This window comes from Telmatherina bonti, assembly GCF_933228915.1.
Source record: "Telmatherina bonti genome assembly, chromosome: 4".
NCBI classification, from domain to species: Eukaryota; Metazoa; Chordata; class Actinopteri; order Atheriniformes; family Telmatherinidae; genus Telmatherina; species Telmatherina bonti.
In genome coordinates this window covers 26,343,285-26,461,886 of record NC_136622.1, presented here as the reverse complement: position 1 = coordinate 26,461,886, position 118,602 = coordinate 26,343,285, and the positions used below count along the sequence as shown (strand labels likewise).

The following is a 118,602-nucleotide window of genomic DNA, read 5'->3' as shown; positions in this document are numbered from 1 at the left end:
TCCACAGATTAGCTGGCCCAATTTTGCCAAATGGAAACACGTTTATAATAACCAAAACCAACATTTAACATGTCCTGAAACCACAATTACAGCAAGTAACGTTCAAGGTGAATCTTAGAAAGGATCTCAACACTTATAATTTAAGACCGGCAGAAGTGGGGGACATTCTTGCTTTTTTTAAAAAAGAAAGAAAGAAAAAAAAACTCCTCGGAAGCTCAGGGATGGCTTTCTCTGCTGTGGTGTCTGTCTCCCAGGGGTGCATAATCATATCCACAGTCTCCAAAGAGAGAGAGAGAGAGAGAGAGAGAGAGAGAGAGGGAGCTGGGGAGTGAGAGGGGAAAAACGATTAATACCAAATGTGCGATCACTAAGCAGAGGACTGAGGAAAGCCTGCTAATTAAATCCCCGACTGTTTCTCCGACTCTGCAACCGCTCGCATTAAACGCGAAATGAATGAGTCACAGCGAGACATCCACCGCGAGTTTTCAGCCCCCTTTTCCACGCGTCCAGACGTCATTCAGCATTCAAGGGGGGGGGAGGGAGATTAGCATCACTGGCAAGGTTTCCAGGAAGTTAGTGCTCGGAGTCTTCAAACACGAGCGAAGGTAAACAAGACCAACAAACGCACTTACAGGCTTGAATAATGAGACAATTGTTCCTCCGAGTGCCTCTCAGCGCGCGCCGCATCTCAGCATCCTAATCTTCCTCTCTGTACTTCTCCTCCTTCCTTTATCCCTTCACAAACACGCCAGCACACAAAAACTCGGCTTTCTTCCCCTCTTTTCTTTTGATGTTGATGGTGGCAGGCGTGAAGAGGAGATCGGTGGCATCATGAAAACACAGATGAGCCGCAAGTATAAGAGGGGCTTCACCCGCCCACTGGAAAGAAAAAAAAAAAAAGAAGTGGCTTTCCTAAAATAGTTTTGGACTCATTACTGATGCACCTTTTAAAACGGAGAGGGTGTGATGGGTGGGTGGGGGGATAGACACGTTTGGAGAGTTCCAGGCTGGTCTCCCAGGTAACCTTTCTTCTGAAGACACTCCTGAGCAGCCCCTCCACACCCATAATGCTGGCACACACACACACTGATGAGAATCAGTCACACCAGGAAAACAGAAGCCTCATCTCTTTCTAAAAAGCACTGCCATCAACTATTTAACTAGATTGTTATAAGAAAAAAAATATTTGCATCATCTTGGGACTCACCTGGCAATTTGAGGCTTAATTAAAAAGGTAGTTTGCTTGTTATTCATAGTAAATCTAATATTCAGGTTGTCAGTAATCCTTTTTTTTTTAGATTCCACTAATTAGTACATGCACAGTGGGTTACACTGTAAGAGAAGGCGCTAATTAACCACTAAATTCATAACTGATGCATAAGCATTCATTTTCAAGTCACTTTAAAAACTGACCACTTATGAAGCAAACAGCACACCCAGTAACAACATCCGCATGGCTGCTTGTGGTGAAACGTTACAGCAGCACGGAAAAAGTCCAACAGTAGGTGTATTACACAACGCTGTCTAAAAAACAAAGGCAGAATGTGCTGTAAACAGGCAATACACCTAAAATTGGCCGGCAATGAATTCTTTGAACAATTCAACAACAAAATGTACATTTTTTTCTAAAGCTTGAACCTACTTTTGTTCTCATATTAGCTCCCAAAGAGAATTCCACAGAGTTGTGTCTGTTTTTTATGCAGTGCCACATGAAGCCATGACGACTACAGCTATTAGTTGTTTTGCCTGAGCACTCAGATATTACTTAATATCTATTCTCTGAACTGTTGGCTAGACTAATTAGACAATCTCTGCAGCTGTACATCGATAAACTGATTCCTAGCCCGTCAAACTACTGTGAGATGGACCTTCACCAGCTTTAGTTTGTAAAAGTTCAGCTTCTGTAGAACGTTTTTACTGTTCCCAGTCATGAAATGGAGCTGTTGCGAGTTTTCTGGTATGAAATTCAACATGAGCATGTATTTGGAGAAAAAAAAACAACAGAAGAAGAAGAAGCCACACATTTTCACAGGTTTAAAATTTGATGTGTTATTGCTGGAGTCCTGTAACGGTTATCGTGTTATGTTTGTCTGAACATTTCAGAAATAAAAAATAAATAAACAGAGCTGCATTTATCAGTGGTTATTTGGTTGCCAAGTATTAAGCAGCCTCTGCAGATTGCGTTATCGTAATAAATGATTATGAAGCATAGAATTCCATTTTATGAACATATTCATTCCATTAGTTTCTGTTCAATTAAAAGATTAGAAAGGGTGATGTAGCTGTAATTGAAACTTGTCCAATTGACACGTCCAGGCTTGGATGGAAAAATTTCTAATTAATTAAATCGAATAGAGACTAATTCAAGCCTAATCCTGTCATGTAGTATATTTATCTCCATTAGCCACGCTGAGTACATGGACATATTTCAACAGGCAAGTTATGCATGTCCAAATCTAAGCACATTTGGGTAAAGATATCGTACATGTTGATGAGATAGACTAAAAATACATTATAGGTGGTGGAGCTGCTGGGAAGAGATTGCTGAGAAGAGAAATCAGGGATATGAGAGTGGAGGGAGGCAGATGGTCACCTCCACTGCGAGCACACTGAGACAGACAGGCAGGCCAGGAAAAATGCAGCAACAGCTTCCACAAATGACACCCTGAGAGAATGGTGCCGTCATGGATGACACTAATTCCAATGCTCGGACTTTGTGGTAGGAGCCTAACTCCCACTTACTCTGTCAACGGAAAGGTTACTTTTGAAAAATGGGGCCCTCACCGTGATTTAATTCACTGACTAACCCCAGAAAGAGGGCCCCGTCCCCCTGGGAGGCTGTGTGATTTAGACTGAGATTACACTTCGGTTTGGATCTTCTCTCTTTCTCCTTCCTCACTTTCCCACACGGAAACGAGTCACGTGTGTGCACAAGCACTCCAATAAACTCCATTTCAATTTCATCGTAGGATGAAATGGGAAGCAGCTTTCAGGGAGGAGTGATTTCCTGAAGGAGATCTATTTTTGTAAAGGTGACCAAATGCCCAAACACAGCCAAGGCTTTTCAGAAGCCAGAGGTGCGAAATGTTCTAACGTACCTCAGGAGATAAATGACTGATTCCCATAAAAAAGCCAAAGCTTTTGTTTCAAGCACTCAATAACATGTCTGCTCGATGCTGTCTTCTTTAAATCAATTACAGGGCTGGCACTATGTGCTCTCTAAAAGAACAACAAATCAAAGAACAATAAAAAGTCAACCATCAGGACAAGAGGCAATAAGGTTTCCTTTCGGGCTGGCACTGGGCACAATGGGTTCTGTCTGTCAAATTAATTAACCCGGAAACCTGTTTAATTTACCGACCCAAATGAAAGGGTGGCCATATCCACAGGAAAGGAATAACTCCAGAGCAGGAGGTAATTGCATGTCGAGGTGATTTGTTCGGAAACACGCAGGCCGACGGCCTGTTGGGAGGCATGCAAATTCTCTGAGAGGTGAAAGGTTAATGTTAGATCAATGTAGGTGTGATGTCAGATTAACAACATTAAGGTCACTCAGCTGATGGACCCCCACAGCTCACACGTACCATCTGCTTTGGAATCATATCAGGCTATCTGAGCTTTTCTTTATCACTGCGAGCAGAATCAGTGCCTGTGAGGAGAAAGAGGGGGAAAAAAAAACATATTGTAATTCTGCAGGCATGCTGTATGAGAAGACAAATTCCTACCTCTTCTGCTGTTTATGCTGAAGACAAAGCAGGTGCACTGCAGCTAGGACGATAGACTCTCCACACTCTCACTTATGACTGTAATCCATCTGTCATACCTTCTCTCCTCTAATTATGTCTCTGTAAAGCTGCTGCAGTGAGTTCAGTACCTATTCACACTTTAAAATGTGAAAGACAGACAGGTAATACACGAGTGACCACTAGAATGCATATTAGCAATTCATTGCGTGGTAACAAGAAATTTCTATCCTCCGGCTATCTTTGAAACTTGTGAGTTTTAATTACACAGCCTACTTAGATGACGGGTTATACAAGGATGAAGAGCAAAAAGTGAAAATGAAAATTCCGAAGGAAAATATTAGCCTTTGCTGCTTCTGTTTCTTTTCTGTCTTACAGATCTCACAAGTACTCGCTGCTGGATCGGAGCCGGGGTCTTGGTGCTAATGATCAGAGGTATGATATGTGACAGTATAAGAACAAAGGTGCTGATCTCCCACCCACTTAGTCCTGGAATTTGTTTGTATGCCCACATACTGTGACAGCTTGTTTGTTTTGATGGCTAACTTCATGGTCCAGTGGACACATATGATAAGTGGGTGCAGCTGTGTTAGTTAACCAAGAGGACTCTAACCACAAATGTAACAGCAATAGCAAACACTTCTTATAGCATATCTGTGGATTTTCAGGCAGTCCTCTACTTTTTGTGTGTGTGCAAGTGTGTGCTCTCAGCACATTGTGCTGGAGGAGACTTTATCGACTGTATTGGTGAGTGACTCATTACAGTTCCTACAGAGTGTGTTTCTTTATCATACCTGTGAGAAGGTTGACATGGAGGCTATTTTATCTATTTACACTCTTAGGGAACAGAAGGTAAAATAAGCAGGCTTTGTCAGGTAGTCAAATGAAAAACAAACACACCATTGATTAGGTTTTATCTGACAGCCATCATCACCACATGATATATCAGTCTGACAAAACAAAGACATTGACAATAACCGTCTACATGCAATGATTACATGTCATATTAAGTATTTGTGCAATCCTTATTTGACATTAAATGTTACATTTTGATGTGGAACTTTGATAACTACTGGGCTACTTGTTTTGTGTTTACTGTGTGGGCGGAATATGTGTATGTGTCAGGGTGTGTGTCATTTTTTTGGTATTTAAGAGCTCCTTTTTCAGACAGTGTCTCAACACTTTGGTGTATTTCTAATTGACATAAGAACATCATAATCTAATCAAAATATGTATAGGTCTGATAATTTACACATTTATGTGGCAAATGTCCATCCAGTAACATTTTAACATACAAGTAATAAAGAAATTAATGATTATCAGAATTATTCCCTCCACTCGTTTTACAGTAATAATCTTCCAGTTCTTGTTTGGTGAATCTTTGTCCACTCTTCCTTCAGAGCCTTCCAGTCATGTAAAATTGTTGTCACATCTTGCATGAATTGGTGTTTTGAAGTTTGTCCACAGACTTTTAGTGACATTTAGGTCAGGGGTCTGCAGCCAAGCTTTCACCCTGCTGTGGTGGAGAAATTGTGGATTTCAGAGTTCGTAGTAGAGACATCATCCTTTTATCTGCTGCAGATAACCAGATGTCCATGCCTGGAGTTTAATAGTATTCAACTACACCTATTCTTATATGCCCAAAGCATGATTATTCCACTTGCTACTTAACAGTTACACAGGTGTTCTAGCCATGAAGTTTTCCCACTGTTTCACTTTTTGAAGTACCTCTCTTTGATAACCAGCCATTTAAAGTCGGTGCTGCAGCTCAAACAGTGCACCACTAATAAATTTCCCAAAATGACTTTTGCAGTCATAGTCAAAGTTTTAAATTTGCCTCTCAGGAATGCAAAGAGTCCAATTCATTCAAAAAGGTTCCTTTGCTCTCTATACTTCGACTTTTTATCACATTATTACTGTCTAAATATTTGAAAATCTTTGTTATCTACTTCGAGACGTATCCTCCCGGATGTTTGGACAGCGTTCGAAGACTTGGAGTGTTTACAAAGCTTTAAATTTTGCATCACCTGGTGTTTGATGATTATGGCTGAACAAGCAAACGCTATAACAAGGTTGTTAAGTTCTGAGGGTTGATAGAAGCTATCTGAGAGCTCAAATCCAGCGGCAATGCTCCATTTAGTTTTTTTTTTTTTTTTACTGTGAAATGATACTAAACAAACATGTTATGGAAACTGTTCTTGAAATTCACGGATGAGATGTCAAATCTTTATTAAGTCTGTACCACAGTTGGCTTTGTTCAGAAGGTAACATAACACAGCAGCTCCTCTAAATCATAATAATTACAAACCATTTTTTGTCTTCCTAGAAAAACAACAGGTTATAGTTATTACTGGGGGTGATGACTGTTTCTTGGCAGTGCACTGTAGCCTCTCAGAGTCTTGTCATCAATGTGAGGTTGCCAGACAACCATCATGATATAAATACATCTTTACATCAGCTTATTGGTACCATAACATACTGTTATGGGAAGTGTTTGATGGCAGCAGTGGAGATGCAGCTGCATGACTGAAAATCCACATTTTGGTTTTATGGCATGTATGAATTTGCTGGTTCAAAGCAGGAAAAGGAGGCCCATTTACCTGTGAACTTTCTGTGAACTTTTTAGGCTTCTGTTAACACTTTCTGTAACTGTAAATGTTTGTAAACATTTTCCAACCGACTAATGTAGATTTTTGTGTATTATGTTAAAACTACATTTTACTAAATCCTTGCAAGAAGTGTGTCCATAATAAATGGGAATATTTGCAATGTATTACTGGTTTCAGGGTTAAATTGAAACATGTAAAACTGTGTTTGAGTGATATGTGTTCTCTATAACATAAATGGAAAGGACATAAAGTAATGGGATCTGGGAAAAAGCTTTAATTTAGCTTTCAGTATTAAACATAAATATTTGACATCGATCTTATCAATTTTTCAGCAAGAAAGTCAATAACTGTAAGATATTGAACTATTCATAACTGAAATTGCATGTAACAACTCCTGAGTGACAGAAAACTAATAACGACTCATAAATTCTGATCATTCAATGGTCAGCATCGTTCGATCCAGTAAGCGTTGATTCAAATGTGTTGCTTTAAATCGGGACGGTCTTCCCATACATAGATCTTATGAATGATAGAGAAGTGGAAGTCACCATTGTTTCCTGAAAACTTAACAAATGAAGTAGAAAAACTTGCGCTGATAACGATCTGGATAAAGTGCAGTTTTCAAAGCAGGAACTAGCATGTTTTGTTTTGAGTTGTTTATATGATAAACATTGTCAAGTTGAAAACACAATGGAGTTTGTGTGTGGTGTGAAAGGACGGAGAGATATACTTGTCATCTCATCACCTACAAACCTTCACGGTTGCCCTCTGTCAGCTCAAACCTTTCCAAATAAACACAAGCATCGAATGTCAGCGTGCCTAAATGGGCCAATTTTGGATGATTAAAACTATCCTCAAGTTAATGAAGACGCTAAAACTGAGACACCACAGATGGACACCATGACCTCATCATCCTTTTCACTTTGGCTTGCAAGACTACTAATTTGTTATTCATTTTAATTTATGTTTGGGCAGCTGCTCGCATAACCCCCACAGCAAGTTAGCCTTCAACATATTTGTTTGTGCAGCAGTCTCGCTATAAACTCCTATTTTTTCTCAAACGCTAATTGTATTCCTGCACAAATAAGCTCATTGTTCCATATTTCAAATGAGCTTTACATTTGGAAAAACTGCAGTGGTAGTCGTCATTAAAACTGTGTGAGTGGATTATGCCTGCGCTTCTTGAATTAACTGCAGTGCTGTTTGTGATGTTTGGAAAAAAAAAAACATATTTTCTTCATCTTACAAAGCTCATTAACATATTGAGCTGCTTGTGAGGACTGAAGTAGAGGGCAGGCCTACTTATTTCAGACAAGTGCCCCTGTAGTCTCTGAAAATTATGCACCAATGTGCACACACATGCATTGAATGCTTTTTTTTAAAAAAACAAAATAAAAAATGTACTTCATGTAAGTACTTGTCATTGTGTAATTTATCAAGAACATAAATTCATTTCCTGCACTCATTAGGTGGAAATTAACAGTGTTGCAAATTGCTGCATATGGATGTGACATAAGGTGAAGCAATAAATCACTACCTTTGGGGTAAAAGCCATAAGCTTGATTCAACACTTATAACTGCTTCCTCACACACTTCTTGTCATCTCCTTTAGCTGGAGGCTGTACACAATTAAAGAGGTTCAAGTTAAACCGTTCCCCATTTTGACCATGTGTGAGCAATTGGAGTGTGAAGTCTGATGGTAATCCCTTGGGTTTAACTGCTCAGTGAGCTAAGTGCTGCCACAGTCCCCAAGAATCCTTCCTGTCCTCCCAGTCTCTTTCCTCTAAAAGTCTCCGGGGTTTAGAAGTCCCATAGGATAACCGCAGTTGGAACTATAAGTCACAAAAGCTGCCTTTTTTCCCTGGGTAGTTCCATTGTCGGTACACTGGGTGCCTTTTGTGGTCATCCCAGCTGATCTCACACGTACAAGGGAGGGGTTCGAGAAATGAACATATTCACACAAAGCATCCATCTAATACACATTAGTCGTGACTTGTTTTAAATGCACTGCGAAGATAAGAAATGTCATGGTTAAGTCAGGGTGCCACCACCGAAGTGACATCTACTGCTGAGGAATCACATTTCCTGCAGAAAGAAAGTAACAAGGAGCACACTGCTTACAGAGTTTGGAGGGAGGGGGGAAATGTGTATTGTAGCATTTAATGGGTGTCTGGCATTGTCAAGTGAAAGTGAGTCCTGTCGACACAGGGCACAGCACAATACAGACAAAGCAGAATGGGACTTCTTATGGTTGCTCGGGGATTAAATAAAGCCCAGTTCATTTGCTGCATATCAAGTTTTGTTTCATGGTTTGCAACATTTCCTCATATTTCATTCGGCGAGCTAGCAATAGGTCGTTTTATATCCTTCCCCATTTCCCCACCTCTCAGCTCACTTTAAGCTCCTCCATGTCATGATAGTGTTTTTTTCTGCTTTTTTTTCCTTTTTCGCTTTCAAGCTGAAAATCAAATCTATAAATCAAAGGCAATGGGAGAAAGACATGGAGACTGAAGGGCATTTAAATCCTTTCAGAGTTCCCAAAGCTTCAGAGGGTGAAATAAACAGGAAATTAAAATGGAGCTAGGAATGGCGGCAATCCCTCTATTCAGAGGATTGAAAGCAGGTGCATTTCTTAATGCTCCCCACTTTATATTCTGATAGGTTGACAATGAATCCTCTTATTAATTCCTTCAAAAAAAATCAAAGGAATTGCATGAAATGGCATGAATTATATGACTGATTCTTTAAACTAATCAATTTTTTTTTTAAAATTCTGAGTTTCCAAGAAAAGTTTTCATGGCCACTGTGCAAAAAAAAAAAAAAATTCTGGCTGCAAATGCCACACTTCCAAGGTTCTCCTGAATTATGTTATCATGCAGTGTTCAGGTTGAACGTAGCCTACAGCCACAGCTGCTCACCTGCCCGTGACTTTTACTGAATTATTGCTGCTAAACAAACTTGTTGTCAGACCTTCAGAATGAACTTCATTTGCATAAAACTGTATGATTAAACTAGGTGCAGTCGGCACAAGGAAAACATTTGTTCACTGACTGCCAAGACTTTGGTTGTGTAGAGTCATGCAATCAGACCTGAGAGACTCTAAGGATTTTCTGATGATTAATATCCCACCAACAATACCAAGGTCAAAATTTGGTGGATAACATTGACATGCTCACATTGTTAGATTAGTATGTTACCATATAAACATTTGATAGTCCACACAAAACAGATTACTGCATGTGTTTTCTTTTTTCATTTTACCAGAGTGAAATGTGGAACAGTCCTGGTCAGATGTTTTGGCATCAATTTATTTTAGACACAACAACAATTTGTTTATATGATGTGGAAAAAAATAGAAAAACAAACTATATCCCGAACACATATTTGGTATGCTTCACAACTATTTGGTCTGGTAAAATGACACTTTCTAAACATCTTTCTAGCCATTGAGAGGCTTTCTGCAGCTGTCACTCATCTTTATCTGTTCAACCTCTTAAATCCGCAGGTCTCAGATCTGTCTCTAAAGATTTTTTGCTTGAAGTAGTTCAGAACGCATTGCTGTCCATTTTAAACAGTGTATTTAGCTTCTAGTCTTGGGTTTTAGAAGCAGTTACCCTCTGTACCTTTACCGTTAGAGACCAAATCCATGAAAAAAATCGTAAAAAAAAGTAAAAAAAAAAAAAAAAAGAAATCATAATAGGTCCTTTTCTTTTTAACAAAATGTAAAAAAAACAAAAAAAACAAAACAAAAAAAAAAACAAGTAACACAATTTTTCAGGATATTCACAATTTAATACCATGTAATATGTCAAAATTTTTGTAGTCAATTTATTCCTTTCTGGTCTCCTTTGAGGGGCAAAAGTAAAAAAACAAACTGTCTTCCACAGAATTTTGATTAAAGTTTTTACCATAAAGTGATGCCAAGTGTTCAGAAACTGTATAGATTGTATATGTCATACTGGACTTTTATGGATTAAAACCTTCCTTTTCAATAAATCCTACAGTTAGAGGTGATCAAGCCATCCACGAGTAAAGCTGCTTTAGGTTTAGACTGCTGAGGGACGACTGATGCAACTCCCTTCTTTTTGTGCGTCTCTGCTCTTTGTTTTCCACATACACATTTATGACAGTGTTGGCATTGTTACCTTTTCCTCTTCTCTCTGCAGGTCTCCTTGGCTAAAAATGTGGTGCTTATTGATCCCTCTGTCCTGCACAACCACCAATCACTTTTTCTTCCTTTCCAACATCTTGTCATAAGAAAAATTTTTAATAAATAAGTTGTTGCGTAGTCCCCAAACACACTCACTGAAAACTAATTATGACAGGGTTTTCCGAAAATCTTAAAACTAATCTAGTGTTACCACATCACCATCACTGCTAATTAGCTTCATGCTAACATCAGATTAATATTCTTAGCAATTTTAGCTGTATCTGAACAATTGTGCTGTTTCTGGACAAATTATTTTCTGGAAATGAGCAGCCAAAGGTTAGTATTTCTGGAGGATTACTAAATCAGGTACTACTTTAAAATGTACTTAAACAGGTGTAGTAATATTGGTATGGAAAGATGTGTCTGTTCTCCTCCAGTAATCACTGGGTCACCCTCGGTGCCACCAGGTGCTAGCCACCCACCAAGCTTTTTTCCAGTAGAAGTGACCTCTTTGTAGGAGCCTCACTTAGTTCAGTATATCGGATATAGAGTCAGTTGGAAGCGTCACTGCAGATGGGTCCAAGTTTTACTGAAGCTCTTCAGTGTCCAAATATGCTAAACCAAGAAGAAGAACCTCGGGCAACAGTAGTTACTCTGCTGTGTCTTCTTACTTTGTCAGTGTACAGACAAAGAAAATCACACTTGAACAAATGATAAAGATGTCAAATTGCTACCCAGCTGATACAATCCAGACCATTACGAGAAGACAAACTGTAGTAGAGCCCCTTCTGCACCAGTGTAGAAGGGGCTCTACTGCATATATGTATGACACGACAAAAGAACTGGAGGAACGTAATCAAAACATTGCAGTGTGAACTTGTGTCTTTTCTATAATGCTGTACAGAATTAGGCTCTTTAATCATCATTACCAGATGGTCTTCGTCACTTCACATGGCTATGTTGTTGTGGCAACGGTTGCTTGATTTGGAGAAGCGAAGATGACAAATTACAACAGATTGTTTGTGACAGGTTAAGTTTGTCATTTGCTCCTGTCGTCACTGCCACCTCCCTTCTAATGTACTTATGGGGTATTAAACTGCCAGTCAGCGTGTACTCTCTCACTGACAAATGCAGGACTGACTTAACATATGAATTGGCTGAAAAAATATTGATGGAGTCAAACAATGTTGATGGTGCTTTATACACAAAAACGAAAAAAAAGCAGATTTTCAACAATGCTCCAGATGCTCACAATGTTTCAGAAACTGATTGGTGTATAATGGCTTTAGATATATTTCTTAGTTTCTTTGCTAAATTTGCACACCTTCATAAACTTCTGTCACCGACTTTCTTTTAAATAAAACTTTCTGGAAGACTATTGACCACTGAGATAAATTTAGTTAAAAATAATCAAGTCATTTTTGGTATTAAAGACCTTCCTTAGGTAATTCATGCAACACGAACAGTGAAAGTTGAATCTTATTTTAGTTTTTCAATGAGAACAAGAATTTTTAGTATTCAAAAGGAGCCCAGTGCACATTTTACAATGATTTTATTATATGAAAGCTTTTTGTTGTTGCTGTCATTCTATAAATTTGACGATTTGATTAAGTAGTTTTGATTATTCAAACAGGATTCATTCTGTGCTGAAACCACGGGGAAGTCATTAATTGTTGCTCTTATTGTATCACCAAGGTTACTGAAGTTTATCCTGTGGGAAACTCAGATGTCTGCTCTAATCTCAATCAATGTCTGTGCAATCCAACATAGACTTGTTGAGAAGTTTCAGTCCTTCTGATTGACACCAACTCCCCCAGAGCCATGCATAGCAAGGACGGCTCTGTAATCCTTAAGTCAAGTCAGTAATTCTCAACTAAGTGGGGTCATGAATCTTCATCCACTGGGAAGCACCAGTCTGTCAAGAATTTCATGCAAGTTCAGCTTAAAGTTGTTGACATATTTCAGTCGAATTGAATAACACTGACAACCCTGCAAAACCAAAAAAACTGCCCCTGTTAAAACAGTTCAGATGCCTTTAAATTTTATCCAAACAGCTTCAACAGACAAATAAAAGAAAACGTATATCTCAGAAATACATTAAAAGGAACACACGGAGGCATTTAGGTGATACATTCAGATGAAATACATGTAACTCCTACGTGGTGTAAAGAAAGGCAATCACAAGCAAAAATTATGAGTCATGTAATTCCTGACAACCTCTTTGCTGAATTTTAATTAAAATGTCTAACGCCTGCACATAAATCACACTCTCTGTTCACCTGACCAATACCAATTGATTGACGCCCTATAGATATTTTCTCACCATGTCTATAGTGCTCTTTGCAATGAGCCTTGTTTTGTGTAAACATTCTTTGATCAAAGAAGAAACCATGAGCCAAACCTTGCACAAATGCACATAGATTTACTGCCTGTGGTGCATAGATCAATATTTTTTATTCATTGTCTCAAGATGATGTGTGAACAAGAGATCCAAAACTGAAACATAATTGCATCAAAATGACCAGAGTATGAAAAATGATACGTCTGGTTCTTTCCTTCAAAAGACTCCTATACAGTAAATTGCACACCATCAAACTGAAGTTATAAATCATTTCACTCTGAGGCAAAGACAGGAATAAGAGCCATGCTTTCCTTTTAAGTGGAGGCTAACAATTGAACCTCAGGCACTACAGTCCATAAATTGCAGCATCAATTATTAACCCAAATCTGTTTTAATGTGCCAAAAGAAACCCCAGTGGGCCAGCTAATGCAACTAACAGGAAATGAAGGGAACAGCTAAAATGACCAGTGTGGCTCATTTTCTTATGGGAGCTGATCTAGAGTACAGGAAAGCATCAAACACAAAAATTATCCCATCAAACTTTAGCAGGCTTGAATAGCCACATTAGCAGCTAAATAATAGAAAATTCCATTCGAGAGGGGAGATGTCCTGGTGGGTCGAGCAACGTAAGGCATAATAAATGAAGGTCTGTGATATAAAGCGAAGCAGAGGGTGTGAACATCATTGACAACCAGGATGGTTTTGGAAAACATCCAAGTTGATGTCAAAGACAACATAACATAAAGTGCTCTGAAAGCCAGGTGACGACTATTAGCAGATGACAATGTGAGACCAAAAGCAAATGGAAATCCAACCTCCTCCTGGTCAGTTATTTTCTATGCAGCAAATCTTTTGGCTATATTTTATTACCTCATTCAATGTAATCATATAACATTATCGAAGCGCAAAAAACACATTTCTGGCATGAAGACTGCTGCAAGAGTTGTGTCTTATTTGCTCATGTCAAATTCTTTCCATAAAATCCAACAAAGAAGCATTAAAGGGAAAGAGAAAGAGAAAGTTCCAGCATTAGCAAGAGCAAATAAAAACAAAATACTGGAAGACATGTTTTTCCTTTCCCACTTCAGGAAAATTGTTTGAGTCAAGTTGAGCCACATGACATTTCCTCTGCTTCTGCTATTTAATATTTAAATATTCATCATGTTTTCACAGGGAGCAAGTCCTAATTTTGAAAAGCAGTGCTTGGCAGCATAAAGCAGCAACCCAGTTCCCTCCGCTGTGTGTACATGATGCAAAACCTGCAACTGTTTTTGATTCTCACACATTAAAACATTGCTTGGGGCAAACTACAGCACTGCTACGCTTCCAGCCAGCCAGTTGGTTGTGGTTGTGTGTGTGGTTTTTTTTTGTTGTTGTTGTTGTTTGTTTGTTTGTTTTTACTTATTTAAGCAATCAACTTTATTTCAATCCAGTGATCACTGAGGGAGGCTCTCCGGGATGCGCTCATATCTCTTCCTTCATCTGACAGAGGAGAAGAGGGGAGTGTGTGAAATGCTCACTGAGGCTGTCTTATTAGGGCTTAACTCTCCTAGTTACTGCTCCAGATTGACAGAAAAAGAAAGGAAAAGTGTTCATGCAGGCAGTACCATAAACAGTGGCAGTGATAAATATCTGCTGTCACTTCCAACATGTCTCACTTTTCTCAGTCTTAGCACTACTGCACACAAAGGAGACGGGGCCACAGCAAGCATACACTGCTGTAAAATCTTTATCAGATTACACATAATAGATGCACTCTGTGAAATAGCTTATATTACCAGGGACTGAGTTGAAATGGAACACACCTCAGTGAATAATGAGCATGATTTTCTAAAAGCATACACAAACACTAATACAAGTAAAAGAGAATACAAGCTTTCATTACTGTCACAGCGGAGAGCTCCTTCATGTATGTTTATGTAGAGATGAGTTCCTGTTTTAGTTTTAGGTTTTTTTTGTTGTTGTTGTTATCTAATTATTTGGGTTTTGAAGTGAGCAAAGAAATGCAGGAAATGGAGAATTCAAGATTAAAAACCTTTACTAAACGTTGAAGCAACATTTCTGTCCTGATCCTTGTGGATCTCTGCGCTGCTTTGAATACGACCGTTTATAACATGTTTGGACAGAAAAACTGGGTTAGACTTTTTGGCACTTTATTAATTTGTTTGAGTCCTATCTAAAAGATAAGGACTACATTGTGTCTGTAGGGAACTATAAATCAGACCAAACAAAATCAACGTGTGAAGTTCCTCAAGGTTCCATGTTGGTCCACTGCTGTTCAACACCTCTATGCTCCAACTCACTCAAATAATAAAAACACATAAAACAAACAAAGAAAGAAATGCCATAGCTATGCAAATGAGGCATACATTTACAAATTGATCTCACCAGGAGGCTATAGTTCACTTCAAACATGGATTAAAGATATTCATCAAATTAAAGATGTTCCAGAAAACCTGAAAATTTAGGGACTGATGTCAGGATTGTGATAAACTTGTCCATATCTTAAGTAGACTAGACTACTGTAACACTGTCCTTAAGGTTCTTTCTCAGACGTCCATCAGACCGCAGTTAGTCCAAAATTCTGCTGCTCACGTCTTCACTGAGACCAAGAAAGTGAATAATATCATTCATATATTCAGATCTTAATACTGGTCAAAGCGTTAACTTCAAAATCCTTCTTTTAGTTTACAAAGTACTGAATGGTTTATAACTAAAATACTTTCATGATCTTCTGATTTGTTATGAACCAACCAGATCCCATCATCAGGGCCATGTCTACTTTGTTTTCCAAGAGTCAGAACTAAGCTTGGAAAGGCAGCGCTCAGATTTTATCCTCCTCACATGTGGAAACTGCAGGTCTGCTGAAACTCTCAGCTGCTTTAAATCAAGGTTAAAAAACTTCTCTATATGCTGTCTTTTACCAAAAAAAATGTTAATTCCTCACAGTATAATTCTTGCCTTATATTGCTATAAGTAACAATCAAGCAGTACAGAAATACTCAGTTGCCAGTAAAAGGTTTGCAACAAAAATGCTACTTACAGGAAGATATCATATGTAAGTTATATAAAAGAAAACCTGGCATAATGCAGAAAATTACTCCTTTTAGAGTTAAGCTACTATACTTGAATCAGACAGACTAAAGCCTACAGAATAGCAGTAATGATCTTGTTACAATGCAACATTCTGTTAAGAAACTTACAAAAGTTCATGTGAATGTCACTTTGCCATTTACTGTCCACCTAAATACTTTTGGAGATGGGAACACACCCTTCCACAGCAAATAAAAACCCTAATAAGGGCAGCAGGACAGCGCCACCCCCACAAAACCACAAAAAAATGAAAAACGATTCAACCCAACCTTAAAATATGCGACCGAAATAGGGCTTGTCAGTGGTTGATGCCCATTTTTTTGTTGCTGTTATATAGATTTTTATTTGGTGTGTGTGTGTGTGTGTGTGTGTGTGTGTGTGTGTGTGTGTGTGTGTGTGTGTGTGTGTGTGTGTGTGTGTGTGTGTGTGTGTGTGTGTGTGTTTGTGTGTGTGGGTGGGGTTTGGCATATGCTAAAGTACAGCATTAAAAAAAAAAAAACAAACCTGTTCTTGTGCCCTAAAAACAATGATGCACCACTCGTCTATCAAATATGCCGTTGGAAGTTCAAATGAGACCTAAAACTCCTCAGAACAGACCACAGTAGTGTCAATGCAACTCTTTTTATACATCTTTTTCACATATAAGAACCAAAAAGGTGTCCTAAATTCAGCAAATATTATTCCAATGCAGCTACACTGTCAAAGCTGCTTACAATGCAGAAGCGTCCACATTTTTTTTTTTTTTTTTGTTTATCGGCCTTGTGAAATAATTGGTGGTCGATTTCATAAAAAAGGCTGAAATAGAAGGTGTATAAGCAACCAAGGAAAATACAAGCAATGCTTTTGCTTGAATCACCATACAGAGAGAATAAGTGGAAATTAAAGAAGCTACATGCAGTGAAGAAGGAATAATTTTGTTTTTAGCAAGCATTGCCCCCCCCACCCCCCACCCTACCCCCTCCCGTTAAAAAAAAGGAGGTGACTGTCACTTGTTGCTGTTGATTTCACATTTCTTCTGTGAAAGTTCATGAAGCTTTCCACCCACAGTCTAAACACATGCAAATCAGTTGGATTAATGACTCTAAATTACCCACAGGTGTAACTGTGACTTATTATGTGAATCATTGATCGCTCGGTGATGAATCTGTCCTCGCTGTTTTTCTGTGATGCTGTGAAAGCCTCCTTAGGCACCTGAATAACAATGAGATGTTGCAGAAAATGAATGAATTGTGTACATTAAGTTTCACACTGATGTAGCAGCAGCAGAACGGACATCAGTGCAGTTTCCCACAGCACTTCCAAACTGAAATGACTACATTGAGAGAAAGTTGTATGCTTTTATAGCACAAAACAATTGATTATTGTCATGATGGTCTCTTGTTTTGTATCTATAGTTTGCAGTTTTCCTTGTTTAGTTCTTGTCTAGTTTCCTGTTTTGCTGTTCATTAGCTCAGCTGGTTTGATTTTCTGATTCATCTGTGTCTAGTTACTTCCTCCATGTATTTGTACCCCTTAGTTTGTGTTCTCAGTTTTTGGTCCGTTGTGTTTAGTCTTGTATTTTTTCAAGTTTAGTTTGCGCTTCAGTCAGTCTTCTGCCTTTTTTTAACTAAATAAACCTGATTCCAGGAACCTTCCCAGCAGTCTGCCACAGTCCCCTGCATTTGGGTCCACACCTCTACATGACTGTGACAGATTATACTTATTTGACTTCATAAAATTAAGTAAAAAAAAAAAAAAACATGTCATCACGTAATAAGTAAAGGAAAATATTATAAAGAAAAATATTATACATAATTGAGAAATAGTTAAAACTTCCATATAAGTAAAGTGGAATTAGTCTCTGTTAGGGCGCATGACCACCTGGCTCCTAAAAAAGAAAAATTCCAGCGTAGTCCAAAATTCTTTTATGACCAATCCATCACTGCTGACAGCTACTGCCTTTATGGCTTATTATGGCGTACACTAGAGAACATTTAGCTGTAGACACCTTATGAATTATAAAGTAAGAAAGTCATGATAATGTGCACTGTCAATGATTTGTTCCTTTTTCCAGAAGTCATCAATGCTGCAGAACTCTGGCTCCATACAATAAAATATCTGTAGAGATTAACATGCAAACTGCTGGGATAGCAGTCAAGATTGTTTTGTTTTGCTTTTTCATCTTTTTCGTCTTGGAAACCTGCCTATGTAAAGGATTAGCTGATGTTCTTTGGCAAAATCAAACAAAATTCTAATCAATGTGACATAATTAAATCTAATTTCCTTAAACCATAAACATAATTAATCTATATTTTGTCTCAAAGAAAGTGCTGTGTGTTTTTCCTTCATGTCAGCTAAAGTTTACCTCTGAGTAATTTAGATTGACTAACCCTCCTAAATGCCAGACACAGAGAGATTGAAGTAAGGTTGGCAGCGCTTTAGAATCCTTCCATTTTTATTTTGCAGTACACCAGCAACATGCAGAGTGCATATGCTGCCAAACAGCCTTTGCAAAGGCAGAAGAAAAAAAATGAAATGGCAGATTCTTCCAATCTGAATTCCAACATTTCTTCTATTTGAAAGCATCAAGCGGCAGTGAAAACAGCATTATAGTCCTGAATACCGTACAGCATTTAAAAAGCTCAAGTGAGCATACTCTCCCGTGTGCAATAAGCCACTTTGTTTGTTGAAAACTCGCCAAGTGGCAAAAAAGCAGCTGCTATCTCTGCAGTCTCATGGGGCTAGTTAATTTTAGAAAGATAATCTCCTGCAATATGCCGAGGGATTAAGACGTATAAAGTACCGGCATGGGAAGATGATAAGGATGTATAGTCATGGACTACAAGAGGCTTCCAGTGCATTCTGGGGAAAAGAGCAGTATGCTACTTATCAAGCTAATCAGCATGCAGATCAGGAAAAACAAACACTGGTTGTGCAATGACATATCTTTGTAAAGTGCCACTTTACCCTCTGTCTGTGAGCTATGAATGACGACGATGACGAAGACAGTTCGTCTTTGGTTATTAGCATTGTCTCCCAAGGCTTTTACTGCAGCACTTTTTTCTTTCAAGAGATTACCTGCAGGAATGCTACACTGAAGCAGTGAACATACTTTCAATGGCTTAATCAATGTCATTTGCATATGCAGGATAAAAACTAATTCTAGTGAAAGGGGAAGTTCTCCACCTGAGGCCCTTTCTTTGTCCTTTCCCTCTCTTACTAAATGATCCCCTGACAATCTTCACCTTGCCAGAGAGAAGAAAGCACTCTCACACTGTGCACAGAGAGGGAATACCACAGGGATGTTTGGACTCAGTATGACGGAGTGATGTGAGGCAGGGAATAAAGACCTCAGCAAAGCTGAGCTGAATATCATGGAGGGTGCTGAGCAGACCAGCCTTAATGCTGTTTAGGTCTGGAAGTCAACCAAACAGCAAGCTCCAGGTGAATTACAAAGTGTGGATTTGCAGGAATCAAGTTTAAAGTCAGTGGGACCACAGCATGCTTGCTTACTGGGCTATGGCCAAGGTATTCAAAAACCCAGGCAAGGGTAACAACCAGGGCTCCCCAGCTGATTCCCAGCTGTGTTTGTTAGAGTAAACCTGAAGATGGAGAAGCCATTCCTCTGTCAGGAGGATTTGTGTCATATTAGAGGGATGCTGAGCAGAAAAGAACGGGGTTTCAAAAGATCCCTCAAGGCCCCATATTGTGGAGACAATCTCTTCCTTCTCACAGGCTCAATTCTGTATGAGATAAGCAAATTTACACTGGCAGAGAAACGTGACATTTTCCTGGTGCAAGAGCAGCTTAAGAGCAGGCTTCATAGGTGGGCAAGGCTGATAAGATGACAGCTGGTACTGGAGGGACTGGAAAACTAGCGTGAAAAGGAGATGACAGAAATCAGAGGAAGTAGGATTTTTGCGGGCTTTTCATTTTCAAACATCTCTCATGGAAAGATTCGCAAACAGGGTGAGGTTTGAACAGTGGGGACCTGCCTGCACCAGACTGGTCTATCTCTTCATGTCTGTTTCTTTATGGCGATGTTTACCCCAGGGTGCTGTTTGGCTGCCTCTCATGGCTTAGGTTAATAAGAATCTCCCTATGTTTACAGGCTATCAAATGGATTACAGACCCATTATATTCAGTGTTGTGCGGCTGTAGTGCTCTGTCGTTTAAACCACCTTCCCGCTCCGTCAGCCACAAGACCAAATGTCAAAGCAGAATTTGGGGGTTGTTTGGGGGGTTTCTATTTCAGTGACTGTGTGTCCATGTGAGACAGAGTACAGACAAAACGGCGACACTAAAGACTTGGAAGATTAATTTTTACACTGTCTCATTTGTGAAACTGGCAACTGAGTTTTCCAAAACTTCGCAGTCATGGGAGGAAATTACCCCACAATTCACAGCAACAGTATATTCACTTGTATATAAATACAAATGGGTCACTTTCTCTGCCATTTCCTCTTTAAGCACCCTGATTGTGGTAAGGGACAAAACCTAGACACTCAGGTCTGCTGCAGTGAGCTGTGTGAGGCGTGTTGGTGTGATGTAATGTGATGTGAAACTCTCTGGGGCTCAGCGACGCCATATATGAGACACTTTAGCATCACTAGCCATTATGAATTTACCTGCAAAAGGTGATGGGAGAAGAAAGCAGTGTTATTCAGCTTGGAAATGACAACACAGGCCAGAGTCTCGCTAAATCAGATTGATGATCCATTTTCCATGCCCTGGGGCCACAGTAATGTAGGGGCCTGGGATCCACAGAGGCTGCAGAGAGACAGATGGGAACTTGTCTGCCATGACCTTGCTGAGCAAATATTTCTCCCAGGCCTTGTCTGTTGCTTTATCATTAAAGGTGCCATGGCTATTAACATTGGGAGAATACCTCAAAGACACTTTTTACTTGGACAGAACACAACTGGGGTAAAGAAAAATTGCCGAAGTGGAGTTACAAGTCAAAGAGGAATTATTTGGTAAATGGTCAGTGTTGTACATGCGCAGTATGTTTACATATATCTTGAAGTCATCCAGTGCTGCATATCTACTGTATCTATCTTTAACCAGCTATGCACAACTCATCCACAGTGCACTGTAACGGATACTGTTGCAATATATAAATTAATTAATTAATTAATTATAAAATAAAATTGGAGAATTTTGAAAAAAATCACTATTTATTCCCCAATTTAGCCAACTTGGTGTTTGTGCTGTTGATATGACATTTCACTCAGAATAACTATATGCAGGAAAGTGATTGACCACTTGGGTCTGGAGGACATAGGTTCAAGTCCCTGGTCTGGCATCAGAAGTCTCAGTGTGCTGCAGCCCACTGTATTGTAGTATTCCTAGAGATGCAAAGCTTTCGGCCTTCTTATCTTTTTGATCTGCTTTTACTTTATAAACCCTCACAGACCCTGAGATCCTCTGGTGTTGGTCTTCTAATCGTTCCTAAATTCAGGTATCTTTTCTTTCTTTTTTTTTTTTAATTCAGGCATCTTTTCAAAATTATGGTTGTTTGTCTCTGTGTGGCCTTGCGATGGACTGGCGAGCTGTCCAGGGTGTACCCTGCCTTTCGCCCAAAAGACTGCTGGGATAGGCTCCAACTTCCCTGCGACCCTTCATTGGATCAAGCAGTTAGGATAATGAATGAATGAATGAATGAATATTATGTCTGTTTTTGTTGTTCAGAAGAACAAAAAGAAGAAAAATTCAAAGAAAACAGATGAATATACTGTGTATAAATTTGCATGACCTCTGTACTCTAAAGTAGTGTAAATAAAGGCAAAAATTTGTTGTTGTTTTTTTGTCTGTTTGTTTGATTGTTTGTGCCGTTGGGTTGCTCTTTATCCTAACTAACCTCACTAACCCCATTTTGGCTCTCTCTCAGTTTTCTCTGTCTCTTTGGGGCTCTGTGGGAGGGGGGCGGGGGGGGGGGGCATCTGTTACAAGATTTCCTGTTCTTCTTGTCACTACAGCCACTTCTTTATGGCTTTAGTTGTAATGTTTGGAAACAGAGCAGAATTAATTTGTGTCAGACCAGAGGCATCCCTGGTGGTATTACATAATGAACAATCAACTCAACATCTTAAGTGTTTGAAACTTTTATACACTACTGTATAATTTAAAGGGTCCTTCCACAGTGTGGGATTTGTTAGCTTTATCCTGAAGATGACTTTTTTCTTTTTAAAATGTTTCTATCAAAACTTTTCTTTAACAAGAAATGTATTCTTTGCTAGATTAAAAAGCTAAGAGACATCCATGAATTCACAATTCTTCACTCTCAGCTTTTCACAATAGTTCAAATTACAGGATTACTACTTCTAATTTCAGGTGTCACCTATTTAAAAAAAAAAAAAAAAAAAAAAAAAAAACTTTTTTACACAAAAATGACTGGACAAAGCAACTTTTTGCTTTTGCTATAGCTTGTATTTTTTTCTTAGGTTTTCCAGAACCTGTAGGAATCCTGGCCATGTTTCCATGGTAACAATTCACGAAACTGGTGATACCAGTGAAACCTCCTAACCAGTGTTGTCAGGGTAACTATAACTGTCACCTGCTGACCAGTGTTTCTATGGTAAATCACCATAGGACACACATGCACACTGACACAACATGCTTTGGTTGTGTGAGGTTATAAAACTAGTCTTTTTATGTTTTTTTCAGGACACTACTGAAGTTGGTTTTTAGGTCTTTGCCAGTTTAACCAATAAGAATAAAAATACCTTTTGTCAACACAAACAGCCCTGCTCTCCTTTTGTATTTTTTGCCCTTATTTTTTTGTGCATGCACTTAAAGCACCATCTGTACCTAAGTCAAACACAGGGAGGTAACACAAGGCAGTAGTACTAATTAGCAAACTGCATCTACAAAGGACAGACTTCTACAATTCCAATTCCAATGAAGTTGGAACATTCTTCAAAATGTAAATAAAACAGAATAAAATTGTTAGTGATTCATTTTTAACCTATATTCACTGAAACTGTAGTTGTGACATTTACTGTCCTCAAGTCCAACCTTGATATTATTATTTTTCACTTGTTTTTTGTGATAGTTTTCTCTTTATTTTGTCTTACTTTGCCTAAATACTATTTGGTTGAGTTAAGGAAAAATAAGTGCTTATGAAAATATCATATTTGGTCTTTTTAAAACACAATAAAAGACAATTCAATTTGGAAAAGTTTTTACTTTACCATGGCAACTAAATCTTTAGTTGTTGTGTTGTCAGCTGACAAGACTTTGATGCCTTGACAATGACAACTGAGGAGTACGTAGAAGACTGATGCAGTGGTTGACTAATAAGTGGCAATAAAGTTGGTTTCTTGTACAAGTTTTAATACATGCTGATCACATTTAACCATGAGAAGAGTAAATGTGAAAGCTGCAAGCTGGCTACATGTCTAAGGTAGCAGTAAGTTCTTTCCAGATTTCTTTTCACAGAAGACATTCTTTTGCTGCTTTTGTGAGATTTTAAGCCTTAGAATAAATCTCCCGACATTAAGAGAGGATTGCCATACCACATTCAGACCAGGAAATATGGTCTAGGAAGCAATCCAGCAGGTTGCTGTTACCACCAGCCAGGAAGAAAGAGATAAGCAAACAATCAAAATATAGAGGCAAGGGCCAACTTCAGCCCGACTGTACTGACAGATGGGTTCCCACTTTCATTATTTGGTACCTCTCATCTCTTATTTTATCCAAACAGACTAATGGAATCTCTGTTGATATGTTTTGACTTTTTCTCTTTTTTGACCTGTTTCTGTTTGAAGACCTTTCCGCTACTTTAGTGCTTACCATACAATAAAACAAAAGAGCACCGTCAAACGGCCTTATCTACAGTTTCTTATCTCTCATTAACTTTAGCCTATGATGAGTGCTGTGGGGTTAGCAATGGGGATTATGTGTTAAAATATGGCTTCATTTTGGAAAGACTTTATCAGGGAAGCTATTTAAATTTGGATAATGAAGAACACTGTAAATCCCCTTTAGTGCATTTGTACCCCCGTGTACACACACCACAATAGAACGCAGCAGGCTGCATTCATTGTGTAATCACTCAACCAACAGTACACACGCAAGGCCCCAAGCCTCCAACCACTCCCGAGGCACCTCGGTCCCCGATATTTGCTGGGCTTATGATTTGTTCTGGGATCCAAGCAATAAGTAAAGCTTCCTTGTGGCCTTGTATCCAGATTGAATTGCAAAAACAGGCTGCACCTGGTGCAGCAAAGAATGGAAAGGAGAGGCAGCAACACGGTCTGTACACAGTATGATGGCTGCAACCTTATTGAAAATGTGATAATGATATTTGGGGAGCTTAATGGTTTCCCTCTGCAGGCGGCAATCAGTCTCACTCAATCCCGTTTTCATACCCATTCCCCCTCATCTCCCCTTCTCTTTTTCATCTTCTGCCTCTCCTTTCACAGCATGCGGCCGACAGAAATGCATGATATACAGCTGCTTCGCTTAGTTGTAGAACCCGAGGCACCACATCACTTTTTCCTTTGCATTTTGTTATCAAGTAGAATTAGTGTCTGTGTTATTAAATAATCAATGAGCATCTCTGTAGGTGATCATCACGAGCCTGCCGCCTTGTTATGTTTATTCTACTACTCGATTGCACTCAGCTTCAGAAGAGGGAAAGCTGGTAGAGATTCTTTGTCATGCTCGAGGACACATCAGCAGGAAATGCATTGCTTTGACACAGCTGTGAACTTCGACTTCATCATCAAAGGAACCTCTTTTTCCTTATTAAACCCATTGCTACTTTATTGTAAATAAAAGATGCCGATACACCCAAGATAGTGTACCACATGTAAAGCTCTGTCTGCTGCTGTGGCTAACTGTAACAGCAGACACTTTACAATGAGCTCCTTCAGAAGCACAAACAACACATCACCTCTGCCGAAGCACCTGGAGGCTTTCAAGCCACATTGGCATATTCATTGTAACACATTTGCAATAATTAACAGAGCTAACTTTTTTATTGTGCTTAATAATGGAACAGAAGATAGCATTATTGAGCCTCACATTAAATTGCACTCATTAAATTGACTTTCCTCACCACACCAACACAGACTACTTAGTGGGACTATTGAAAGGTCAATGTGATCGTTATATAATTTAGCTGAAGAACAATTATGAAATGGTCTAATAGGAGTGATTTCTAATGAGCAGTGAGAGAGTGACATCTCCTTCTCTGTGGAGCTAATCTATCTAATTAGCAATGCACGAATATCCACTTCAAGGCTTAAAAACAAGCTGTACATGTAACTTAACCAGTATTCCAATTTTATTCTACATATTTCAGGTCTTGAAGTTGGTCTTTGATTAACAACAGCATATTATATCATAAAGAAACAGCCTGAGCAGCCATAATTGGAAATTATCAGATATATTATACCAATTTTTTCCAATTATTACAGAGTTTTGACTTTCTTCACTTTGACATTTTGTTTTAGTTTGTTGAGGTTGAAGCATTTGTTCATACACAGCTTTCAGAAAGATCCAATCCCAGCTCAGCCGGTTAAATCAGACTGAAGACTGGAATTTTATTAGGCCATTACAACACTATGACTCTATGCATTATGTTGTATATGTTATCTTTGCTGGCGAGACTGAAGCCACTGATGGTACATAATACATCTGAATTTTTAAGCCACACCACAGTGGAGCTTGTGTGGGGCTTCACGGGATGAGGTGTTTGTGCTGATACAACCTATTATCTTCACTTTAATTCAAAATATCTGAAGTGTCCAAAGGACGTGGTTTCAAGCTCTTGTTTTATTTTTATTATTCATTCATTCATTTTCCTAACCGCTTAATCCAATTCGGGGTCGAGGGGAAGCTGGAGCCTATCCCAGCAGTCTTTGGGCAAAAGGCAGGGTACACCCTCGACAGCTCACCCCTCCATCGCAGGGCCACACAGATACAGACAACCACTCACACTCACACTCACTCCTGTGGGCAATTTAGAGTACCCAATTAACCCAACATGCATGTCTTTGGACGGTGGGAGGAAGCTGCAGTACCTGGCGAGAACCCATGCATACACGGGGAGAACATGCAAACTCCACACAGAAAGGCCACTGTCCAAACCTCGACCCAGCCAAGGATCAAACCAGTGACCCTCTTGCTGTGAGGCCACATTGCCAATCACCATGCATCCCTATTATTATTATTATTATTATTATTATTATTATTATTATTATTATTGGGGTTGTTGTTTTTTTAGGACCTTGCTTCATATAGGAATTTCTTTTCTGAGCAGCAGAATAAAGTAAGAATTAAAGTAGGGAATTTGGTGTTTATAGTTTAGAGCACAATCCAAATTATTGTTTGTTTTTCTATTTGCCAGTCTGTAACAACTCACCTCCCTCGACACTTTCCCTTCAAAAAAACATTATTTAATGATGTTGACAGATATTTAATATAACGACACGTTCCAATAAAATGTAAATAGAAGCACTTTGAATGTGCTATACAGGATAGTCAGTAATAATGCAGTGACTGTGATTATGGTACATCTTGTCAGTATATTACACCAGAGATTTTCCCTTTTTATGGCTTTGTTTGTTTGTTTAGTTGTTTGTTTTTTGTTGTTGTTGTTGCTGTTGTTGTAGATTCTTTAAAATGAAAAAGTAACTTTTTATGTGAGACACAAAGGAGAAAAAAAAAAGCTGAAATCCAAATACAGTATACTCCCACAAGAGCAGGGAAATGCCTTTGAAGTGGGGTGCAAAGTAGGGAACAGTTCCACAAGACCTACAATCCAGTTTGCTAGCTTCAGCACTCAATACCACCATGATTAAAGCCAGTCTATTTCATTGATTGAAAAGGCAGAGGAAAAAAACCCTGAACCTTTCTATTCTCAGTTCCGCTTCTCCATCTGTAAAAGTGGTGGAAAACCTTGACCATGTCCAGGCAATTTGGATGGAGTAGGCCTTTCCTGTTGCACTCAGTGACTCTGGCCATGCTCTGTTACCTCATCTCATCAGCTGGGAAAGTATTTGTGCTTGTAGCTCCAAAGAAAGCGGCCACGAGTTAAATTGAGTTACCTGTTCAGAGATGGTTTCATTTTCCACGGATGGCCCCGGAGATCCTTGATGGAACTGCTAACTGCTCATCACCCAACATGTCCCCCAGTGTCTGTCTGAGCGGAGAGCAGTGACACTGCAACCATCATGTGGCTCAGGTGGCACAGACAGCTTACTGCAGGATCCATCACAAAATATCAGATGTGGAGCGCAAGCAGACTTTCACTACATATACAGTGCTATTTCTATATTTTACCTTTGTGAAACAACCATTTCTATACTTGCAATCTTTTTTTAATAAACCAACTGACGCAGTCTTTTCCCAGCCTCCCTCAGTCTTTATAGAAATAAAATGGCCCTGCATGAAGCCACATGTTTACATTCTAACAGGCATTCAGATGATATGATGACATGATCCCCTTGGTAATAAAATAATTTTCAGTTTTCCAGCTATTTAAGATCTATGATTTATGTATGTTAATTTTTGCTGATCAAGAAAAAATTGATTTTCTAAAATGTGTGCAATCTAGGTGATGTGGAATGGATGGTACCTTGAGGCTTGACTAATACTTTGTCTATATTGATAACCACAGGGTAGGAGATGAGAAGCAGATAAGTGTAGAGAACTGATGCAGGGAGATAAGAGTTTAAAGGGTCAAAGAAAAGAGATATGTAAATGATTTGAGGACAAAATGGGAGCAGAAGGAACAATTTCTGGATTTCTGGGGAGACATGGGAAACAACAGAAGATGGCAAAATTATAAGAGGAGGAAGGAGATGAGGGGATAACAGATAAAAGAGCAGACAGGCTGCCACCCCACTGTTGCGTCACACAATTTACTATGTTCTGGTCCATAATGTTTTATAGCACAAGCACTGATAGCACAGTAGTCAGTAGCGATCTCATTTCACAACCCATATCCTTCAGTAATGTGAACACAAAGGGAGAGGCAGAGCCATTAGCAGCGTCCAGTGCTCATCTACTGCTACTAATGCATAATTGGCTTCCATGGAAGGAAGCAAGAAAGGATAAACAGCAAGCAATCATATTAACTCCTGTGAATCCTAATTGAAATCCGTTAACAATCAAAAGAGATAATAGAGGCTAAAGAGAAGTGGGGGCAGCTCATACTCCAAGACCTCTTTCCTGCCCTCTGCTCTCAATCTACAGATATGTGTAAAAACATGAGTTTGCATTATAATCAAGAGTTATGATCGTCCTCCTAAGTCATGTAAATGTACACAAATATCTGCACACAGAGGTGAAAAATGACCTCGGTCAGAGATTTCATGCTGATCTAAATCCATTCTGCATCCTTCACACCGTGCAAATAAGATGGATTTGAAACACAAAAGACCCATGCCAATGTTTTCATGAACATAGACAACAAATGGATTCAAGGAATGAACAAAGGATCAATATCACTCATATAACTTTGGTCAATATGAAGCTGCAGGAAGTTAATAAGCATTACAGAAAAGCTAAAAGCAGCGGCTGATAACTAGCTTGGCTTTGTGAAAGAGTAAAATGCAAGTTTGAATTGTTGTTTTTAAATCTTTTTTTGATTAACTCATGTTTAGTGTAAGAAAATCCCCACAAAGAGAAAATATGAAGTCAATAAGAGACTGGCCAAAAAATATCCAAGTACATAAATCCACATTTATTTTGTGGGTATATCATTGTATCAAAAATTATGAATAGTTTCAAGCAAGAAGCCTATTTTGTGTCCCATTGACAAATCTGAAACCTTTTGGGCATCAATGCTGTTCAATGAAACACAAAAAAGTTAAGATCCGGTGTAAAAGTTTAAGGAAGGTTGTCTTTCCGTTACGCCTAAAGCACCCTTCAGTGTAATACCCCACCTCACCACCACCAATAGCAGCAGCAAAATGGCACTGGGGCCCACAAAAACTGCTTAGGAAGTATTTCAACCAGCCTCAAACCTCTTTAGATAGAGTCTTATGAGATATGATGGCAACTGGAACCATAAACCATAAAGACCCAAACATCCACAGTGTCCAAAGAAACACGCAGCTAATATCCCAGTAACAGACACAAAACATCCTAAGGTGTTCTATGTCCAGAGCTCTTTTTGTTGGTGGAAGACCACCAAGAGAATCTACTTACAATAAGCATCTTAATGTTAAAACTCATTCATGTTTATAAATATGTAGCACTGATATTATGCCCTTAGTAAGAAAGTAAGCAAAAGTTTCCAAATACGTTAGCTTCTGTCTCTGACTATCTTTAAATAGACTTTTGCTCTTGCGATGTGTTTATTCAAGTATTATCTATAATTATTTTTAAATCATTTTCATTTTTTGAAAAAATATCTAATTTATACAAACGATATGTTTTTATTAAGATTTTCTTTTCACACTCATATTTTTACACCAAAAGAATCAAAAAATTTTCATTGAATGCAACACAATTCCAGTTGAGGCTCAAACCACTAGATGGTGTGCTTGTCTCTTCACACTTAACACACGCCACATGCGAGAGATGGGTTGAGTGGAGAAAAGTCTGACTGGAGACAGATTCATATTGTGTTTAAGTATAGCCTGCTGTGCGCAGCTCAGATTACGCAATACAAAAAAAACACAATCTCACTAGGATTTTGGAGGTTTTGAGTGGAACACTCTCAGATAATGCACTGCAATCATCATGAATGCAGAGCATTTGGCTCAGCTGAGCAGCGCTTTGTGACAAGCTAACAGTCTCATACAGCTTAAAACTCCTTTTTTTTTTTAACAAAGAACTCATCTAGACTGCAAACACACCGAGCGAAGTAGGAGGGGAGAAAAGTCAACCCCACAAATCTTTATCCAGACTCTGACTAATTCATATTTCAATATCTGGCTGCCAGCCATGCTGACAAAATGCTGCTGAAAGAAAGAATAAATACCGAACAAAGGTGTGCATGTTCAGGTTTAAGGCTTCACCACATTTGCAGGGTTTTTGGAGGATTGTTTGTTTCACCAACCTCTTTGTCTTTGACAAATCTTTAATCAATGATTAGTGCAAAGTTTGGCATTATCTATCCCAGTTACACCTTGTATATGACTATAACATATTTTCAACCTAACTTAGATTGATAGTATTTTTCATCCAGATGCTGGAGTTTATTCTTAATTTATGTTTTTTTTGTTTGTTTGGTTTTTTTCAATGGATATCCTGGTATTCGCTAATGTTTAATTTACAAACCCATTTGAGCTGTGACAGTCCAAAACAGGATAATATTCTAGTCAAGTAAAGGCAGGGGGGAAAAAAATTCTCTTTAAAAACAAGAAAGGAGTTTGCAAGAAAAGAGGGAGAATAATAACAAATGAGTCCACCTGCATTTCTTTGATGTTTAACAAAAATTCTCTTCATGCATCTGAGAGTATAAAACTTTCTATTATCAACTCTCTGTGCTGCTTCTCAAGGGCAAGATAAGAGCAGACATTTCCTAGTGCTAAAGTGTGTGTTTTTTTTTCTGTTTTCCTCTCCCCTCTGCAGCAGATGGTAAAGAGAAAATCACTTTCTGCTGGAGGCAGGATGCATCGGGGTCAGGATTTAAGCTTTGAGGTCCGCTCTGAACCTGCTTGACTTGGAAGGACTATTCTGCATACTCTGAGTCTAATCAAATACACGAGAAAGAAGAAGGCAGGATTTGCAGAGCAGCCTTATACAAAGATACTGATTAGATTGGGGATTTTACAGAACAGTAGGCTGAGGCCACATACCACAGCCTAACACATATATAAATATGGAGAGAAAAAGAAGATTTGCAGTGCCGTCTTCCAGTGATATAAAGGAGGAAAGATGAAGAAGCTATTAAAATTGACATTTAAAAGTATGTCATTCTAATATAAAAACATGCAATCTCACTGTTTGGTGATGGAGAATGAGCAGAAAAAGCCATAAACAGTTTAAGCAAATAAGATACAAACATACTTCAATATTTTCTTTTCTTGTTTACAGCTTTGTGCTTTGATTGAAATGATCACCAAGTAAAACATACAAAAATGTTGCATCTCTTGCAGAACACTGAAACTAATAAGGTTCTGGAAAGTTAATATTGTGTCAGTACTGGCAAAACAAGCACTGGAAGAGAAAAGAACATGTCACTCTCAGAATAATACTGTAGGCAAAAAAAAAAAGCAAATACAGTGACATCCTGCTGGCATGGTAACATTTCTTATTTCCAAACCTCATTCAGCAAACTGTGAATCATTACCAGCTTATGCTGATGAACACTCTGGTTTATAGATTCTATGCGACCCATTTACATCAGATGAAGAACACACAGTTAAAGCAACTCAGTCAACAAACAGCATTGTTGCATAATAACTATAACAATAACTAAAACATCAGATATCTAGAGAAAGGATGTCTTTGCAATAGACCGAATGTCACTCTGCAGGAAAATAGAAATTACTCTGAGACTATTTGAGCCGCATTATACACCCATATAAACACAGCACCTACGAGGAAGGCCTGTTAAGAATCCCATAGCTCAGATTCACATGTGTGGGTGTGTATCTTACATATTGCAGCCAAGCTGATGACTAGCCTTGGGACAAGATTGTATACAATGCCACAATGCCGAACATGCTGATAGCTTTCAACACAAATACACCCAAATGTGTATGTGTGTGTGTGTGTGTGTGTGTGTTTTTTTAACATGCTTAATCCTTTCGTTAACACCAAAGAGGGATTTTTTTAAAACCAATGTCTAACAGAAGGCTTACATCCAGCATTCCTATGGACTCCACATCTTCCTCCATCGGCCCACCTTCTGAGAAGTGAAGCCCATCCAGCGGATCTGAATCTACTGGGAATGAGCTCTGCACCTCTGAGTAAATGAGTGAGTGGGAGTCAGTCAAAGCCGCAAGCACTTACAGGGAGGGAGGTGGAGGGTTGATGGTGGTGGTGAAGAGGTGGCTACTGGGATGCAAAGCTAATTTACTGTGACAGAAATCCGAGCTGTCAGGACCACCATGACCAAGCAGCCTGGACAGCGTGTATTCAGTCAAGCCCACAGCCAAGGGAAAGAGCCGATGTCGGCAGCTCAAAGAGAAAGATCAGGGATGTGCTCTATACATCACTCGGGGAAAGACTGTGTACATGTAATGCATCTTCCCATTCAGAATCCACTAAAAATAGAAACAAAAGACCTTTGCAGTGATATAGACTATACTAAAGATGGGGTTGATTTGTATCCAGTCAAACCCAGAAAAAACACCCACACAGTCACAGACTAATTTTCAATCCTCTGAGATTGTTGGTGAAAGGTCACTGGATGAGGCATGCAAAATTCATGAGGCAAGCTCCTGGGTTCTGCTAATCTGTTAGTAAGCAAAATATTAAAAATTCTATGCTAAAAAATACTGGCAGAGTATTGTTTATAAATGAAGAAAAAGAGAGAGTGCTAGAGAAGGGCAGCCACTGGCAGCATTACTTAGTGATGAGAGACAGAGACACAAGCCTGGTCTCTAAATGACATAGGAAAGGAGGAGGGATTGTGGGAGATTAAGCGAGCTCTGTGCCATTTGTTAAACACTGCAAAGCACTGCGGGATGTTTGTTGAGCGGCACTCTTATTTGGGATGAGGAGCAAGTCAGGAGGGGGACCTTAAACTTGGCTGAGGAGAAAGGCAAGGGGAGTGTCTTATTCCTTGTGCGCTGCGGGTGAAGTCTCCAAGAAGATAAGGATTAGTCAGCAGTGGTGACCGTATCCATTAACAAGATACAACTGGGAAAGAAAGGAAGAGAAAAACACAGGAAAGTTGGCAGGTTCATGTTGTTGCCAAGCAATTTACTTTGGATGTGTGATTCGAAAGACTTCCTTCTTTTTTCCTTTTTCCTTTTCTTGGACAAGAAACTGGATTAACAAAGTGAGTCAAAGGGCTCATTTGTCTGAAAGTGGTATGAACTTTTTACCCTTTTGCCTTCACAGTTATACAGACTGTCTAAGTGAGTGGGGGGGGGGGGGGGGGGGGGGGGGGGATCTGTTGAAACGGATCTTTGAGAGCAGCTTCAAACCATTTGGTTGCATCTGAGATAAAATGTTGATTTAGGGTGAAGCATTTCCTTTCATGACATTTAACCACTGCAGTTTCATCAAGCTACATACTAATGTAAAGTCTTGATGCTTTTGATTTTTTAAATAAGAAATTAATTAGTAAATATTTCATAAGAATGGTGTGTTTATATTTTGGATATTTATGACCATATGATGAACTGCCTGAAGAAATAAATAACTTAATAGCAGATAAATAAAAAAATAATTCCAAATCCAAAAATCTTTACTAGACAACAAAAAACCTGCACATTTTGAAACGTTGTGAGGTATTTAGTTGACAGAAAACCAGAGATGTTTCCTGAGCAAAACTTATTTTTAGCTATTCCAATGAATTCCATTTCCGACCTTCTGGCATAGATACCAAGAGCTCTTGCTGGGCATTAACTTTGATGTTATCTTACAAATCCTCTCAACGTGTCAAAAGTCCAACAATTTGCAGAAAGTAAAAAATGTCTAATGCTTCTCATTGTTTCTCATTTGATTCTTATCCAACCAGGTGGAGTCAGAAGGATTAGTGACCTTGAAGGACTCCACTTCCAGAATGACGACCTGTGGACGAGCTCAGAGCATTTTCCTGCTGCTGCTCTGTTTGTTTCATGATTCTAGGCAGACATGTCCATCTGTGTGTATGTGTATTTCTGACACAGTAAGCTGCAGCTCTAGCGGACTGGTGAGGTTACCATCGTCCCTTCCCTCCTTCTCTGTCACCCTTGATGTCAGCCACAACCACCTGTCCTGGCTGGGTCCAAGCAGCTTAAACAAGATGCCCAGGCTGGAAAACCTCTGGATGGCCCACAATCAAATCAGCACACTGAGTCACGGTGCATTTCAAAATGTCTCTGGGCTCAGGTACCTTGACCTATCCTCCAACAAGCTGAATGTGGTGGAACAGCACTACTTCCAGGGGCTGTGGAGGCTGGAAGAGCTTCGTCTTTTCAACAATAAAATCACACAGGTGGAGGCAGGCACGCTGAACGGTCTGAGCAGCCTAAAAAAGGTCTACTTCAGCTTCAACCAGATCACACACTTTCCTTTCTTCTCCATTCGAGATCACAGTCATCCATTCCTAGCCATGCTGGACCTCTCATCCAACCGTATGACACGTTTACCATGGGAGGACGTGAAAGCTTTGCCTGGTTTGGTGCAGCGGGGACTGTATCTCCACAACAACTCTCTGATCTGCGACTGCTCCATGTACAGTGTGTTTTGGCACTGGAGTCTAAGGGGTTACGATTCAGTTAGAGACTTCACAGATGAGCACACCTGCAACATTTATGGTGATCCACGAGCATCCATCCGATTCTTTAGTCAGAACCGCTTCTTCCTCAACTGCTCTGTGGAAAAATCGTTCCTGCAGCCTGTGACGGTTCTCCTCTCCAATTTGTTGGTTTTGGACGGAGACAGAGTGCGTCTCGACTGCCAAACATCCCTGACTGGTGCAGATCTCGAATTTACATGGCTCTCCCCAAAGAAAGACTTTATCACACTGACTAGTATAAATGACACCCTAATTAGCATGTTTTCTAATGGTACCTTGGAGATTAACAAAATCTCTGTTAATGACTCGGGTCTGTACCTGTGCACAGCTGTGGACGTTAAGCAGGCACTGAATGCAACTCGGGAGGTGAATGTGACCGTGCTGCTGCCTGCTGCAGAGTCATTCAACACTGGCTACACTACATTGTTAGGCTGTATAGTAACTTTAACCGTCATCCTCATCTACCTTTTCCTAACGCCATGTCGCTGCAGCTACTGTAAACAGCCGATAGCAACCTATAACCATAGCAACCTTTCAGCTGTTTTCTTCTCCTCCACAAGAGACCAAAGCAAACCTGAACATTTTAAGCATGTAGCATTCATGGAACCCATGATGAGTGAAGAAGGGACAGAATGGACAACGAACACATGAAAGTCACTCTTCTGCAAACTATTTCTTTGTGTGTGAGAGTGTGTGTGTGTTTTGGGTGGGGGGAACAGACCTTTTTTGAAAATGTCCTTACTCAGGAAGAAATGCTTAGAAATGCAACTGCAGTTTAAACATAAAAATAAAAACAGTCCTCTCCTTCTGTTCTTTAGTTTTCTGTCTCGGGACCACTGGAAATAAAAGTTTCAATATGGTTTATCACTCTCACTACAAAGCTATTATCAGTACTAAAAATCAGCTAATAAATTTTCTGTGTACTTGCCCACAGCACTGGGGGGGATATTTCTTGTGGAATTAGAAAGAATCTGGTGCACTCCTTGAAAAATTCAACATTTATGGCTCCTAAAAAACAAGACAAAAAATGAGGCAAGTTAGATACTTGAAAGCTATTGTGGAGGAAGCATCAGCTTGTTATGTGTAGGTCTGTGAAGCATTTGACGCGGAAAATGTCTGCACATTTCTAATAAAAGCTTGATTTGAAAAAAAACCCTACCATGTTGATGTTGTGACCAATTTTTAGGGGATGTTTTTTCTCTGTGTTTATTTGTCTTTGTTGTTTTTTTTTGTTGTTTTTTTTTTTTTGCTGCAGGTATACCTTTCAGTAAACATTTAAAATAAATCTTATCTTTCAAAACACACAGGTACCCCCTGCAGTAATCCATAATTCATATACATATTACATACTGTATAAACCTGTTGCACTAGTTTGGCAACGGAAAGCAATGGATAGCTCTCTGAGCTCTGCTTATCTGGCAAATAAGAACAGAAATCGGGAGTTTCAACAAACACAAAACAAACAGCAATTGGACAGCTCTTCAAAGACAGCATCTCTTTGATCAAACACAGCAGGGCACTTTGAACATCACACACAAAAAAATACAAGCACTATATCTGAACTGAGGTGACAAATTCTTCAAGCAGTTCTGACACAAACCCTGAGGGGGACACTGCTTTGTTTTTGTTTTTGTTTTTATGTAATTCATCTTAACATGCTTGAAATGACAGAATTACACACTGAAATATCAGAGATGAAAGATGCTGAAGAATGCACCACCAGGAAGGAGCATAAACGTGTTAGCTGAGAACATTTAGTTGATTTCATAAAAGACCAAAGAGATGATAAGGGTGATTGGAGGATGAGGGGAGATTTAAAACCTGATGAGACAAACAGGAGATTCAAAAGAAACTAATCAATTTTTTTCAACCTTGTGCATGCAAGCATCTTGATGCAAACCCTGCATCAAGATGGGATAGAATTAGATGTAATCCTTTATATAAGGTTTCAGGAAACTTGTCTGTATGTGAATCTCAAAAAGCTGATTATATCACTGTAGAAGCATGTGATTACTTCTAAACCATCACTTAAACCATCCAAAAAAAAAAAAACTGAATAGACTAATATTTTGTGCATCTTGAAGGTAAATTCCTACACAGCTGATATGAAATGGGTAACCATGTATGAAACTGGAACAGCATGGTTCTTGCGGAGCCTCATCGTTTGAAGGATTAAGCCAAAATCTGTCAGATGACGGGAGCGCTGTATTGTAATTTACCTCTTTAGTTTAGAAAAATTTCACATCAGTAAGCAGCATTTAAATCCCCAAACAAGGATTACATAATATGCTGCTATGTGCTTCTGTGATGCAATATCATGTATAATCAGAGTCCATGGTAACCCATTGTTTTGGAGAGGCGAGCGCAATAGAAACTTGCCGGTGTGACGAGTAGGGGTCAGGGTTTAGCAGATGATTATGAGGATAAAAATCAGGTGCTTTGTCAAATTCAGTGTTTTTAAATCCCTTTAATCTGGTTTGGCTCTCTAACACACACGCAGCTGGGCAGGAATATTTTGTTTCTGATATTAATTGCACACTGGTTAAACACAGAGGACATGGTGTGAACATGATTTGATAAGAGGTCCACAGGTGACACTGGTTATGTAAATTTACAGCTGATTTAGGGGTTCAACCAGCATATCACAGTAATGAGGCATTAGGTTGTATCCTGATGTGTGACTGTATTGTGTATTATACTGCTGTGATAGCAAGTGGCTATGTGATAATCGGAAGCCTTGATGATGCATTTTGGAAAAACAATATATGAGCATACAGGTAATGATCACACTCAAACATGAGGGGGTAATCAATCGACAGATTCATGTACAACCATTTTAACATGACCTCTTTATTCATGCTAACATTTGCACATTTATATGCCACCCTGCTGCACTAATTACACAAAAAAATGAAAAACCACATTTCCTGCCTAATAAAAGTACAAGCTTATACTGTATATCTCAGTGTGTCTGCTTTCTGCAAATGATCCCAAGTCACTCTAACAAATTAGCTAGATGTAAATGAAGCATTCCTTGATGTTTGAAAAGATGCCCTTCTCCCAAGCAAAACACTCCATCAGGCTTCAATTAAGGCATGCACTCCTCTTCCCAGATTAATTGTTTCTCTAGTTCGGCTGGGCTCCCAGGGATTCAAAATCATCTTAGTCAAGAATCTAATTACTAGTAAAGAGGAGTTTTACTCTGAATACCACGATTTGAATTGCTTTCATAAGTGGATGGCTGCTTTGACTGTCAGCGCAGGCTATTACTGAACTGTCAACACAGCCATCCGGCAGGAGCTGAGGCATCCAGCTGTGTCAGATACATACGCATCTCGCAGATTATGTGACACCCTCATATACGGGCCCACGGGAGGCCTAGTGTCACCTAAAACCTTTATTTCATTCTAACTGGACACCTAAATTGGAATATGAGCTTGAGAGACACACAAAATATTCATTTCAATGCAGTCCAAAGACTGCAAAGACTGGCTATGGCTACATCCTTTTTAAGAGTTGGATCAGCTGCTTCCAAATAAAAAGAAAAAGGCCAAAACAAATGAAGACTGCTACACCAGACAACAGGCTGTTTTTCAAAGCTCTGAACTGTAGGCTATGTTCTGCACTTTTAAAGCAGCATAAAGCAGTGGGATGTCAGACATGTCAAACAAAAATCTGGTCTTGGAGCACTGTAGGGAACATATCCTATGAGTGCTATGTGCCCATAAATCATATTTCATTGCAAACAAACAAATGAGAGCACGCCCAGCTACACCCTGATCTAAGCCAGTCAGCACATTAGGAAAAGTCTCCTGGCTCATCCTCTCTGGGGCTGTTATGTGCTTACAGAGCTGTAGTAAGTAGAATTTAGTTGGGTATTATAGGATTTGACAAGCACAATGACTTCAAGTACTTTAAGTTTTATAGTGTGGCTCGTCATGACCAGTTTTTTTTTTTTTTTTTAAACAACATCCTCCTGTCGTTGTTCTCCTCAACATTTAGGTCTTATTTTTATTCCATAGGCGTTCTGTTCTGGGAAGTTCCTTTGTTATTACGTTTTACATGTAGCCATCCATAAAATCTAGTCTCTGAAGCATCAAATTAAAAACTTTTATATACCTATTATAACACAAATGGCAAACAAAAACACTGACAACAACTTTAACACAAGTCTGTTGGACTTCATGCAATGAGCATGTGTCTAATTCTTTGACACACAGTTGGATAATGCAAAAGGTACACCCCATAGTAGAGATTGGGATATACATTTACGCTGTATATCCCAATGATGTTTTACAAAATTATGGTGCAAAAGGGTGTAGCTAAGACCAGTGGGTCTGCACTAAGACACTGACTTTATATCAAGTTGAGTTATGACCCATAGGATGGACTGGCAACCTGTTGAGGGTGTATCCTGTGTTGTGCCTAGCAGCCACTGGCATGGGCTCCTAATTGATGGATTGAGTTATGCCCTTCCAGATATCTAAAAAAGTACACTAATCCCCAGTGGGCTTAACCACATTTAATCTTAAATCATGAGTCATCTTGCACACTGTCCATGTCACCTTACACCACAGCCATGAGGAGGCGAGGCAGAGGATCGCTGGGAGCAGATGGGTTCCAGGATGGGGTGAAGGTTGTCAGTGACCCTCTGGCAGCTGCTAGGTCACTGACAACATTATGCTTACTCTGTAAGTATGATGGATGGATGGACAGTTTTTTGTCCTTCATCTTAAATATAATTGGGTAATGAGTAAACATTGAAAATGTTAAGATTCTTCGTTCAGCGATTTTCTCAGCCAAAAAACCAAAATGGTAGTTTTTTAGCAGATCTGTTATTTTACAGTTTGCTGATGCATCAATACATGAACTTGTCCTGTTTTACCAGATCAAAGTGCAGTTTGATGTCAAGTATGTAGATTGTTAAGGATGTTGTAAAACAGCACATTTTTAAGTTTGATGACAGTTACATAAGTTATTTAGTAGCTCAAAAGCCTTCAAAAGCAAACTGATTGTAATCCTTTGGAATATTTTTTTGTGAAGTTCGGCACAGCTCAAACATTGTCATGAGAACAATTTGATTTAATATTTGTGTCTTCTTCAGCTAACTAAAAATCTGCATAAATCAGTGAGTTATGTCTATGCTTTCTCTTCCATCACTGAGGATCTTCTGGATAATACATATGCTCCACTTTAATCAACCTGACTGCGTTTTAGTGGGTATTCTAGGTTGTATTAATCATGTGGACAGGGGAGAGGAGAAAGATACAAAAAGAAAATCTTTCCTGGAAATCTAGCAACAGCACAGCTGCAATGATTGTTAAATGATTTGTGAATTAAACATCAACCTGTTCCCCACATCAAGGGGAGATGGCACCCTCTGGTGTTTCTTTTCATCAACTACTCTACTAGTTTGAGTTAATAGAATATAACCCTCCCGAGGACATGGGTCCTCCTAAATGACAATGTCAGTGGTTATGAAGTTGAAGAAATGGAAGAACACAGCATGGAGTCTCAAACGTTTAAACAATGCATTTTTCAACAAGTGCAAACATGCAAAAGAGTTTACACAGCTAGGTTAAGCTGCTCTCCACTGCAGTGCCCAGTGCCTTGTATAATCAGCACATTTTACACAATTATTTTATCTAAACAGATTAAATGCAGATCATTATACAAGTAGGCCCAAGTTAAATGATCTATGCCATCCCTCTACAGTGAATGAGATTGCAAGACTATTTATTTCTCATTTTCCAATGTGAAATTGGGGGGTGGGGGTTTTAAATGGTTTGCTTGACACTATCAAAGCCATCAAACAAGATTTGAAATGTTTTATTTAATAGAATTTTGGACAACCAAATATGTAAAATAAAAAAAGAAACCCAACAGCAAAAGGGAAATTTCATTCACTAGTTTTTTTTTTCCTTAAAAAAATATCAGCCATTCCCTGTGTTCACAAACCGTTTCAAAACTGCAACGAACAGAAATAACATGATCAATTCCGAGAAGCTGGAAGGCCATTAACATTTGTTGGCAAATATAAATATAGTGGTTTGAACAGGGTCTCAAATAACACACATGGAAAGAGTGTACAGTTTACATGACAGCAGGACACTCAGCACTGCCAGTATCAATTTTTATTATTGTAGAAAACCAGGATCTTTATTTACCGTTTTAAATCAATGTGTTTATGACAAGGAAATATATACATTCAGACAGCTCTAATAGTCTCTGGTTTAAGTTGTTTGCATTGCCCCTTTGACCGTGTTGATTGTCTATTCAGGAGCATAGTTGTGAGAATATGTATAGTCCGTGTAGTAATTCGGTGGCCCTCCCCTGCCTGCTGGGTAGCCCCAGGAGCAGGGCCCACCTCCAGTACCATCCCCAAGTTCATGTCCTCGTCCTGGTCTTGGCCAAAGTCCTACTGGAGGGCCTCCTCTGCCCCGGTAGCTTCCTAAAGAACCAGGACCCAAAGCGCCCCGCATAGGCCCGTGGTTCATCTGTCCAGGGATGCCACCTATACTACTACCATATCCCACACCAACCATTGGATTTGGAGGCAGTTTAGGTCTGAGTACAGAGCCCCCCCTAGTGGCCCCTGCGGGAATGCCCACCACAGCTCTCAGGCTGTCAGAGCAATTTACCTGAGTCCTGCCCCCCTGACTACCAGGAGTACTGCCTAAGAGCATTTCCCCTGTTTTAGGGAGACCACTGGGGTCTACTGTTGTAGATGTGACCACACCCAGGCTGCTGGCAGTCTCACAAGTACTGGTCCCTGCTACCCCCCACACACCCTCCCCAGGTCTACTAAGTGTCCTGTCCGGCTGTGTGGGGGTTACATTGGCACCTTTAGGAACACCAGCCGCATAACCTGGCTGGGCTGTGTCACTGTGGAGGGTAGTGGGGAGTGGAGAGGTCCCAGCAGCTCCAGTGTCTGATGCATATGTCTGACCCAGCATCATGAGGTGAGGTGGCGGGGGAGGTTTGACCTCCAGGGGGAGGGAAGACAGGTTGACTAAAGGTCCTGCTGTAGGCATGACGGGTGGCGTCGGAACCGCAGGGGTAGTTGTGGTTGGGGGGCGGTACTCCTGTTCCTGGGTGCTGCTGCAGGGTGAAGCGGGATAGGCTGGCGAGGCCACGTAGCTAGAAGAGCCAGTGTAGGATGACCATGAGGCGGAAGAACACAGGAAGCTCTGGTGGGGATTTACAGGAAAACCTCCTGGTGACAAGCTGCCAATGTCTGAAGAGCCGATGCCGATCTGGTTGGAAGCTTTGAACTGAGAAATGGCTGTTTTAAGAGTGCTGCAGACAGACAATGACGGAGTGCTCTCAGGAGTGACCTGCTGGTCCGGTAGCGGAGGACGGAACTCCTCCATCTCTGGCGGCGGCGGAAGCGGGGGCTTTTCCTTCTCACCATCTTGGCTCTGTTGTACGCGACCTGATGCAGCTGGCTGCTCACCATCATCAGAGTCTAATGACATATCCTCCTCTTCCACACACTCATCATTCACTACTAGGAGAGCAGGAAAGGGCAGAGAAAGAAACATGAAAGCAGAAAGAGAGATGTTATCACCATTTTAAAAGAATTTAAATCTAGACTTTCTTGGTGTTTAATGGTGCGGCCGATGCTACTCACCAGTCGATGGTGGTGTTGGAAGCTCATTCTGATTAATGGATCCAATCAGACTGTGGAAGCCGCTCATAACATCATCAATGCTCGCTATTACTATTCCATTTCTGGAATATTGCAGAAACATTTCAAATGGCCTCTCTGTTTAAAGAGAAAATTGACACAAGTCAGTGAGCGAAGACAGCTGTGAACACAACAGCAATAATTCCGTCATAATTTCTAATCACAGGACTTATTGAACTAAAAAAGGGGGAAATCAAAAGGAAAAAGAAAAACCTCAACGAAAACAGATGGAAGAAGATACCTGTGAGGAAGATAAGGTGCCGTTGTTGTGTGTGCTGAGCTTGGAGCTTGATCAGGCACTCCAGATCTGGAGCCTGACGCGACTGTGTGTCACACTCATGGTAAGGGAGGAACTCCACGAGATGCTTCTTCTGATAGGCCGTCAGAAGGTTTAACAGTCCCATGGCGTTAGTATTTAACCTTAAAGTTTGAACGCAGATTAACAGTTCACACAGCGTATTTTCCAGTGACCAATATGTCAGAAGACTTTGATGTGAAAATAATTCAGATAAATCTACAGATTCTCACCTCCCAAGCTCTTTGAGCTTCTTTTGGGACTTGCAGTGCACCTTCCATTGCCAGGGGTGTTCAGGAGTGCTCTGCTCCTCCAAGAACTTCAGCAGGCCCCGCAAACGATCTGGAGAAAGCAGTACACAGAGATGCATCGGTGGTGAAAACGTACCACAATGTGCGACCATCAAAAGGTTCCAGGGTTTAAGGTTTGAGGTTAAGATTTTTATCACTCGGCCCAAAAGATTTCTACCTTTTGTTTTATTTTATGTATTTTACCTGTTTTAATTGTGGGCTTACTGCTTATTTCTAAACACAACTTATTTTCTATTTTGTTTCCATTGTTTTATTTTATTTTATTTTATTTTATTTTATTTTTCATACACCTTTCAAAATTGTCCCTTTTATTGAACTAATTATTTACTATTTTCTTTTATTATTAGGTTTACTTTATCTTTTATTATTCATTTATTTTTAACTTTTTCACTTTCTATTTTAACCCCAGTGTTTGTGGGGTTGCTGTTATTGGGGCCGTCCTTGTCGAGGCCCTTACTGACTGAGGCACTGATTTTAACAGAAAGATGCATGTTCGTGTGTACCAAACTTAAAGTAGTTTTGCTGCAACCTTACAGCAGAAATGAGTTAAAAGTCATGTCCAGCTTCAGCAGGCCCCACCTCTTCACACCTATAGATCATCACATTTCACCAGTTTTATTATTCTGGGGTTAAATAATGTACATTGATCTCATTTACTCTCAATTCACATGGAATAATTTTCCCCAAATGCCAACACTAATTAACGAATATTACCATAACCACTGATGGAAAAGAAAAACAATTAAAAAAAAGGCCAGAAAATCCGACATATGGCATAATCGTCACTGTAGCCTCGATTTCAATCCCACCTCTGTGTTTTAGCTTTACCTATTTCTAATATGTTCTATTGTAGGCAAACCTCTACACTGTTGTTTTACAATTGGTTTCACATTCCTAAATTAATGCAAAAGTAAATTGTATAATTATGTTGTTGTTTTGCACAAAAAGCTCCCAAGCGACTAATTTCATGGTCGATTGTAAGAAAATTTTAACAACATGACTAGTCTGAAAGGAAAGATAACACTTCGAAATCAGTCAAATTAGGCACAGATGAACTGATCCTGCTAAAGTTTACATTTATATACCTCCATATATCATAGCTGTTGCTCAAATTGTGAAAATATACTTTGATCTGATACAACCTACACACAAGCACACTTCTATTGTCTACATAAAAATACTGCCAAACAGCAGTGGCATTTTAAAATATCATCCATCCAACTTGCTCCTTTCCTGGTTTAAAGCATTTGACTAACGTAGACAAGGAGACCTGTTTTTAAGGGTTTGACCCATCCATATTTCAAATGTGAAGAGTGAAGTCACATTCTGTCATAAACTGATCATGTTTCCTACATTATGCCAGGATTTGATTTGACTATATGACCAATAATACAATTTTGTAGCAAAGAAATGCTACAATTTTAAGATGGGGCTCATGTAATAATCTGAAAAGGCATCACTTTACTTATGTTAATAAAGCAGTGTGCAAAGTGTCTCCTGCTTGAGGAGCTTTAAAGCTCCTGCAGAAAAAGGCAAAACTCACCCTGTGTGATGAGATCAGGGTTGAGGACGAACTCATCAGACACAATGAAGCCTCCAGAGACAAACAGCTCGTTGTATGTGTGGTTCTTCACATCGTCCAGAGTGTCCACGCCAGCAAAACTTACTGAGGGCAACTTCTTCAGAGACACCAGAGCTGGGATCTGTGGTGTGACAAGAAGAAACTTTTACAAATTAAGCTTATCCAGTCATTTCTGTATGATGCTACGCTCACAGTTATTGTTTCACTTCTTCATTTCATGCTTGGTATTGTGCAAACTTTTAGTCAAGTCAGATTATTATCCAAACCCTCGAGGAAGCATCTCACTGATCCTTTTATTAGAAAAGACATTTTTTGCTTTCAAATCAGTCAGTTACTGAACATGTTATTGTCGTACCTTGAGAGCAACTAACTATATCAGTCCCATTAACATTTATCAACACTGATACAGTGTTGATATACACACACAGACATATTTATATTATATATATATATATATATATATATATATATATATATATATATATATATATATATATATATATATATATATATATACATACATACATACACACACACACACACACTCTGCCAATATATTTACAAACCACTGTGTGCTTGTCATGTTATGAATTACAGTTGAATAGAGTTGTTATTACAAAAATGTGACCTTACAAAGACTATATAGATAGCCCTTATTTGATTAACTACCTGGTCACATCTGAACTGAAATATTATTGAATATATCATGGCTATTGCATAGATTTCACAAGCAAGTCTGAAATACGCCATAAAGAATATTGTCTGAAAAGCTACCACTGCATGAATGATATTGTTTTAACAGAGAAAAGCCATGATTGTTGTGTATATAATGGCTAAAAAGGGGCAGTAAAGAGCCATCTTGAGCAAAAGACCGATGTAACTTTTATTACCACTGGCATGCCAACCCCCCGAGAACTCCGATCTAAACATAATTGATTCAGTTTACAATTACATTCAGTCAAATGGGCAAATGAATGCCTAAATCCCAAACAATGTTCTCGAGGACGCTTGAACAACAGACCTGCCAAGGATCTTGATAAATTGTGAGCAAGTGTACCTTGCAGTGCTGGTGATGTTATGAGGAAATAAAGCAAATATTGACTTTTTTTCTCTTCAATAGTGTTCTTCTCTTTCTGGCATATTCACCTTTTAGTGGTTGAAACTTTTGCACTACGGATAACGTAACAAAATGCAAATAAAAAAAATTCTTATAGTCTATAATACATGAAAAAGTTGCTATTTCTTCCATGTTTATCTGAGTAACGGATAAAGCTGAGAAACAAACAGAGTAACAGAAAGGGACTGTACCTTGTGCACATGAGCAGCAATGTCTTCATTCCTAATGATGATGAGCAGTTTATCCAGACTGCCGCTGTTTTCTAGAAATGTCTGTGAGCTGCACTCACTATTGCCAAGACTTTTCAAGTACTCCTTTGAAAAAGGCAGGAAAGATGTGATTGTTAGAAATGAACAGATGACTGTGTCCCAGTCTTACATTTTAAAGTATGAATGACTGAAAGAAACAGAAAGAAAGCAGAGCACTTAAGACAGAAACTCATGGGAGCAAAGAGGAGTCAGTGCTGTGCATATTCCCATTGATGGTGTATGTATATTCTCTCTACAGCTTCACTTGAAGAAATAAAATAAAACAGCAAGAAGAGCAAAAACAAGGATGTAAACTACACAGTGAAGGCAGTAATGTCGACAAAAGCACACACATTTCTGATCAAACTCAAATATTCTGACAATTATATTCTATTTAATTGGGAGATTAAAATTTAAAAAATGAAATAATCATTTCCCATAAGTCCACAGTGACACCTTCAGATTGCTTATTTAACCCAACCAGTAAAATACGGGGTAAAAAACAGACACTTATCTAAGAAGCACACTATGAAACTATGATTTTTCAAAACAGTCTCAAAGTAACTTTTCAACAATATATTTGCTCAGAATCAGAAAATAATCTGGTGAGAATGCCTCATCTGTTTTAGTTTGACGTAGAAACACCTTTTTATTTAACATCTTTGGGTTTTGACAGGACTTGCGGCAGGATTTTGACTAAACTTTGGTTCTGACAAATACAAAATAAAACCCAAACAAACCTGTAACTAATTAAAAAAAAAAAAAAAGTTAAATCCTTAAATCTACCAACATTCCTCTAAAATTGTATTTGGAACATGATATTTTACCTTAATCTCCTTGCAGACTGTGCTCTCCTCCCCCTCATCGCCAGAGTAAATGTAGAATTTAACTGTGTTCTTGGTGACGTCCTTAAAAATCTCCACCAAGCTGCTGAAAACTTCCGGTTTCAACTGCCCGATGAGGCTGCCAGCCAGGAGGTTGGACCCGCTTCCAGGAGCACGGCTGTGGTTTTGGGAGTTTAGCTCTGGGGAGTCTGGTGTGACATGAGAAGGGGAATAAACGTCTCCTGTTAACTCTGCTGATGAAGCTTCTGTTTTAGCTTTACATAATGATGTCTCTTTGTTGCTGCTTGTTTTACCACTCTGGCAGGAGGTGGTGCCCTTTGACAGCGAGGGCTCTGTTTTAGCTTTGGACATCTGGACGGGCACAGGGGGTGGGGTTGTAAGATTAGATGCTGTCGCTGGGGGAGGTGGTGAGGTGACCTCAGAAGGAGCAGGTGGAGCTGGGATCAACTTGTCCATCTTCTCGCACAGTGCATCGACATGTCCCTGGACAGGGACGGGGGAAACATAGAGTACAACAAAGTCCGAGAAAGAGCTGTTGGGCTGCCAGGTGTTGCGCGGGGGCAACCGTGGGTGTAGTTGCGAGGTATAGCTAATGTGCTGAGTCTGCATGATTTTTTTAATGTCAGAGGTGAGGCTGTGCATTTCCTGGTTTAGGATGGTGTCCAGGCTGATGGAAGGCCTGAAGGGGATCTCCTCCACAGCCGTTAAAACAGGTGCAGAGGACTTTTTAACTTTGGAAACTGCAGGCGTCTTCAGCTCTGGTTCGCTTTCTGCTGCTTCCATGGCCTCTTGTTCAGGCTCTGGCTCGGGTTTTGGCTCTAGAAAAGGCTGTGCTTTTTCTGGAAGAAAGCAGACAGGGAATTTGTCACAGTGATGTCTTGTTAACCTCATCCAAATATGCCGACAAGAGCAAAAGCCAGTGTGTAAACTAAATGCTTTGAGGTACCTTCATTGGTGAGGATATCCCCTGTTGGTATGTCTGTTGGATGCATTGGTTCTAGTGGGGAACCCATACTGGCCGGGCTGCCAGGGCTACAGTCCATATCCTCCTGAAAAGAGAACAAGCAGGTTTGTTTGGTTTTTTTTTTTTTGCAACCATAATCAGATTTAATGCAAAGCAAAACATTCAGAAATAACCGCAGCAGAATCAGCTGTTTACATCTCACCTCTGTGTAGTTTGTTTGCAACGCCGGCTCGTTTTGTTTCCCGAAAAGTGGATCAGCTAGAACGGATTCCACAGTTCCTGCGCCTGTTGAGGATTCACCGTGGTTTCCCTGCACAGACACGGAACCTACGGCTTTGTTGAGCGTGGCCAGGAGGATTTTAAGAAGGCGCTGAGTCTCATTGACTGCTGAGGCGTTGGCGTTACTGCGGGACCTCAGGTCCGTGTCATAGATGCCCATGCTTTCCATCACCGCCGTCAGACTGTCATTCTGTCCAATCTCATCGCCGATGTCATCACTCTGGGCCACTAACAAGTCACACAAAAATTAGAGTTACTTACTAAATTTGGTTTTATGGATAGACTTTTTTTTTTTTTTTTTTTTTTTTTTTTTTAAATCAGCACCAGCTACAACGGTTCAGTCAGGCAATAAATATTTTAAGAACTGAAATTAAACTTTCATTTTTCGCACAGGAAAGAAAGGTATGTTTTATTGAGAATGTGCCATTTCTAATATATCCCTCTTTTCAGGATTCAGTCATTAAATTCTACAACGTCTGTGTCTCCGTTGCATTTTTCACAGAAAATAAATGGCCGCCTGCGTGAGCATAAAAAATGCAAACACCTTGAAACAAAACTGTTTAAAATTGCATGCAAGTTATTTAATTACTGAGAGCTAATCGTATTGTGTTCAGAAGCAAATAAAACACTCATTCCTTCAGAGGAAACTGACACTGAGGGCAGCGGGAAGAAAACGCTTGGCAAACAGAAATTAAATTAAACAATTTCAATCAACCTGCAGAAGTAGCTACCATTCCTCTCACCTCTACTGGGCTCCCCGTTGCTCAAGGGATCTGTGCGTTGGTGTTTGTTCATGCCCCCTCTTTCATCTCCTTCAAATTTCCTTTTTAAACTGTTGGGGTCCCAGGCCCCGTCCTCTCCCCGGTCCTTCTCTGGATCATTCCCTAGAGTTTTTTTATGTAGCTGGATCAGCTTAAGCAGCTGCTTCATTTTGTCTTTGTCGTACTCGTTCTGGGAAAGACGCACCTTCTGGGGTGGATGCTGGGAATCAACCTGGGATTTGGGCTGCAGTTGGGCGCCGTTTGAGTGGGCCACACCAGGCCTTCGTTTGTTACTGTCAGGGGGTGGTTTCTCCTGAGCTGGCCTCTCCTGAGGCTGCTTTTCTGGGGGTCTCTCTGCTCTGTCTGAGCCCCTGTCCGAGCCACCCCAATCAGAAACGGGGCTGTATTCCACTGGGGCCGGAGCAGGAGTTGTCGCAGGGGTAGGTATCGCTGCAGCTGCAGCTGCAGGTGCGAGTACGGGTACGGGTATGGGTACAGGTGCAGGGTTCCGGATCCGTTCAATGATATCTTTTGCCTTGCCCAGAGGTAGAACATAGTTAGCAGGGTTGTGAATATAAGATCTAAGCACAGCATCCATGTTAAATTTAGGTCTGGGCACTGGAAGAGGAGTTGTCCTTTCGTCCATGTTATATTTGTAATCAGGCAGAATGAAAGGCCGCACCGTGCCTGAATCCATGCGAGTTAGGTAATCGGTGGCCTGGCGCTCCACCCCAGAGCTCAGATCCTTGCCTGGGTTTGGACGCAACTTAAACAGGGAATAGTGCAATGCAGGGATGAATGTCTCCATGGAGGACATCATAGCTGGCTGACGTTCCACGGCCAACGGCTCTGCTTCCAACAGTCTTGATACTAAAAGGAAAGACATTTGTCAGCGTCATACACAACCCATTTGAACAGGTTTGCACCTTTTATCAAAGCAAAAGCAAAAAAAACTGGAGTACCAGACGAAACGATGAAGATTACTTCATTTAAATTTTAAGGCACTCTTGTCAGAAAAAGGATGTAGAAACCATGAATATTACTTACAATACTTGACAACCATTCTTGACTCTTGAAAGATGAATAATGCTTGTAGCTTCTTCTCAATCCGCCCTCGCCGCTCTACAAAACAAACAGCAGCCTTTTAAAATCTGAACCCTTCACCGGAGGCAAGACAAGTAGGTGGTTCAAACTGACACAGCAGCAAATTGTGAGAGGTATGTCAGAGAAACAGCTTTCTGGCACCTTTTGACTCAACCATCTGAGTGGAGGACAACAGGAAGAGAAAGCCCCTGTCAAATAAGGACTTCACCAGCACCTGCACAGAAAGAGGAGACGCTGCACTCAGAAACAACAACATATAAGCATTCACCAAAACCAGCACAAGCTTTAATTTAGACATGTGTAAACTTCTACATGGTGCTGAGCCTATTAGTTTTTATTCAGTTACTGAAAATACAAAATATTAGCAAAAAAAAAGTGTGGAAAGAAAGTTTTCATTACATTGTTTTTGGAACAAAATCCAGTTTCCTTCTGTCACATGGTTGCTTTTGTCCCATCTCAACAAGCTTTCCCACAAATACCCCAAAACATCCATAGCAACTTTTATTGTATACAAAGGGTAATTATGTTTATTTTGCTGACACAGTTCTAGGAGGTTCTTGGATGAGAACCTGGTCAATGACAGGTATGTGACTCACCATCCGGTCCCTCTCCAGTTTGCTGATCAGAGCTGCCAAGCTGCCACTAGTTGCTTTGCCTTTTCCATCCACCACTTCAAATAGGCTGCAGGACATCCCACACTTCATGACTGCATGCAAAAATAACAAGGTTGAAATACATAACTCATCTGTGAGGCCATTTACATTCTGTATGCTATATAAAAACAAGACAGATGTAACTACAACGTGAAACTTTGAAATAACTCCAAGGAATGTGCAGCTGCCGACATGGTCAGAGCTTATTTCTGCTATTTCATTAAAAGTGACCCAAACTAACCTTCTCGGGATATACTGTACGTGTCCCAGGAGAAAAGCACAGAGGGGATTTTTCTCTTCACCTGCTCCAACTGCATGCCCCGGTTCATCTCCAACTTCTCAGGCCTACAGAGGACATTTATCAGGCGGCAATTCATAACAAATTCCTCACAGTAACTATATTGCACAAGTAAATTCTATCTCCATCTTCTTACATACAAGTTTTGTGCAGGGCTGAAGGTCAGCATAAAAAAGTCTTTGTGGCTAAAAGTGTCTGATGATTAACAGAGAAAAAAAATGTATAACACTGCACAGATTTTGCAAAAACGAAAAGAAATGTGGGAGACTAATTGTTTACTTACAGTCTGAAAGGAAGGTACGGACGTGAGAAGGATCTTAAAGATATCGGGAATAACTCTTGATCCTTGTTCACTAGCGGACCACTCCACACGGTGTAGCAGCTTTTCCCTGAAACGGCATCAACAGCACAAATAGGTCAAAAGATCCAACTCACAAAAATCCTTTTGCATTAAATCCATTTTAAAACATGGATTGCTTTGAATGCAGTTCTGTAGTACTGGAAAAAGTGTGAGATTGTTTATTTTTATTTGCATGAAAAATGTAAGGTAAAAGGTTTACCTCTACTTCCTTCAGGGGAAATGGTGTTAAACCTGTGCAAGAGGAAAACCAGTTTAGAAACAGAGACCACAGCTAAAGATCCTACGCATGCCTTGCAAACTTTCTAAAAATGCATACTCAGTGCTACCATGTCCTGCAGGATACTGTACCTGTGTGCAGCCATAGGAGTTGATGCAGCCTCCTTGCCTTTGTACTGAAAGGAAACCACAGCGTATGGGCACACGTGCCTGGGCCGTGCCTTGATCTCATCAAACGCAAACTCAAAAAAATATTGCTGCAAGACAGAGAAATACTTCAGTGAAATGCATCCAATTCATGAAATATTTGGAAAAAATAATAGATAAGTGAAGTCTGTGTTTACCTGTGTGAGTTCAAAAGCTCTGTACGACAGCAATGACGTGACTCTGTTGGCACTTTTGGACAAGTGACAGTCGAATTTGGGCGAAGGTTCAATTGCATTTTTAGGCATGTTCTCGTGGATGGGCTTTATGCGGCCCTGGAAAACAAAACATAATTATCCTTAAAGTCTAACAAGAGTCAGAAATACATAAATGTAAGGAAGGAGGGGGGGCAAAGATGGCCTTACCCTCATAACTTTAAATATGATCATGTCTCCAAATGAGCCCACTTCAAAAGGATTGATTTGTAATAAATCTGAATATTTGGATAGATAAACACCTGAAATGACAAAAGAAACAAATTATAGGAAATCCCAACTAAAAATTGTCTGGCATTATGTCAGTTACTTATTAATACTTGCTACTGATCGAAAACAACTGAGTCAAATCAAAGTCTTCTTTCTTTTAATGGATGTTCGGCATGTTACTCATTTTTCTGCTGTCTTTTGTTTTTTTTTTTCTTTCAGATGTGTTGTTTATCTGATAAAAATATTAATACAGATCTGTTGTATTTCAAAATTAATAGTCACAATCCGTCTGGTCAGAACAGAAGAGACCAGCTTACCCACTGATGGATTTCCTAATGTAGTAATCCTACAGTGTCCGACTGACAAACCCTTCTCACAGATCCACTGGAGCTGCACACAGAACAGGGCAAAATAAATCACAGATCAGCATAACATAAAGATCAAACATATATTTTACATTTTCAGACCTTTATGTATGTGAGTGGGACTTGGCTAACCTTGGATTTGTCTGGAAAAAGGAAGCAGTACGACTCTGCGAGTTCTTGTTCAGACCGCCCCTCCTGTTTCATCTCTCTCCGCTTCTCAATGAACTGTCACAAGAAAGCAACAGACAGTAAATGAGCCACAGAAGTCTGAACCTAAAGCATCTCGAGACATGCAACTTGGAAGATAATGAACACATTCAAGTTCAAAATTCATCTGTCAATATACAGCTGTGGGAATTTTGCACAGCTTCATACACAAAAACAATCACCAACCTCCTTCTCCAGCAGCTCATTGTGAATCAGTCGGGCTTTGCAGTAGGAGAAAGTTCCTCGTGACGATGAATCGAGACAAAACGAGGAGATAATCTTCACAAGGTCCTCAAACTCCCGACTGTCAGGGGGTAGGAACTGATACAAACCTGCACACAAAATATCAAGCAGTGAGTTAATATGCATTATAAGCAGTAATAGCGACCAGTTGAGGAAGATGACATGACAACAAAGGTAGCTTTTTATATAAACTTGTTGGACACAACCACATTAATATGAGTACTGAAGTCAAAGCTCAAGTAAAAGAACATGTAGCTGAACATAGAAGATGATAAACTTTAAAGTGTATGATTCTTCAGTACACAAGTAAAGACTGATGAACAACAAGGAAAGGATGTTTTTACAGGCAATACATCAAGCAGAGGATGTGAACTGACAGTATGTAGAAAAAAAACCCCAACTATGTACGTTTACATCAGCTCTGCAAACCTATTCCTGCCCTGCAGCAACAGAAAAAGAAAATATAAAACACTAAAACAGCTTATGGTACAACACACTTGCTGTCTTTCTTTCCTCAATCAGGTCTGAAGAAAAATAGAAAAAGAAGAATGCAATATATAAACAATAGCAACTACACATCACTTGCATCAACAGCATGCACACAAGTCAAGCATCTTAGCTGACTTGATTTACATATTATGGTAATCTAAACAAATGCAAACAAGTGAAACCACCTCTGGCTGATTTCAGACAACCTGAGTGAAGCATGAACAGCTTCCAGCTATGGAGTAACAGGCAGTAGGAATCTCCTCTGTGAGCCAAAAGGATAAAGTTGGACCATAGTACACACAGTCAAGTCTGCCTCACAGCTGACAACATGAGACATTTTATGGGGGCAAATATTGCACATACCTACTTGTAAGAGACGGATACTGAATACTCCAACAACTTCATCTCAGCTCTCCACATAAAAATGCAGCTGACGTTTGCAGCAAACATCTCCCATCCAAAACTTTTAAGTGGACCACATTTCAAACACACAACAGCAGGATGGGGTCATCTCTGGGACGTGCTCAGATGAAGAATTTAATCTACGGGATGCTCTGAAACACCGGCGAAATAAAAGCTGGGGATGGAGGTGGGCTGCACGGCTGTGAACAGTTTGGGTGGACTGGTGGGGTGGATTATAAGCCTTGCCCTTCACTGAGGTCACACAAACTTCCACATGTTGTCAGGTGATGGTAGAAAGGTACCCATAACTCCTGACGCAATGTTCACTTTGACTATGGTCCCACAAAAAGATGTAGAACCCAAACAGGGTATGCTTTCAGATGGACAGCCCTCAAAAGTGCCGCTTTCAGGCGCCTCCAGCAACGCTGCTGGCTACTGGCAAACTGGTAACCTGAGCTACCCAGCAAAGCTGGGGTTATGTCTGCAAACAAGGCTACGCATATCGAGACAATCCGTGTGCTTACACTGCCATGACTGTAATTTCATCACAACATGGATGTGGGTGAATATTTACGATGGAATAAGATAACCAGCATAAACCAAGCAGCTAGCTAGCAGGCTAGCGACATGCAGCAGAATTATGAAAGACAGAACAGGCTCTGTTCACAACAGCAGCGACATGGCAACACCTTTCCGCTCTCTTGTCTTCCTCGGGATTTGGAAATTTCTCCTTGGCAACTCTTCGCTCGTTTTCTGGGCAAACGAAGGAGAGCTGCTGCAGCTCCGACCATCCGCCTGCACGCTCCTCCGCCGTTCAGGGGCTTCTTGTTCGGGCATTACACTGTCTCCACATCCAGGCTGATCGCCATTTTGGTTGGCAATGGCCGAGGTGGCGGCTGGATTCTTCTGGGGTTCGCCGCCCTCCGGGTGCAGATCCCCCGTCGCAGTACATTCTGAGTCCGTCTTTCCCAACGTGTTGGGATTCAGGGCCATTTTCGGGCACCGTGCGCGTATTGAGGGCGATATAGCTCTGACGATTACGACGTCGCTCTACACACACACTCTCCTCCTCACCCAGCCTCCGCCATTGTGAAAATGACGTACACGTTCTTCTCCTCCACTGCAAAACGCTGCCGTCACTGTTTACATACGAGAAAATCCGCGCCACCCAGCGGCCGACATTGGTACTGCTGGAACGGATGTGGCGATGGGACGTTTAAAGTGAGCGGGAATACCGGACGGCCGTGAGTGGAAATAGTTAATCTAACTTTTCACAATACTTTATTTTCATAAATTGCAGACTACAGCGAAATATAAAGGATTATGTTAGATACTATGCATGTTTAACTTTAAATAATTACTTTGTACATGATAATACTTTATGTGTTACTTTGAGTTTATGTTTTTTTTTGTTGTTGTTGTTGTTTTTTTGTTTTTTTTTACCATGCCATACTTAAACACGTGACACTGATTGCTTAAAACTGAAAAGGTGAAAACAGTTTGCAATACTCAATTCTACCACAAGGTGGTGATAAGATGGCAGCAGATCTCAAAACTTGCCTTCTTCAAAGTTTCTTTAGACTTTCTGTAAACAAATGTGCCAACCCCTCCCGGGGATATTCACATTCCACAACATTTTATTTGCCTTCTAGATTAATACAGTTTCCTGGTTCTGAACTAGTCAGAAAAACAGTCAAATCTACATACAGGTTTTATGATAACAATATTACTTTTTTTTTTTTTGTAAAGAACATGAAACACGTATGAGACAGAAGCTACCGAACACTTGTGAGGCACTTATTTGACTTTACATAAAAATGATACAGTGGAATTTTTTTAAATGTTTGTTTTCACTAGGAGTGAACCACGCTGCCCCTGCTGTAAACATCAAACTCCTTGAAGCGTAGATAATCTTTCAGCCTTGAAGGAAGAGGAAGGAAGTTGATAAAAACTGGAGCTCTCAAGCGCAGAAGTCTGAAATGCTCCCTTATCCTCAACCGACACAGGTGCTTCAGGCTCCGTGTGTTTCCTGCCAGTCAGAAAAAACCAACTAAATCAGTGGGGTCGAATGACTTATACATCTTTACTGACATGTTAAAAAAAAGAAGTTCTTACTTTGAATGTGGCATATTTCTGGCCACTGTTTTTGTTCCTGCAAGGTGTCCTTAAGTTTTGGGCAGAAGGAAACATGGTCAGTGTAATCCAACATGATGCGCACCACCTGAGCAGATAGGTGTTTGAGCCATGACACAGTTATCACCTCACAAAACTAGAAAGGGAAAAGAAAGCCATATAGTCAAAGAAAAACCTCAAAGGAAAGCCTTCAATCTTTAAACAATATCATTTTCAGAAAGGATTGCCTCACCACCATGTCTTTGATGACTGTGGTAGTCCAAGGAGCATAATCATGAGAATTGTCACCAAATGGACAGTCGAAGCAACGCCTGACATCATAACCATAATTCAGAATCATTCTGAGCATAACTTCGTCTTTTAGGGCATATTGCAGCGCTGAGGGAAAGTGAGTGGTGTTGACACGAGAGTAGTAGTTGACATTTGCACCGTATTTCAGCAAAGTATTGATGAGTTCATAGTTCCCCTGTCTGAGAGCTACTTGCAGACAGCTGATAGGGTCCTGGTTCACCATTGCTCCAGCCTCTAACAGCAAGCGGGTACACTGAAGGTCATTGTTGGACACAGCAAAAAAGAGGGCAGACCTACGCTCATCATCGTAGCCACGGCGCACCTTTGGGTGCAGCATAAAGTTTGGGTCATAGCCGGCCTTGAGCAGAGTTTCCACACAATGGGCATGTCCTCCAGCAGCTGCAGAATGTAGAGGACTCATCCCACTTTCCTTCACAGCATGCAGATCCGTCACAGGAATGAGGACTTCCAGTGCCCTGTCAGAGAACATTGAATGTGAGAGCACAGCATTACTGCAAGCTTTGTTTAAAATGTGAGAAAGTGAACTCAGATGCTCCTCACAATCTATGTCCATGGTATGCCACACGGTGAATTGGCAGGTGCCCGCTGTAAAGTGGAAGGTTGGGGTCCGCACCGTGGTCGAGGAGCAAGGAGATGATGTCGGGGTTTCCTGATGCTGCGGCATCAAACAAAATGGAACCGGAGTCTGATTCAGACCACACATGGGCTCCTACAAAACAATAAAACACAGTAAGAATATACATTTAACAACACATTGTCTATGTCCATAGGAATTTCTTGTACACTATTTATTTTGTGTTGAATAGCATTTACCTTTACCAAACTATATGGTATGTGGTAAAATATATATACACATACATATATAATTAACATATAATTCACCTTACCTTTTTGTAACAAAACCTCCACCACATTCAGATGTCCGTTCTGTGCAGCCAGAGCCAGTGGAGTTTTCTTTTTTATGTCAAGTGCATTTGGATTGGCACCTGACTCTAACAACAGATACACAAAGTTCTCCAAACTTAAAAAGGCTGACTCATGTAGAGCTGTCCTGTTTAGCGGTCCTGTTTGGTCTACATTGGTATTGTAACGAAGCAGAAGTGTGGCCAAATCATACAGGTCATTCAGAATAGCTTTTAGATGAGTAGCAATGGGAGAAAGAGAAGAATTAGAAATATGCTATGCTAGAGTACAACATGGCATTACATTTGTAAAATTCAATGAATTTTTTTGTTGAGATTAGCTGAGATACCTGCCACTAAAGGGGAATCCTGCTCATCATTCTGGACATCTGGGCTACAACCGTTCTGTAACAGGAATGTAGCATTCTCTCTGTGTCCATGGACCACAGCTAGAAAGAGAGGCGTCTCACCCTTCAGAGTGCGACACTGAGCTGCTCCTGAGGGTGATGCTGCAACCCAAACTCCCGGCAGTGATGCAACATGTAACAGAATTGTTTTGGAAAAAAATAAATTATTTAGAGTAATAAACATTTTTGTCATTCCTACCTGAGAAGATTATCTCTAGTATTTTTTTCTCCTCCTGAGCTGCAGCTTCATGCAGGGGGATCCATCCACGTTCATCAACTCTGGACAGAGTCTCTGGTTGCACTACCAGCCTGTTCAGTGCCATCTCATCCCCTAAATATGAAGACAGGTCATCGTATCGGAACTTCTGATGATTCTTATAATTATCTGAATCAGCCCTGAGAGGCTAAACAAATGACTGCTTACCCGCTTTGATAGCTTTGAAAATCTCATCAGGGTCTTCACTGGGTTTCAGATCACTGTTAAGTAATGATACAACATCAGAAGTCACACAATGAACAAGAGATACACAAATGATAGAAAGCTATAAATTTAAACAAGTCGGATTGATTTTAACCTTGGATTTAATCCTTTAAGTTTTCTGTACTGAACCAGACTTTGTTCAATTATGTATTGCGTTGCCTCATCTTCGTCCAGATCATCTTCTGACTGATAAAAATCATCTTCTGTTTCTGTGCTCATCTGTTTTTCCAAAAAAGGCAGAAGGGATTGCTAAGCATCAAAAAGGTAAACAAGGCCATTAGAAATTGGACATGAGAACTATTATATGAAGTCCTGAATACAACACTGATGCAGTTGTTTACTAGCTCTCACATACGCTTTGGAAATTGAATATAACAATTTAATATTGCAGTTAATCATGTGCAGGTTTTTTTTATGCCACCAAACCTTTTTAACTTTATATGCATACTCTATAGAGAATTAACAGTGTATGTTTCCAAACATAATCTAAATGTGAAGATTAAAACCCACACAAATGTATCTGCCTGTCAACATTTCAAACACAATAATCTTAAAACTAGCAAAGATGTCAAAGAACTACAGCATAGACGTTTAACAGCTATGCTGTAGCTTTTAAAGATACAGCATACAGTATTATAAAAGTATATTAGCCTGTAATATTAATAAGTCAAATTCATCACTTGATTGTTTATTTCTTCAGACTGAGGTGTTTACCTGAAGTAAAATGACTGTAGTCCCTTGGTAGTTTTTACACTAGTATAGTCCGTGGGCTTCTTGGTGCACACACATACAGCAGCTATTTATAGTTCCTCTACCATAAATATCAGATCACGGGGTGTTTGCAACTAGCACCCAGCCTTGACCCACTAAGCACAGCAAAAGCTATCACCAGCCAGTGCATACACACCCTACTAACACAGAATTCATTATAAAAAATACCAACACACCCACACATACATCTGGATCACTTTATCAGACACACCAACAAGTGACAGATAGTACTGTACACACTTTAAACAATGTTTGCATAACTGTCTGATATCTTGATTCCATGTGCTGTTTTTATGTAGTTATAATTTTAAAATTCTTATGACATAGATTGATGCTGGTGTCATGAGACATTAGAACAATACTGGAAGTTTTCGTCTTATAAAGTTATTTTTGTTTTATTTTGTAGACACAATGGGCTTACATCTAAGTAAAACAAGGAGACAAAGACTGTCAAATGTAGTAAATGAGATCACAGAAGGAAAGGCAGAAGTAGGACAGTTCAAGAATGTTCACACAGAAGGAATTCATTTCAAGTTAAACTAGTTTTGTTGCGATACCGTCATAAGGTTCCTTGAAAGTAATGATTTGAATGACATTTAATTTAACCAGCATTTAATGTGAAAAAATATGATTATGTAAACATAAAAAAAAGCCAAGTGAACCTGACTTAATGCCTGGAGAGGACACCTGTTCTTATACTTGATGAAAAACTGAGAAGTCTGCAATGTCAGATGATTTAATCCTTGAAATATTTAAGAAATAAATAGTGGACACTATTATCATTATGCACAACAGATCCCCATGCAATTTGTCCCTGCATATTTTGTTTTCAGGGACAAAATATAATGCATACATTTCTAAAATATTTATTAAATTAATTAACAATGGTTCAAACTCATACATACTTTGTCATTAAATCAACATAGCAACTGTCCAAGACTGAAAAACACCAGCTGCCATCATTCACTGTTGAAAAGACATATATGGAGTCTATTTTGTTACTTTTACATATATTTACTGTATTTTTTATTTTTATATAAAGAAAACAGTTGCATTTTGTGCTGAAGTAGCCATTGGACAAAAGCATAAAAATGGAATCATGAACATGTTCAACAGCTGGTCAAATACAAACATGTTTAATTTTGCACTGTTAAGAATCAAAGCTTAATAATATATCCATGTGACCTTTCGAAGTGCCACTTGAAATATCAGAGTCTCCAGTAATGTATTAACTTGTGTCAATCATCGAGCTGGCAGAGCATGGCGACACCGCGTTTGATCCAGTGCTGTGGGTCCTGGCTAGTGGGCAACATCATGGAAATGACAAAATTGGTTGAGTGACCTGTGGTAGAGAGAGTGCCTCTCCTCTCACTTGTTTTATAGAGAGGACAATCATACAGTTTATGAGGTTCACCAATACGTTTCTTTTCAGCTGTTGGAGATAAAAGATAGGGATAAGGAAATACAGAGTCATGAAATGGGGAGGAAATAAAATAATGTTGTTGAACGATATACCAGAAAACATAAATGGCATACATTGCAAATATTTAGAGGTTTGAAATATATTTATATAGCAATATATAGCAATATATACTGGTAGTGTGCAAAATTATGCAATAGTTACCAGGTTTTATCCAGATGATGGGCATCGAGTCAAAAAGGACTTTAGGATGCTGCTCACCCAAAACTCCACTGATGATAAGTAACAACAAAAAAAGTAATTATGCTTCCCTGCATTTTATTAGTGATGACATATGTTAAAGTAGCTATGCCACAGTACTACAATATAAAGATAGATAGTATAAAATGGCATCGCATAGAAAGTTAAGTGTCTTAAATACGCACTTCTGCAAAACATGAATAAAAGTAGCCTTCTTTCTACTTTTTCAAAAGCAGACTATTTCCATGAGCACTGCAAAGCCCTGCTTTTTACACTACAGATAGGGACGTGTTCTGCAAACCACATGAGGATGATATAAATAGCAAAGCAAGAGCAATGGAGCGACTGCAGGTAAAACCTATTGCAGACCCCCTCCAGTTTGCTCATCAGCCTCATGTGGCTGTGAATAATGCTGTCATCCACCTACTCTTGCCTTGATAATAGCGGAGGCACTTTTTTTCAGTACTAACAATGCCACCTTCATATCAGCAATTGTGCTTTTAATTTTGTTATGCTGTCAGTTAAATTTTTGCCAATGACCTTATTATTACATTTACCTTTCTTTATCCCATCGAGCGCCATCAAGAAACAATCCATGAATGTAGACCCCATCCTCAGGGGCCATTTCTGATTTATCAATCGGAAGAACCTGTTAGATAAAGTAAAAATGCCAATCAGTACACTCTCAGGGCTTTTAGGACTTGTTTGAGTTACGGACACAGAGTGATTATAAAGTATATATCTGCAGACCTCAAAATCAAAGCCTAACAAGTCAATGGGGACATGGTATTTTCTGGCATAGTTCTGCATAGCGCCAGTTAGGAAGGCTTGTGTGAAGAAGAAGCCAGACACCCAGAACACGCAGGGCTTGGTGGTATTATACCAAACCTATGGACACACAATATAAAGGTAAAATTATAATAAGCGTGAACAAGCTTAACTTGCATATCCTGCCAGACAACTGCTATACATACTGTTGTCATTTACAAATCTAAACAGTCTTACCTGTAAAAACTTTAACCTTGAGAGAAAGTCAGTTATGTAACTCCCCAGGGGCTTGAGGCTTGGGTAAGAACGTTTGGCCCATTTCTCTGGGACCTTGCCCACAATCAAACTGCCTGCAACAGCCTCCAGCTCCGAATCCATCACCACCAAACCCTTAATGGCTTTCAGCAGGTTCTGGAGACTGACACGAATCACACTAGACAACCTGAGAGAGCAAAAACAACAGTCAAGATGTTTAAAATGATTGGTGATTATGGCTTTACAATAGTCACTGATTTATTTGTTCATACGTATTGTATCGCTCCATCTCTTGGACAAGAACTGTGTTCATACTTTCTTCATAGAGCACAGGGAACTTCAAGAGAGCTGCTTCTGTGTCGAAATTAGATGGAAGCTGGGGCAATAAGTAGATGTGTAAGTTAGAAAAATATAACGCTGTTCACACACACACACACTTCCGTTTGTTGTAACAGGAAGGTGCGTCCAACTTTTGACTGTAAGTAAAATCTTTTATCAGATCTCTGTAGTCTTGTCTTCATCAGTGTTACCATGTTTACTGCTAATCAAATTGTTATTATTTCAGATGAGGATATAGATGTGTGAACCAGACACCATGGTAACATGTTTCATAAACTCCTCATGTAGACCACAGATGATCTACACACTATTAACATGTTACACATGGACTAACACAATGTCATAAATGACTGAAATCACCAATGTCCCGAACAAGTCTGAAAATAAAATCAAGTTATACCTTCATGAGGATGTCATTTGCAATGTCATACAGGGTGTGGTCACTCCCAGAACTGGACCCTCCCTTAGCTTCTCCTCCCTGGGTGAGTAGCAGTGAATCAAACAGAAGTTTTGTTTGCTGCAAATCTTTGGAAATGTCCACATTTTCATGCATCCCAAACACCTCTGGATGTTGGGTCAATGGAAGATTCTAGAAAAGAACAAAGACATCATCACTCATTATCATCACTGAAAGTCATTATTTAGAGGAAGAAAATATTCATATTTAACCCCTAGAAAGGCGTGTACCTTGATAAACACAATGTAGTCTTCATAGCTCGATTTACTTGGAGCAAAGTAATCACCACTGGGTGAGAAAGGGTAGCAAAATGTGTCAATGATGTCCTTGTTGTAGAAGTCTGCCAAGATAGTCATCAGAAGCCGCCTATCCCAGTCATCGGTCACCCGGCCACCATAGTTACACTCGCCAGTCAGATATGTTATGGCCTCCAAGGGCACTTCATCATATTCATTTATAAACAGCTAAAGGAGTGAAATAAAATGCATTTTAGATTTCCTGATAGTAGAAACTTGATGAGCAAAATACAGATTAAATACCTGGAGTTGTCTGATGCTTATACGGAGGTCTGACTCATTGAAGCCATAAGGAATATTCCAGCCCAATGGACCAAACTTTTTCCTCTCTTGAACGAGAGCATGGAAGAAGCACAGTCCATACAGGAGTTTCTCCCAAGTCTATTGAAGTAATCCAAGAGTCAGAGAATGTCCTCTATCAGACTTAGAAACTTCAGAGTTTTATTAATAAATGTGCACCCTACTCACAAACTCCTTATTAGGACAGTTTTTGAAGAAGTTTGGGTCAGAAATGGGATCTGACACGTAAGACTGGAGGAGGTTTAGGCGGAGTCCTGTTGGAGGCTCATTTGTCATTTTCACTCCATTCTGCAGGATGGTCACTGGAAACTGATTTCAAAGATGTAAGATCATATATTATTTATATGTTTACACTACACACATTATAATCTGATTAAAGACTGCAGTGCTTTAAGTATTTATGAATGAGCATATTTAGAAAGAAGTGTACAGAGATGTACCATGGGTGAAGGGTAACTTGTGAGCCAGAGGCGGAAGTCTTGGTGGCATGTTTCAAGACTGAAATCCTCACAGATTTTCTCTAGGGTGGACATCCATGAAACAGCCAGGTGACAGTTCTGCAAACACACCCATGTCCCATTCTGCATGGCTGTGGAAATCATTTTAGCAGCTATAGGCCCCTGGCCCTGACCTAGAGAGATAGACTGGAATTTTGCCCCACTCATTTTCTTGTCACTTGCAAATTTGAACAAGCCTGTGGGGAGACATTGTTCATTTTAAATTTTTACATTTTTTCACAAGTTGCATTTTGTGACCTCTTGACAAACATTCATTGATAAGGACAGACTTACTGGCCATAGGATCAGCTCCTGGAGAAAGCACAAACACAAGCGGGACGGTGGAGTCAGAATCCAGGTAACTTTTACTCAGATTAAAAGGAGGAGGCTGGACAAATTTCTTCCCCAGTTTTCCAGTCACATATTTGGTAACAGCTGGCACTATCTTATCAGGCCTGAGACAACGCACAATTATCATCTTCTGCAGGTCATTGAGTTGGTCACACCATGGTGCAGGCAGAGCAACATTACATGGCTCTTTGCTGTCATAAATAGGTTTGAAGTCTTCTGGACTCTTGGTTAAAGCCTCTCTGAGAATTGAATAACAGTTCAACCCACTGGTGTAAATTAAATCACAATGACAAAAAGGAATACTGGGGTAAATAGACTAAATGAATAATCTGTTTTGCTAGAGTGATTATTGCTTTTTACTTTATTCCTTGTAAGCCTGGTAGTTCACTGGCTCTGCAGATTTCATCCCAGCTCTTGTCCTGTAGCCAGCTGGGGTCTGGGTTAGCAGTGTTGTTCTGTAGGCCCACTCCCCCAGTTAGCAAGAACATGAAGTCTGAGAATTCAATCTCTTCCTTTGCTCTAGCGAGACACATCAACAGATAATAAAATACATAAATAAGAGTCCACATAAAACAATTTAGATGGTCATGTGAGTAAAAGTTGAAATAACTTTGACTTACAGGAGCAAATTGCAACACAGAAGGAAGGAGAAGAGGAGTTTGTCCTTCTCAAAGAGAGAACGACAGACGTTGCAGTACAGATTATAGGTGAATCGATCAATAAGGAACTGAAGCCTCCTCTCCAGAATCTTAGATTTGATGCTAATAAATTAAATACAAAATACAGAAATCTTCAGATAAACACAGACATTGGTTTTTCTCTTGGAATTTCAAACCACATAAACTGATTTGCAGGATTTATGCATCGTATGTAGACATTTTTTTTTTAAACAGAGTCCCAACAGTGCACTTCCTTTTTTGTAACACTGCAATATACAGTGCACATGCATGACTCACCTGTCTTGTATTGATTTAATGTAAAGGTTGACAAACCAGCTGAGAGAGTACTGGTACATTGGGTCTATGTTGGCCAGATCAGCAATACTGAAGAACAGGATCGATGAGTGCTTTGCAACCGGTCTGTAACCTTCTCTAGACTCAGCAATTTTGATCTCTGTCTTCTCTGCAATCTTGGAAACATGTAAACACCAGATGAGTACATCAACCTAACTTTTGACATTCCCAGTCTGGGTTGGAGTTTTTTGTACAGTTCATACCTGCTGTTTTTTGCTTATCTCATTGGACATGATCTTTGCTGAGTCCAAGATCTGAATGGCACTTTCATCTTCCAGTATATTTCCTTCAGAAGACTGCAGAGTTTCAAGGATCTTGTCTTCAGTTTCCTTTAGCTGCCTCTTATTTTCAGCTGACTGCAGGATGAGGGCATTTCTTTCCTCTTCCAGTTCTGGACTATAGAACACATAGCAGAAACAAGTGAGTGTTTGAATGAGCAACAGTGATGCATTTCATGGGTGGAAAACCAAAGTGGCCAACCTCTCCTTTGCAACCACAATCCCAAGCAGCTGGTCCTCGAGCCCCTCAGGTGTGATCATGAAATTGAGCAATGACACTTTGGTGGCCAATTCTGGGAGGTAGTGCGGGTTCCTGAGCTTGGTGGTGATGTAGAAACGAAAATCACAGGAGTATTCAATCACACTCTCACCAAGCCTGATGCAATCCACACCACCTATGTACAAGCAAAGGTTAGTCAACTGAGAAATGATTGTTATTCATTTGATATAACAGATATAAATAATAGTAATTTTGAACTCATGCTACCTTGTTTGAAGGTTTGTTTGAGCAGCAGTGGTTCCAGAGAAGGATCCAGCTCTTCCCCTACATTTTCGAGCAGCAAAGGTGTTCCAAACTGAATACAGTTTTCTAAAGTTCTCATATAGTCCCCGTCTGTTAACTTGATAACACTCAGGTTGTTATCTTTCTCTGAATTTTTCACCCACTTGTTGGCTTGACCCTGAGGGTCAATCATCAAAGGCCTACAAAAAATGAATATGATGAAAGATGAGGAATGTTTTCTGAAGCTTTAAAAAAATACTGGATTTTCTTTTTTTCATCCACGTTCAATCTAAAATAAAATGTAAAACATTCTTACCAGAATGTTTAAAGAAATACACACTCACCATCTACGTGAATTACTGACAATGACGCCATTATCAATAGAAAAAGAGTCACTGGGAAGACCTGCGATATTCCAAGCCCTGATCTTAATTGGATCTCCCAAGGTTTTACTGAGAGAGAAGTCATCTGATGAAGCTATGTTTCTAGACTGGAAATATTAAAAAAAAAGAGAAAGCACAGATAACCATTAAAAACAAATAAGATAAGATAAGATAAGATAAAATAAGATATGACAAACTTTATTTGTCTCAGCAGCTTCAGTAAAAACTGTATGTAAAAATATATGGAAATGTATAAGAACTAAGAAAGCTACAAAAAGAATTAGATGTGGCATATTACTTGACAGAGTTTTGTCCATAACTGAGTACAGTTCTGTCTGAAGCCAGCAGTGAAAGCCCCCAAGTAGGCGATGACACCAGCAGAGATAAGAACATCTCCAGTCAAATTATCATATGTGTTCTGCAGGTCATCAGCAGCTTTTGACCACCTATGGGTAAAAGTTAATTCAATTAATGGTATGCCTTTATCATTGCATTGACAGAACAAAGCCAACAACCCCATTCATGAGCATCATAACGACCTGGTCTTCTCTCCACCTAGACCACCAATAAGTTTTTCAGCCCTTTCCAGTTTCTTGGCACACAAATCCACTTGGAACTCCAGCTGGGCCTTCTCCTTTGTCTTCTCTTCAAAGGTTTTCTGGAGTGCAGCCAAGCGGTCCTCTACTTCCTTTAACTCAGCCGTCTTCTGGTCCAGCAGGGCCTTGGTATCAGCTAAGGACTTCTGGGCTTCTAAAAGCTTAGCCTTCTTTGGAGCCACAACCTAAAACCAAACACATTATCATTCTTTGATTGGTTGAGACTGATAAAGTAGTGGGAACATGGATTTGGGTATTATCAGCAAAAAATGTTATGAGAAAAAAAAAACTGACAAAATCCAGAAACACTGCACCTTTGCGACTCTGTCATAAGCCTCCATCCCTTTGATCCACTTGCACAATCCTTCTGCTGCAGAGGAAGCCTTTGCCACTTTGCTGGGATCAAAGTCAGGATTAACCATGTACTCACTACGGATTTTTTGCATCACATGGACCTGTAATCCAGATATACACAACTTAGTTAAGACAAAATGTTTTTTTTTCTTTTTAAATAACACCGTTTTTACTGATTCTTACAGGAATATTGTCTTTATCATATTCTTTAAGATCTCGTAAAAAGTTAATATCTCCCAGAAGCTTCTTGCTTGGACCCCAGTAGTCAAAAACCTAGATGACAGAGATAGTCATATGGCCACATGTTTTAAGATTTTACAATAAAAAAATTTGTCACTGAAAGATGTTTTATGCTCAGTTTAACCTTTTTTCCAGTCCCAGCTGGGTCAGCGATCTTATCTGGCTTTATGTCTTTCATCACACACACAGCTGCCATCACCAGCTTCACCCCTGAAGGGGGATTTTTCATTGACTTCACAATTGTTACATCAGAAGGCTGAAATGAAAGAAAACTTGCTTGACTGTCTAAACTGCAATGACCCAAATGAGAAAATTTGCTCCAAAAATGAACTTAGCTGAGAGGCGCTCACATTCAACGTCTTCAGCGCAGACAGAGCAGCTTCCAGAGCAGGAATGGCTTCAGCCAAGTCACTCTCACATTCATTGTTCAGAGCCTGAGCTTCTTCAGCTTTAATAATTGCTGCCTCTTCATCAACACGCACAATTTTACTCTTTGCTTCCACCTCCACAGATTCCTCTTCAATCACCTAATATTATTAAAATAAGGAAAGAAAAATAAAAGAAAAAACATTGACACTTTAAGCTATATTTTGTAGCATTTGCAGAGTAGAAATAAATAAGCGATGTCTATTCACCATCATCATTTTGGTGTTGTCAATTTTTGCCTGTTCTAGTTTAGGCTGTAGGTCTACAAGCTCCTTTTTCATCTCAGCAACCTACCAGAGAGGCATTGTTAGAAAAAAGTAACTTTTTAAAGACAAAATTATACAGAAAGGTTAAACAAGTCAGGTACAGTAAAATGGCATGCCACATACCTGAGATTCAGCAAAGGCTAGTTTATCCAGACCATTGGTATACCTCAGTTTTGCTTTCATCACAGTATTTCTTTTTTCTGTGAGAAGCTGACGGAAGGCCGCAATCAGCTCTAGGTACGATGTGGGAGTCACATAATTATGACGACCTAGCTCAGAAAGGAATCTGAAGTGAAAACATCAGCATCACTAAAGACTTATACATTTCTTCATTTTACCTTTTATTTGTAAGTTTCAGTTAAGTATCTCAAACCTTTGTGACAGCTGTTTTGCAGAAGTATGGAACGTTTTGCAGATGGGTATGACCTCCTGTCTCTCATTTTCACTCATCTCCAGTGACTCCAAGAAGGTGTTAGCTACTCGCTCAAGAGCTTCCTCGGGCCATGGCTGTCAGGGCATAGAGTGAAAAGAAATTGACTTTTGCACCCATCGTGAACCAATGGGTTATATGTTCTCACCAGATATGATGTAAATGAATGATTCCTTATGTTCATTAGATACCTGATACCAATCAATGGTGCAGCAGTTAATAAGAGATGGAAATTGGCGTAAACGATTTCGAAAGGCGTTTCCAATTGGACTGAAGGCCACAACAATGTGCAGGTTCTCTCTGCAACGTGCCACAAAAAAGGCAAACAAAGCCAAGGGGCTCAACTCCACATTCTTATTACCAGCCTGGGCTATGGGTCGTATAGTCTGGGGAAAAAAAAGCCATAAAGTGGTAATTGCTACAATGTAAAACAGTCTTTATACAAGAATCAAATTGGTATGTATGAAGCTTACCTCCATGATCTCTTGCTTTTCATCAATAGCAAACAGATTTGGTACCTCTCCTGTATTTAAGACACTGTCAACGTCTTCAAGAAATGCCTCATCTTTAATCTGTGTGTCAGTTATTAAGAACACAGTCTTCTGTCCTTTAACCCCAGCACTCTTCAGCAAAAGCTACAATTTGAGGACAATTAGACAGTGTTACAAATAAGCACAATATGCTACAAATGTTTAAAAATGCCACACAATCTAAACATCTAAGGAGAAATAGAATCAAATTTAATAGGTGAAACTTTAGTACACACATCAGAATATTATAACATAGACTTTTTTACCTTAAGGTCATCTCTCCACTCTGTCATGCCGTAGCTCTTAGAGATCTCTGGTTGGAACATGGTCATGTGAGCCATTGACGTAGCCAGCCGTGTGATGGACTGGCGTCCGCTACCTCCCACCCCCACTAACAGAGCATTGCCACCTGGCTGCTTTAAGATCCGGCTGATACGGGACAAATGCTCCAGCACATAGCTACATAATGCATATTCCTTTCTCAGTTAATCAGTTATAAGTCATTTTATTAAAGTGTTACAAAAGCTGATACTAAAACTAATGTAGTAATATTCCAAATGCACTTACCGAAAGATGACAAGATTCATTTGATTCTTGTGCATTTGGTTGTATTCTTCCAAACATGACTCCACCACCTCAGAAAAAGCTTCAACTGAAGGCACCTCAACATATAAACGCTCCTCATCTTCTGCATCAGGGTTCATGTAGTCTCCAAAAAGAAGGTTTCGCATGTCCTCCTCAACAAGCTGTAAGGGAAAGAACAGATATGGCATAACTGCACACAAAATGAGTTCCCAAACATGTCTTCATGATGTGCAAGATCACAAGCAAGTATGGTAGAGCAAATCTTTCTCACTGTACCTGCTAGTTATGTAAGGGATAATGCCAGACAAGGTGTCCATTATCAGAAATGAATGGACAACGCAGAGCCGTGAACCGTCCGTCGCGAAGCAGAGGCAACCGTCAGATGCAAAGTAGAGGATGGTTCACGCCTCCGGGTCATCCATTAATTTTTGATAATGGACATTTCCTTGGGCATTATCCCTTACATAATAAAGCATATGATATTATTGTAAAGCAAATTGACTTACTTTCTTGCCTTGTTTTAGATGATCAAAGACCTGGTCAAATGACTCTTTGAAGTGATCTTTAAGAATGATATTCATCAGTTTATAGAGCCATGTTCTGTCATTGTCATCAACTAGACGGTCGTAGTAGACACGAAAGACTTCATGTACAAAAAGTCGTATCATGGTATGTTTGTCGTTCAGAGACTCCTTTTTTAACAGTAAGCAGCCTTGGATGACACGGGAAAAGTCCCGTAGGTTGAAGGTGTAGTGAGACTTAGCTGGAGTTGGAAGCAGGTTCTCCATGGCGTTCTTATACACCTTAAGAAAATCATTAAAAACAAAAAAAAAAAACCATGACAACATGTAAGAGAATGTTGAAATTAAAGAATCAGAAAACAACTGTGAAGAACAAGATACAGTAAGAAATAATAAAACATGTGCATCTAGCCTCTTTGTAGAACTCTTGCAATACTTTAGATGTTGTAGGAGAACTTACTTTCATCATAGCTATCACTATTTGCTTGCCAATTGTGAAAGTTTCAGGTGGGAACATGTTGACTTTGAGATAGAAAGCCACAATGTTGGAGAATATTCGGACCATGGTGTCATCACTGAAAGGATTAATACTGAAAATGTTGAAATGCCGCAGGAAACGAGAAGTTACAGCATTTCTTCCACCACCAGGGGGTCCCATTGCAGAGATCAGTTGGAGGTCCACAAGAGTAATCTTGGATGTATCTTTCAGGTCATACCTGATAAAAAATGAAAAAAATCAGATCTGCCTGCTGACTGAAGAATGTTTTAATGTAGAGAGTGTAGTACTGTTTATTTGTTTATTTGTTTATCAAACCATTGTTATTTAAAATGACTTCTATTTGGTGGTTTACCAGTTTCCATGATCCATGTACTGTCGAAGAAGTTCCACAGGAGGTTGTGCCCCAAACTGTTCTAGTGCAGGCATGTTCATGTCATCTACAAAGATGACACACTTTTTTCCCATGGGGGGGCCAAACACTCCTTTCCTTCGTTTATCTAACCTGGACATAATGATGTTCTGGAAGGAAAAAATAAAATCACATAAAATCCCCAAATCATATATTCCCTCTGTATTCACTAAGTACAAACCTGAGTTTGGTTTGCACTGGTGCGGGCTGAAAAATTAATGAAGAAGGGTAGGTAGAAGTCTTTGTCCAGATTGTTCATCAGTTTCTCCTTCACATATACTGACTTCCCAGTGCCAGTAGGTCCAACAAACAGAAGAGGACTAAACAAGCAAACAAAACGTACATTAATAAAAGTAGTGGGATAATAAAATATTTCAATGGCCAAAATATAGATCAATGCCACTGTGTCCTTTGAGAATACTAACACTCCATGGCTGATGCAGATGTCCAATAAGAAATTGTAGCGAACTGTGTCTATAGTGGGAACGATGATCTGTTGGACTTTGGTGTTTTTGTCTCCCAGATTGACGTTCTTTATGCCATCATTCCAGGGAATCCATTTGCCTTTTCCTTTAAACTTTGGAGGAGATCCCAGTATGTAATCACTGTTTTAAAACAAATTAAATTCTTTCAACTGATGAGATTGCACAATACCTCATAAAAGTAATCATAAACCAGGCCATTCTCATCCAATGGACACTCCCATTTCCCAACTGTTTCAGGAATTGGATTTTCTTTTGTTTCTCCAGAAACTGTCTTTCTGAAGAACTCACTAAACTTCTCTCTGCTGTCTGCATCACAGCTGCCACCCACAGACCACACCAAGGAAAATGCAAAAGCTGCCTGCAAACAAGAGAAAATAAAGAAAAGACCAAGTCTCATATTATTTCACTGATTTAAAAACTCCAAGTCAAGAAGAGGAAGAATACTGTAATGAGTTGATGGAATGCAAAATTTAGAATTAGAAAGGTTCTGATATTAAATATTCTTTTTACCATAATCCATGTGCGGATATTTTTATCAGCAGGGCCTGTCTTTAAAGGTTCACTGAGAACCATCTCAAACAGTCGACACAGGGACACCACAGTGTTACTGTTGCTGGTTGGAACAACTTCCTGTAAACCAACCAACAATTTAGTATGACAACTCTTTCTTAATTTCTAAGTAAATCAGTTGAAGTTTTTGAATATTTTACACACGGTCACATACTCTGCAATGCTTGCGCAGCATCTTGAAGGAAGGTGGGAGGAGCCAGTGGAAAAGCTCTAGCAGCAGCAAGTGGTTGTCTGGGCTTTGCAGAGTATCAGGAAGAGTGTTCATCCAAGAAATCCCCAAGGGCTTCCAGCCTAGCTGAGATGGTTCCATGTAGATCATACCACATCGACTGACAGTGGCAGGCTGCAGACAACCCAAAAAGAAAAAAAAGAATCCTGTTGTATCTTCACATTGAAGAGGCACAGCAGAGGCAGATGGCTGCCTGTCCTTGAGCCGGGTTCTGCCGAAGGTTTCCTTCCTGTTAAAAGGGAGTTTTTTCCTTCCCACTGTTGCCAGTGTGTTTGCTCAGGATGGGAGATTGAGTTGGACTCAACTCAATCTGTTGGTTTCCTTATATAGGCTATTATGAATTGGCCTTCATTATGTTTTCCCCTCTGTCTGTAAAGCGTCTTGAGATGGCATTGCCGTGATTTGACGCTATATAAATAAAGTTGAATTGAATTGAATTGAACAGTAGAAAAACTGGTTAATACTTTAACAAGCACCTCGGTAAGCAACTTAAGTTTCATTGATGCAAACAGGAAATGATAAAGAAACTGTAAACAGCTGACATTCAGATAGTGGAATAAAACTGAATTTACTACACATGTCTAACTCACAGAAGCTTGTGAAAGATCCATTGCTTCAAAAATCAGACTCATCTGACTTGACATCTGAATGATCTCACCGCTCATCAAACACAGCTGTGGAGGAAAAGTAAAGTGAAAAGGTCTCTCCAATATATTAAAAATGAGTAAATATGAATATTATACATATACCAAGATTTTTATGTACTTTTTTGTTGTCGTCCAGCACTGTGTTCATGCTCTCAATCCACAATGTATCTATGGGGCCATCAAACACCACCCACTTGCGGTCTGGTGTGTCAGCTGATGCAAACTCACGAAATGTGTTGGCCACAATCCCGTCTGTCCACTATCAAAGGAAAAAAAGCAAATAGGAAAAATGTGAGGAAGCAAAGGCGATATGCTGTTCTGGGCCTATATGATCAACAGCACAAGTTTACCTCATGGGAAACTAGATCAAACTGTCCAAAGAGCTGCCCCATGGTAATAGATTTTGGGTTCAATGTCCTGAAGATGACCCTCTCCTCTGCACCATACCCCCTTTCATTCATAAGAGTCAAAGTGTCTGCTAGAACATGCAGCACCTTGGTTTTTCCAGAAAAGGGCTCTCCCACCAGCATGAACCTGAATAAATAACATAATGGGTTGTACATATTCCATTTAAGCCACATTTTATATGAATCTTAGTAAAGAAATCTGAAAATATGGCTGCACTAATTGTAAAAGGGAGCCTACCCATGCCTAACTATCATCATCTCATAAGTCTGGATCATCTTTTGTAAGAAGACCTGTGTTGGCTGCACATTGTGATTTTTACAGCACTCTTCAGTAGCCTCTAAGAACAGCTGACAAAAATAAGACAACATATATATGGCTTATGTAAAATACACAATGAAATAAAAGTAAAGTTGTAAGAGGCAGAATAAAAGAATAATGAAAAGAATTAATGTACAAGACCTGGTAGTCAGCCTTAGGAAGGGAGATGCCTGGGAACAAATCGCTGGTTATTCCGTTGAACAGCGGAATATCATGGGAGAGAAACTTGGGCTCATTAACATCCTTTATGGATCTAAGGAGCTGAGTGTTACATTGAGAGGAAAGAAAGTTAATTGGTTGTAAAACAGCAAAATCATGTAACAACTAAAGTTCACAGTCAGTGCACAAACTAAAGTTTGATCAATCAGCTGATTTTAGCACAATTACCAGAATGTCTTCATTCTCATTTGGGTACTTGAGCTTGAGGTTTCCTGCAGCTACAAGTACTGCTTTGACAGCCCTCATGCCATAATCGTAATGGAACTGAGAGGAGAGCTGTTCAGAACAAAGCCTGTAGGTCATCACAATCTTCACAGACAGTGGTTTGGCATTCAGGAAGCCATATGAATACAGTGAGATCTCTGCTATAAGAGCATAGTTGGGGACCATCATGGCCACCGTTCTGAATAATACCTGGATTGAAAAAAAAGCAAAGGATGTTTTTTTACCTCAAGGGTAAGAGAATAACATTCCACCTTTTTTACCATTTCATTAACTATTGAACTGATTTATTTGATTTATTTATGTGCAATTTCATAGTGGAAAAATAAATGTAATTTGAAAAATAACTTGAGAAAATAATATCTTGAAATCATCAAGGAATTCATAAGTGATGCTACTAATGATTCACTTTTACCTTGAGGTTGTCTGGTAGTTCTGAGCGTCCTGCATAGCCAGGGTTCATTGTTATAGAAACAAAACAGTTCGGATTGAGTTTGAGCGTGGTCCCTTCAAAGTCGAAGTACTCCAACTTCTGCTCAATGGCCCTCTGGATGCAAAGAACCTGCTGGGCCACTACAGACAGCACCTCCAGTTCAATACGGTTGAATTCATCAAAGCATGCCCAAGCTCCAGATGATGCCAGACCTTTGAAGAACTGATAATTTGCACCAGATTATAGATTATTATCAGATAACTGGAAAAATCAACTATGGCAATTAAATTAAAAGTAGCAATTTATAGGTTAATTTACTTTTCCCATGGCGAGATAATCCAATCCATCTGAACAATTAAAGACCACACATTGTACAGCAAGAGCTTTGGCCAAGTCTTTGGTGGTTTCAGTCTTTCCTGTTCCAGCTGGGCCTTCAGGCGCACCCCCCAAATTCAGGTAGAAAGCGCCAATCTATAACAAACAGACAAATTTAAAATTTCATTACTCTTCACTTTTTCCAAAACAGAAAGGGACAATATAGAGACAATATAGAGTTTAAGCTAATCTAAATGTTTTTATAACACAACATATCATTTTACCAGTGTTCGGTAGCATCTGTCGGTGAGAGGAGTGATGACCAGACGTGGCGAGTTTCCCAGGTACTCGTAGGCATACTTAACATCACAGTTTATTATGTGAACACGAACATTGTCATTGCTCCAGTAATAACGAAGCTGTGCAAGCCAGTGGAAGTCAGTTTCATGTGACACGCCTATTGAAAAATGATCAACACTGTAAATATCTCAGTAGTCTTTCTGACTTTGAACCAAATGAAATAAAACAAAAAAAAAAAAATTTAATTTATTAATTTAAGAGAAAATTCAAATTATATTGTGCATCAGTACACAAAAGAAACTGAATAACTTAGAGGAACCTTTATTAATAAGTTCCATGACCACATCCCTGGCATGGACATCGATGGTGACCAACGCTCCCAGAGTAATCCTTGTTTGTTTCGGCAGTTTTCCTCTCACAAGCTCTACAATATCATTCAGCTGATTCTGGAGTTGTTGATAGTAGTTTTTTAAACCCTGCAGGAGACAAGACCATACTTACTCCTTAAAAAATACCCCTAGGTAATATATTTACACCATCATGCTCATAGGTATGGGGTCTGATTGAAATTCCTCTTGCTTATTTATTTAGTTACGGTAAATCAATGTTTAATCTTAACCACAAACCTAGAAATCACAATTTTTTTCTTGTTGTTTGGAGAAACTCCTAAACATAACTTCAATAAGGAATGCATTCATTATTGACAGCAGGGTAGAGCTGTCACCCAAATATAAAATAACACTGGGACCTGATCCATTATTACTTCATAGTTTGACTGTAAAAACATGAAAAGTATCACAACATGACATGAAACATATCACATTATCATATAAGTCTTATTGTAAAAACGTGAAATTCCAACATTAAATTGTGATGTATTTTTAGGTAAAAATGTGGAATATAAACCAATAATTGTCTTTGACTGAGAAAACTCTGCATGCAGCAGATGAGAGGATGTGACAGGGTTGCTCATAATGCCCACATTCCTGTGTGTGCAACAATAACTCATAAGAGCAGAATCAACCCTTGGCAAAAAAAAAAACTGAAATATTTCTGCTGAATGAGAATAATTTCCTTAAAATGCATTTTGGTCCAACATTTCTGTCCTCAGTACTTTGAGTTTCACAATCTTAAAATAAAACTTATATTATAATTTTCACATTTTTTACAATAAAACTCATCATGTTATAATGATAAGTTTCACATTTTTACCATAAACAGCTAGACCCTCCTGTAATTATTCAATATGCAAATATTAAGTACATTAAAAATATACAATACAAACACCCACATCAGCTCCTGCACTAATGGCCTCATGAACCTCAGAAGTCCAAAAAATCTGCGAGGTGCAGAGCACCACCTGTCCAGGCCACTCCTTGACCCACTGGTCCCGTACAGTCTCAGCATAGGCCTGTGCACACAACCACATAAAGGGGAACTTATTTTGAAGACATTTGTTGCATGATGTTTACACAACACGACATCACTGGAGTTACCAAACTATGTTTTATTTAAGGGAGCTATGTTTTATTTAAGTTATGAGGATCAGTGATCTTACCACTCTGGACCTGGCTATTACATCTCTGACACTGCGAAGCATCACATCCTCTACCTGAACCAGCCACTTCTCCACAGCACCTTTAGCTTCAGATGTGGAAATGTGCTGGATTAACTCGACACGCTCCCCTTCACTGCTGTACATGGCCTGAGCAAAAAAGCAAACAATTTGATGAAGCCTAATCTAGTACAATGTCATGTAACAATTAAATATCTTGACTGCTTGCCTGGATATCCAGATTAGGAAGGAAGTCCAGTTTGGAAATACCCTCAAAGCACTTCTTCAGATGAGGCTGAACAAGCAGTGGATCCTTGGTTTCAGAAAGAATTTCCAGCATTTCATCATTGGATAGGAAGAAGAACCTGGCAGCAGACAAGTAGCAAATGTTATACTCTGTGACTTTGCAAAAAAGCAACACCAAAAACATTTTTTTTACCTTGGAAAAAAGAGACGTTTCATCTCCAAATAGGCATTCAAACCTTTCATAATGATATCCAGGAGGTTGTTGGAGTCTTGCAGTTTCTCTAGTAATCCTGGTAGCGAGGTTGCTGGCAGAATCTGCAATTGCAGATAAGTTAGGTAATTAAAATGATATATTACAAATTTTGTACGGTTCTATATTTTTTGGAGTTTATATTATAATATATTCATATTATCTTTTTTTTTTCTTTACCTTAGGGTCCTTAACACAGTGCTTCATGACCTCTTTCCAGTTTCGGTCAACAGTTTGAAATAGTTTTCCCTCTTCTGGGATCTGCTGCATGATATCCTGAGATGAAAAGATGGGCTCCAGGTACAGCCACTGGGCCTGCACCTTAAGCCACTCATCTATGGTTTCCTGAATACGAAGAAGGCGCTGCTCCCATTTCTAAGATTACAGAACAAACACTATTACCAAACTGTTAAAAAAATAACTTAAAACCTCCTTATTGGCAAAACTGTCAGGCAAAATGAGCATTTAAGCATAATGCAAACTAGTTTTGTAAAAGGTGAAGCTAACCTTGATTTTATTTTCAAGAGGTTTGATGAATGGTGATCCCCTCATTGTCTGGGTCTTCACAATCTGGTCATCCAACATTGTCTGAATATTGTCCAAAGCAGTTAATATAGAAACACTGGTCTCTCTGTATGATTGATAGTTGAAGGAAATGTCATCCCAAATATGCACCATAGTTTGCATAGCCTTCTCCAGAGAAAATTCCTGCAGAAAAGTTCAAAAAGATACACTGTGTTCAACACACAGGCTTAGCTGTAACCTGTAAGACAAGCAGATCATATGAGCCGTTCTCACTTTGCTAGCCGCAGCACTGATTGACTCAAACTCTTCAAGGTAAGGGGCCAAGTTTTGTGTGAGAACTTTCCGCAGTGTTGAACCAGAGTTTGGGGTGAGGTCATACCCCACTATCTGTGACATTTGGTCCCAGTGACGAGATCTAATACCTGGGTTACACAAGGTGGACACGAGAGGGATATAACCCTGCAAACACAAACATATTCTAATTATATCAGCAAACAATACATGATTTGTCATGAAAGTCAATTCATGATTCATGAAATACCTTGAAGTCTTTGATCTGCTCCATTACAGCAGAACACAGAACTACCGCTGGGCTTTCCAGCTTGCTTGGATCATCACTAGTTTTGCATCTCGTCTTCCCAGATATCTTTTCCATCTCTTGTGCAGCCTTATTCTGCTTCTGTTGGAAAAACCTCTGCATCTTGAATATTTCCCTAAAAAACTCATCCACTTGGACCTCCATGCTCTCGCCATCTAGCTCCAGAAAAAACCCGTCCATCCATCTACACACAAAGAGTTAAATGTTGTCAAGAGATGTTTTTGAAATCTCAACATAACATGCATCAGACAAAAAAAATCAGACCTGCCCTCCATGTGCTGCCACTTAAGAATAAATCCAAACAGCTTCTGGTACGGTTCAATGCTGTCTTTGATGACTTCAACTTCTGGGTAAGTTGATTGTTCCATTTCATAAAAGGCCTCTTCTTTATTAATTGAGACGATATCCTCTTCAGCTGCCTGAAGGAGTTTCTGAACTCTTCTCACATCTGCATCATACTGTCAAAAAAAAAGGTCAGATAAAATGAATATCCATGGCACAAAAAACAGCACAGCTTAGAAAATCTACCCCTTCATTTGATCTTGAATAAAAAGCAGTATTTACATTTGTTTTGCCATTGATAAATGTTTTTTACCTGATTATAAGCTTTCTTCTAAAGACCTGAAGGTGATGAGTATTTAAACCTTTGAAGCTCTTTACTGACTATGAAGCTGGAACCATCCGGCTACTGTCTTGAAATAATGGTTTAGGTCATTTTATACATGTTTTTCTAAAAACACAAATGACTGATTTCTCGCAGATTTCTGGTTGAATTTATGTGTTTTTAGAAAACCTTGTAAAACATCACTAAGGCCATTTTTAAGAGGGTAAACATTGCTAGTCTAAAGTCTTAAAATCATGTGAAAACACAATAACTTATTTACTTGTACAGTAACCTACTACTCTTGAAACGTTATGGTAAGCAGATTTTGCAGCTTGAACCGATGCAGTACAACTTTATACTTTTAAATAGAAAACAAACCAGTGCTTCCAGAATTACTAAACTATTCTAATGGTCATTATTGCACTGTACCTGCTGCATCATTTCCATCTCGGAGCATTGTGGGAACTCTTCTGTCATGCGTCCCAACGTTGCCAGCTGAATCAGCAATCTCTCTCTTTTGGCAATGAGCTCTTTCTCTTCTTTTTGCTTGGCCTCCTGCAACAACTGTTAAACAAAAAAAATCTGACTGTGCATTAAAAAAATAAACATAATAATCTGCAAACATCAGACTCTGAACAACTCAGAGTCCTGTCACCTTCAAATACTCAAATGACTCTGCAGTCATGTGGTGTGTTAAAGGTGGACAGGAGGATACACCCTGCTGTTTTCTTGCATGTGGGAACAATGCAGCCCACTTGTCTTAAACATTACATCAGAGGAGATTGTAAATTTGTGAATTTTAGAAAGACCAAGAATAAGCAAAGCCCTATTTCCATCTGGGGAGAAGAAGTAGAGGTCATGGAGGACTATAGATAACAAGTTCATCACCTGGACAATCAGTTGGACTGAAAATGCCACACAGTTTGCAAGAGATGGAGCAAGTTCTGCTTCTTGAAGAAGCTTAGGTCCTTCAATGTTTGAAGCAAAGTGTTGCATGTGTTATATAAGTCTATGATTAGTATTCTGTTTTAAGTAACATGTTGGGGCAGTAATATTAGACTGAGGCACTCAAAGAAATTAAACAAATGAAAAAAATCTGGGTTTGGACAAATAGGTAATCTAGGAACCCCTGGTGCTTATGGTGCAAAGGCACAAGATAAGGCACAATATATTACACCAAATACAACACAGTGTTTTCAGTACAGATTACAATTAAACCTACAATCACTTTTTTTCTTTGTTATTTTACTTATTCATTCACATTAATATTGAAATACAACATGAGCTTTACCTCATTGTTGAGCTCAAATGCTTGAACGATCTTTTTTTGCCAGACAAATACAGATGAGTTAAGCTCCAAATCCTCTGGCTCCATGATGTGGACATCTAAGAGGTAGAAAAGTCTGGAGCTGGCTTCCTGTCAGATTATACAGAGGTATTTGGTAATAGAATGGATATATGTTTGTGTAAAACAAAACATGCAGAACTTTCATCAGAATATTCACCTTTATTTTTCCATTAAGTTCACTAATTTTCTTTGTCTTGGTGAAATTGATATATTCAATCATCTGAGCAATGTCATCTGTTGTCTCTGGAATGTCCAGAGCTTTCTTTTTGATAGCTTCATATTCAGAGCAGATCCTTGACACAAACACAAAAAAGAACATTGTAAAAATGTGACCGTCAAGAACATTAACAACTTTCCTTACAAAGACAACAGAAAAGTTACCTACAGTTGATTTTGCTCACGGTGTATGGTGACTAGTTTACTCAGAAGAATTTCAGAGTAGGTTTTAGCTTTGTTGGCCAGCCCTTGTTTCAGCTCCTCGCAGTCCAGATGAACCATTGTGAAGTAAGCTTTTGATGGGAGGTTGATGATATTTTTTGACAAGAGACGAAACTCCTCCACTTGCTTTAACAAATTGTGTGGTTAAACATCAACTGTCATCATGAAATGACATCAAAGAATATGCAGGCAAACATAGTTATTAATAATGTGAAAACAGATTTTTTTTTTTCAGAGTTCCTTACTTTAATGTACTCAGCTAAAGAGTGCTCCTCTTCCATGAATGTATCCACAAGGGTCTGTGCGGTTCCATTGACCAGCCAGTCATAGCTGTCAACTACAAAATAAACTACAAAAGTCAGCAATGGGGAAAAAAAAATACATGAGTGGATTGATAGCAGAAAATAATAAATGATTGTAGATCACCATAGCTCTGCAGATGTTTTTCAGGTTCTTCTAGATTTTTCTGCAATGCGCTCTGAACAGAACTCTTGGCCCAAGCAAGGATCTGATCGCCCACCTTGGCATCCACAAATGAAGATGAGTTTTGTGCCGACCAAGACTGGAAAGTCTGCACCTTCTGTGAATCAGCATTATAGATATGAATACTTGCCTAACTTAAAGTTCTACATTGACAACTGGCTATAAAATGAGGACTATCACCTGCAGAGTATTTGCAAGGGAGTTAAGAATCTCCAAAACAGAATCTTCCAGATCTTGGAAGGTAGGGTAAACCTCCATCTTTTCATCATCAAATGTCAAAGCCATTCGGAAGACTGGCAAGCTGAGGTGATTAGTCAGAACAAACATATGGACGAACTCTTCGATAGCTGCCTGAATTAAGGATTTCAGCTTGGAATTTAAAGAAGAAACATACAATAAGTATGACTGCTTAAACTTCATTGAATAATTCCAGACACAACTTATGTTAAGTTTAACTAATAATTTTTTCCATTTTGATGTTTATATCAGACAATGAGCTCGTTAATTAGTTAATGAGTTAAAGTCACTGTGGGACATATAATTAATATAATTAATACAGTTATTTTATTTTATTTATTTTTACTTGAATAGAGTACTGAATTTAAAGAAATAAAATAGTTATTCAAATTGCCAAGTAAAAAACAAATGTATACACTCCAATCTTACCTGATTGGAAATAAGAGTGGATGCGCAGTTGTAAAAGGAATCCAGTTTCTCCTCTTTAATTTCTTTTAGAATCTTTCCATTTGTTAACAAGTGGATAATTTTGGGAAACCATGTGTTCATAATATGGTCCTCTTTCCTCTTACACTCCACTGCTGCTTTGTTCTGTAAGCTTTTACAGTCAACAGGTCCTGAAGCTCTGTGTCAACAGAGGCCATAATAAGGTAAATAAAAAAAAAGGAGGCAATAAGTGACAGCCAGGTATAAACCTGTTTGCTTTCATAAAGTGTTTGTTTACCTGCAACCTGACAGATCAACTAGAACCAATGAAGAAAATGTTTTGTAGCCAATGTCCAATATGGTTTGCATGACAGGATGAAGAATGTGCAAATTTCTTTTTATGATCTTGTGTCTTTTAATAAAACTATCATGCCAAGGCTGGGAGAAATCAAAAATTCTGAAAGCAAGAAAATCCACAACAAATTTTACAAATGATGGTAGTAAACAGATAAATGTGTATATAATCATTCTATATAAAATGTTTGTGCCTGTTACGCACTCACTTTGGTTCAGGAGCTCTCTGTTTTTCTCTGCTCTCTGCTACTGTATGAGGATTCTTTAATATTTGGTGCACTAAAAAGAATGAATACAAAAAAAATGAAATGTTATTTACTTGTAGACTATGAGGGACTACAGAAGTATCAAAATGTGGTGATGGACAAGACCACATAAAAAAATTAAAATGTTCAGACTCATATCAATGTCACGCTACAATCAGGTATCAATCAGTCCTGATTTGTATGGAATAGTAGATCCTGCAAAAAAATTGTCCAGTGATTACAGCCGTTATCACTTTTATCTGGTCAGTTTGAGATTACTAAAGAAAGATAATTATTTAGCTACAACAAGTAAACTCAAGATCCAAGGTCTGCACAAGTCTATTAACAAGAATTAACCAAAAAATACCCCATTCTTTTCACAGCACTCAGTTTACACAACATGCATAACATGGCAAGAATTAATACTCTCCTCAGTTCTGGACACAACTTTTTCACAGTACTGTTCACAATGTATAGCAGTACCTGTGTGCTTGACAGTCACTGTGTGGAACTCATCAGTGACTTCCATACAGAGCTCCTGCAATAGTCTATTTGTCTCAGGGCTGTCTTTGAGTTTGGGATCAATTCGAGCTACAATGGACTCCAACCAGTGTTGCTGGATTGGAGCAACAGGTCGACTCTCAACACACTGCTTCAAGAAACTGTAGTTCATCTGTAAATTATGCAACGAAAAACAAAGAAGCAAAAAAAGTGAGGTGAAGTGAAAGATTTGTGTTTTCCCACTTTTCATATTGTGAATGAGTATACCATTCGTCTCCGTTCCTCACTGAGCATCTGTAAACGAAGTTGAAAATAAAAAGTCATTCTGTTGTTTACATAGCCATCTGTGTTTGCAATGTGAGCATAAATAAAGAAATAGACATGACATACTGAGGATGGAAGCTGTGGTTCTGGTGAGAGACTGCGAACAATGTTTCTTTCATTGCTTTTTCTGTAGTCTATCAGTGCTCTGGACACTCTAATAAAATAAAATAAAAATTAAATTAAATTAAATTAAATTAAAAGATTTAAAAAGACCAACAAATGGAAGCCATCACAGGGCAGCTAAAATATTATAGCAAGGCAAAATCGTAACAATACATACAGTATCCTTTCAGTTTGCTTTTGCCTTTTCCATTTGCTTGTTTGTTGTAGCAACATCTTCGTGTCAGCCTTTAGCTTCTCTGAGGACTCCTTCATGGCAGCGATGGTCTGTTCAAACTCCGCCATGTCTCCCGTCCTTTTAATAGGGGGCAGGACGGGAAACTTTGGCATGCCCTTCACCGGTGTAGCTTTGGGAAGCCCCGGTGAGGTAGCCATTCAGGAAAACAAGTGACCGAACAAAACCAGAAATTAAGGTATGAACGCAAAGTAACAACTGCGTTATGCTAGCCAACTGTATGGTAAACTCGAAGTTAAAGCGGTTACTATAGAAACAGTACACATGGTAGTAACGGGAGCAGGCGGGGCTTGTAGTGTACAAATGAAGCCTAATTGGTAATGGATTAATAAAATCTTCTTTGAAAGATAATTAAAATTAACTATAAAAATATAGTTTATGTTTGTGTATATATATATATATATATATATATATATATATATATATATATATATATATATATATATATATATATATATATATATATATATATATATATATATATATATATATATATATGTATATATATATATAGATAGATAGATAGATAGATAGATAGATAGATAGATAGATAGATACACACACACAGTTGTGTGTGTTTGTGTGTATCTAACTAAAAATCTGCAAATATATAATTCAGAAATATAAGAGTGATTTTTCATTTTTTTGAGTTGACGAAAGAAAGAAAAAAACAAACAAACAAATTGGAGCACTTTTCTGTTGAACAGTGGGACAATGTGTGTGTGTGTGTGTGTGTGTGTGTATAAAGTTAATACTTATATATAAGTTAAGTTGATAAGTTAATACTCTTGTTACTATTGACTGTTTTAGTTCAATGCTTATTGCAATACTCATTAAATAACTGTAGGGGGCAGCAGTTTGCATCCAGAATCTAGTTTGTGGTACCGGAAGCAGGCAATTATGAAAAGAAGAAGAAGGAGTTTACCTTCCGCTGGCTAGCTAGCCACTACTGGGAAGTAGCGACAAAATACTGAGGTATTGTCAATAATGTCACAATTATGTTGACATAATGTTGTAAATTAACAGAAATAGGGAGGATTAAATAGTTTACGACTCGTTTTGTTCATATGTAGCCGAAATAAACCCGTTTAAAGGCGAAAGTTGTTTCTGTTTTGATTCGTATTTTTTGAAAGTCAGGCTTCCGTGTTATGTTTTTATCGAAGGCCCAAATCATTACGTAGGCTTTATTCTGCGTTTCTGTCATATAATTAAGGTAGCATTGAATTACACAAATTCCTGTATATTTGCTTATTTCACATACCGCATAATTTCTAAATATGAAATGTCATTTTCACAAATTAACGTGACCTCCTTTTACTCCCCCAGGGCGTTATCATAATGAGTTATGCAGAGAAACCGGAGGATGTTACTAGGGAAGAGTGGATGGATAAGCTCAACAATGTTCACATTCAGAGAGCTGACATGAACAGGCTCATCATGAACTACTTGGTTACAGGTTAAATAACAACGTTATTATTATTGTCTTCAGTCTTACCATATATCTAATGCAAAGAGAAATATTTTTTCTTGTCGTTGTGCTTTTTGTGTGTTTGTTGTTTTAACTGGCAGTATTAATTTTGATGTAATTTTCACATATTCTCTGTTTAACAGAGGGTTTTAAGGAAGCAGCTGAGAAGTTCAAGATGGAGTCTGGAATAGAGCCCACTGTTGACTTGAACTCCTTAGATGAAAGAATTAAGATCAGAGAGATGATATTGAAGGGACAGATCCAGGATGCTATTGCATTAATCAACAGTCTGCACCCAGAACTGCTGGATACAAACCGTTACCTCTACTTTCACTTACAGGTAACTTTAAACACAGAGTAAATATATCTGCTCAATTTTTTTCCTATAACTGCTTGCCTGTTTCATTCTGTTGATTAATTTCACATGTGGTTCTTTATATTTTGCAGCAGCAGCATCTCATTGAGTTGATTCGTTTGCGAGAGACAGAAGCTGCCCTTGAATTTGCCCAATCTCAGTTAGCAGAGCAGGGCGAGGAGAGCCGAGAGTGTCTTACTGAGATGGAGAGGACCCTGGCCCTCTTGGCATTTGACAACCCAGAGGAATCTCCCTTTGGTGATCTGCTCAATATGATGCAGAGGCAAAAGGTCAAATTTAAGCAGATTTAAAAACTTGCTTTTTTTGTGTTTATAAATTTCACTGTGAAATTGATCTCTTACATGGACTATTCATAGTTTTTCCTGTACTTAACGTCTTTCTTGTACTTAACATCTTTCTGACAAACAAAGTCTTGATTTTTCATTTAATAAGAATTATAGTTGAATGGCGTAAAGTAATAACCTACATTCCACATGAAAGCTAATGATAATACTTAAAAGAGAATTACATTTTGAAAAGTACAAAAACAAAGGACTTTAAGGTTATTATGCACTTTTCATCATATGCTTCTTAAGCCTTGTGCCAATGCATGCAGTTAATAAATAGAAAAGACAAATTTGTGCTGCAAATACACAAACTAATGAAGCAACCTGTAGTAAATAACACTATCATTATTAACAACGTAATCAATATAACAATACTGTACAAACTTTGCTGGTCTTTTGGAAATTTGAAGAATGGAGTCTTGTTGGTTATTTTGCTTGCATCCATTATTTTCCTCTACTTTTAGCAATGTGGTGTGATCCCCTCACAATTTGGAACAGTTTTTATATTTTCTGGTTATTGGTGAACTTTAAAAGATTATTATCTCTGATTAGGAATGTCATTCTGCTAACCGGGTGGTGTTTCCTGTCCCCAGGTCAGGGGTAGGCAACTCCAGGCCTCGAGAGACAACAGTTGTACAAGTTTTAGATGTTTTCCTGTTTCAACACACCTGATTCAAATAAATGAGTCACTGTTCAAAAACATATTAGCTGTTGGATCAATTTCAGGCAGGTTTGTTGGACCAGGAAGATGTCTGAAGCCTGCAGGACTACTGCTTTCAAGGCCTAGAGATGCCTACCGCTGCCATTGGGGCACATCCAGTTTTGTAACAATGTTGCACAGAAGCTCATTGATAAAGTCTTATGTTGGAATAAAAAAATGTTTTAGAGTTTAAGAACAAACTAAAGATGTCTTAAACGTGTATGTAAAAAAAAAAAAGGCATTTATACATCTGGCTTTGTCTTTCAGGTGTGGAGTGAAGTTAATCAGTGTGTGCTCGACTATGAAAACAGAGAGTCAACACCCAAGCTGGCCAAGCTTTTGAAGCTTCTGCTGTGGGCTCAGAATGAACTTGACCAAAAGAAAGTGAAGTACCCCAAAATGACCGATCTCAGCAAGGGAACCATTGAAGACCCAAAATAAGGACTCTGTGTGGAAAAAGTACAAACACATCACAAAATGGACACATTTCCTTTATGTATTTATAATTCAACAAGCTGGCTCATTTAGAGTACAACCTTTTCTTTTTTTTGTAAGGGTTGCTTTTTGTACTTTAATAACTCAATGTGCAGAAAACTGGATTGACATTTGAACATTACTTCTCGCACTAAAATAGCACACAGATCATTATTTCACTTGGTAATATAATTTACATATATATTTATGTAAAGTCGGTATGATTTACTTACATTAGTTTTTCTGTCTGTTGGCAGGGAAAGTTGTCAGCATAAGTGGATCTGAATAAAATAAAAGCCTAAATTAGGCTGGTGTTTTCTGCATGTGACCACTTTCAAGAGGCAGGGTTTTATCAGGGAAAACTGTTGGCTCAGTGTGCACTGCTTCAAATAAACATATATCTTCCTTCCTGAAAATGTACACATCTAAGCTGGTGAGCTTTCAGCTGTTTTCCTATGTGATGGCAGTATTCACATTAGGTTAGTTTAAGCCACAGTTTGTTTAAAATTTAGATTCAGCTTTAAATTCATGATGCATTATTGCTTGGAACATTCCCTGAAGATGCTGAGAATTGAATCTAAAATCTGACTGTTACGGCAGTATTTGATAGGAGAAGACAAGAGTATTGGATATTTTACAACATACTGCTTAAAGGCAGATGATTAAATATGTTGATTATGCTCACAGACATTGATACACTATTACAGATGGATTACTTACATTTGTAGCTAGTTTGCAGCATGTGATCTTTCTTTTCTTTTTTGCTGGAATATTATTTTGCAGTAAAGTTTAATTTTTAAACTGAAAATGTGGGCTATGAGTACTTTGATTGTATTGGAGTATTTTTCTTTTTTCTTTTTTGTGTGTGTGTTTATATATGCACAACACTCTTTGCCTTCCCAGAATCCCATTGCTTTCTAGTACATCTAGAATTACCATTGTTATTATTATTATCATTATTATTGTGATTATTTTTAATACAGACAAACACAAAATATACATTAAAAGAAGAAATGTATTCCAAGGACAATGAATTTGTGGATACTTGTAGAAACCCTTATGGGCCTACATATAACCACATCCAAATAATACAGACATTTTTTTAAAAAAAACAAACAAACATGCTTTATCACTATTTTGAAATCTAGATATTCAAAGTCAAATACAACTTTATGTTTCCTTGCAGGGGAATTCGGTTTGAAAGTCCTCAGTTCATAAAGTTAATAAACAGTCATTGAGAAATTAAAGAAAAAACATACAACACATAGTGTCAGTGGAGCATTACGGTGAGAGCTTGGCCTGATACCAGCAGCTGAAAAACTCTGTGATAAATATTATTTATGCCATCAGAAGCATTTAATAGTTTGATTGCAGAAGGTATAAAGGAGTAGAACCAACAGTTGGTTTTCTGATGCAAGATAAGATTATGCCTTCCAGAGGGAATAAACTGAAACTAGTACCAGGTTTATCAGACATGCATCTGGCTTTCTTTGCTTGTTTTTAAATTTAAGGTTCCTTATCCTGTCAGCTGGACCCAGTAATCTTTTAACACATTTTTACATTACTTAAACTGTTTTGTCCGACAACCCCTGAAACTAACAAATAAAAAGAAAAGGTGAAAATACTCTCAATAAAAGAATAATAAAATTACATACACATTAGCACCTTTAGCTATTTTCAAAATTAAAATGCAAGTTTTGATTGAGAAAATGCTCAAAACCCAACACTGTGTAGACAGTGCAATAGTTTTTTTTTCTTTTCCTTTTTTAACTTCTGACTTTTTTCTTTTCTGTTTTTAAGATATATTTCCAGGTCCTTGTACAGAGACAGTGAAACTAGAATACAGTGAATAGATGTGTTTGTTCCACAAAGTACCTCCACATTATTGAATAGAAAACTGATTGAGTTCTTTACACTCAACATAAATGAAAATTCATGCTCTGTTTAGTATTTATGGATTTGAGAATTATTTGCAAAATATTATAAATGCAGGCCAAACAAGAACTTTTCTATATGTAGCAGCCAGAACCACACCAGTAGACAAACTCTCTCTGGAGGACCAAGAATTTAGTCACACATAAGGGGCAGCTTTAGCTCAGGAAGAGCAGTTGTCCTTCAACTGAAAAGTTGGGAGGTCAATTCCAGGCTTCCCTTGACTAAATGCCAAAGTGTCCAGGGGCAAGACACTGAACCCCAAGCTATCCTCCAATGTGCCTATCAGAGGTGAATTTGACAAGTAGTGTGAAGCACTTTGAGCAGTCTGCATGACTAGGAAAGCACTATGTAAGTACAAGTCCACTTGCATTGAAGACTGATGCAGATTTCATTGTCATCATAACAGGCAAACAAAGTTTTAGTGAGTAAAGAAATGCAAGAATGCTGGATTTGTATTGTTTTGATAGATGTTTTCACATTTCAAATTATTCAGGGATAACCATTAAGGTTACACTGGCGTAACCTCCAGCAAGGTAATTTCACAAGACAAGTAATATAAACTATTTCTTCATTATGAAGCACCAATTGTTCTCTTTTAAGTTTCTGCTTGCCTACAAATAACATGTACCACAAGGTTGCGGCATTTATATATGGTGGTATCTAACTAAGGCCGGATTATCCATTGGGCATAATGGGCACAAGCCAGGGGCCCACGCCCACTTGGGGGCCATATAGGGCAAACACCAGCAGTTTGGACATGAAATAAAATGTACATAAAAGCCAGATGATTACACAACAGTGTCTATTGTATTGCCATTGGTACCATTGGCTGAGAGGTGTTAGAAATGTCGTTTCACAGTGTGTCATTCACTGTTTTCACAATGTGGTGGGGAAGGGGCCACCTGGAACACTCTGGGCCCAGGGGCCTGTGCACTTTTAATCCGGCCCTGTATCTAAGTTATAAATATATAAGGTGGAATATTACATAATAATTTTCTGATAAACAGCCAACTCGGGGCTGACAAACCCTCTTGTTGGCACTGCGTAGTGTGTGCCCCACAGCCCCCCCCCCCCCCCCCCCCCCCCCCCCAGAGACCACCACATCCACCGTGGCAGTTGAGGCAATACATCCTCACACCTTGTTTTCTTTATTGCACTGTCATGGCTGGGGGAGGAAGAACACACCTCTTCATGGTTCCGGATGATACTGTAACGTAAGAAACGGCTGACTTTGCATCTGAAACCGACACATAATCACTTCCTGATTAACCCTAGCGACCAGAAGAAGAACTGCGTGACTGAAGGAGGAGGAGGAGGCTGAGGAGAAAAACTGACACGTGGATTATTCCTTTCGGGGCATCAGGGGGGGGGGGGGGGAGAAACAGACTCCCTCCTCTAGCTTAGTTCTGCGACCATCGCATTGCCAGTGAGTTGATCCTGAGTGGTAATGGAAGTAAATGTGAAAACTGCGTGACGTGACCGCGGGAATACTTTTTATTCGTCCATCTCTTGACGATTACTTTTCTCACTGACAGACCGGAAAGACTGCGAAAGTAAATAGCCGGCGCGGTTGAGAAGAGGCTGCCGTCACCTCGCGTTGAATGGCAGTTATTCAAAAATATGGCAAGAGCTACGGTCCAGATTTGCTCTGTCACAAGGACAACCATCCGCCTGACAAGATCGGAATCCCTGGATGTCACAAGAAGTGGCCTGAGCACAACTGGTCGAGGTAAGACGTTAAACCCAGCAGCAGAGTCAACTGTGATGACTGTTTGACGTCACACCTTCGCTATTAGATTCCCCAAGGGGGTCTTATGATCACTTTATTTACTTTTAATCAGAAACTATATTGTTGTGTTACATCAACTTTTGATCATGTAGCCCTCAAGGTCGTCCATCACAGCCTTTGCATTGTCTAAGTAATTCTGTATTTGGTAGTGACACGTTTCATGTTGAGCTTTTTATGGTCTACTAGTTTGAAAAAAAGAAAGCACTAAGTCCTGCTGTCTTTATAGAAGCTGATTTGTAATAAAATGCCATTTAGTTATAATGTTACACTTATTCATTTTGATAATGGAATCTATGTATATCATCACTGTCTCATGCTTTCACCCGTTGCATTCCCTGTTATTTACTAAAGGGGGTTTCATCAGTTAGATAAGACATGCTCTTTCAGCTGGTTGTAAGTCCAAAGTTTGTCTACGTTCCTGTCCAGGCCTGTGGCGAGAGTATGGACAGTGGTGCTGCTGCTTGGGACCTGCCTCCTGTACTGCGCCCGTGTTGCTATGCCCATCTGTGCTGTCAGCATGGCGGAGAAGTTCAGCTGGAGCAAGAGAGAGTCTGGCATGGTGCTGGGCAGCTTCTTCTGGGGTTACTGCTTCACCCAGGTGTTTGGAGGCTATGTCAGTGATCGGTGAGAAACACTAGTTACACTATGAGGCAGGAGTGGCTTTACAGTTGAGCCTTGTGTCTATACAGATCTGCCAAGATTGGTTCTCATGTTGACATTAAGACTTAAGTTGATATCTCTTTTATCTTCCTGCTGGTCACTAATGTCTAAGGTAAGTATACAGTATGATTCTAAGCCATAAGAATTTGTAATAACCAAAGGAACCACATTCCTTTCTCATGATATTCACCACAGGAACATGTTGCATTACAAGTTATCCTTGAGCTCAAAGCTTAGCAAAGTTTCACTTGGATTGATGTTATGTTATCTGTGTCCCTGTCTGTTTGTTTATTGGGAGTGCAGAGTGGGAGGTGAGAAGGTCCTCCTGCTGTCTGCAGCTGCCTGGGGGTCAATGACAGCTTTCACCCCCATCCTGGCCCACCTCTGCTCTCAACCTATCCTCTCCATGACTCTGGCCCGCTTCCTCATGGGCCTGTTGCAAGGTGAGATGTTCTTAGATGAGTCATCACTTGAGATTAAATTGGTGAAAGACCAGAGGTTGTTTTTTTTTTTGTTTTTTTTTTAAAAATAAAACATCACACTTGTTATTAGTAGTGGACCTTGTTTTCTTACTTGTAAGATTAAGAAAGAAATTATCAGATACACTTACTGTATCTTGTTCATCAATATATATATATTTAACCCTTTCATGCAAAGTGGCCCTATAGTGGACACCTATTTACAAGCTTTTTTCTTGCATATTTATGAATGAGGATAATATTTTTGTAAATAAACCACTTCAGTGGATGTTAGTGAGTCATCCAATATGTTTTAACTGACCGGAGAATAAATAAATATATGATATAATTGAACACAATGTAATTATGCAAGTTTACCTTTGCAAAAAATGGGAAAAGAAAATGATACAGCTATATTTTATAAAGGATTTACAAAATATAATTATGATTATATATTATTTTATAAATATTTTATAGAATACAATAAACTAAAAAATAACTCATAATAAATTATAAATGTCACTAATCATTGCATATGTCTTGAGGTAAAATACTATATTTAAAAAAATATTGCATTGCTTTTTATTAATTCATGCATGAAAAGGATTTATATATATATAAATATATATATATATATATATATATATATATATATATATATATATATATATATATATATATATATATATATATATATATATATATATATATACTACTCACAAAAAGTTAGGGATATTTGGCTTTCAGGTGAAATTTATGGAAAATGCAATATGTTCATGCTACAGTGATATAATATCATAAAAGTAAGACATTTAAGTAGAAGGATTCACTACTGATTTCCTCATCTCAAAAAATTCATTCAACACAAAAGGTAACAACAATGGTAGTTACACCACAACAAAAAATTTGAACGTCTCAATATCTCGTCATGTGCCCTTGAGCATCAATTACAGCTTGACAACGACGTCTCATGCTGTTCACAAGGCAACTTATTGCCTGCTGAGGCATGGCATCCCACTCTTCTTGAAGGGCAGCCCTCAGGTCATTGAGGTTCTGGGGTGCAGGGTCTCGAGCCTCTACACGACGGCTCAGCTGATCCCACAGGTTTTCAATGGGATTCAGGTCTGGAGAGAGTGCAGGCCATTCCATTTGAGGTACACCAGTCTCCAACAGCCGTTCCCTGATGATGCGGCCTCGATGAGCAGGAGCATTGTCGTCCATGAAGATGAAATTAGGCCTGTGCTGTTCATGTAGGGGCACAATCACTGGATTAATGATGTTATTCAGGTAGTATGGGCTTGTCACTGTACCATTCACAAAGTGTAGGGCAGTTCTGTACCAAGTGGACACCCCTGCCCACACTGTAACACCGCCACCACCAAAAGCTCGCCTGGTGACAACAGTGGCTGATGCATAGCGCTCTCCCTGACGTCTCCAACATCGTTGCCGGCCATCATTTCTGCAGTGTGAATCGACTTTCATCAGAGAACAGCACTGAGGCCCACTGGTTCCTCGTCCAGCGTAAATGCTCCCTGGCCCATGTAAGACGATGATGCCTGTGCCTGGTGGTGTGGTCAGGTACCCGTGCAGGTCGTCTAGCACGCAGACCACGCTGATGTAAACGGTTTCGAATGGTCTGACGTGACACTTGGGTGCCTCTCACCTCTCTTAAACGTGCCTGGAGTTGAGTGGCATTCATCATCCGGTTTCTCAGGGCAGTGTTCACAATGTAGCGGTCATCAGCACGGGATGTGGCCAAAGGACGTCCACTTCTAGGCCTTTCTGTGACTCTTCCAGTCTCTCCATATCTCTGTTGCAACCTGCTGATGACACTCTGTGACACTCCAAGCTCAGTGGCCACTTCTGTCTGAGAACGTCCTGTTTGAAGCATCGCAATGGCGAGGGACTGTTGTTCCATTGTTAGGTGTCGTCTTGGTCTCATGTCAAAATGTGAACAGCATGATGAGGACAACTGTTTAAACACCAGCTCTAATTGAACCAGGACATTTATTGGTCAATTCAAGGATCACACACCTGCCGTGATTTTTGCCGTTAAGCTCCTTGTTAGAGAACAGCAACTTGTGCAAAATTTATTGAAACATTTAACAGTTGGACATGTGCATTTAAAAGCTTAGAGAAGATCACATTAAGTTCACCTGTACAGGTTTGAATGCATTTTAGGCTTGTTGTGAAATTTCACCCAAAAGCTGAATATCCCTAACTTTTTGTGAGTAGTATATGTATATATATATATATATATATATATATATATATATATATATATATATATATGTGTGTGTGTGTGTGTGTGTGTGTGTATTTCTTTTGAAGTGTTTTTTTCTTCTATTCTAACCCCTAAAACTTGATTTTAGGGGTTCACTACCCTTCCTTGGCAAGTCTGTGCTCACAGAAAGTGGTGGAAAGTGAAAGAGGCTTCCTTATGAGCACTGTTGGTAGTGGCTCCTATCTGGGGTGAGTTGAATGTTCTGCAGCAAATTGAAAATGGTGAAAAAATCAGAGATAAAAAAAGAAATGACCTTTCTGTAGAAGGTAAAAGAAAACTTAATGTGGGCACTTTGTTGGTTGAGACCCCAAATGTTTCTTTAAATCCTTGCTGGTGTATAGAATATCCATCCATTTATATCTAAATGTGTTATTCTTTTATTAGGATCAAATCCACGTTTGCAGTGTCAAAAAATCTTCTTTGGTAATTTTTTCAGCACTCTGGTGATTGGAGGAGCTGGCTCCCTCATGCTGGATCTGTATGGCTGGGAGAGTGTTTTTTATGTCTCCGGTCTCCTGTCAGTCTTGTGGGCCTACTGCATGTGGAAATACCTACTAAAAGGAGAAGGCAAGAGAAGCTTCAGCCATATCATTGGTGTATGTTACATTATTCTCACCTCCTATCTGGCACCTTCCTAACTCTATAATCGGGGCTCTCTATGTTTGCAGGGCCGATAATAACGTTGGAGTCTCTGGGCAGTGGTGGGACCCAGACCAAAATTACCAAAAGACACTGGTTACGGCTCCTAAAACAACCTGCAGTTTGGTGAGATGATCAGAAAGTTTCTGTGTGAATAAATGCATCAGCTTCTAGTTTCTTGTGGGTGTATTTTGAGAATTAAATGGCTCGATACCTCGGCTAAGGTCTTTGCTTCTACATTTCCTCTACACCCTTCTAGTCAATCCCTATGGCACAGATATTTCTGCACAGCAATGTAACCGATATAATCCATTTTTAGTGATATTACAGGCCTCTGCGGGGTTTTTAGATGCATCTTATCCACTTCCAGAGTAACAGATTAGGTGATAACTGGATGGTTGTGGGTTTGTAATAAAATCACACTGGTAAATGATTTCACAGCCTATTTGTGCAAGGGAATACATCATGTTGAAAGGAAAATAATAGACGTCAAACAAGTACCTTGGACACAAGCTTCTGTCAATTCATGATGTTGTTTTAAACAAATGATACATTGTTCACACAACTGAGGAGCCCTTGATAAAAGAAGCAGCACTGCACTTATGTGTAACTGTATCTCTCTTTTACTCCCTGACCAGCGCTGTGATAGTGACACACCTCTGTACAGCGAGCACTTTTTTCACTCTTTTGTCGTGGCTACCGACATTCTTTAAAGACACCTTCCCCGATGCCAAGGTATCTAAACATCCCCGTCCTCTCATTTTTTTTTCATGCCTTTATGGCCCTTGAAGCGGCTTTCTACAGAAAAATGTATGTAGTTGTGTATGTTAAAGGCTTGAAAACATGATATCCCTCCAGGGCTGGGTGTTTAATGTCATTCCTTGGTTGGTGGCCATACCCTCTTCTCTCTTCAGCGGCTGCCTGTCTGACCACCTCATTGGTGAAGGTAAGAAGCATCAGTTACACATATTAATGTATTTTTTTGTAAAGTATTTTTTTTAATAAAGTGTTGATCTCCACAGGTTTTGATACAGCCTCAGTGAGGAAGCTGATGCAGGTATATTTGCATAAAGTCTGTTTGTTATAAGTTTATTCAAACTGTCTTCCCATTGCACACTGCATAAAAGTCCTCTTTACTCTTGCACTTATTTAACTTGTGTCATTTTAAGTGTTTCATGTTTATTTATCTCTGTGTCAGTTTTTCTCAATGGGTGTGTCCAGTGTGTTTACCCTCCTACTATGTGGCAACACCACCTTCTCCTGGGCGGTAGCATTTGTCTCGGCCACCATGGGCCTCACCACCTTCAGTCACAGGTATTGGCACCCTCTTTTGTTGTTTACACTGTATCTCAGGGCTTGTTTTTATTATTCATTCAAATTTATATGTGATGCTCCTTTAGGGCCTGTTTCTGTTTTTTATTCTTTAACTTCCATTTTGGGGACGCTGTTTCAGATATTACCTTTGTTTCCACTGACAGCAACACAAAGCACCTACTTGGACATTTAAAGTGTTTGCACCACCATTGAATAAATCTGTTTTAATACAAAAAAGTCCCAAATTATACTGTTGAGATTTTGCCTCACCAGGGTGGGTTTTGGCAGGCGTTCATTGGGCATGCAGTTTGTTAAATAGTAATTGTACCACTCTTTGCCTTTGAGGCACTGATTTTCTCTGTTGTAAACCTCTTAGCGATAACAAAGTCACAAACTTCATTACTTCTTAATGAAAGGTTCCAACCTTCTAAGACTAATGATTAAACTCTACCAGTAATACTAAATAATGCCCAGTACTGTTCTGGCAAACATCATACTCTTAATCATTTGTTGTGGGCTTTTTTCATGTTCAGAGTATGCATATTGGGCATGCTAATTAGTGTGCAGTATTTATAACAGTGAGTCTTAGTTATGCATTAAAATATTTGGTATAACAATTTTATGATTTCAGTGCTGTTAAAAAGCTTTTCACAAGGTTTATCTATTTTTTTTATATGATGCTAAATTAAATGGGCAATCCGTTAAAGGAAAAGGTGAACAAGCTCTTGTTTGGGAATAGTTGTTCATGCAGAACAGAAAAGTATTGAAATATGGCCAGATGTTTTTAAGAAACTTCATATGAGTGGTGTCTATAGATCTATATATAGTGTGTGACAATGTGATTTGTTGTATGTTTTTGTCCTTGTTGTTTAGTTGCCTGCTGCCTCAATGTGTATTTTTCACTGCATATTCAGGAACAATGCAGTTCATGCTCCAGTCAATGTTCATAGTTCCATGTTACACTTTAACTTAATACAAAAATCTGGTGGACATCAATCTGTTAAGTTTAACTTCAACCCGCCTCACGCAAATTTTTACTTCTCTGTTCTAAACCCTTCTCATTGGGTGAAGAATTATGTGTTCGCCTCATCCGCCGTATAAACAAAAGACTGAATTAATTGCTGGTTCAGCTGTGAGACTTTAGCTGCAGATATGCAAGAGTAAACTGTCACCATCACTCAGCGAAGCTGCTCCGAAGCAGCTAACTGCTCAACAAAACACTTAACGCTTTACAGCACGTTTAGATAGTAAAGGAAAAGTAAGTGAGCAAATCAGAGTAGCGAGCTTAGAGTACAGTACTTTCTACAAATAACACAAGAAATGCAGATGCACATAAATCAAAGTAAAAGTTTATTTCTTAAAAGACTTGTTTTTAAAAAAATCTAGTTTGAATTTCTAAAACTTGACAACCTAGACCAGACAGGATGTATAGTGGGCTAGCTTCCTCTCAGTTCTCTTCATTTACATTGTGTAATTGTTGTTGTGCAACATTTTTCTGACTATGTGAAAAAAAAAAAATAATATCTCAACTTAATCATATCATCATGTTTTCCACTAGTCAAACAACAGTTAGTGCAGTGTTTGCCAGGCCTTTAATCCCTTAACCCTTCACCTTTCACACTAACAAAAAGGCCAGAGAAAAATGTTTGTGTTTTTCTGTTTGTTTTGGAGAAGAATAAACAGAATAAATGTTTTTTAGCAAATGGTTGGGATGTTAAAAAGAAGAAGTTGAATATAATGTCACAAGAGGGAAATGGTTGAAATGTGAAACAGTGTGTGATAACAAACACTTGGTAGAGATGGCTCAGGAAGGCTAGTTTCCACAATCTTTAAAAGAAATTAATCAAAGTCACTCCAAATTCACCTCAACCAAATGATAGACCAGGACATTAAAGGGTTAAAGCCAAGATGTGAAGAAAAGCCTCAATTTTTTTTCCCGAAGCCTTTATTTGGCAATTAAGAATATATATATTTACTGTTTATTACCATGTAAATGTCAAAATGATTGCAATTGCGTTATTGTATTTTTGCTGTAGCCATCAGGGGGCAGAAGACAAATATCAGATTCTGATCAACAGGGTTTTAATCAACATTTTTATCATAAGTAATACATAAAGATTAAAAAACTGTATGTATGAAAGATGATACATACAGGATCAAAATAGTATGAAATATTCCACAAGTAGTATTATAAGGTTTAGTAATGATTTGAGTTACTCCACATTCCTCCAGAGCCGCAGTAACACTATACTTTATAAGATGACTTATCTATTTTCCTCTGGCAAAGACTGCCAAAAAATAACTCTTACTTGTATGTTTTAAGATTAATTTTATTACCTTATATAATAACATTCTCCGTATACTTTTATTACAGTGGTGTTTCTGTAAATGTTCAAGATCTTGCTCCTTCTTGTGCTGGAGCTCTGTTTGGTGAGTTAAAAATCTTTTTCTTACAGGAATTTTTAAACTTTATCTATAATAAATCTTGCATCTTATGTGGTGCTACTTTCCTCCTACAGGTGTTATGAATACATGCGGCGCATTCTCAGGTGAGTGTCTGTCAGTCAGGAAATTTCTGTTATTAATCTCTAAACAGCAGTCACATATACTATTAAATAAAATAGTTGAATACCTCTTGTGAAAACGATGTTTGTATGAACTGAACAGAGGATGGCAGCAAGCGGTCTGATGAAGACATAAACGATATAACTCTTTAGTTATTTTCATTGGGAGGAAAAAAACTGTGCTGTACTTCACATAAAACAAACTTTGGGTATCACAGCTGTCATCTTGGTAAAGTGCTATCATTTCTGTTTCTGTGCAGGAGTCCTAATGGTGTATTTCTCGGGGTATCTTATTGAAGCAACAGGCTCATGGGCATCTGTGTTTGCCCTCATCACCACAGTCAACCTGCTGGGCCTTTTCATCTTCTTGGCTTTTGCTGAGGCGCGTCGGGTCGATATTGACTCTAGTAAGGTCCGCCATAACATCCATATCTAAGTCATCAGAGGGAGCAGAGTGTTGTTCCTAAGAGAGATGTGACCTTGGGCAGCTGCCAGCTAAGATATTATCCAAACTGGATGATTATCCAATGTGTAACGAGCTGCACTGGGATAAAACTGGCAGTCGACATGTAGGAAAGGTCTTATTGACTCTGTGTCTGGTTGAAGAGTTTAGCGGAAGTTACTGAAAGTACACGTGCTATGCACAATGTTACTGAATGTTACTGAAAAGTCTTAAAGTGTTCCAGTCCTGAATTATGAAAGAATTCATTTAGAAGATGCTTTCTAGTTTAAGGAAATTGTGGGAGGTTAAAGTTAGCAAAAGTAAAAGCTGTCGTGGTTAAAAAATTGAAGGCAAACTATTCACACTTATCATTTCCTACAGACGAGCTAGAAAAAGTCAGAGATTATTTTCTAGTTCAGGATATGTTCATGATGACTGAGTTAGTCTCAGGAGCTGTGTGACAGCTGTGACTGACAAAGGTGGCATGCCTCTCTTATCCTGGAGGGATGTGGGAGGCGGGACTGGGTGACCCAAAGAGAGTCCAACGTCTTATACCTGGAGTCTTTTATTAGTATGCTCCACTCACACATGACTGAGAGAAATGTGTGAGAGACACCTCATTACCCAGTCACTAATTACTTGGCAGCAGCTCTAATGTTCTGTATAAGTTACCTTCTGTCATCCTTGTCTCCATGGTTACAAGCCTATTTTATCATTTATGGCTGGGTCACAGGAAGCTTTATGATAGCGAGGCTTTGACTGAATTTGTTCTTCATGTCTGAAGGTGTGTGTGGAATGTGTTTTCCAAGCTTAAAGACCAAAGGTTAGCAATCTCTTCTTTTTTCCTCTGTCAATTTTATGTCTTAATATTTCACTACATTGTTTTGAGTACTGTTAAGTTATTATTTATGTTACTGAAAGTGCTTCAGTTTTTTTTTGTTAATGAAAGAGGAGATTAGAAATTATTAAGTTATATGACAAAATGAATATTTGGCTAAGATGGCAACAAATCCAGTTTGATGTAGTATGGAAACCCCCAACAGACCCTGCTGGAAATTTTTCATCCTCTTTTATTTATTGTTAAGAGACTTGTCAATGTTATCTTCATGAAAACGTCATAGGCTGATAGGAAGGAATTTCGACTTAATTTAAAGTGATACCATTATTATAGCGCTTAGAAGCTTTCCTTTTGGGCAGTGGACAAAGAGTGATGTCTGGCAGGGGAATGGAGATCGTTAGCAGAGTAGGAAGCCCATTCAGTTGTCACAGCAGTGCCAGAGTTAGTATGTCTTCACTGTCTCATTACAGCAGTTTTAAATGCAGCTATCTCCATGTTACACATTTGACATGATGAATGTTGCTGCAGGCGAGAAGATTAAAAACGATGTCTGGGGTTGAACAGAGTTGTTGGACTGGAGTATATTTGACGTAATGATGTTACTACAGAGTATGTGGCAACTGGAATTAAAGCTAGCTGTATGATTCTGGTTGAATGTCAAAGTAAATGCAGAATTTAGCTGTGATGTTCAGAGCACAGTTTTAATTTCTGATTTACAATTTACTTTAAATTTAGGTGCTTGCTTCTGTTTTCTTTTTTTTATATCTATGCATTTATTATTTTTGTGCCTAATTTCAGTAATAGGAGAATTGCAAAATGTAGTAATTATGGTCACATATTATCAATTGTTGCTTATCGGACTATATTAATATGTGCTGCCTTTTGTAGGATTTTTGTTGCTTTTGAGTCAGCTGTTATGATTTACATTACAAGGCACATAGTTTGTTTTTTTTTCATTTCTATACACATCTAAGTGAAACTTGCAGCATAGGACTGATCTCTGAGAGGTTTGTTTTTATCACATCTCCAATCATTACAAATATGTGGAATGTATTTGTAGATATAATAAACAATATGTAGGAATTATTCAACTTTTTAGAAAAATGTTCATGCTGAAACTATACATTCTTTTTAAAATAGTGATCAGCCTAAACATTAAAGCATTAATACTTTACAGGCTTGGTTTCAGTGGGTTTGGCACTGAACCTCTGAGGACCTATTATGGTATCCGCAAAGATGTGTTTGATCCTTTGTGCTTCAGGGTCTCCATGGTTGTTCAATGGGAATTACCTGGGGGTAGTATCAAGACTTGGTCAGTTGGGGTCTTTGTTGTGTCCTACATGCCATAATATGGCAGGTTTGTTCTGCTGTAAGGGAAATCTTATGTCATGGGAAGGTGTACTTACTCTGCAGCACTCGCTGCCATTAGACATTAAACTATAATTCTTTCATTTTTTTCTGTCCTAAAACTGCTGTCAGTAAGATAACAGTTTTGATTACCTCATCAAAGAGGTAAATGATTATTTGATATGAAAGTTTAAGTTTCTTTTAGACTGTAAATGCTTCCTCAGGTTCGATATAAAGCATTTCTATGTTGACACAATTTTTACTGCAAAAACATCACGATAGCAGTAAAAGTCTGAGTGCATGAAACCAAATAAATGGACCCTGTCTAATACCAGAAACAGCTGTTTGCAAGACATCATACTTTAAATTGTGTTCAATAAAATTCTGTGGCTTTACTTACCCAAATTGTCAAAAAAAAAAAAGGAAAAGATTAAATCATGTTGGAAAATTAGCAGAGGCATCAGAATTATAGTTCGATATAAAATATATTCTTTTCTAAAGCCAAAAATGACATGGTCTTTCATGACTCCTTTGTAATTGGTCAATAAATGTAACTGTTGTTTTTTCCTAGTAGCAGTAATTGATTACACATTTGATTTGCAAAACTCTTAAATGTAACTAGTTGCTCCCCAATGATGTCTAATATTGTTTTACTAATGTTGCTGCTGATGTTTCTGTTAAAACACATAAACTAATCATATCTACACTTATTGTCATTTAGATTCTGTACTATTCATTCACATATATTTATTCACATGACAGGACTGTACAGATTATTTGGGTGTCACTGTTTTTTTTTTTCCAGCCTTTGGGCACACAAGGCTCAACATTTCTCAGTTGCTTGCTCCGGTGTTGCAGATATGTATCACATTTTTCATCCCTTTTTTTTCTGATATTATTTTTTCAGCCTGACAACGTAAACATCCAAATGGTAAATATATGGAACTGTGTTCACCAGCACCTTGCTGTGGGTTTCTGAATGACTTTTGATAACCTGTAACATATGTATGATACAAAATAAATAAATGCAAGAGGATGCATTATTGTAAAGCTTTAAAAATGCGCTGTATTTAAGAGCTATAAAATTTGAATAAAGATATATTTTGTCATCTCCTGGGGTTGTTTGAGTGTGGTGTGTTATGACATGTATTTTCTCTGTAATTCCACATAGAGGCAGCACAGCATCAATAAAGGGCTGTTGCCTTACAGTCCCCAAATGCTCACACTGTCTGTGGTGGAATAACTTCTTTCAGTTTTCAGATTTAGCTTAAAGAAAATCTTAACTCTTGCATCAAAATTCATTTTCATCCAAACCCCGATACAATAAATATGTTTAAATTGGGGATTTTTTTTTTTTTTACAAGGACCTGAGCAACATTTATCTGGACCAGCTGCTGAACAGGTTCTAGTGCAAGGCTGTCCTGTTCACACCAGCAGTTCACTACAGGCCCAGATCCCGAGTCGGGACCAGCGGGACGTATGTGGTGGCACCATATGGCAGGATGCTGTGTGCCATGTTGGCTAGCTGGCACTACCCACGTGCGAATGGCCAGACGCTAGTCAACCAAACCTGCTCTTCCTCATGGGACCGGCTCAGGTTGCCATGGAGACGGAGTGGCTTGTGGTTGCCGCGTGGCGATGAAAAGAAAAGGGAGGAGATCACAAGTGAGTGAAAGTAGCAAGTCATTTAGAAGTCAGCGGGGTGGAGTAAGTTGGCCATGAATTTTGGTTTTTGATTGCAGTTCATAAAAACAACATCCATGGCGTTAAAGAAGTGGTCAGTCACTTTCTGGAGTGCTCCCGCTGACAGAAAATGGTGTTGTAAAAGCAGACATAATCATGATGAGTGGTCTAGTATTTAATTAGCAGAGATGAAACACGATGAGGAGAGTGGAGGAGAAAGGGCGATTAAACCCTCCCCCAACTTGTTGGCTTGTAAAAGTAACCCAGTAAATGCTGGGCCCATCAGAGAGCCAAAGATACATGTAAATGAAATAGCCCCATTAATTAGTAATTAACATCAAGTTAATGACATTTCACTGTGTCGCCATCTCATCCTATGTCCTTCCTCTGTGGTGGCGGGGCTGTCTCCCAGCTCCCTGATCTGAATGCTAATTAGTGCAAAGCTAAACTGCCATATAGGTCTACCAAATAATAAAGAGGCCTATTTTAAGACTGGTCATTGTGTGGGGAGGATTAATCACTTTGTAGTAATAGATCAGGAGGCTTTATAAGTCTTGCAGTCCTTAGCGAGCTGTGACACTGAAGGCCATTAACAGATTTTTTTGTGCTAATTGCGTTGTGCCTGTTAGTTAAACGTTGTCCCTCTTGACTTGGAACTACTTTTAACAATTTCTGCTTTCATAATGTCTCCAAGAAATATTTGCTCATTGAGCATAAATTTGTACATCATATCTCATTATTTCTGTTTTTTCGTGTTTTGATTGAGTTTGAACTCAACATGGAACTCTCAATTGCTTTGGTTTCCCTCCTGAGTCTAGCAGCTTTGTGACAGAGGTAATTTTGCTTGATTTGACTGCAGCCTGGTGCATTATCACTGTGAAGCGAGATTAAACATGATTTTAACGCTCGGCACATAGTGGTGTTCCTGCAAAGAATAAGATTGAGTTCCAAAATGAAGAAACAAAATGCACTGACATGAAGAATAAGAACCCACTATGCTGCCAGTCTGTGACACTCTCTTTATCTTCAAATAGCAACACTATCACGCCCCTTGTTTACCTCTTTACCTTTTTCCTATTTGTCCAAACTCCTATTTTCTATATTTCCTACCCATGACCCTAAAAGTAAGCCCCTCACAGCCAAGTGCATCCACCATTAGCACACCATCACACAAAAACTCACTCACCCATGCACACATAACCAAATATGTTGATTTTCTGTCAATTAAACCCCTTCAGCTGTTTGCCTCCTGCTAGACATATGGCCTGTGTTAAATCTAAAGAGCAAATGGAGCCACTATTGAAAGGGGCATCATTTTAATGGAACCCTGAGGGACAAGACCCACACCTGTGCAATAATAACATTAAACCATGCTCAATCCATTGGCCAGATGAGGACAGTGTTGGTTTGTGTGTGTAGATCCATCCACATGGCATGGAGTGTGTTATAATTCAGCCTTACCTCACCATCACAAATATTTTCTTTGCGGAACAAATTTATAACCATCTCTGCTGTTTTTGTGAAACAAGCATTAGTTTTGTTTTTTTTTTCAAAAATCCCTCAGTTTGAGTTGAATCCTTTTTTATGGTAATGTTTTATGTTTCCAGAGTCTCAAAAGGAGACTGGCATCTAAGGTTGTTTTCAGCCTCTAATATCTGCTATTATATAAGCCAGAAAAGCAAAGAAACAACTGCACTCCACAACTCTACCCATGCAGCCAGAGCGAGAGTGTAATATTTACACTTTCGTTTCCCCTGATTTGACAAAATGAATGGTTGAGTAATTCACAGGTCTTTTGCTGGAAACATAGACAAATGGTAAGACATGTGTAGAAATATAACTTTAGGAAAAAATATGGTGTCATGCACAATATGGTGTCAGATGCACTTTTTCATCAAACAAAAATCTGATCGCAGCAGAGAGATCTTTCTTTCTTTCTGACCATGTCGTTAACAGTGGTTTCTGTGATGATATGATCAGTATATTGCTTGATCAATGATTTGATCTTATTTGGAAAAAGCAAACATCCAGTTCACAGTGGTCTTTTTTTTTAAAAGTAAGTCTGTAAAACTAAAATTTTGTCTGTTTAACAGCATTAGATAAAGAAAATCAGCAAAGGAGACCAGGTGCAACCAAAGTATTGTATAGTTTTCTTTTAGAAACATAAAACATTACCATAGTTTTTTTTGCAGACAACCTTTCTAGCAGACTCCTTTTTTCAAATAGTAAATTTGGCACATAAAAAGAAAATTAAATTACAACTGAAACAAGTTAACAAGTACATTTGTATCTGACATGGCAATGTAATTGTATTGCAATTTAATCTGGTATGCTTGATAATATTTAGCAAGACTCAAAGTTGACATCTTCACACTGAGCAATAAATAGAGAAAAGCAGTAAAGCTTCAGAGAGAAAATGACCTCTTTGTACTTGAAATCGACCAAAAATGGCAAATTAATTAGTTAAAAATGTTAATAAATATAGTTAGCTCAAACAATAATACTAGCTAATAATTTCAGTTTTCTATAGATCCTACCACATTTATAGAAAAGCACCAGATTAATATCTATTGCAACTAATCAGCAGTATTTCAAAGTTACAGAAGTTTTAGTCAACAGAAAACCAAAATGACAAAATGCTGTTAAATATTTCTGTTTTGCTCATTTCTTTCACCAATAGGTCCTAATAATATGCAGCATTCTGTTTGTGCATGCACATGAAGAGGTTAAATACCCCACCTCTGTTGCCCCCACCCAACCCCCTCTGTTCTCCCCCCTCCACTCATCTGTTCCAGCCTTTCCCAGCCTCACACTGCTCACATCTCCAGCACCACTAGATCTCCCCTTTTTTCCTGCTTGCTCTTTACTAAAGTTTGGCTGTCAATCAGCAGTGGCCTCAGGCAACAGGCACTGATGAAAAGACCCCTGAGACAAGGAGACCTAAATTAGATTTCAATAAGGATGTTGAATATTCATATCAGGGAAACATCTAAAGGTAAATGCTTTTTGATCTCCTCACACAAATATCACTTGTGTGCATTCCCAGGTCCTGGCGCTCTGGTTCTACAGTGTTTTCTCCCCCAGCCTGGTCCGGCCCCGGCCCCGGCTCTGTCTCGCTCCTCGGGGGATGCAGCGGAATAATGATGATGGCGCTACAAAGGAGAAAAAGAGCCATAATGAATGTTTATACTAAAGGGACCCAATAGAAAGGGCATCCGTACTAAGTATTCAGTAATTAGTATTTAGCAGAAGTTGATCGCTGAGTGCACACAGTCAAACACATGGTGACAGACACACAGCACACGTATTCAGGGCAGAATCACTGAGGCATAATCATTTATTGTCTAAACTTTAGACAGGGGAACCTCCCTTGACAGCAACAGCCAAAATATAGTTTCATTTCTCCTGTCAACATGTTTACTTTACTTTAGTAATTGACTCACTTTGGACCTTTTGCCTAAAAATGTCAACAGAATGCACAAGTTAGGTGGTTTATTTTTCTACAAACTTACCTTTGCTCTGCTCCTCATCTACACTGTTTAGAATGATAATTATCACGTTGATGAATAGCAAATAATTTGGTCTTTATTAGCACTCCTGAACAAGTTATTTTGCCTTGCTTTGGTTTGCTCTTTGCTTCCAAGCTGTACTTTATGTGAGAACTTGAAAAAAGAAATACAAAAAAAAAAAAAAAAAAAAAAAAAAAAGAAAGGCCATCTTCATTCTAATAACGAGAAAAAAAAAACTGCCTTCACTTCCATCTTGGTGGAGATGGAAAAGTGTGATAGTGGTGGATGTGGGGACAATGGTGAACTGCCTCAGGCGTTTTTCCCCCACAGAGTCCCATCCACTCAGGACCACGCTTGGAAGCGAGTTCTGAAATCAGAGCAAAGGATGGGAACACCATCTCTTCTCGATGCGGCAATAGAGCATTCAGCTATTAGTCCATGTCAACTTATATCTCCAGTAATGTGTCAAAAGTGATCATGATAGTTGCAAACGAGCCGGCGTTGCACATGGTGCAGGAAGACAAGTCAACTCTTGTCTTTCAGACAAGCTACTAAAATGACATTCATTCTTATCTTACATTATACTTTTCTCTTGTTATTTGTATCGCTCTGTGTTCCTTTCAACCTCCCCCGCCCCTTCCTTACAACATGATGGTCAGTCTATTGCCAGGCAATCTGGTCTGTGATGTTGTTCACACCACCATCAAGCCAAAAAGGAGTAGAAAAAAAAAATCTTTGACAAGATATGATGACTTATCCAGGTGGTGTGTTTCACTGGTCTCATTGGTCTTATGAGTGAGGACAGCCAAGTAAGGTATGTGTGTGTATATGCCAGTGTGTGTTCCTACAGTATATGATGGTGTGTTTACCTCAGGCCCTGTGCTGCGATGCTGTGATGCTGAGTGTCACCCTACTCCGGCCTAAGCCCTGCAGCCAGAGAAACCAGCTGTGAAGCTGACAGGTTTGTCTTCTGCACTCACCTACACTCTTTCCTTCCCTCAACACACACACACACACACACACACACACACACACACACACAGAGACACACATAGCCACATGCACACAATGAAGCACATACACAGAAGCACACACTCTTTCATGGCCTGAGGTTTAAGTACACATGCACACACAACTCCCCCCTCTCCCTCCTCACATCCACACATATCCGTGGACCATCACATAAGCTGCGGGCAGTCGCTCTTGTGCCAGCTACAAACACAGCGAAAGGAATATGCTTATAGAGATCCGTTATACAGTAGTCATTAACTGAACACAAACATTTGATTTAAAATAAGCAAAAATATTACTTAAAAACATGTTTTGGATCAATTTTCTTCATCATATTAGCACTTTAATGCACAACATTAAAATCTACATGACTATTATAGAGATGTGCTAAGAAAATGGAATGATTTAATGTTATTAGTTGCATGTTAAAATAGATGTCAGAGCTTTTTAATAATTAAGTAACCAAGTAGCAATTAAGTTTTGATCAATTAAATTGTGATTCAACGTGATATGGGTGACAATCCGAAGCAATGCTGATTTATTAGTCTCTATTAAACTGAGCTAACTGGGAAAATTAAAAAAAATACAAGGAGAGGCTTTACAATGAACATAGTATATTCAAACTTTTTATTAAAAAATAAACAATTTTGCTCTGAAATCACAAATTTACTTTAAATGTATTTCTCTAAAACATTCAGTATATGAAAGCATGCACTACCTTACCATCTTATAGTAATGTCATGAACTCAAAGCACAATATGTCGCTGCTTTAAATGACTGTTTTGTAAACATTTTATTTACCACAATATCAATCCAAAGTTTAGTTATCTATACAATTAGACATCGGACCCAACAAAGTCAAACACTATGAACAATTTACATGCTTAAGAACAGTATGACCTAATTTTCCCAACTCAATCCATGTATTCTGCAGTATACACATGTAGGTATATATTACATACTTGTCTGGGTGTGTTGTCGGTCAGTGAGGACACACAGCATTGCTGCAAGCGCCTGAACTTGTGGTCCATCCAGGAAAAGCTCAGGAGTTACCCTCAGGAGATGCTGCCTCCTATGGTAACTTTCCCCCACATCTAACCCTCACCTATCTTACAGACACACATACACGGAATTGACACACAGTAGTGAAGGATGCCATGTGTATCCAGGTGTCTGGCTGTGCTGTAGCGCCCTTCAGATGTCACAACGACAGAAATCAGTGTTCTGACCAGAAAGTCTGCAGGCAGCATGCGCGTGCTAGCGTGTCACGCTTGTACACGCAACTGTGTGCATGCATGTTGTTAGATCTGCACACACACTTGTATGTGTATGTCTCTGTGTGTGCTTGATGTTACCTATTCCTAGAGGGTGGGGGGTGAGGAAAAACAAGTGAGAAAACAGCAAAACAAGTTAAGAGACAATGAAGAAAGCAACACTGGCACCTGTTTCCCCTGGTGTGGTGGGCAAAGAATCCAGCACGGAAATTACACTGACTGATCCTTCGATGTCACTACGAACAGTACTGATCCTTTTATTTCTATATATATTTAAGCTAAATGGCATACACCCCAGTCAACTTTCTGCATCCTTTATTCCCCTTCATAAACATGCTGTCATCCTACCACACATGCACACCTTTTTTGGTTCAGTTATGTGGCCAGATGTCCAAGTTGACATAGCGCTTAAGGCGTTTGACTGGATGAAACAGTGCGTTGGCTGTGGGTAAAGAGGGATTAAAACAAGGCCTGAGGCACTTGTGTTATATTGAAAACATCCTGGGCTGCTTTGTATGGAGATTTGCATACATTGGGGTCTGTGCAGCTACGGCCCATCTGCTGAAGAGCATTGTCCCTAAACAACAAAGTGTGTTTAAATATTTCACATCTCCATCTATCGGGACAGAGGTAAGTAAAAATGAGTCGAGAGTGAATGAGGTAAAATGGAGAGAGATCGAGGGGAGGTTAAAAAACAAGACAAAAAGGGAATGAGTAGATTGGCACAGCTTTGGGTTTGAACTGCTCCCAATTGTGCCTCAGTCAGAGCCACAGTAAATAACACTATTGTTGGCCAGAATCTGGGAAAGTGAGGAGAATCTAAATATAATACTTTGTAAATCTAACATCAACTGAAAGAGATAGTCTTTTATTACTGAACTGCGTATTTCAATTATGTGTCTTTGGAGTCACAAAGCTACAAGTATGAGAACTGAACAAATTTTTAAAAAAAAATTCAAATGTTACATGCACAGACTGCTCTCACATATAATTCATATGATTGCATATGAAAAAATAATATACAGATATTTGCACATCCTAATAAATCATAAACCCATAAAGGCGATGATAAATCAATGCTGGCACTCTGCCATACTGTCCTGCAAGAAACAGATTTTATGTGGCTAAATTCAATTTTTTGACCAACAGTAAAATTTGTTCAGTACTTATACAGTTGAATATGAATTCATCTACAGTGAAGTAAATTGTCTTTTCAGCCAAAATAAAGCATTTTAATCACAATTTCAAACCACTATGCTTACAGTTAGCTCGATAATAGCTTTCAAGGTTGGGTTCAGTTGTAACAAAAATTTTAACAGCGTCACAATCATCCCCTCACATTACACTAAACTTTTTATTTCATTTCAAAGCATGCCTAGCCAATGGGGAAAAAGGCAATACGATGAAAATCTTAGAAAAGTTTAGCCACTGAAGATACTCAGAGCAAAGATGATAAAAAAATTAAGCAGTCTATATGGAGTCATGTGCAAATTCAAAACCAAAGGAATCGATCTATCTCATAAACTCATTTGTGCACACAAATGCACACACACACACACACACACACACAAACACACACACACACATTCCTAAGTTAAACACAGTGTATGCACTGTTCTTGGTTGTTCTTTTATAGCAATACACATCTTTTTGAAGCATATTTTGTGGTGGGCTAGGTCATAACAAGGCATCCTCATGTATTGGACACATTCCAATTTATCTTCAATAAAACTTTGTCATTTCATTTTATTTTTCATGCCATTGAGCTATCATATGCATATATATATATGAATACATATAAATACATATCTTCAACTTATTTTAGTGATGCTGAATTATGAATATTATGTTAATAATATTAAATATAAAAAAGTACAGTCTTACTGTAGCCACAGAGAATTCTGGTTGAATAAAACTGGCAAAAATCCATTGCACAGTTTGTTGCAGTCTAATTCAGTGGCAAGTTATCATCTTGCTGCCCCAAAACCTCTTTATTGTATTAATGTCATAACTCTGTACTTCTGTGACATTTAATGGCACTGTAAAATTTGATAATTACTGTAATATATCTGTGTACTCATGCCCGTTTCTGAGGTCAGAAACATAAAAATTAATGAGGAACAAGTAAGAGAAAGGGGTCGGAGGAAAGTGATTACAATGTGTATGAGAGTTTAAAGTGGTGAAGATGGCAAAAGTTAGTTTTATTAATGCAAAATAAATAAATAAAAAGCTCAATCTGAAGTTACGTTGACATCCAATATTTATGCATCCTTTCCTAATAACCCTGCATTTTTATTTTCACTCTCCTCTCCCCGTGTGTCTCCCATTTCAACCAAAACACACATCAAATGAAAAACATGCTCAGGGCAGTGGATGGTGGATGGAACAGTAAGGTGGTTTAACGACGGGACGGTTTGTGTGTAGGCTGGACAGCCTGGTGCAGCCTCCGTCTTCACAACATGCACAGTCAAATAATTTGCACGTACGCACACACAGATACAGACACACACACATTGACACCAAATATCTGAAAAAAAAAAAAAAAAAAAAACAGCCAAGATGGACGTGAGGAACATGTTGCTTGCACGGGGGAGGATTTTGGAAAGAAGAGCGTGGTCAATCTGTTTGTTTCTCTGCCACATCCAAGAAGAGTGATAATTTCATTTTCTCATCATTATTCTCTCCCTTTTTATTTTCCTCCTAATGTCAGATCTTGAAAGCTGCTGAAGTTTATGTTTGTGAAATGAACATATCAGACAATGCATTTTATTTACATTCCAATAAAATGTATAATCCACACAGTGAGACTTCAAGACATCAATACAGACAGCGCCCTTCTGGATACTTTCACCTTAAACCTTTGCTTTGTCTTGCAACATTTTCCATCATCTCATTATATTTTATAAGCCTGTTCATTTATGCAAACTATTTAACCATGGAAGGTCATGGTTAGAGAGTGTGTGAAGAAGTTCAACAGACACACATTAACCCCCCATTTAATCAGGATTACAGAGAACAAGTACGCATTATTTAACACACATCACAGTGCATGACAGCAGAAGGAAAATATGGGACACACACATACACATACAAACACAAATCCAGCACAATCAATCTAATGGTGTGCATTAGTTAACTGCCAAATGTTGGGCTTTTTATGGCAGGATCACCCGTCCCTTGAAAAGATAAATACGGTGCACAGATCCCAGTAATTACAGCAATCCCCTTACAGCACACAGAGATCGTCCTCACTCACCAGCCTCTCTGGAGTGCTGTCGTCCTGTAGATTAAGTCATTTAGGACAGTTTTAGGGCATGAAGCTGACTGACAGAAGAGGTGCTGGTAGAGAAGAGACAAAAGGAGGGTGAGGACTGGTGTTTCTACGTATATTGTGGTGTGTTGGAACAAAATTTGAGGGGGATGGGGGCCGTTGGTATTGCAGAAACTTGTAGACACAGCAGATAAAATAAATAGCATAACAGTGAAATACATGTTGACACATCCGTATTATGTAGGAAAATGCATGCAATTAGATACTGCTTTACAAGGTTCAAGAAATGCTGACTGAAGAATTAACTAATATAATTTGTCTGGGTGATAAATGTGGAAAGAAGGCTATTTTCTTTCATTAAACAGTGAATCATATATGAAATAAAGAAGTAAACCTACAACTATAAATTATGTTAAAATTAAAATCTTTTGATTATAACAAAGTCCTTCATATAACTGAGTATAAAACAATGCAACCATGTACAACAGCATTCAATAACTATTTCTGTTTCATTTTGGCCCTTTTTGGTTTCTAGTGGCACAGACATGCTGTGTGGATCCTTTAGATTCAGCAAAATAGATTTTTCAAAGCAGATTTTCTGAATATTTTATATCTTGTTTGGGTTTTGTTTGCAGTGTTCTTCACAGCTTTTGCAACATTTCTCCATGCTTCACAAATCTTTTTATGTATAATCTTTTATCACTATAAGCCTAGACATAAAGATAACTGAATAACAGGATAGTTTTTAAGTCTTAAAATAATTTTTCTGAGCATTTACAAGTAGAAATGTTCATACTTTTTTCACCATAATTTGGTGCGTACATAAAAATTAAAAAAAGAGTCACATCTCCAGGCCTTTGACACCTAATTCTGTCATGCAGAAGAGTAGTTTTGGTACCAAAGCCAAACCAAAGAGCAACTGAAAGCATACGTAAATGGCAACTTAAAACAAAAGTGTAAAGTGTGAAATAAAACAGTTTTGAAAATAATGAGATGGAACAAAAGCAAACTACGTTGGCTCTTCTGGGTGAAGGTGTGTCTTAATCTTCAGCTTCTCAGCAACTCCTACTAGATAAGTGCGATAATTACAAGTGAATGTCATGATCCGGAATGAAGACATACTGTTCTTTGCCTATTTCACAAACAATCTTAAAACTGTGATGCTGTGCACATGGGTCTATATGTGTGTTAAGGTCAGTGATGGGTGCACTTAGTGAAGGCGACGGAGTAAAGCCTTCAAGCCTTCAGGCCTTTCCGGGCGATTGATGTCCAGCGGTGCCTCAAGAACACTAACTCACACAGCTCTGAGAGTGCAGCTAAAACTCTCATTAGTTTAAGTGTGTTAGAGTTCTCTACCTCTGCTCTTTTCTGACTACACATAGCGGCAAAGGGCCAAAACCTCATCTGATGGCTTTAATTACAATCTTACAGACTTGTACATGTCTGTGTCTTCAAACATATGCAAATGCATACAAAAATAAATTTGACACATATTAGTTTCTCAGCCTCTCTCTTCCTTTGTGTTTTTTTTTTCTTGCAACATGCTTATAAGCATGAGCATGCAGCTTAACAGCAGGGCCTAATGAGGTCTGAAATATGAGTGCTAAACATTTGTTTGAACAGATGTGGATTAATGTTCATCTTTTCTTCAAGCCAGAGATTAAACCTGATTTACCGCCTAACAGGTTTTAGTTTTGTTCTATTTTATTTCAGAGATAAAAATGAAGAGATGATTTAAATGACACTGAAAAAGAAACAAAGGAAGAAAGCAGAGCAATAGTCTGATTGTGTATCCTATTTAAGGGGAACTTGCCAGATGAAGCCAGACAGTGAAAGTGGAAGGAACAAAGAAAGAAAATAGAAAAAAAAAAAAAAAACATGGCTTGGATGGAAGGGGCGGCAGAGGGAATCGTCAGATGCTCCTCATTCCTGTTGTGGGTAGCTGAAATGAAAGAGGAGAAATTTGAGTCATAGGGAATCAGAAATGTCAACAGATTGAGTCAGAGCAGAGCTGGGACCGTCTGGAAGGAGAGAGTATCAACACTGGCTGAGGGGCACACAAGATTTTGGGACCGTCGCTGAGCTAATGGCAAAATTATTGGACATTATATGTGTGCTTGTGTGGATGTGTGTGTGTGTACGTGTTGCATGGGGGCGGATGTGGGATTGGCTTAGTCTGCTGTCTATAATGAATGGTTAATGTTAGTCGGGGAAAAAATGAATACGGTCACCATCTGCTCGATTAAAGTCTGCATTCTGTGCGTGTGTGTGTGTGTGTGTGTGTACATTTGTGTGTATGACAATCATGAAGACACACAAATGTGCTCTTAGAGAGGGATTTGGAAATATGGAAGGGAAGAAAAAGAGGAGGGAGCAGCTAACAGAGGAAAGGCATGCAACAAAAACCTGCACTTACACTGAGGAAGATGGAAGAAAACTAATGGAAAAACAGAAAAAATCGTGTTCTTACAGACAACATCACATACAAGTTTGGATGCATAGCAGACATGCAGTTACAGGTTTGCAGAAATAGGGCTCAAATGATAAATTCTGCCACTTTCTTCATAAACATGTTGCTAATGGCTGACAACCCGTGCACTCAATGCACACACATTTACAGTACAGTATAAAATAGTACCAGGACTTTCACTATTAATCCCAATCAAGAATGCATAGAGTTTGGACATTGTGTTAAATGTAGTAAAAACAAAATTCTGCAAATTGAAATTGCAATTAAATACACTACAAAGGCAAGATATTTAATCTTTAATCAATTAAACTTTTGGAGTTTTTTTGTTTTCAGTTTTTTTTTTTTTTTAAATGCCACAGGTGAACAGGTTAATCGGAAACAGGTGAGTTTAAAGACAGGGTAAAATAGGAGCATCCCCAAAAGGCTCAGTTGTTCATAAAGCCAGGATGGGGTCTGACAGTTTAAAAAACAATGTTTCTCAATGTACATTTGCTATGAATTTTAGGATTTCATCATCTACAGTCCATAACATCATTAAAACATTCAGAAAATCTGGAGAAATCATTGTACATACCTGGCAAGACTTAAAACCAACACCTTCTATCCCTCAGGCTGCACTTCATTAAAAACTGACATCATTTGCTCTGTTTACATGGGAGTTTTAATTCCTGTTTAATTCCGAATAAAAGTGAATTCCACTTTAACCTGATGAAAAATTACCATGTCAACACCTAATTCCTAATGCAAATTTCTATGTAAGTAGGTGGTTTATTCACATTTTAATTCCAAACTATTTAAATCATCTGTCATGTAAACCTTAACTCCGCTGTAAGTAAATTCCGGTCGTCTGTGCATGCTCATTACCTTGTCATGTCCCGATGACGTGCGTTGTTTTGCCTTCCGTGTTGGTGGTCTATCTTTCTTCTCCCTCTCTGTTGCTGCAAAAAGTGAAGTAGTGTGCTCGTGTTGAGCTGGTACTTCAAATTTATAATAAAAAAATAGTAGTACTAGTAGTACCACTACTGGTAATAGTGGTATTATGTAGTTTTTACAAGTCATGACTGAAAAACGAGAAGCAGGGAGCGAACTTTGTTTATTTCCGGTATATACGTCACGTACACTCTCTGTCCAATCAGAACCCTTCCTAACCCGCCGGCCTACAGAGGAAGTAAGTAAGGACATGTTTCATGTCAACCTACATTCGGAATTATTATTTTTATGTAAACTCATAGGAGAATACGTTAATTCCAAATTTTTAATTCTGAATGATTAATTACAAATTTAAAAAAAAAAACTATCATGTAACTGTAGCCATTGAGTAAAGAATTTCACCACATCCATCAAGAACACTTAAGAAAACCATTGTCAGTCAACACCATAGACTGTGGTCAACATAGTGTTTGTTGCTACAAGTGAAAGTTGAAACTCTACAATACAAATTGAAAGCCGTATGTCAACAACACCCACAAACACCACCATCTTCTCTGGGCCTGAGCTCATCTGAGATGGACTGACGCATTGCTGTAGTCTGACAAGGCCACATTTCAAATTGTTTTTGGAAATCATGAAGGTAATTTCAACTAGTTGAAAGAGGAAAAGGACTATCAGGATTGTTATCAGCACAAACCTCCACAAACCAGCATCTGGGATTTTATAGGGGTCTTTTAGTGTACATGTCATGGGTAACCTGCACATCTGTGAAGGCACCGATAATGTTGGAAGGTAAATACCAGCTGTGGAGTAACATGTGCTGCATCCAAGCTATGTGTCTTACAAGAGTGTCCCTGTTTATTTCAGTAAGACAACGCCTAGCGACACTCATAATTTGTGTTACATCAGCATGGCTTTATAATAAAACAGTATGGGTAATACCCTTCCTGCAGTTCCTGTCTGAAGTTGCACATCAAGCAAGAATTGTGGAAAATTTTAGTTAGAAGGCTTCAACAATTAGTGTCCTAAGTTCCAAAAATGCTTATTGAGTATTCATAAAAGGAAACGTAATTTAACACAGTTACAAGCTTGCCCTGTCCCAACTTTTTTGGACGATGTTACAGGCAAGAAATTGAAAATAAATTAATAAAATACCAAAAAAATCAGTTTGTACAATAAATATCTTGTCTTTGTAGCATGTCCAAGCAAATACAGCTTTAAAAGGATTTGCAAATCATTCTACTCTGATTTTATTTAAATTTTATCCAACATCACAACCTCATTGAATTTAGGGTTGTAATAGTTAAATTATTTGAAACACAACAAACTGAAAGAGCATATGAAGATATTTAACATCCATTTCAGGACTAAAGGTGAAGGAAAGGATGGCAGAGTAATCAGGGTAATGTTGGTATGCTGTTTATTTGTCTGTTAATTTTATTATCTAATTAAAATTTTCATTTATTTACACATTATTTACTTGTGCATTTTGTCTGTTTTTGGTTTTTTTTTTTTTTTTTAATTAAAAAACACTTGAATTATTGCTAAGTTTCCGACAATTAGTGTTTTGCATTAAATTTGCAATATGACTTGTAAAACTGTTCTATATGTATTATAGCAGGATGAAATGTATGTGTGTGCTAAGGGTGAGGGTTTGGGGGTATAATATCACAAAGTTATCTCTTGGATTATACTGTGGATATTTGCCGTGTAAACTAAAATCAATAAAAGAAAGTAAAGTATTTAAAGATTTGAATGGCATAACTCCAGAGCTGATGAGGATTTGGAGAATCACTGCACTTCTAATGTCTGTATCCAGTATCAGTTGTGAGAGGGCAGCATTTTATAGGAAGCAAATGTCTTTTTCCAATCCAGAAAGTCAGACTCCAAAAAGCTCAGTTTAATATGAAAGTGCATTAAAACAAACAAACAAAAAACAATAACAGTTGAAAACAAAGACAGTGTTATCCACTAATAGGTTTAAAACCCTGCGATGGACTGGCGAGCTGTCCAGGGTGTACCCTGCCTGTCGCCCAAAGCCGGCTGGGATAGGCTCCAGCTTCCCCGCGACCCTGAATTGGAATAAGCGGTTCGGAAAATGAATGAATGAATGAATGTTTAAAACCATGAAAAAGGGTTTTAAACATTTTCATAAGATTGCTGAATTTGCACATTGAGTTTAGAGAAATGTTAACCCTACAAAGCCAAACATATATTTGATACAGTTTCTGAGACTTTTAGCATCACTTTACTTGCCTCTCTCCCCCTAATGGATACCAGGAAACAGAAAACTGCTTTATAATCATTTTGACCTGTCACATAGTAATGAATAGTAAAAATAAAAAATAAATGAATAAATATTTTTTTATTCTAAATTTTGTTAAAGGACACATAAAGACTTCAGATTTAAAAAGAAAAAAGACTTTTTCTAAGTTAGAGTCTTGAAGGGTTACAGTAGGATGGGGTAAATCTTAAGAAAAGCAGGATTTTGGTCTTGAGATCAGCCCATAAAATTAGGTAAAAACAGCTGTTAGTGCGAAAGTTAAATTGGGTTTGAAAAACTGGCATTCATTAAAAAAAAATAAAAGTAATCACACAATGAGAAATGTGTTTAAAATGCTGTGAATTGACTGAATTTAGCACATTTGTGCAGAAATTATTTACTGTACTACTGTTTGAATACACTGTAACAGTATTTAAAGCTTTAGGGAGATTACAAGTGTGAGGACACCAGAACAGCATCATCCCCGGCTGTGCTCAAACACACACGCTTTCTCTCGCCCACTCGCACAGCAACAAACAACAAATGCTTTATTATTATCATTCTTTTTTTTCTTTTTCTTTTTTTTTTTTTTTTTTTTTTACTCATGAACATTTAAGATGTTTCTCCAAAATTTAAAACATTATTTCCCTTTAGTTTCCTGCACCATCATGATCTCTGAGAGCAACAGAGAAAAACTGCAGCACAACTAAAACAGTTGAGGTACATCTCTGAACACTGGGTTGATAAGTAAATACAGCCTACATCAATAATCCTCATGTCACCAGCACTCTTGTATTATGCAGATAGCCCCATACATACACACACCCCTGTGCACACAATGACATATAACCACACACAATTACACACGCACGCACACACACACACACACACACACACACACTGCCAGGTTGTGATTAAATTCTCTCTGGCCTATGATCCGCCTCTAAATCTTTGCAATTTTCATTTTATGCAGCTTTAATATGGATCATAGTTGCTCTCAGAGTGCCCCATCTCCTAATCTGGAGCAATCTGAGCTGAGCCTGGCTGGGTTAACAGCTGACGCTTAGCCAAGCAGTCACACTCAACCAGCCAGCAAGTCCACCACAAAGCCTCTGTGTAGCCAGTAGGCCTACATGCCCTGAGAAACTCAGGGATATTTTAGGAAAGGTTTGGTGAAATAGTTTTGCATATATGCAGACTAAAGCAAAAATAGATGTGTGTGGAAGAAAATATGTAACCAGTAGCAGGCCTTACAGGAAAAAGAGAATAAAAAGGGAAACGATCACATAAAAAAATCTGAAAGGGCAGGTTATAGCAAGTAAATTGGAAACAATATAGAAACTTGAAGCTGCCATCTTAGTTGCAACTGATAATAAATTCAGTGCATCAGCATACACATAAATCTGCTCCAGGGACTCGCTGGGTGTTTGTTAGGACACTAACAAGACATGAGGGGAGGAGCTGAGTGGTCTGTTAAGGTCATGGAGCTTCCGTGTGTTTGGGTGGAGTATGGTGTCTGTATCAGGGCATGTTAGGTTCATGTACATAAGCAATTTCACATGATATCCATCAGTATATGCAAGCACACACAGTACCCAGACACACATACACACACACAGGATGACCCGGTTTTTCAGAGCAATGAG

The 118,602-nt window shown here is 38.9% G+C and overlaps 6 protein-coding genes across 11 annotated transcripts; 3 read left to right on the top strand and 3 right to left on the bottom strand.

Moving 5' to 3' along the window:
* Nucleotides 1–33,559: 33,559 nt before the first annotated feature.
* LOC306754508 (amphoterin-induced protein 3) lies at nucleotides 33,560–34,927 on the top strand (the record flags this gene model as incomplete). Its single annotated transcript, XM_079238527.1, has 1 exon — nucleotides 33,560–34,927. The coding sequence occupies one exon, from the start codon at nucleotides 33,560–33,562 to the stop codon at nucleotides 34,925–34,927; it is 1,368 nt and encodes a 455-aa protein (XP_079094653.1).
* Nucleotides 34,928–39,828: 4,901 nt separating this feature from the next.
* Nucleotides 39,829–54,405, bottom strand: tasorb (transcription activation suppressor b). Of its 4 annotated transcripts, XM_079238802.1 has the most exons (24): nucleotides 54,025–54,405; nucleotides 52,388–52,533; nucleotides 52,127–52,219; nucleotides 51,947–52,019; nucleotides 51,570–51,661; nucleotides 51,345–51,479; nucleotides 51,133–51,257; nucleotides 50,984–51,015; nucleotides 50,707–50,812; nucleotides 50,367–50,470; nucleotides 50,069–50,178; nucleotides 49,614–49,686; nucleotides 49,416–49,490; nucleotides 48,351–49,238; nucleotides 47,531–47,835; nucleotides 47,311–47,413; nucleotides 46,658–47,203; nucleotides 46,347–46,552; nucleotides 45,463–45,585; nucleotides 44,116–44,275; nucleotides 42,495–42,603; nucleotides 42,208–42,386; nucleotides 41,910–42,044; nucleotides 39,829–41,786 (listed from the first exon to the last, which is right to left on the bottom strand). In XM_079238802.1, exons 1-24 carry the CDS (start codon nucleotides 54,326–54,328, stop codon nucleotides 40,549–40,551), a joined length of 5,460 nt encoding a protein of 1,819 aa, XP_079094928.1. In that variant the 5' UTR covers nucleotides 54,329–54,405; the 3' UTR covers nucleotides 39,829–40,548. The 4 variants fall into 4 exon arrangements, with proteins under 4 accessions (XP_079094928.1, XP_079094926.1, XP_079094927.1 ...); XM_079238800.1 differs by having other exon boundaries at nucleotides 46,347–47,203; XM_079238801.1 differs by having other exon boundaries at nucleotides 39,829–41,783; nucleotides 46,347–47,203.
* A 303-nt stretch (nucleotides 54,406–54,708) lies between these two features.
* Nucleotides 54,709–58,381, bottom strand: asb14b (ankyrin repeat and SOCS box containing 14b). 3 transcript variants are annotated; one of them, XM_079238734.1, is made up of 10 exons: nucleotides 58,285–58,381; nucleotides 57,665–57,819; nucleotides 57,514–57,566; nucleotides 57,289–57,420; nucleotides 57,033–57,191; nucleotides 56,668–56,913; nucleotides 56,321–56,489; nucleotides 55,701–56,235; nucleotides 55,451–55,604; nucleotides 54,709–55,364 (listed from the first exon to the last, which is right to left on the bottom strand). In XM_079238734.1, the coding sequence occupies exons 2-10, from the start codon at nucleotides 57,787–57,789 to the stop codon at nucleotides 55,189–55,191; spliced, it is 1,749 nt and encodes a 582-aa protein (XP_079094860.1). In that variant the 5' UTR covers nucleotides 57,790–57,819; nucleotides 58,285–58,381; the 3' UTR covers nucleotides 54,709–55,188. The 3 variants fall into 3 exon arrangements, with proteins under 3 accessions (XP_079094860.1, XP_079094862.1, XP_079094861.1); XM_079238736.1 differs by having other exon boundaries at nucleotides 56,668–56,772; XM_079238735.1 differs by having other exon boundaries at nucleotides 57,665–57,789; nucleotides 58,285–58,380.
* A 1,198-nt stretch (nucleotides 58,382–59,579) lies between these two features.
* On the bottom strand, nucleotides 59,580–82,424 carry dnah12 (dynein, axonemal, heavy chain 12; the record flags this gene model as incomplete). Its single annotated transcript, XM_079238526.1, has 70 exons — nucleotides 59,580–59,773; nucleotides 59,966–60,033; nucleotides 60,559–60,650; nucleotides 60,752–60,889; nucleotides 61,007–61,211; nucleotides 61,297–61,400; nucleotides 61,764–61,952; nucleotides 62,051–62,284; nucleotides 62,360–62,497; nucleotides 62,585–62,725; nucleotides 62,857–63,110; nucleotides 63,208–63,503; nucleotides 63,625–63,783; nucleotides 63,885–64,025; nucleotides 64,221–64,393; nucleotides 64,481–64,673; nucleotides 64,758–64,950; nucleotides 65,043–65,257; nucleotides 65,402–65,547; nucleotides 65,739–65,886; nucleotides 65,980–66,221; nucleotides 66,351–66,491; nucleotides 66,574–66,663; nucleotides 66,755–66,886; nucleotides 66,981–67,157; nucleotides 67,266–67,346; nucleotides 67,446–67,608; nucleotides 67,696–67,829; nucleotides 67,944–68,138; nucleotides 68,226–68,387; nucleotides 68,549–68,741; nucleotides 68,850–69,028; nucleotides 69,374–69,670; nucleotides 69,849–70,104; nucleotides 70,240–70,406; nucleotides 70,478–70,616; nucleotides 70,722–70,873; nucleotides 70,951–71,139; nucleotides 71,292–71,411; nucleotides 71,506–71,694; nucleotides 72,171–72,254; nucleotides 72,346–72,486; nucleotides 72,578–72,761; nucleotides 72,873–72,982; nucleotides 73,095–73,214; nucleotides 73,341–73,586; nucleotides 73,810–74,049; nucleotides 74,146–74,298; nucleotides 74,427–74,599; nucleotides 74,762–74,918; nucleotides 75,734–75,853; nucleotides 76,001–76,147; nucleotides 76,227–76,362; nucleotides 76,437–76,558; nucleotides 76,674–76,868; nucleotides 77,001–77,201; nucleotides 77,292–77,477; nucleotides 77,560–77,800; nucleotides 77,881–78,074; nucleotides 78,650–78,784; nucleotides 79,512–79,637; nucleotides 79,726–79,861; nucleotides 79,954–80,132; nucleotides 80,252–80,343; nucleotides 80,433–80,586; nucleotides 80,670–80,858; nucleotides 81,156–81,351; nucleotides 81,451–81,609; nucleotides 81,716–81,785; nucleotides 82,235–82,424. The coding sequence occupies 70 exons, from the start codon at nucleotides 82,422–82,424 to the stop codon at nucleotides 59,580–59,582; spliced, it is 11,595 nt and encodes a 3,864-aa protein (XP_079094652.1).
* Nucleotides 82,425–83,846: 1,422 nt separating this feature from the next.
* Nucleotides 83,847–87,021, top strand: LOC306754804 (glucose-induced degradation protein 8-B homolog). The gene is made up of 5 exons (XM_079238891.1): nucleotides 83,847–83,906; nucleotides 84,258–84,387; nucleotides 84,543–84,739; nucleotides 84,847–85,044; nucleotides 86,069–87,021. The coding sequence occupies exons 2-5, from the start codon at nucleotides 84,270–84,272 to the stop codon at nucleotides 86,240–86,242; spliced, it is 687 nt and encodes a 228-aa protein (XP_079095017.1). The 5' UTR covers nucleotides 83,847–83,906; nucleotides 84,258–84,269; the 3' UTR covers nucleotides 86,243–87,021.
* Nucleotides 87,022–89,706: 2,685 nt separating this feature from the next.
* slc17a9b (solute carrier family 17 member 9b) lies at nucleotides 89,707–98,354 on the top strand (the record flags this gene model as incomplete). The annotated part of the gene is made up of 13 exons (XM_079238682.1): nucleotides 89,707–89,939; nucleotides 90,426–90,623; nucleotides 90,963–91,102; nucleotides 93,490–93,589; nucleotides 93,838–93,968; nucleotides 94,070–94,166; nucleotides 94,679–94,775; nucleotides 94,899–94,986; nucleotides 95,063–95,097; nucleotides 95,239–95,354; nucleotides 97,729–97,784; nucleotides 97,874–97,903; nucleotides 98,179–98,354. Exons 1-13 carry the CDS (start codon nucleotides 89,812–89,814, stop codon nucleotides 98,352–98,354), a joined length of 1,392 nt encoding a protein of 463 aa, XP_079094808.1. The 5' UTR covers nucleotides 89,707–89,811.
* Nucleotides 98,355–118,602: the final 20,248 nt, after the last annotated feature.

What these genes read in the sequence shown, in the direction of transcription:
- tasorb (XM_079238800.1), bottom strand. Translation starts at nt 54,328, where the DNA reads ATGGCCCTGAATCCCAACACGTTGGGAAAGACGGACTCAGAATGTACT. An exon ending in AAGAATGGTTGTCAAGTATT is followed by an intron (nt 49,239 to 49,415) that starts GTAAGTAATATT and finishes CTTTCCTTTTAG; the next exon opens with TATCAAGACTGTTGGAAGCA. An exon ending in GCACCTTATCTTCCTCACAG is followed by an intron (nt 42,045 to 42,207) that starts GTATCTTCTTCC and finishes CTCTTTAAACAG; the next exon opens with AGAGGCCATTTGAAATGTTT.
- asb14b (XM_079238734.1), bottom strand. Translation starts at nt 57,789, where the DNA reads ATGAGCACAGAAACAGAAGATGATTTTTATCAGTCAGAAGATGATCTG. An exon ending in TTTCAAAGCTATCAAAGCGG is followed by an intron (nt 57,421 to 57,513) that starts GTAAGCAGTCAT and finishes CTTCATATTTAG; the next exon opens with GGGATGAGATGGCACTGAAC. An exon ending in GGAGGTTTTGTTACAAAAAG is followed by an intron (nt 56,490 to 56,667) that starts GTAAGGTGAATT and finishes ATTGTTTTGTAG; the next exon opens with GAGCCCATGTGTGGTCTGAA.
- LOC306754804 (XM_079238891.1), top strand. Translation starts at nt 84,270, where the DNA reads ATGAGTTATGCAGAGAAACCGGAGGATGTTACTAGGGAAGAGTGGATG. An exon ending in CATGAACTACTTGGTTACAG is followed by an intron (nt 84,388 to 84,542) that starts GTTAAATAACAA and finishes TCTGTTTAACAG; the next exon opens with AGGGTTTTAAGGAAGCAGCT. An exon ending in ACCTCTACTTTCACTTACAG is followed by an intron (nt 84,740 to 84,846) that starts GTAACTTTAAAC and finishes TATATTTTGCAG; the next exon opens with CAGCAGCATCTCATTGAGTT.